The sequence below is a fragment of the Bos mutus genome, chromosome 3 (genome assembly GCF_027580195.1).
Source record: "Bos mutus isolate GX-2022 chromosome 3, NWIPB_WYAK_1.1, whole genome shotgun sequence".
Classification (NCBI taxonomy): domain Eukaryota; kingdom Metazoa; phylum Chordata; class Mammalia; order Artiodactyla; family Bovidae; genus Bos; species Bos mutus.
The window spans coordinates 85,258,338-85,402,516 of record NC_091619.1 but is presented as its reverse complement, the minus strand read 5'-3'; the positions used below and the strand labels follow the sequence as shown (position 1 = coordinate 85,402,516).

General features: G+C 41.7%; 3 protein-coding genes and 1 non-coding gene across 8 annotated transcripts; 1 reads left to right on the top strand and 3 right to left on the bottom strand.

The window, feature by feature from the left end:
* Positions 1–4,520: 4,520 nt before the first annotated feature.
* Positions 4,521–6,215, bottom strand: TACSTD2 (tumor associated calcium signal transducer 2). Its single transcript, XM_005903324.3, is given in 2 exon segments — positions 4,521–6,152; positions 6,154–6,215. Coding segments are annotated over 2 exon segments (960 nt in total). The 3' UTR covers positions 4,521–5,254.
* Positions 6,216–8,663: 2,448 nt separating this feature from the next.
* LOC138987246 (tumor-associated calcium signal transducer 2-like) lies at positions 8,664–12,187 on the bottom strand. The gene has a single exon (XM_070367954.1). It carries the CDS (start codon positions 12,039–12,041, stop codon positions 11,082–11,084), a length of 960 nt encoding a protein of 319 aa, XP_070224055.1. The 5' UTR covers positions 12,042–12,187; the 3' UTR covers positions 8,664–11,081.
* A 66,238-nt stretch (positions 12,188–78,425) lies between these two features.
* MYSM1 (Myb like, SWIRM and MPN domains 1) lies at positions 78,426–120,170 on the bottom strand. Of its 5 annotated transcripts, none has more exons than XM_070367950.1 (20): positions 120,074–120,170; positions 115,921–115,996; positions 114,218–114,288; positions 112,182–112,259; positions 112,068–112,091; positions 110,884–110,962; positions 107,948–108,046; positions 104,868–105,634; positions 100,446–100,576; positions 99,225–99,328; positions 97,665–97,742; positions 95,966–96,054; positions 93,447–93,501; positions 93,056–93,106; positions 92,260–92,334; positions 91,273–91,461; positions 90,500–90,632; positions 84,593–84,698; positions 84,358–84,412; positions 78,426–83,347 (listed from the first exon to the last, which is right to left on the bottom strand). In XM_070367950.1, exons 1-20 carry the CDS (start codon positions 120,136–120,138, stop codon positions 83,180–83,182), a joined length of 2,493 nt encoding a protein of 830 aa, XP_070224051.1. In that variant the 5' UTR covers positions 120,139–120,170; the 3' UTR covers positions 78,426–83,179. The 5 variants fall into 5 exon arrangements, with proteins under 5 accessions (XP_070224051.1, XP_005903385.1, XP_070224054.1 ...); XM_005903323.2 differs by having other exon boundaries at positions 84,358–84,415; positions 120,074–120,169; XM_070367953.1 differs by lacking the exon at positions 120,074–120,170 and adding an exon at positions 120,020–120,071 and having other exon boundaries at positions 84,358–84,415.
* A 9,161-nt stretch (positions 120,171–129,331) lies between these two features.
* On the top strand, positions 129,332–129,404 carry TRNAG-UCC (transfer RNA glycine (anticodon UCC)). The gene has a single exon. It is a non-coding gene; the product is annotated as a tRNA-Gly (tRNA).
* The last annotated feature ends 14,775 nt before the right edge of the window (positions 129,405–144,179 follow it).

Here is a 144,179-nt window from a genome sequence, read left to right as displayed (position 1 = left end):
AGGGACTATGCAGATATGATTAAAGTTAGAGGCCTTGAGGGAAGATAATCTTATCCTGGACTGTGTGGGTGACCTGACCTAATCACGTGGGTCCTCACAAGTGAGACATTTTTCGTAAAAAGATGGGACAATGGAGAAAGATTCAGTGTGAAGTTTCTACTTGCCATCACTGGTTTTGAAGATGAAGAAAGTGGGGCATGTGGTAAGAAACAGGCTGCCACTACAAACTGGGGAAAGCACTTCGTTTACAGCCTGTGAGAAGAAATCAAACATCTAGGTCCCATAACTGAAAAGGAACTGAATCCTGCCAATAAACTGAATGAGCAGGAAACAAAATCTCCCCTGGCACCCTCAGAAAGGAATGCAACATGCAGATATCTTGATTTTAGCCTAAGGAAACCTGTGTCCTTTCTAGCCTTCTTATCTAGAGAACTGTAAAGTAATAACTATGTATAAATGTGTACTGTTTAACCCACTAGATTTGCAGTAATATGTTGTAACAGAAGCTAGTATACTCTGGCTAGCAAATTTATAAACCCTAGGAGACAGTATAATACATTGGTTAAGAACCTGGGTTTAAGAGCCAATGTGCCTGGGCTCTGGGAGAAGGCAATGGCAACCCACTCCAGTACTCTTGCCTGGAAAATCCCATGGACGGAGGAGCCTGGTAGGCTGCAGTCCATGGGGTCGCTAGGAGTCGGACATGACTGAGCGACTTCACATTCACTTTTCACTTTCATGAATTGGAGAAGGAAATGGCAACCCACTCCAGTGTTCTTGCTTGGAGAATCCCAGGGACAGGGGAGCCTGGTGGGCTGCCATCTATGGGGTCGATAGGAGTCGGACACGACTGAAGTGACGCAGCAGCAGCAGCAGCAGCAGCATTGCCTGGGCTCTAAACTCAGATATGCCACTTATTAGATGTGTGACTACAGGCAAGTAATTCAACTTTCAATGTCTTTTTTTTTTCCTTTGTCTGTTACAGGAATAATAATATGGCCACCAATACTTGTTTGGGTAAAAGATTATGCTAAAATAAAAGACTCTTACAGAGACCCAACAATGACATAATTTAAAAACAAAAGCATTTATTTCTTTCTCACATCAGAGTCGAAGGCATCTCACTCAGCTTTGGCAGCCATTTCATACAAACCAGGCAGACTGTGACTTCACCTCTATAAACAGGTAACCTCAAAGTTTGCTCTCATCTCCCTGAGAGCAAACGCCTATGGACAGAGAAGTCCCTTTAGGGAAGCAGGCTGAAAGTGCTGTTTGCATTGCATTGGAGAGAGTTCAACCGTGACTAGTTAGTTTTTTGGATCTTGAGGGGTCTTGCTGTCATTCTATCAAGACTGATCATTTACTAAATATGTACTCAATCTTTTCTTATGTCTAATCTTTAAAACCAAGCATAGTAGACAAGACTCACTTGTTTTACAAACAAGAAAAAAAGAGGTCTGAAAGGCCAGGTAAATTCAAAACCCACACATTTTACACTCGACCAAAGTATCGCTCCCATTTAAGTGATATTAAGAAACTAAAGGAAACGCACAACAATTTAAGAACAGAAATGATAGAGTGAAAATGAAGAGGAGACTAGGGAGACAAGTGGAACAGACATTAGACAAGACAGAAGTCAGGGTATTGGAGCTATAGGGTAGCTCAGCCACTATCTGCAAGACTTGGTTAAACCCATTCTCCTCTCTGGGCCTCAGTTTCTTCATCCAGAAAATGAACTCTTGGACTAAATGATCCTCTTTCCAGCTCTGACGTTGTGATTCTATTCAAAACGGTGGCGCCAAAAGTGCGTAAAGCAGGTAAAAAGTATGTGATTTAAATAACTGCTCTTGGAATTTCCAGGTGGTACAGGTGGTTAGGACTCCATGCTCTCACTGCTGAGGGCATGGGTTCAATCCTTGGTTGGGGAGCTAAGATCTCACAAGCCATGAGGTGGGTCCAAAAAAATTGCTCTAATTAAGGAAATAGCGAGAGTGGAGACAGCCCTGGTGACCAAAACAAGGAAATCAAATGAAACCTCCGGCAGGGCTCAGAAGACAAGTTGTGACCTGCAAGGTGAATCATACCTGCTCTTCACATTCCTGTCAAAAGCAGCCCCAGGCCAGAGCTCAAAATAGTAAATGTTAAGTTGGGGTAGGGGGGTGGGAAGGAGGAATCCGGTGGTGGCTAAACCCCTGGAGAGAGCCAATTCTGGATAGCATAGTTCTGTGACTGACAGAAGTGAGCTGAGTACAGAACAGAGTATGAGGAGCTCTTCCTTGGAAGAAGTGAATAGGAAAGATGTCTCAACCTGCTGGAGCTTCCCAAGTGGCTTAGTGGGTAGAGAATCACCTGCAATGCAGGAGACACAGGAGACCTGGCCCGATCCTGGGTGGGGAAGATCCCCTGGAGGAGGAAATGGCAACCCACTCTGGTATTCTTGCCTGGAAAATCCCATGGACAGAAGAGCCTGGCGGGCTGCGGTCCATGGGATCACCAAGAGTCAGACATGACTTAGCGACTGAGCACACAGGCATGGAACCTGCTTGGTGCCTGGGGTAGAAACCTGGGCTAGAAAGCTGAAACAAGGGTTCTACATTCTGGCTTTGGCACATGGAGGATGTGTGATCATGAGTCACTCAGCCTCAGCCTCTGTGGACCTGTTTTCTGACATGTGAAATGAACATAATCCATCGTGATTTAGTCCTAAGTTGTGCCCGACTCTTGTGACCCCATGGACTGTAGCCTGCCAGGCTCCTCTGTCAGTGGGATTCTCCAGGCAAGAATACTGGAGTGGGTTGCCATTTCCTTCTCCAGGGTATCTTCCCAACCCAGGAATCGTTTGTAGGCAGAATCTTTACCAACTGAGCTACGGGGGACCTAATCTATAAGAGAGGGAAAAACTGAACACCAAGTTCTAGGCACTCCTATCAATTACCTTCATTTAATTTTTATAATAGAGATTTGTAGTTTTCAGCAGATGAGGAAACTGGAGAGTTAAGTGACTTATTGCCCAGTAAAGCAGGATTTGAACCCAGGTTTGTCAACACTTGATTGTCAGTAACCCAGCGCCTCAGAGATGATACAAGCGAAAGTGCTTTACAAACTGTAAATAAAGTGCAATCAATGACTCAGCCCAGAATTAATGCAGACATTCAGAAATTATCCAAAAGCCACATTCTGATGAAGAATGGGGTTGCTCAGAACTTTGTCCTTTGTTCAGCCGCCCACTCAGTCCTTAATCTGTTTACTTTCTGGGCAGTCAAGTGATAGTTTTCTGAAGTGACTCTCGAAACAATGGCAGTGTGATGCAGTGAAAAGAATACTGGATGAGGAATCAAGAATCTGTCTAGTTTCAGCTGGGTCACAGAAACATTAATCTTGAGAAGTCACTCACCCTTTCATCCGTAAGATGAGAGGTTAGGATAGAAGTGATTGCCAAGGTCTCTTTAGCTAAGGTATTTCAGTGATGGGGGGGTAGGGTGTGCGGAGGGTGGGTGAGGGGTGGGAAGGTGGCCTGAGAGTTGTTTCACTCGTTGTTAAGGTTCTCATTCTAACCTCAGGCACGTCAGCTGTCCTTTCCACAGCCAGCCTACATCAGCCTTCTCCGCTTTTTAAGCCCTATTTTCACCTGAAAGGATGTTTGAAGCCTTCCCTTAGCAGGAGTGCTTGCAGGCTGAAGAGACTCTGGGGACCAAAAGGTATCATTCTTTCAACACACACCCGTCACGGCGCCAAGCTGCCCAGGCAGCAGCTTAGAGCTCTCTCACCCCAAATCTTACTGGTGCTTCATTCCTGAGGAGCAGGCATAGACCAGAGTGCAAGTCAGAGGAGGAATGTGAGATGTATTCTGGGGAAGAAACTGAGGTCCTAGACCTAGCTATCTGGGGTTGGATGTACCACTCCATCCTCGAACATGCCCGTGCTTGCAGCAACTCCCAGAATTGCAGTAACTTGTTTACCACTAGGCTACCCCACTGTGACCTTCTAACACACCCTGTTTCACATAAATAAGCGTGAATGAGTAAAAACAAGAAGATAAATGTGAGACAAGATTTTTGGCAGCTAAAAACGCAGTAAGTTTTAAAGCACCTTACTAGTAAAATCTTAGGAAAACAGACTATGTGGGCACATGCACACACACAGCCAGAGCAGGAGCCCGCTACAGACTGGCTGTGGCCATGTGGGAAAGTCATTTAACTCAGAGACAAAGGTAGAGTTTTCTCAGGGGAGAATTCTCATTGGTGATAACCTTAGGCTGGTCCCCTTTCCTGACAACACTGCCTGGTTCTAGGCAGTTCCCTCAGACCTACCCTCAAGCAGTGGGTTTCCAAACAACCTTATTTAGAAACACCTGTGTTTACACTTGCCAGCTCAGGGATCTCAGAAACACCAGAGTGGCTATGGGAAAAGGCCCATCCTGCTAAGAAGTGTTAGAATTTGAAATAAGAAATCTGAGTCATAGGAAATTAGAGCAGTCCCAAATCATATTAAATATGGAGCAAGTTTTCACAAATTCCATCTTTTGGTTTGTGCCTTTTCCATATTTTATTAAATTCATGTTTTTAAAAAAAAAATCACAACAGCATTATCAAAGACAACCTATGTACAAACATTTTACAAAAGAAACATTACTAGTATCAGCTGTAATAAGGGCAAGTTGAGGAACAGATGCTGAGTTTCTGGGCCAAAGTCTGCCCTCAAATAAAGACATCTAAAATGTGCAGGCAGCTCAGACAGGCTTCTTTCCCGGTGACAAGGATGTGTGGTCAGTAATACAAACGATGGGAAATGAAGATACAGCATGGGCCCAATTAGCGAACTCCTCATCAGGAAGGCCAGGAGACAAGTGGAGCTAATGAAATAACTTAAACCCAAGACAGCAGCTGTTTCCCAGCTAAAAGCGTTTAAGCCTTCAGCATGGATTTCCGCATTTGTAAACCAGGCTGGGTTGTCATACAGACACTTGATTCTTATACATAACCCTATGCCAAACTTCCCTTAACTCTTGGAGTCAGGTTTCTGGTTGGACCGAAAGGGAAGGAATTTTAGAAATGCTTTCTTCAGGACAGAAGTCAGAAAGCGAGGTAACCCTGAGAACAGGATCTATTAAATATGGTGGCGGTGGGGAGAGGCAGGAATGTGAGAGGAGAAATGTCTCCTGCGGGGGGCCAAGAATCAAGAAGGTGACTGACTCACTTGGGTCTGGAAACTTGCTGAAATACGATACCCTACCCCACCCCAGCCCCGCCGGTACCTACAAGCTGGGTTTCTGTCTTATCTCCCCCAGTTCCTTGATCTCCACCTTCCTGTACTTTCCCGACTTTCTGCGATTGGTGATCACCAGGACGGCCACGCCGGCGACCACCGCCACCACGACCACCACGACGACGGCGATGAGGCCGCTGGTGAGGCGCTTCATGGAGAACTGGGGGGGCTTCTCGTCCAGGTAGTAGATGAGCATCTGCTCCAGGACCAGGGGCTGTCCGCCCACGCGCAAGTTGAGGTCGCGGGGGCCTAGGAACAGCGACTCGCCCTTGACGTCCCTCTCGAAGTAGTACGCGGCGTCGCCGATGTCCACCTCGCCGGCGACCTTCTGCGACGAGTTCTGGCGCAGCTCGATCTGGATGGTAGGGTGCTCGTAGTGCACAGCACTCACGAACTTGGGCTGCAGCAGATAGCGCTGCTGGAAGAGCTGCCGCAGCTCAGCGTCCAGGTCCGAGTGGTTGAAGGCGGGGGCGTCCGGGCGGTGGCGCAGGTCAATAAGGATGTGGTAGGTGCGCACCACCTCGTCGCACTTCAGGCTCAGGTCGCCCTTGTCGGTCCGGCGCACGCCCACCGAGTTCACGCACCAGCACACCGACGTCTGGTTGCACTGGCGCGCCTTGAAGCGCCCCTGCTGGTCGCAGTCCGGGTCGTACAGGCCGTCGTTGTCCACGATCGCGTGCTCGCTCGGCCGCACCAGCGAGCGCGGCCGCTGTGGGAGGCGCTCATGCGCGCCTTGAGCAGCAGGCACGGACGTGAGCGTGGAACAGTTGACCGCCTGGTTCGAGCCGAGCACGCGGCACTGGCAGCGGCCGCTCGGGTCGCGCTCGTCGCACACGGTCATCTTGTTGGTGGGACACACGCACTGGTTCTGCGCGGCCGCGTGGCCCGATCACCGCCGCCAGCATCAGGAGCCACGGCGACAGCAGCGCGAGGCCTGGGCCCCGGGCCATGGTGGGGCGGAGGCGAGAACCCGGCGCGGGCTGGCGAGGACTGGAGACTCCGCAGGGCTCCGGCTCCGGCGTGTGAGACGGTATCCAGGCGTCTGCCGCCCGCCGCTCCCTCCAGCTCTTATACTTCGCCGGACCTGCCGGGCTGGTTTGGCCGCCGACTCACCCACTGGTATTTGGGTGACAGATACCCCGCCCGCCCCTTCCCGAGCTCTCGTCCCCTTCTCACTAAAGGCTCAGCCGGGCCTGCGCCTCCCGTGATAGGATCAGGAGGCGGAGGCTGTCCCGTCTCCTCTGGACCGAAAGCCTGGGAAAGGAAAAACCGATACTCGGCTGAGGGCGGGGGGGTGGTGAGGTGAGAGGCGAGTACTGCCCCCGCCCGCGCGGCCCCACCCGAGAAGGACCCGCCTAGGCGCGGCCTCCAGCCCAGAACCTTGGGCGTCCAGGCTGCTCTCCGGGCTGGAGTTCTCAGAAATTGTATTGAGAAGGATGGCGTGGGACTGTCAGGTTTTGTTCCAGCCCTTGTCCCTCCTTTAAGTTCTTTCACTTCCTCACTTCTTTTCTCAGTCCCTTGCTTTGGTGCTAAGTCACTTCAGTCGCGTCCTACTCTTTTGCAACTCTGTAGACTGGGCCCACCAGGCTCCTCTGTCCATGGGATTCTCCAGGCAAGAATACTGGAGTGGGTTGCCATGCCCTCCTCCATGGGTTCTTCCCCACACATCAGAGTCGAAGGCATCTCACTCAGCTTTGGCAGCCATTTCATACAAAAACCAGGCAGACTGTGACTTCACCTCTATAAACAGGTAACCTCAAAGTTTGCTCTCATCTCCTGAGAGCAAACGCCTATGGACAGAGAAGTCCCTTTAGGGAAGCAGGCTGAAAGTGCTGTTTGCATTGCATTGGAGAGAGTTCAACCGTGACTAGTTAGTTTTTTGGATCTTGAGGGGTCTTGCTGTCATTCTATCAAGACTGATCATTTACTAAATATGTACTCAATCTTTTATGTCTAATCTTTAAAACCAAGCATAGTAGACAAGACTCACTTGTTTTACAAACAAGAAAAAAAGAGGTCTGAAAGGCCAGGTAAATTCAAAACCCACACATTTTACACTCGACCAAAGTATCGCTCCCATTTAAGTGATATTAAGAAACTAAAGGAAACGCACAACAATTTAAGAACAGAAATGATAGAGTGAAAATGAAGAGGAGACTAGGGAGACAAGTGGAACAGACATTAGACAAGACAGAAGTCAGGGTATTGGAGCTATAGGGTAGCTCAGCCACTATCTGCAAGACTTGGTTAAACCCATTCTCCTCTCTGGGCCTCAGTTTCTTCATCCAGAAAATGAACTCTTGGACTAAATGATCCTCTTTCCAGCTCTGACGTTGTGATTCTATTCGAAAAACGGTGACGCCAAAAGTACGTAAGCAGGTAAAAAGTATGTGATTTAAATAACTGCTCTTGGAATTTCCAGGTGGTACAGGTGGTTAGGACTCCATGCTCTCACTGCTGAGGGCATGGGTTCAATCCTTGGTTGGGGAGCTAAGATCTCACAAGCCATGAGGTGGGTCCAAAAAAATTGCTCTAATTAAGGAAATAGCGAGAGTGGAGACAGCCCTGGTGACCAAAACAAGGAAATCAAATGAAACCTCCGGCAGGGCTCAGAAGACAAGTTGTGACCTGCAAGGTGAATCATACCTGCTCTTCACATTCCTGTCAAAAGCAGCCCCAGGCCAGAGCTCAAAATAGTAAATGTTAAGTTGGGGTAGGGGGGTGGGAAGGAGGAATCCGGTGGTGGCTAAACCCCTGGAGAGAGCCAATTCTGGATAGCATAGTTCTGTGACTGACAGAAGTGAGCTGAGTACAGAACAGAGTATGAGGAGCTCTTCCTTGGAAGAAGTGAATAGGAAAGATGTCTCAACCTGCTGGAGCTTCCCAAGTGGCTTAGTGGGTAGAGAATCCACCTGCAATGCAGGAGACACAGGAGACCTGGCTTCGATCCCTGGGTGGGGAAGATCCCCTGGAGGAGGAAATGGCAACCCACTCTGGTATTCTTGCCTGGAAAATCCCATGGACAGAAGAGCCTGGCGGGCTGCGGTCCATGGGATCACCAAGAGTCAGACATGACTTAGCGACTGAGCACACAGGCATGGAACCTGCTTGGTGCCTGGGGTGGAAACCTGGGCTAGAAAGCTGAAACAAGGGTTCTACATTCTGGCTTTGGCACATGGAGGATGTGTGATCATGAGTCACTCAGCCTCAGCCTCTGTGGACCTGTTTTCTGACATGTGAAATGAACATAATCCATCGTGATTTAGTCCTAAGTTGTGCCCGACTCTTGTGACCCCATGGACTGTAGCCTGCCAGGCTCCTCTGTCAGTGGGATTCTCCAGGCAAGAATACTGGAGTGGGTTGCCATTTCCTTCTCAGGTATCTTCCCAACCCAGGAATCGTTTGTAGGCAGAATCTTTACCAACTGAGCTACGGGGGACCTAATCTATAAGAGAGGGAAAAACTGAACACCAAGTTCTAGGCACTCCTATCAATTACCTTCATTTAATTTTTATAATAGAGATTTGTAGTTTTCAGCAGATGAGGAAACTGGAGAGTTAAGTGACTTATTGCCCAGTAAAGCAGGATTTGAACCCAGGTTTGTCAACACTTGATTGTCAGTAACCCAGCGCCTCAGAGATGATACAAGCGAAAGTGCTTTACAAACTGTAAATAAAGTGCAATCAATGACTCAGCCCAGAATTAATGCAGACATTCAGAAATTATCCAAAAGCCACATTCTGATGAAGAATGGGGTTGCTCAGAACTTTGTCCTTTGTTCAGCCGCCCACTCAGTCCTTAATCTGTTTACTTTCTGGGCAGTCAAGTGATAGTTTTCTGAAGTGACTCTCGAAACAATGGCAGTGTGATGCAGTGAAAAGAATACTGGATGAGGAATCAAGAATCTGTCTAGTTTCAGCTGGGTCACAGAAACATTAATCTTGAGAAGTCACTCACCCTTTCATCCGTAAGATGAGAGGTTAGGATAGAAGTGATTGCCAAGGTCTCTTTAGCTAAGGTATTTCAGTGATGGGGGGAGTGGGGGTGCGGAGGGTGGGTGAGGGGTGGGAAGGTGGCCTGAGAGTTGTTTCACTCGTTGTTAAGGTTCTCATTCTAACCTCAGGCACGTCAGCTGTCCTTTCCACAGCCAGCCTACATCAGCCTTCTCCGCTTTTTAAGCCCTATTTTCACCTGAAAGGATGTTTGAAGCCTTCCCTTAGCAGGAGTGCTTGCAGGCTGAAGAGACTCTGGGGACCAAAAGGTATCATTCTTTCAACACACACCCGTCACGGCGCCAAGCTGCCCAGGCAGCAGCTTAGAGCTCTCTCACCCCAAATCTTACTGGTGCTTCATTCCTGAGGAGCAGGCATAGACCAGAGTGCAAGTCAGAGGAGGAATGTGAGATGTATTCTGGGGAAGAAACTGAGGTCCTAGACCTAGCTATCTGGGGTTGGATGTACCACTCCATCCTCGAACATGCCCGTGCTTGCAGCAACTCCCAGAATTGCAGTAACTTGTTTACCACTAGGCTACCCCACTGTGACCTTCTAACACACCCTGCTTCACATAAATAAGCGTGAATGAGTAAAAACAAGAAGATAAATGTGAGACAAGATTTTTGGCAGCTAAAACGCAGTAAGTTTTTAAAGCACCTTACTAGTAAAATCTTAGGAAAACAGACTATGTGGGCACATGCACACACACAGCCAGAGCAGGAGCCCGCTACAGACTGGCTGTGCCCATGTGGGAAAGTCATTTAACTCAGAGACAAAGGTAGAGTTTTCTCAGGGGAGAATTCTCATTGGTGATAACCTTAGGCTGGTCCCCTTTCCTGACAACACTGCCTGGTTCTAGGCAGTTCCCTCAGACCTACCCTCAAGCAGTGGGTTTCCAAACAACCTTATTTAGAAACACCTGTGTTTACACTTGCCAGCTCAGGGATCTCAGAAACACCAGAGTGGCTATGGGAAAAGGCCCATCCTGCTAAGAAGTGTTAGAATTTGAAATAAGAAATCTGAGTCATAGGAAATTAGAGCAGTCCCAAATCATATTAAATATGGAGCAAGTTTTCACAAATTCCATCTTTTGGTTTGTGCCTTTTCTATATTTTATTAAATTCATGTTTTTAAAAAAAAATCACAACAGCATTATCAAAGACAACCTATGTACAAACATTTTACAAAAAGAAACATTACTAGTATCAGCTGTAATAAGGGCAAGTTGAGGAACAGATGCTGAGTTTCTGGGCCAAAGTCTGCCCTCAAATAAAGACATCTAAAATGTGCAGGCAGCTCAGACAGGCTTCTTTCCGGTGACAAGGATGTGTGGTCAGTAATACAAACGATGGGAAATGAAGATACAGCATGGGCCCAATTAGCGAACTCCTCATCAGGAAGGCCAGGAGACAAGTGGAGCTAATGAAATAACTTAAACCCAAGACAGCAGCTGTTTCCCAGCTAAAAGCGTTTAAGCCTTCAGCATGGATTTCCGCATTTGTAAACCAGGCTGGGTTGTCATACAGACACTTGATTCTTATACATAACCCTATGCCAAACTTCCCTTAACTCTTGGAGTCAGGTTTCTGGTTGGACCGAAAGGGAAGGAATTTTAGAAATGCTTTCTTCAGGACAGAAGTCAGAAAGCGAGGTAACCCTGAGAACAGGATCTATTAAATATGGTGGCGGTGGGGAGAGGCAGGAATGTGAGAGGAGAAATGTCTCCTGCGGGGGGCCAAGAATCAAGAAGGTGACTGACTCACTTGGGTCTGGAAACTTGCTGAAATACGATACCCTACCCCACCCCAGCCCCGCCGGTACCTACAAGCTGGGTTTCTGTCTTATCTCCCCCAGTTCCTTGATCTCCACCTTCCTGTACTTTCCCGACTTTCTGCGATTGGTGATCACCAGGACGGCCACGCCGGCGACCACCGCCACCACGACCACCACGACGACGGCGGCGATGGGCCGCTGGTGAGGCGCTTCATGGAGAACTGGGGGCTTCTCGTCCAGGTAGTAGATGAGCATCTGCTCCAGGACCAGGGGCTGTCCGCCCACGCGCAAGTTGAGGTCGCGGGGGCCTAGGAACAGCGACTCGCCCTTGACGTCCCTCTCGAAGTAGTACGCGGCGTCGCCGATGTCCACCTCGCCGGCGACCTTCTGCGACGAGTTCTGGCGCAGCTCGATCTGGATGGTAGGGTGCTCGTAGTGCACAGCACTCACGAACTTGGGCTGCAGCAGATAGCGCTGCTGGAAGAGCTGCCGCAGCTCAGCGTCCAGGTCCGAGTGGTTGAAGGCGGGGGCGTCCGGGCGGTGGCGCAGGTCAATAAGGATGTGGTAGGTGCGCACCACCTCGTCGCACTTCAGGCTCAGGTCGCCCTTGTCGGTCCGGCGCACGCCCACCGAGTTCACGCACCAGCACACCGACGTCTGGTTGCACTGGCGCGCCTTGAAGCGCCCCTGCTGGTCGCAGTCCGGGTCGTACAGGCCGTCGTTGTCCACGATCGCGTGCTCGCTCGGCCGCACCAGCGAGCGGCCGCTGTGGGAGGCGCTCATGCGCGCCTTGAGCAGCAGGCACTTGGACGTGAGCGTGGAACAGTTGACCGCCTGGTTCGAGCCGAGCACGCGGCACTGGCAGCGGCCGCTCGGGTCGCGCTCGTCGCACACGGTCATCTTGTTGGTGGGACACACGCACTGGTTCTGCGCGGCCGCGTGGCCGATCACCGCCGCCAGCATCAGGAGCCACGGCGACAGCAGCGCGAGGCCTGGGCCCCGGGCCATGGTGGGGCGGAGGAGCGAGAACCCGGCGCGGGCTGGCGAGGACTGGAGACTCCGCAGGGCTCCGGCTCCGGCGTGTGGGACGGTATCCAGGCGTCTGCCGCCCGCCGCTCCCTCCAGCTCTTATACTTCGCCGGACCTGCCGGGCTGGTTTGGCCGCCGACTCACCCACTGGTATTTGGGTGACAGATACCCCGCCCGCCCCTTCCCGAGCTCTCGTCCCCTTCTCACTAAAGGCTCAGCCGGGCCTGCGCCTCCCGTGATAGGATCAGGGAGGCGGAGGCTGTCCCGTCTCCTCTGGACCGAAAGCCTGGGAAAGGAAAACCGATACTCGGCTGAGGGCGGGGGTGGTGGGTGAGGGGGGAGCGGAGTACTGCCCCCGGCCCGCGCGGCCCCACCCGAGAAGGGACCCGCCCTAGGCGCGGCCTCCAGCCCAGAACCTTGGGCGTCCAGGCTGCTCTCCGGGGCTGGAGTTCTCAGAAATTGTATTGAGAAGGATGGCGTGGGACTGTCAGGTTTTGTTCCAGCCCTTGTCCCTCCTTTAAGTTCTTTCACTTCCTCACTTCTTTTCTCAGTCCCTTGCTTTCGTGCTAAGTCACTTCAGTCGCGTCCTACTCTTTGCAACTCTGTAGACTGGAGCCCACCAGGCTCCTCTGTCCATGGGATTCTCCAGGCAAGAATACTGGAGTGGGTTGCCATGCCCTCCTCCATGGGTTCTTCCCCACCTAGGGATCGAACCCCCTTAAGTCTTACAGTTCCCTTAATAGCATGGATTTATATAGTTTGCAACCCACTCCAGTGTTCTTGCCTGGAGAATCCCAGGGACGGGGGAGCCTGGTGGGCTGCCATCTATGGGGTCCCACAGAGTTGGACAGGACTGAAGCGACTTAGCAGCAGCATATAGTTTACAGTACACAAACATTATCTCATCCTCACGTCAGGTCCTGACAGGTATTCACTGTCTATCAGACCCATTCCATAGGTGGTGTAGGTGAGGCTTAGAGAATTTTAAGTCACCGGGCCAACAGTTTCCTCAGATTCCTTGGAGATGCCTTTGCAACTCTGCCTGGCTGTTCTGAGACCTTAAGTAAGTGCTTATGGAAATAGTGGTGCCGAATCTGAAGGAAGGTTTAGAAACAGGTCTGTTACCATATCACAGTTAAAACCCAAGTGTCCTGGTGGCCAGGATATTAGAAGTTCTGTTAAACACTTTCCCCGCCTCTTCTTCAAACACCACAAACTGGGAATATTTATGCACATAGTCAATATAGGGAGATGAAAAGGAACACATTCTTTCAAAGAACCAGCAAGACTATAAGGAGTTCCTTGTATAATTTGATTCTAAAAGAACAAATTATTGCTTTTCTTTCACTACGCCTCATGTAAGTAGCTGAACCACTGCAAATAACGAATGGAGCTTGTGAGAAATTACTTGTCTGCTTCTGTGTGGCTACTGGGATGGGATGCAAGTGTTGCCATCTCTTTTTTGAATCATTGAGAAAGTTCAGGATTTCAAATGTGTGGTAAAATTAACAATGATTAGCAAGCTATAATTATTCCCGGCTCCTCCAGTCAGAGCACATTTTATATGCTCAGCATTTAAAGAACACCAGCAGTGGTTCAGGGTGTTGTTTAACACATGAAAGCCAGTCAGGTTTCTACCCCATTAATTTTCTAGCAATTCCTGAGGCGGAGTAGGTGGATATATATTATTCTGCCTTTACAGGCAGAGAAAGCAGAAACATGTGGGGGTCAGTTTCTTACCCACAAGAAACTGGCATTCTGCTCTCTACTCCCACTGTCTCTGTTTAGGTTCTTGAACCAGGATCCTCCTCAGTTTTCCCCTCCCCAACACCCAGTCCACCCTGAACAAGAGAAGGATTTCTACATCACAAACCTGTGCCCATCTTCTCTCTGCTGAGAATCTTTCATGCACAGAGTGGGAGGTGCCCTTGGCTCTTAGGATGAAACTCGTACTTCTTAAGTTAGCACACAAGATCATATGTGATTTTGGCCATATTTCTCAAGTTATGTAACTTCTCTGTGCCTTAGTTACCTATCCTCATCTGTAAATAAAATGGGATAATAAAAGTATCTACCTAACAAGATAGGTGTGAGAATTAATGTAAATAAGCCTAAATAAACCACTTAGGACAGTGTGTGTTCTAACAGTATCCAAACTTGGTAAGCATAGACAGGTGTTAGCTATTGTCATGGTCACCACCATCACCATCTTTATCTTGCTTCGTCTTGCCTCTCCAGGCTTCGTCATATTTTCAGACCTTTGTGAAGTCATCTACCTGGACTCTCCACTCCTTCACCTATTTTGTGGATTTTTTTTTTTTAACACTCAGCTCTTGGGTCACCTCCAGGAAGCCTTCCCTGATTGATCTCTTGCTGCAGTCAGGATGATGCCCCTTCTCTGTGCTTTAGTAATTCCTCTAACACCAGAATGGCAACACCAACTTTTCTGGGCTTGGTGATCCCCGCTAAAATGGAGATAATAGCAATTCTCTACTTCATAAGTCATCCTGAGGATCCAGTGTAAATAGATGAGATGGTAGATGCCAAAGCTTTATAAGCTGTAAGACACTATAAAAATAGTAGATTGCCTTTTTAGTATTTAAATATCTATCTTCTCACTCTTCCAACTACTGACTAGGTAGCCACAATCCCCTATAACTGAAAGCCACCTGCTTGATATTCCAATGGTTCCCAGACCAGCAAAAGGAAAGCTGAAGGGAAAAGGGTCTCAGAGCTGCAGAATGTATACAATGGTGTCTACTTAGCTAGGACAGCCCCAATGCCTGGGCCTTATTTGGGCTAGTGCTGCGTCTCCAAACCTCTGGCTTTTCCAGCCGTGTCACGTGTTGGAAAGAAGGGGATAAACGGGAGTCCATTCTCAGTAACTTCTATGGAAGATGGACAGAAGCAAAGACAACTTGCCCCCTGTCCTATTCCCCACCCCACACACACTTTCTTAAATTCTATGGTTCTGGCAGACTTTTCCTAACAAGCACACAAATACCAAGATGGGTTTATTAAGAGAAGCCCCAGCTCTGATACCCGCTTCATTCTTTGTTTCCCACCTAGGTCTGCAAAATACCATGTGTTAGCTTTAGTTCTGTTTTTTCCTTTTTATTTTTTAAATATTTAACAAAAGGGTTCTATGAATTCAGGATTCACAAGAGTATATCAGGGCAGGAACCACATCTGAGCACTGTAGCCCCAGCGCCAGCATGTGTTAGGTGTTCAGTAATATATTTATTGGCTTAATTAATGTTGAGTTGTGCCCAGAGTATTGTAGTATCAACATATACTCCTAGGAATGTTCCCGTTGACCAATTCAGTATTTCCCTTCTGGGCCAATTCTCATCACCTACCCCAGCCACAAACCTCTATCCTCACCATAACCTACCTTCCTAGCACCTCATTTCAAGGAAGACCAGGTAATGATACCTGAGTGTTATTTTTGCTCTTATCCCAGGCTTTTAATACACTTCCCTGGTGGTTCAGATGGCAAGGAGAATGCTTGCAGTGCCGGAGACCCGGGTTCCATCCCTGGGTTAGGAAGATCCCTTGGAGGAGGAAATGGCAACCCACTCCAGTATTCTTGCCTGGAAAATCCCATAGATGGAGGAGCGTGGCAGGCCCCAGTCCATGGGGTCACAAAGAGTCGGACACAACTGACCAGCTTCACTTTCAGACATTTAATAACTGTAGGAAGGAAGGTTTAGTCTGATGAGGGTTAGAATAGACAAGGATTCTCGAGGCAATCAGTGTAGTATGATTGAAAGAAAATGAGCTTTGGCTCTATAGTAAGACTTTGCCTCCAATTCTGGTTTTACATCACTTACTGTCTGTGTATTACTTCACCTCCCTGAGTCTCAATTTCCTTAGTTATAAAATGGGGATAATAATGCCTACATTTCCCCAACATCTGGGAAAAGGATGATTTCCCATCTTATTATGGAGAACATGCTTTCCCCCTCCACTGAACTTCATACTTCATCTATTCTTGTACTCTCTTTTCTAATCTGTTGTTGATGTTCTGGTTTTCCTTGGTATTAGACCAATACCAACACATCAGTTTTATATTCAAGGAGGTGATTCACAAAAGCAAAACACAAAAATAAAAGTGTGTTTATTAGTAAAATACTTACCATCCATAATTATTTTAATGATTCAAGATAAAGAATATAAAAAAAAAACCCAACAGAGTGTTTAGCATATTCTAGGTGGAATTAAGCTTAGCTATTATTATCAGCCCTCTCTGGAATGTGAGGATGCTTTGAGATCATAAAAGCACAAAGCTGGTGATTGTGCGGATTGCTGACAGGAGCTGGGTGTTAGGGAGGGGAGCTGCCCGAGAACCCTTATCATTCCCCCGCCCCCACCGGATGCAGGAATACGGAAAGTATCTAGAGAGGATCTAGAGTGTGTTAGCATTTCTACTCCCATTTTCTGTTGGAATACCTACAACACCCTAGGGGTAGGTAGAGAAGATATTATTATCCCCATTTTACTGATGTGGAAACAGAGACCTGTGGAGGGGAAGAGGGCTTGTTCATGGTCACAGGCTTATAGGTAGAGAGGCCAGGCCTAGAATCCAGGTCTCCTGACTACAGATGTACATGTCAATTAATTAAGATGGAAGGGAACTGAAAGCATGAAGGGGTTAGAATCTCATCTCATGTTCCTTGGGTTGTCTTTTATTATTTTTCTTTCCCTTAACTATACAAACACTTTTTAGAAAGTTCTGGTTTGTGAAGAGCACAAAATAGCTATTAAAATTGTGTAGGGCACACCAGTTGAGCTCATACCTGGAAACGCTAGGGCTTAGTCCGCTAATCACTCGTTCCTCCCACACTGGAGTGAAAGTGGTCCCTGATGTCTCTGCTTTGCTGAAAAAGCGGCCTCCATTTGAATTCTGGGCTGCTAGGCTACCAGCAGGTGCTTCACCTTGTATTTCCCTCATAGAACAGGGACAATGGTTGCGTCTTAGAGCTTTGAGGATTCAGTGGTGTAATGTCTGTGGTGCTGCCTAGCGCCATGCTGGGAAGAGCCCTCACTCTTATTTCTGGCCTGACCAGCGTCAGCTTTAGGCTTCATAAGGAGCAGCCATTGAAATGGTGGACAGGGCCTGAAGGTTGGTCAGGGTTCCTCTTCTTCCTCGGAGGGAGCTTGGAGTCCTGGAGGAATCAAGTGGTCCTGCCAGCCAGAATGCAGAAACTACAGAGAGAAGGTGGCTGTGATGGTCACTAGGCAGAAAGAGGACAGAGGCTCCAAGAAACAAACCATAGAAAGAACGGGGAGTCATCCAAGGGCTGGGGACAAGATGCAGAGAAGCAAATAGACAAGAGTCTTCAGTGCTTCATTTTTTTAAAAATGCAACTCAAGTATTGCAGACTATTAGAATTCAAAAGAGCCAGGCAATGGGAACTCTGTATTTTCTTGTTTGTTATTGTGAAAATGTTTATAATAAAAAATTTTAAATCTAGTTAATCCCTCAAATTAAGTTTTGGAGGAAATATTTGGAGTACAGTTTTCTGTTTTTGCTTCTACTTGTTTTTTTTTCCATTTCCATAGTTTTTCTTATTAATATGAACCAGCACTTATTTATCACCAACATGGTGTCAGGCACTTTAATGCTTTTATTTATTTATGCTTTTATTTATTATTTATAAATAAATTCCGTATAATCCCCCCAACAATTCTATGAACTATTCTCATCCCCATTCATCTGATTAGGAAGCTGAGGCTTAAGGTCACTCAGCGAGAAATCAGTAGGGGAGGGGTTTGAACATGATCTGCACTTTTCCATGGCACAGTTTGGGCTCTTTCTGAAGTCTTGAATGAGTGAGAGTAGTTTGAAGATGTTGGGCTAGCGAACTGAGTGTGTTTTGGGACCCAGCTGCCTAGGGAATGGAATCTGATGTCTCACTTTTCTGGCAAGACAACATATTTCTCTGTTTGCGTGTGCGCATCTGGGTGGGGCTTAACTCCTTTTCTTAGGAGAGAGGTTGGCTATGACGTCTGTGGTTCTGCTTGTTTTTTGACTGCATTCTCACCCGAAAAGTCTGTGTCATGGTCATTTCTGTATCTGCTACTAACCGTCTTCTTTTTATGATCTTGTCATGATATCCATGCCACAAATTGCAAACCCTAAGTGGCTCCCGTCTCATTCTGGTCTCTTCTTCTAGAGGTAGCTGACTTCTTCCCCCAGGGCTTTAGCACTGGAGAAAAGTCACCTAGTAACTTTGTTTTTTTAAATTGGAATGTAATTGCTTTACACTGTTGTTTTAGTTTCTGCTGTACAGTGAAGTCAATCAGCTATGTGTATACATATACCCCCTTCCTCTTGAATCTCCCTCCCACCCCTCCCAGCCCCAATTATCCCGCCTATCTAGATCTTCACAGGGCACTGAGCTGAGGCTCCTGTGCTTTATAGCAGGTTCCCACTAGCTGTTTCACACGTGGTATGTATATATGTCAATCACAGTTCCCAATTCATCCCTGCCTCTCCTTCCCACCCAGTGTCCGCATGTTGATTCTCTATGTCTTCATCTGTGTTCCTGCCTTGGAAATAGGTTCATCTCTACTATTTTCCTAGATTCCACACATATGTATCAATATAAGATATTTGTTTTTCTCCTTCTGACTTACTTCACTCTGTATGACAGTCTAGGTTCATCCACATCTCTGCAAATGACTCTATTTTGTTCCTTTTAGTGGCTGAGTAATAGTCCCTTGTATATATGTGTCACATCTTCTTTATCCATCATCTGTCCATGGACATTTAGGTTGCTTCCATCTCCTGGCTATTGTGAATAGCGCTGCTGTGAACACAAGGGTGCATGTGTCCTTTTGAATTACGGTTTTCTCAAGGTATGTGCCCAGTAGTAAAAATGCTGCATCATATGGTAGTTCTATGTTTAGTAACTGTGTAGTTAATCTCACTGGCTTTTGAGTGCATCAGTTTCCGGTGAGACTTGGCAACAAATGAGGAGTGATTGGGCAATGTTGTCACAACATTCCCCAGGCAGCCAGGTTTCCCAGACCCCACGTTTATGAATCACGGTGTTGGCGTTTCCTTTCCTTGAGCTGGCCAGGTGATGTGTGATTCCTCACAGAGGGGAATGCAGGTGTATGCTGTTTCTTAGCACTTCTAGCTGTTCTGGAGTTGGAGGCAGGTGGTGCGAGGTCTCACCCCCACACTAACCTGCTTTTCTGGGCAAGCCTGGTCCAAGTGCTGCTTCTTAGAATTATTGAAAAGGATTTCAGAGGTCATTTATCCCAGTCTCCCACCCAAAGAGAGAAATCTCTTCTCCAAATCCCTAACAGGTGCTTAAGCATTACCTGGGCCGGTGAATCATCCATTCTCCCCCACAAGACAACTCATTCCAGCCCTGAGAATCTTTATGAGAAAGTTCCTCATCGTATTTAGGAAAATTCTATGCCTCTGTAATTTTCACAGACTGATCCAAATTTCCATACTCAGAGCACTACAGAGTAAATGATTTCCACCCTCCACTTCATCGTTCCTCAGGTATGGATTTGAAGCCAGCTCTTCTGTCCCCCAGTTCTCCTCCTGCCTCTTTCTGCCTCTTCCCTTGCTTTTGTCTAGGACAGACATCCCTCCTCCCCCATCCTTGCCTCTGTGCCAGCCTCACCCCCTGGGTTGTGATGTTTCCATCAGTGGTCCAGTTCAGCAAATGATGTCATGTAACTGGGTTGCTGCCAGCAGAGGATCCCTGGGAAGCTGTGTGGAGGGCTTGTTCCTGTTGTCTAACCTCTCTGATTAGGAAGGTGGGTGTAATTCAAACTGTCCCTTACTCAGCTACCAATTTCCTCTTTTCTAGGAACACATGATTCCTGGGCAGTGTTTATAATATCAGCAATTTATTGAGAGGCTGTCATGGTCAGCTTCTCAACATGTGTTATCTTTATCCTTGCAACATCTAAATGAGGTATGTTCTGTTATTCTTACTTATGAAAACTCAGGCAAAAGGGGGCTTTCCCAAGAATGCATAAACAGTAAACGGCAAAGCCGGAATTCACATTCTTTTGGCTCTGAGATTATGCTCTTTGTTTTACACCGAGCTGCTATAGAGCGTGTGAATTTCCCAAACCCACAGGTTTTCAAAATCCACCACACTTAATGTACAAGTTCAAACTACATCCCAACCTCTTGTTCTTCTACAGCTGCCAAATGAAGGCATCAAAATCGTCTCTCAGGGACTCCCCCTTTGCATTCCAATGCAGGGGTTGTGAGTTCGACCCCTGATTTGGGAGCTAAGATCCCACATGCCTCAGGGCCAAAAAACCAAAACATTAAACAGAAGCAATGTTATAACAAATTCAATAAAGAATGATCCACATTTTAAAAAATACTTAAACAAAAAAAGTTGTCCCGCAACTGAATCCAAGTAATGATATGGCTTAGATTTTATCCAACAGCAGACAATTTTGTGCTCTGACATCTTGGCTGAATTCACCCTTATAGAAAAACAGATAAGACATTATCAGTACTGTGCAGGTGAAGAAAGTCCAGCCTAGAGCATGTTGGTGGCCAAAGCTAGAGTGCAGGACAGAACCTTCCGCTCCTCCTAGCCGTAGATGCTCTTCTTGGCTCTTGTGCTGTCCTTTCTACAGCTTCAAGTACCCAGTCTTCTCTGTTGTCTGTACTTCTGCTTCTCCCTGCCTATTTGTCTTTTTAAAAAAAATTTAATTGAAATATAGTTGACATGCAATATTATGTTAGTTTCAACTATATTACATAATGATTTTATATTTGCATACATAATGAAATGATCACCATGAAAAATCTAGTAATCTGTCCCCATATAAAGTTATTATAGTATTATTTCTTATGCCATATATTATATCCCCATGACTTAATATATAACTGGAGGTTTGTACCACTTAATCCCATGTATCTATTTTATTCACCTGCCCCTCTCCCCCTCTTCTGGCAACGACTTGCTTATTCTCTGATTCTATGAGTCCATTTTCACTGGGTTTTCTGTTTTGTTTTATTTTTTTTGTAATTTTTTTTGGCTGTGCAGGTGGGATCTTAGTTTCTGGACCAGGGATTGAACTCTGCATTGGGAACATAGACTCTTAACTATTGGACTTCCAGGGAAGTCCCTGTTGTTTTAAGATATTTTTAGATTCCACATAATTTAGGTTATGCAGTTTTGTCTTTCTCTATGTGACTTGTTTCATTTAGTATAACACCCATCAGGTTCATCTATGTTGTTAAAAATGGCAAGATTTTCTTCTTTTATTATTCTTGAGTAATATTCCATTGTGTATATACCTATATTATATGTATATAAAACGTATTTTCTTTATCCATTCACTAAGTGTCCATGTTCATATCCATGGACACTTAGGTTGCCTCTATATCTTGGCTATTGTAAATAATGCAACGAACATTGGAAAACATATCTTTTTAATAGTGTTTTTGTTTTTTCTGGGTAAATACCCAGAAGTAAAACTATTGGATTATGTGGTAGTTCTATTTTTAATTTTTTGAGGTGGCTCCATTTGTCTTTCCATAGTGGCTGAACCAATTTAAAATCCCACTAACAGTGCACAGGGCCTCTTTCCTTCACATCCTTGCCAACATTTGTCATCTTTTTGACAGTATCCATTCTGACTGATGTGAAGTGGTATCTCACTGTGATTTTGATTTGAATTTCCCTGATGTCGGTGATGTGGCGCGTCTTTCCGTGTGTCAGTTGACCATTTGTATGTCTTCTTTGTAAAAATGTCTATTCAGATCCTCTGCCCATTTTTCAATTTTTTTTTATGCCGACTTTCTTTGTATATTTTGGGTATTAACCCCTTATCAGGGGATGTATCATTTGCAAATGTCTGTCCCAGGAGCTGAGTATGCTCTCAGCAGTTGTGAGTCACTAGACTCACACCAGGGACGGAAGTAGAGGCGAGGAGGAGTGGGACAAGGGAAAAGTTCAGAAGTTGAAGGAGAAAGTACAGGCAGGACAGAGGCGATCTCATTGTTTTCCAGTGTGGGGATGTACGGGTCCAAGACAAAGGGCCAGAAAGCCCTCATTGTTCCTCTGGCCTAAGTAGGATGCAAGAAATTGGACTCATTTCTTTGGATTCATGTGGGAAGTCCTGGCTCTGTCAGCTAAACTTCAGCTATAACCTTTCAAATCATGACTGATGGGAAAATGAGGTCTGCCCTCAACAGCTTCTCCAAGAACACGGAGTCTGCTGATGAGAAGGCAACTGGGAGCCAACAGAACCAGCCTGCTCGGGACCCGGCACCTCCTTTTCCCACCCATGTGACTGGTTTCCTGTACATCCATTCACCGTCCATTCAGCCAGTCAGTCAGCCATCATTAATTCATTCCAAACCCTTTGAGTGCCCACCATGTACCATCCCTGCACCAGGCTGGGAGGATAAAAGACAAATAGCAGCTAACTCCTGACTCTCAGGAGCTCACAGTCCACACAGTTATGGCTGCCAAGCAGGGGCTCAATGCAAATATATTGAATAAATATCATAAAAACATATGAATAATTACAGTAAAGGATTATAAAGCACAGTTCCTGTCCTTCCCACTTATATGGATTGCTGCTGCTGCTGCTAAGTTGCTTCAGTCGTGTCCGACTCTGTGCGACCCCATAGACGGCAGCCCACCAGGATCCTCCGTCCCTGGGATTCTCCAGGCAAGAACACTGGAGTGGGTTGCCATTTCCTTCTCCAATGCATGAAAGTGAAAAGTGAAAGTGAAGTCGCTCCGTCGTGTCTGACTCTTAGCGACCCCATGGACCGCAGCCTACCAGGCTCCTCTGCCATGGGGTTTTCCAGGCAGGAGTACTGGAGTGGGGTCCCATTGCCTTCTCCACTTATATGGATTATGCACCTAGAATTGCTGAATACCTCAATAGAAAAACCTAACTTTCTCTTACGTTTGTATGCCTTTCCCTCCCTCTCTCTCTCTCTCTCTCTCTCTCTCTCTTTGACTGTGCTAAATAGCTTGTGGGATCTTAGTTCCCAGATCAGGGATCAACCCAGACCCACAGTAGTGGAAATGCCAAGTCCAAACCTAACCACTGTAACACCAGGGAATTCCCACTTTTCTCATTTTTGTCAATGATGAACATGTAATGCTTTGAGGGTAAGGAGAAAAACATAATCTAATAGATAATATTTGCATTAAAAAGGCACCTGAAATAAATAACATGTGGTCATAAAAGACAACCTAAAGGGATAACATTTGAGGCACAAAAATGACAGCCCTAATTAAGAACATCAAAGGATGTTGAAGTTGGAAATGAGTTTCCGAGGCAGCCAGTCCAGTCGTTCTAATCTATTTTAAATTGTGGAGTCCTATGTCTGAGAAAAGTGGCGGGTTTTCTCCTCAAATAAATATAGCTGTGCACAAAGGCAGAAACACTAAACTTTGTAGTTTCCAGTGGAGGCCACAGAGTCCCTGAGTTTATTCCTCTCAAGGACTCTCCCATTCTCGGTTTAGAATTTCTGTAGAGTTCAGTGCCCTCACCTCGTTTAACAAACAGTGGAATGACTTCTTAAAGCTCACAGTGCCGGTTAGTGAAAACATCAGGCAGTTTCATTTTGAGAAAGAACTTAAAAACCAGCTGCCTGGGATCAAATACCGACTTCACCATGTAGAAAGGGAATGTTGCCTGCCGTTCCAGTAAACAATGAATGTCTGTCCCTGCACCCTACACCCCATCAAGCCACCAGCTATTGCAGCCACCCTCCCACACACACCCACAGTGCACCCCGAGGGGAATTCAGGATGGAAAAAAACAGGAAGCAGTCTGTGCCATGGATGCTGGCCCTAGGTGGTTAAGATGCATACATTGTATCTATGAAATTATTCCAACGAGCCCGGATTCTTACTGTACATCTTCCCATACACAGAAAAGCACTGAAATCATTCATTTGAGGTTCTGTTTTGTGTGTGTGTGTGTGTGGCTAATCTTTTGATGTTCAACTACATGTTTTTGGGGATTTTATTTATTGTTTGTTTTTCTTTCCCACGAAAAACTCCTATTTATCCTAACTCTTCCCTTACCTTTTTGGAACAGTTCCTCAGAGCTATCTGAGAGGCTGTCTGCCAGGCTACAGTCTTCATTAAGATTCCCAAATAAAACTTAACTTAATGCTTAACTTAATAAAACTTAATGCTCAGCTTTTAGGTTGAGCATTTTTTTGGCTACTTGACTTTCAGTAAACCACTTTACTTCTTTATGCCTGTTTTCTCATCTGTAAAATGGGGATAATAGGAACCTACTTCATAAGGTTATTGTGAGGACTAAGAGTTCATCCAAATTAAAATTTTGAGCTGGGGTGAGCAAACTGTTTATGTAAAAGGCTAGATGTTAAGTATTTTAGGTTTTGTGGGCTGAGGAGCAAAATTCAAGGCTGTTTTAAAGACATCTATAGAATTATTTGGTCTTCCCTGGTGGCTCGGACAGTAAAGAATCTGCCTCCAATGCAAGAGATGTAGGAGACATGGGTTCAATTCCTAGGTCAGAAAGATCCTCTGGAGGAGGGCACAGCAGCCCACTCCAGTATTCTTGCTTGGAGAATTCCATGGACAGAGGAGCCTGGCAGGCTATAGTCCATGGGGTCGCAAAGACACAACTGTGCAACTAACATGATAATATAGAATTATTTAAAAATGTAAAATACATTCTTAGCTCATGTACCATACAAAAACAAATACCCACACAAAAACAGGATTTGGTCACAGATTTATAGTTTGCCAACCCTTAGCTTAGAGCAGCACCTGGAACGCAGTGTGTCCTCAATGAGTGCCAGCTTCTACTCTTCAGCCTAATCCAACTCAGGGCTCTTTCAGCGGCCAGGGTCTCCTCTATGGAGCATAAATGGCAACAGGAAACACAGGGCTGGGCGACCAACTCGGCCAAGACGTTTGTCACAAACGAGCCCAGGTTTCCAGGTGTGTAGAGTCTCCTGCTCCTCCCCGGTGCGGGAGACCCCATCCACGTCCAGCTTAAGTAGGCAAAATGGCCAACACTCTATAATTATTCTCAGGGAAGCCTCAAGCCAGATGCCACCATCACGAAGCAGAGAAAGGTAAGAGGGGCTGGAATGGGGACCACAGGCCTTGGTTTCTGGGCATTTCTGCCAGGTCAGCCACCTTCTTCCCACACCTACCCTACTTTAGAGCAGCCTTTCCTGAGGAAGCTCCAGACACAAACTCAATCACAGTTGGTGAGTTAGAATGGACCCCATCACCTACTCCTAGCTGCTTCATTTTACCAATAGGAAAACTATGCCCTGGGTTGGGGAAGTGACTTGCAACAAGATCAGATAGCTACAATGGGATTAGAAAACTTTAGCCTTGCCTTCCAGGTCAGTGCTTTCCCCCTGCCTGCATTAGTGCTGGTTTCTATTTTTGGCTCATAATGGAAACTACCAGAGCAGTTGTCCAGTCCAGTCTTTTGGTGCTCGTCAGAGTGCAACTGAAGTCAACATGGATCCAGCCCTTTGCAGACTGTATTCTCTTGTTTATAAACATTTCCTGATCTCCTTCTATGGGCTAGGCTCTGTACTGGATGCAAAAGATGAAAAAAGAGCCAGTTTCTGCTTTCAAGGACCTCAGCTCACAGTTCAGTGTGATTATTGTTACTCAGTAGTTGGTTTGTGCATTTGTTCATTCATTCAACAAACATTATTAAATATACATGTTTTATCAGGCACTGCAACAGATGCTGGGAATACAGAATTAATAAAGGCTCTACCTTCATGGAAATTATAATCTAGTACAGGAGATAAACAACAAAACAAAAATATATATACAGTAATGTGCTGGTGGGCTTCCCTGGTAAAGAATCTGACTTCAATGCAGGAGACCTGGTTTCAATTCCTGGGTTGGGAAGTTCCCCTGGAGAAGGGATAGGCTACCCACTCCAGTATTCTTGGGCTTCTCTGGTGGCTCAGACAGTAAAGAATCTGCTTGCAATGCGGGAGACCTGGGTTCAATCCCTGGGTTGGGAAGATCCCCCTGAGGAGGGCATGGCAACCCACTCCAGTATTCTTGCCTGGAGAAAATCCCCATGGACAGAGGGGCCTGGTGGGTTACAGTCCATGGGGTAGCAAAGAGTCAGACACCATTGAGTGACTAAGCACAGCACAGCAGAGTGTGTTGGTAGAAGTGTAGCAACAGGTTCTGCAGAAAAAGAGAACCATAATATGCAGCATTTGGTTATTTTCTTGTTGAAAATACTCTCCTCATGACTAATTTCAAGCTACCAACCTGGCATGTTAGAACACTGATTGAGAAAGATGCACACTATGGCTCTTGCAAGCTGGTGCAAGCCAGCTGCCACATGGCACCACGTAGACACTGAACATGGAAGGGATGCTTGAATCCAACCGATACATGGGACAGTAGTAGAAGGAAAGAGTTGGTGTCAGTCTTCTTGGAGAAGGTGACTTTGAAGGGAATCTTAAAATTAGGAGTAGGGACTTACCTGGTGATCCAGTGGTTAAGACTCTGCACTTCCAATGCAGGGAGTGTGAGTTCGGTCCCTAATCAGGGAACTAAGATCCCACATGCCACGTGGTGTGGCCCAAATTTTTTTTTAAATTAGGAGTAATTGTTACCTGAAAGGTGGGGATTTGGGCAGAGGTGCAAAGAGAAGGGAGTTGTGGGGTGAAATAATGGTGTAGGCCAAGGCACGAGCTACTGAAGTGGGGAACGGAATAGTTTGACTGTGGGGTTTGGAGTACAGCCAAGGCTGCACAGGTAAGCGAGAGCCACAGCACAGAGGGCCCTGGGCTGATGACAGTTTTCCACTAGAGTAAAGATGTAGATGCACTCTTGATTTGGAGAGATCACTAAGGCTGGTGGCATTTATGAAGGATGCATTTGATGGGGAGACAAGAGTCGGCTCTGAAGGCTCCCAGTACAGAATAAAGAGGATGAGGTCCTGATTTAGGACAGAGAGGAAGGGGTGGATCTGAAACAGTAACCTCACGTCTCTTTCATGATTACACTAATGACTTTGGAGCATGCCATCTTTCGACGTCTTCGCAGCAGCCCTGAGAGGGTGGGACACATGGGGCGGTGAGTTAAAGATGGTGGCCTGTCTTTGACACCCCTCCCCATCTCTTCCCCTTGCATCTGGGCTGGCTTCGTGCCCCACTTATAACCAGTGGACTGCAGCATAAGGGGCACAGAGGGACTTTCAAGGCTAGGTGAGAAGCCACCTTTCCCTTTCTGCCTTGATCTCTCGGCATGCTTACCCTGGGGGAAGCCAGCTGCCATGGGAGAAGTCTGACTACCTTAAGATCAGTGTGCTGTGAAGTCCCAGCTAGCCATGTGGAGAGGCCAAACGGCAAGAGAGTTCCCCACCCAGCCCAGGTGCCAGACAGGTGAATGAAAAAGCCACCGTGAATACTGAGCCTGTCCAAACTTAGGATGACTCCAGCCCAGTTGCCATCTGACTGCAACTGCATGAGAGCATCAGCAGGAACCACCCAGCTGAACCAAGTCAGCCCCAAACCCTGAGAGGTAAGAATTGCTGTTGTAAGCCATTATGTTTTGGCATGGTTTGCCACACAACAATGCATAATGAGAGCATGTGATATTATCACCACCTGGATGGGGAATTGAGGCTCACAGAGATTAGGAGGAATGAACCAAAGTCACAAGACTGGTAAGTGGCAGAGCCAGAGTTAAACCCAGGTGTGCTGACCTTTAGAACTGCTGTTTGAACTCCTTCCTGCTGTATCATTACACTCCTCCCAAGCCCTGAGGCCAGAAAGGCCAGGGATGAAGGTGACCAGCCATCTGTGTTTTTTTGCCAGCCCAACCGGGAGGTCCACTCATGATGTTTATACAGCCTTGTTCTCTCGGGAGTAAGAGAAAGGTGTTCCCCCAGAATCCCAATGCCCTAGGGTGTCTCTTCCTAGCATGTCTCCATGTTCTCTCCATTCAAGCCCTGCTCTTAACCAGGGGCCACATGGGAATGAAGGAACTCACATTTGCTGAGCATTATCTGGCTAAGCTTCTGTTACACAGTACTAACTCATACAATCTGTGCAGCAAGCCTATTAGATAGTAACGGCCACTATTCGTGGGGACATGGAGGGGAAGGGCCTTGTCCAGATTTACATGGAGTGAGTTTCAGAGCCTGGATTCCAACCCAGGATTGTCCCCTCTACAATCAGCACTCCATCCAGAGGAAAATGGGACTAATGTTACAGGACAACATGAGTTGTCACATGGTTTAGCGGGCAGGCCAGCACAGTGACTGGTGCCCTATAGATGCTTGTCCTTAGTCACTCAGTCATGTCCGAGGCTTTGCAACCCCATGGACTGTAGCCCGCCAGGCTCCTCTGTCCATGGGGATTCTCCAGGCAAGAATACTGGAGTGGGTTGCCATGCCCTCCTTTAAGGTATTGATATATGATGATCCTCCTTTCCCCTCTCACTCTCCTAAGTGGCTCAGTGGTAAAGAATCCATCTGCCAGTGTAGAAGACACAGAGACGTGGGTTCAATCCCTGGGTTGGGAAGATCCCTGGAGAAGGAAATGGAAACCCACTCCAGTATTCTTGCATGGAAAATCCCATGGACGGGGGAGCCTGGCAGGCTGCAGTCTGTAGGGTTGCTAAGAGTTGGACATGACTTAGCCACTGAGTTCACTCACTTGCTCTCTATCTCTCTACCCCTGCTCCATCCCAGAGAAATATATGACATACTGAAGAGCAAGGATAATCCTTGCGTAGGACAACGGCACCCCACTCCAGTACTTTTGCCTGGAAAATCCCATGGATGGAGGAGCCTGGTAGGCTACAGTCAATGAGGTCGCTAAGAGTTGGACACGACTGAGTGACTTCACTTTCAGTTTTCACTTTCATGCATTGGAGAAGGAAATGGCAACCCACTCCAGCGTTCTTGCCTGGAGAATCCCAGGGACGGGGGAGCCTGGTGGGCTGCAGTCTATGGGGTTGCACAGAGTCGGACATGACTGAAGCAACTTAGCAGCAGCAGCAGGAAAATAATATTTATTGAGGCTATGTGGTATAGACTCATGGATTATCTAATTTAATCCTCACAAATATGCTATGAATTAGGCACTGTTATTAAAATTCCACTCTACAAATGATGAGGTCAAGTCTCAGACAGATATGTAAATTGCTCAAGACCACACAGCTAGTAAGTGACAAGTCAGGTGGATCTTGGTCTATTTGATTTGAAGTCTATGCTCTTAAACAGTAAAGGCTGCCCCAGCCCCTGAAGAGGGATTCCTGTGTCAAGTGCATGCCTGGCAGGATGCCTGCTGGACGAGGACTGGGCAGGTTGTTTAACAAGGGTACTGACCTGGGGAAGGAATGAGGTCACATTCCAGGAGGCTGAGGCAAGGCAGTACACGCATCATTTCAAAAGACCCACTCTCTTGGGGAAAAACTAGCAGGGTTGGTTATCTGCGCCAAATTAGAAAACTAAATACATAAAAGGGATGTCAGGACTGAGCAAAAGACCCCAACCATCCAGGGTCAAAGGCCTAAAGAGGACCAGCTACCTGGAGTCCCATGAGTCTAGGCCCCCAGGCAAAAGTTATGGGTCACAAAGAGTCAGACGTGACTGAGCAAGTGCGCGCGCACGCATGCACACACACACACATACACACACACACACACACACACGATAAACGGAAGAGCCCCACTTGTTGATACTCAAGGACGATAGTAGGTAAGTTCCGGCACTGTCCGAAAGCCTCTTCATATGGTGCCTACAGAAGCCACAGACTGAATCTCCAACATCTGTTTCACCCCAGCTGATGGGCCTGAGAAAATGATGGTAACACTGTCTTCCTTTCTAGGTAGATATGGAGAGTCCCCTGAGTCATGAGGCGAGCCTCTTGGAGATGCCAGTTGAGAATCTTTCATGGGTATCTAGCCTCTTTTTCTTGCTCACTGGATGGGAAAGCAGATATGTGTCCTGATTGCCATTGGCAACCACTGTATGAGCACAAGGGGAACCAGACTGAGAAAGACAGAGGGGAGAAATGGAAAGAAACTAGGACCAAAATGGCATCATCAGATTTCTGAATCATCCAACCCTGAAGCCCACCCTATTGTTGGCCATCTGCTATGTGAACTAATTCATTTGCTTCTAGCTTAAGCCAGTTTGGGCACGATTTGTAGCTGCCCAAGGCAGCCTAATTAATGCTATAGTGATTTGCGCTGAGATATGGACATTGGGTAGGTAAGTTTGATTTCTTCCATTCCACTTCATCCTGAGAGCAACCTAGCTCACTTGCCACATTTAAAGCCCTAGAGTGGAGAATGGGTGAGAAACCGTTTTGATCCAGCTGTCATTTAAACCATAAATTTGACTAACTACATAAAATCCATGAAAGCTGTGCTTCTAAACTATAAAACAGTGCTACAAATGAATATTAATAGCAATAATTATAAGAAGGATAATGAATATCATTGAGGAGTTACAATATGCCAAGCATTGTTTTAAATGTTATTTAATTCCCACAGCAATTCCATGTAGTTAGAGATATTTTAATCTCCATTTTACAGAGTGGAAGCTGAGACAGGGAGAAATGAGGTTAATTTTCCTAGGTCACACAGAAGCAAGTGGTAGAATTGGAATTTAAACTGAGAAAGTCTGATTTCAGAGCACTGCCTCTCAGTGACTATTCTAAACCAAGAAAATAATAGCACTGAAAGGAAAAATAAAAGGTTTTGTAAGGAATCCCCTGGCAATCCAGTACTTAGGGTTTCAGGCTTCTACAAGTGGCCTGAGTTCAATCTCTGGTCAGGGAACTAAGATCCCGCAAGCTGCCTGGCACAGCTGCTTTTTAAAAGTGGCCTCCAAGTTCTTTGACACACCTCCCATCCAAAAGTGATGCTCCATGGCCCCTCTCCTTGCTTCTGGTCTCTGAAACTGCCTGACTAATAGGATATGATGAGACACGCCCCATGCCTTCTGAAGCTTGAGCGGAGCTTGAGCCTTTGCCTCTCTCTTGGAAACCAGAGGTCATATGGTGAGGAAGCCTGGTTACACTGAGGGGTGTGTTCTGGTGGAAAGCCCAGTGGAGGTTAGCCAACAGTTAGTATAAAAGCTGACTCCAGTTACAACCAGCATCTCGCTGGAACCAAGGAAATCAGAGATCAGAAGCCCTGAGCAAGAAACACCTCACACCTCACTGATCCCTGTCAAACCCCAGAACCACAAGCGATAGGAATAAAATAAAAAATAATTGTTTTTAAAAAAAAGGTTTTGTAGAGTTGTTAGTAAGGAAGGAGGATTCATAGGTGGGCTGGATTGGCGAGGTGAAAAGATCAGTCATGAAACCAGGAGAGGAAGAAGCACAAGTAAATTCTCAGCATCTTACATGTTCATTGATGTTTTATAAGTATTCACATATTCACATAGACACACACACACTATGGATTTCTTATTAATACCTCTTTCCCACATGACTGCAATCTAGCAAACTTTAGTTCTTCTGACTATGGTAGCATATCTTTGGAGGAAGAGTGACCTAGACAACAGGTGTCAAAACCAAGCTTCATAGCATAAGGCTCCCCCTTGACTAGCCCAATCTCCCTTGTTCTTTCCTCCCTCTGGTCTTTCACTGAACTCACTGTGCCAACAATTTTAGTGGTAAAGTCAGTTCTTTGGAGCAAGAGGCAGAAGAGCTGGAAGTCCTGAAGTGAGCTTTGCATTCATTTGAGACAAGATTTTGGTCCATCCAATGTCATTGATTCCCCTCTGCAAGGAAAGGAGCTTCTCACACACTGATGTGCCAGAACCTTGGCTTTACTGTGGAAAAGACATAGCTTAGGCAGGCTCTTTCTTCAGAGAAGTATGACTTTGCAGTATTATGGCTACACTATGGCTACAGTATTACAGACCCAATCCTTGTGGGGGAACATGTTGTCAAGTCAAATCCTTTGAGAAGTCAATCTGTGTTCCAAACAGACCTGTCCAGGAGCTATATGGGAAATGTTCCTTCTCTGAGATTCAGCTTGTTCTGAGAACCAGACAGTGAGCAACCTCTGAAAAAGACCATTTTGCATCTTTTAAACTCCCAAGTATCTGATTATCTCCAATCTCCTCAAAGTCAAGTACTCCAGGGACCATGTCCTTATTGGAGACACATACCTGTGAATGCCTTTTCATACTGTTCACAGCGTTCTCAAGGCAAGAATGAAGTGGTTTGCATTCCCTTCTAGAGTGGACCACGTTTTGTCAGAACTCTCCACCATGACCCATCCATCTTGGGTGGCCCTACATGGCATGGGTCATAGTTTCATTGAGTTAGACAAGGCTATGATCCACATGATCAATTCAGTTAGTTTTCTGTGATTGTGGTTTTTATTCTGTCTGCCCTCTGATGGAGAAGGATAAGAGACTTGTGCAAGCTTCCTGATGGGAGGGACTGGCTGTGGGGAACACTGGGTCTTGCTCTGGTGGGCAAGGCCATGCTCAGTAAATCTTTAATCCAATATTCTGCTGATGGATGGGGCTGTGTTCCCTTCCTGTAGTTTGGCCTGAAGTCAAACTATGATAGGGGTAATGGCAGTAATGAGGACCTCCTTCAAAAGGACTTATGCCAGCATGCCACGGCTCCCCAGACTGTTGTAGTCAGTGCCCTGACCCTGTGGTAGGCCACTATCAACCCACGCCTCCACTAGAGACTCCTGGACACTCGCAGGCAAGTCTGGCTGAGTCTATTGTGGGGTCACTGCTCCTTTCTTCCTCCTGGTGCCCTCAAGGTTTTGTTGTGCCCTCAAGGGTCTGTTTCCTCAGTCCTATAGAAGTTCTATAATCAAATCCCACCGGGCTTCAAAATCAAATTCCCCGGAGTTTCTCTGTCCCTTTGCTAGATCCCCAGGTTGGGAAATCTGTTGTGGGCCCTAGAACTTTTGCAGCTATGCAAGAACTTCTTTGGTATAATTGTTCTCCAGTTTGTGGGTCGTCTGCTTGGCAGCTTTATGGTGGGGCTAATGGTGACCTCCTCTAAGAGGACTTTTGCCACACACCATGCCTCTCAGGTCTGTTGCAGCCAGAGCCCCTGTCCCCAAGGCAGGCCACTGCTGACCCATACCTCCACTGGAGACACTCAAACACTCACAAGCAGGTCTGTCTCAGTCTCTTATGAAGGTCACTGATCCTTTCCCAGGGTCCTGGTGTACCCAAGGTATTTTGTTTGCACCCTCTGAGTACACCTGGTGGGTATGAGGTTTGATTCTAAATGAGACTGCACCCCTCCTACCATCTTATTGGGGCTTCTCCTTTGTCCTTGGATGCAGGGTATCTTTTTTTTTGTGAGATCCAACGTTCTCCTGTCAATGGTTGTTCAGCAGCTTGCTCCTTGGAAGAAGAGCTAAGACAAACCTCAGTTCAGTTCAGTTGCTCAATCGTGTCCAACTCTTTGCAACAAACCTAAACAGCATATTAAAAAGCAGAGACATTACATTGGTGACAAAGGTCACCAATATAGTCAAAGCTATGGTTTTTCCAGTAGTCATGTATGGATATGAGAGCTGGACCATAAAGAAGGCTAAACATTGAAGAATTGATTCTTTTGAATTGTGGTGTTGGAGAAGACTCTTCAGAGTCCCTTGGAAAGCAAGGAGATCAAACCAGTCAATCCTAAAGGAAATCAATCCTGAATATTTATTGGAAGGACTGATACTGAAGCTGAAGTTCCAATACTTTGGCCACCTGATGTGAAGAGCTGACTCATTTGAAAAGACCCTGATGCTGGGAGACAGTGAAGGCAGGAGGAGAAGGAGGCAACAGAGGACAAGATGGTTGAATGGCGTCACTGACTAAATGGACATGAATTAGAGCAAGCTCCAGAAGATGGTGAAGAAGACGGTGATGGAGAAGGGAAGCCTGGTGTGCTGCAGTACACGGGGTCGCAGAGAGTTGGACATGACTGAGTGACTGAACAACAACCAATTAATGGGAAATGCTATTCTCTTAGGAGAATCTGGTTCCATTCAAGGTTGTTGAAGAAGATTATTTGGAGCGTAATGGATTTTTCTAGATGTTATTCAGGCCTGCCGTATTTTATATTTATCAGTGTATTCACTCTTGCAAAATAAATCACAAGAGTCTGAAACTCCCTACCATGTCAGAGGAACTCTCCTCCAGTTGATATCTGTACTTGCCCTGTTACAAGCTCTTCCACAGTGTTTATCCCCAACCTGTCCTTTGTGCATTCATTTATTTATTTTTTCAGTACCTCCATTAGTTTTCTACAAAGAGACTAAATTATGCCATGCACGGAGCAGGCTATTGAGGGTACAAGGGTCAGCCAGATAGATGTAGTGTCAGCCATCATGGAGCTTAGCTGGAAAGACAGACAAGTTCTTGGAGGAGTATGGTGAATGTATAATTTACGATGGAAAATTACAAAGCAATATGGATATTATCAGCAAGTAGTAGAGATGAGATGGGGGTCAGAGAATGCCTTCTTAAGTAAGTGAAGTCTAACCTCAAACCTGAAGGACGAGTATTACTGGGCCACGGTGCCACGCTGAACCTGAGACTTGACATGTCCCAGAGTTAGACCCTGCGGAGCGAGGCACGGACTATTTTGCACCATTGTCCCTAAGTCTCTCTCACAAAACCCTTACTTTAGAGTTCAGCCCTCAGAATGAGTTTTCTTTTTTTCCCTCTGTATCAATTGCCCCCAAACTCTCATGCCGGAAGAACTTTCCATTACCCATTTGTTTCTGGCAAAATATGCTTGTATTTCTTTTTTTAAAATCATGTGTTATTTATTTTTGGTTGCGCTGGGTCTTTGTTGCTGCTCCTGGGCTTTCTCTAGTGGAGACAAGCAGGGGCTACTCCTGATTGCAGCGCGCAGGCTTCTCACAGTAGCGGCGGCTTTTGCTGCGAAGCACAGGCTCTAGGCTCACATGCTTCTGTAGTTGCAGCACGAGGGCTCAGTAGTTGTGACACACAGCTTAGTTTCTCCTCAGAATGTGGAATCCTCCCAGACCAGGGATTGAACCTGTGTTCCCGGCACTGACAGGGAGATTCTTACCCACTGTACCACCAGGGAAGTCCTCCCTTTATTTCTAGTCTCTCTCTCTCTTTTTTTTTTTGTACTCTATAACCTTTTATGTTTCAAGTGCTTTCCTCTTTCATTTAACCTGGGCAATAAGCACCACCATCCAACCGTATGGTGTAGGAAGGAATGTGGGCAATTCAAGAGAAAAGAAATGACACTGGAGATAGTCTATTTAGATGATGGATGGATATTAGATGATTTGTCCCATATCTTCAGGTCTTCACAGAGAGAGTTGAGGACTCTGAGCCAGATCTTCTGACCACTCTTTCCATTCTGCCTTTTGGTTGACAATCTAGTTTCCTAACTTCCCAACTTTTCCAAATCCCATTTACCCTGGAAAGCTTTCTCAGAAGATAATTATGTGTCTTGGGAATGCTGAGCTGTTCAGATGTAAGGATACACTATCCCAAGTGCATTGAGTTGTAATTTGTCCTGTGGGTCTCCCAGTGCCCAGTGGTCTGTAGAGCCAGTTAATTAAAAGCCATCTTGCAATTACAGAAAATGACAAGGCAGCAGCTTGATCAGATTTGATCAGATTTTTACTGTGGAATTCTATTCTTTACATTTTGCCCCAAAGTTCTGCTCTTATTCTTAACTCAATTCCCTCTCCTCTGAAATCCTGATGCCTGAATTCAAAAACTCAGTCAACATAGGATGTCTGGTTAGAATGTAAAAACTAACATGTCCAAAATGAACTTTCTCTCCTAGCCTTCTCCATCTGGCAGTACATTCTTCCAAATCTTGGGATCATTCATGACTCTACTGTTTCTCTCATCCCTCACATTCACTCGACCAGCAAATTGCGTCTCCTGTATCTCTGTAATATCTTCTGGACCACCTGAGCTTCTCACCTCCTCTGTGAAAATAAGAGGGCAACCTCACTAAAACAGAGTCAGGAGGCCAGAAGGAGGCACTCTCACACATGTACCATTTGGTATCAATACAGAACCCAATAGGAAGAGACAGACCTTGGGACTTCTCCCATTGTTCTGTGGTTAAGAATCCACCATGCAATGCAGGGCACATGGATTCGATTCCTGGTAGGGGAATGAAGATTCCACATACTGTGGAGCAGCTAAGCCCACATACCACAGTTAGAGAGTCTGCACAATGGAAGGTCCCAGTGACACAACAAAGATCCCATGGGTGGCAACTGAAACCCAATACAGTCAAATAACTATTTATTTAAAAAAAAAAGAGAGAGAGACATATCTTGCAGCTCCAACAGGAAGTGACACTACTTTACAACTGGCAGCAGGAAGAAAAAAGATTTTCTCCTTACCTGTCAGTAGCTCAGCCAATGAGACTATCGTTACTCACCCAGTGAAAAGCTATTATACTTTGACATAAAGTCCAAACAAGGGATTTTTTGTTTATAACAGCCCCTCCCATTTCCCCCTCTTCTTCAAGAAAAGAATTTCCTCTCCTTTGCTTTACTGGATTTGCGTGTGGTTTGCCATAGTTGCATGTCCTCAGTTGTAGTTCTTTGATGCTCCCAAATAAACCAGTTTTGCTGGTAAAATAGCTGACTGCTTTATTGTTTTAGGTTAACACCTCCAACTCTACTACCTTTCTCCAAACCACCATTACCTTTGCCTGGACTATTTCAAAATCTTCTAACTCATCTCTCTGTTCCCATTTTTGCCCACTGCATTAGGTAGTATCAAAGGGGAGCAGTTAGTCACCCCCAAATATGCCCCTTTGGCATATGGATTATTTTAGGCTGGTTATTCTTAAGAAATTGCAGACTTACGAGAAACTCTGAAAACCAAGTAAAAGTTAGCCATTTTGTAAAAGACATCTATGTACATTTACAAGGAAATTTTCCATTTGTAAGGTGGTTTTAATTTTTGTCTGCACTGAGTCTTCGTTGCCGTGTGTAGGCTTTTCTCTAGCTGCAGCGAGGTGGGGGGCTACTCTTCCTTGCGGGTGCTTGGGTTTCTCATGGGGGCTTCTCTTGTTGTGGAGCATGGGCTCTAGGCACACGGGCTTCAGCAGTTGGAGCACGTGGGCTCAGTAGCTGTGGCACATGGGCTTGGGCTGGGTCTTCCTGGACCAGAGAGCAAACCCATGTCCTCTGCATTGGCAGGCAGATTCTTAACCACTGAACCACCAGAGAAGTCCTCCTCTAACATCTGTCTGTAGCTGAAAATGGCATTTAAGGTGATGGCTTGGGCCATTTCGGTGAGTTTTTACTCAGTTTTCCTGGGTCTCTCCTATGTTTACAGGAAATGTACATTTTACTAAACTTTCTTTTTCTTCTGTTGATCTGTTGTTTTATTACAGGGGTTATCTCAGATAAGAACCTAAAAGGGTAGAGAGAAAATAATTTTTCATCCTCCACGGTTTATATATATGGTATACGGCTAGTATATAGATACACACGTATAGTACAGAGCTGGTATATGTATATACATTTAGTTACTCTAACAGAGACCCAAATAAACAGTGGCTTAAACAAGCCAAGGCTTTGTTTGTCACTCCTGTAGCTACCTGGGTGGATGCAGTCCTGGCTTTGTATGACAGCCAGGCTCCTTGTTTTTGTGGCTCCACCCTCCATAGGGTATTTCCTTTGACCAGCATAGCTCACCACCCTGTTCACATTCCCTCCGGCTGGGAGGAAAAAATGCAGAAGAGGAGGACACACCTCTTTTCTTTATCTGTGGGACCCACACACTGTGCCCACTTTGAATTAATGCATCCGTCAGAGTTTAGTCAAACCTAGCCACACCTAGCTAACTGGGAAAACATTTGTTCTGCTCAGCCAGGTGTCCAGTTGCAATCAGAGCTTGATGCTATAGAAAGATTGAGAAGATATTGGGATTTCTGTCATACACATACCCCTATGATCTGTTTTCCCTACAGCAGCCAAAAATGAACATGATAGAGCAGAGATCAAGGCGTGTCACCCAATGAATGACATCATGACCCTCAACAAAAATTTTAGTGATTCACTCAATAAATATCAGGCCTGGAATCATAGTCTATGTTAGTTGGAAAGGACCTCATAATATTCATCACAGTGGTTTTCAAAATTATTTTAGACCAAAGAGTGTGTTCGTGTGTGTGTGTATCTAGAGAAAGTCTCATGCAGAAGCTTGTAGGTAAAATGGATTAAAAACCATGGTGCTCTGGATAAACTCAGGGACAGCACTAAGATCTGTGTGCTTTCTCTTTTCCATCTCAGCTCAAATCCTGTTGCAGATGCAGACTGACATCCCCAAAGCTCTTCTGACCACAGTTTGAAAACAACTGATTCCAGTAGAAAACCTTCCTTTTCCAGATGAAGAAACTGAGACCCAGGGAACAATAGGAATTATCGCTGAGTGTGGCCTGAAGTGTGTACTTCACACTCTAAGCTCACTTCACCCAAGTCTGCCAGTGAGTGACAGCTGAGGCTGGAGGCCAAAGATGCTTGTCTTAGGCTCTGGGCTCTTCAGCTGTAGTGAAGAGAGGTTTCTGTGCTCAGAGGAAAGCCTGCCTAGTCAGGACTGGTTGATCTCCTGGGAGCACCCGGGTTCATGCAGGGATTCCACAAGGTTGATACTTAACATAACCTCATTCCCTCTTTTAAAAAAACACACCCTGTATCCATGTCTCAGTACCTCCAAACTGCCACTGTGGTTTCTTTTAGAGGGAGAGGTAAAGAGACATGTCGACTAGAAAACAGAGTCACAACCTGAAAAGTAGAGAGTTATCTTATTTGGTGGGAAGGTTTAGGACTCTGAGCCTGGGAGCAGCATCTCAGTAGCTCTAAGAAAACTGCTCCAAGGAGACAGGAGGGGAAGTCAGGCTTTATACAAGTTTATACAACAAAGGGAGCAGGCAGTCTGAACATGAAAGATCAGGTATCAAGTTAAGGAATTTAGCATTCTATGTATGGGAAGATCCAAGCCTCTGGGCTCACTGAATTCATTTCTTTCATAGGCACTTCAGCTCAGTTCAGTTCAGTCACTCAGTCATGTCCAATTCTTTGCGACCCCATGGACTGCAGCACACCAGGCCTCCCTGTCCATCACCAACACCCAGAGTCTACTCAAACTCATGTCCACTGAGTCAGTGATGCCATCCAACCGTCTCATCCTCTGTCATCCCCTTCTCCTCCCACCTTCAATCTTTTCCTGCATTAGGGTCTTTTCAAATGAGTCAGTTCTTTGCATCAGGTGGCCAAAATATTGGAGTTTCAGCTTCAGTATCAGTCCTTCCAATGAATAGTCAGGACTGATTTCCTTTAGGATGGACTGGTTGGATAGCACTTCAGCTATCGGGGGTCAAATCCTGTTTCCTTGTTCACCATAAGGAGTGGCAGACAGCTACTTTCATTCCCCAGAGCTCCTCAGCAGTCACTTTTGGGGTGGCAGCATCTGCTGGGTCACAGTTTGGGGAGCCCTCATTCACATTTGGAGGCCAGACATCGATGATGGCTATGACATTTATTGTTTATTGACACGGCAGGAAATATTTTCATTTCACAGATGGGAATCTTGAAAGGACTTCTTTTCTTGATCTGAACTAGCCCTGAAAGCTTGGGCAAGTTATTGACTCTGATAATAAAACCTACTTTAAAGAGTTGCTGTGAAGCTCAGAATGTGCTGGGATCTGCAGACAGCAGTAGAGATATGGATGCAGCTGTTTTTGCTGCACGAACAGCAGCTGTGAAGGAAGGTTGGGATAGCTTAGAGACAGCGTAGGACAGGACCTCTCAAATGCAAAGGCATTCGAATCACCTGGGGATCTCACTAAAAGGTAGACTCTGGCCAGGAAACTGGGGACAGGGCCTGAGAGTATTTTTTTTTCCCCTACTTCTTGGCCCCTCCCACGGCTTGTGGGGGATCCTAACTCTGTGATGGAACCCTTGCCCCTACAGTGCAAGCAAGGGGTCCCAACCATCAGCCACCAGGGAAGGCCCTAGATCCTTCCTTTTTAACAAACTGCCAGGTGAGGCTGTTAGTCACTCAGTCACGTCTGATTCTTTGCAACCCCATGGACTGTAGCCCACCAGGCTCCTCTGTCCACGGGATTTCCCAGGCAAGAACACTGGAGTGGGTAGCCACTCCCTTCTCCAGGGGATCTTCCAACCGAGGGATCCAGCTTGGGTCTCCTGCATTGCAGGCAGATTCCTTACTGTCTGAGCCACCAGAGAAAAGAGACCCCATGCGTGCAAGGGTCAGGGCAGCCTGAATCACGGCTTCTCCACCAGCCTCAGCTGTGGGCCTTGGGCAGGGCCAAGGGCTCTTTGTAAATGAGTGAACATTATCAGCTTTGCACCCAGTCCTCCAAAAACCCGGATTCACCTCCTTCCTCCTTGTGGAACAGAAGACAAGCACATCTGGTGAGGAGCGGGGCCCAGCAGTGTGGGTAAGTGATTCTGTCACCTTTTCTCAATACACCTCCGCCACCGGCCCCAGGTCCCGCTCAGTTTCTCCTGCCACCGGTTTGGTTTGGTTTGGTTTCAGTATCCTCCCTTCACTTCTCTGGAAAAGAGATAATGCTTGCCTTTCAGGTTTGTTGGGAGGATTAAAGGCGATTTCTGGTGTTCTAGGAAGCAGTTCCACCCGGCCCCAACCACCTCATCGTGCTCTGTCCTCTCCCAGTCTAGGGTTTGTCTTTTGCTCTCTATCACAGGACCCCAGTGTCACCCCCCTCAAAGAGGGCATGCCCCCACCCTTAGGCATTTCTTTCAGGCTCAAAGAAGGGCAAAGCACTGCATGCTAAGTTACCTCAGTCGTGTCTGACTCTTTGTGACCCTATGGACTGCAGCCCACCAGGCTCCTCTGTCCATGGGATTCTCTAAGCAAGAATACTGGAGTGGCTGCCATGCCCTCCTCCAGGGGATCTTTCTGACCCAGGGATAAAATCTGAATCTCTTATGTCTTCTGCATTGGCTGGCAGGTGGGTTCTTTGCCACTAGAGCCACTTGGGTCCCTGTCTACACCAAGGGTGTCCTGTCTTCTATCCCACAAGGAGGAAGTAGCTGAATCTTTGGGCATTTTTTCCAGGCTCAGACACAGGCAAGACACTGGGCTGGACCAAAAGAACACTAAGAGTGGAACCAGGCTCCTGAGGAGTAGAAATAAACCATCAACCTGCTTCTTGCCTGAGGCATGGCCATCAGACCCCCCAGATAACCTGGGACCTGTGTGCTGGCTGGGAAGCTCACCCCCTCTCCTGTGTCTGCCCCGATCTGTGATGGGGGTGTTATTTTCACCTTTAGTAGGTGACTAAACAGAGGCTATGACCAGAAACCCACAGCTGAGCAGTGGCAAGATTCAAGCCCAGGCCCTGGAGGTTTTATCTCTGTCCTAGAAATAAGCTTTTTGTCTTAGAGCAGGGGTCCCCAACCTCCGGGTTGCAGACCAGTACCACCTGTCAGATCAGTGGAGGCATTAGATTAGCGATAAAGTGTGCGATAAATGTAACATGCTTGAATCACCCAGAAACCATCCCCACCCACCCTCCCCCATCCGTGGGAAAATTGTCTTCATAAAACGTCCCTGGTGCTAAAAAAGGTTGGAGACCACTAAAAGATGCAGTCTGTCCTGTGGGTCTGGGTGATTTGTGGATTTGCTTACGTGTTTTATGAGGCAGGAATAGTCTGAGAGTTTGGAGGTAAAGCAAAGCTTTGGAGGACACATCCTGGTTTGAATCTCAGCCCTGAGCTGGTAACCGTGGCCTAAACTACCTCCTCTACAAAGTGGAGTTAAAAACAAAAATTACCTACCTCATAGTGTTGCTGTGAGGATTAGACGTGTTGATGTACTTGTCCCAGGACCTAGCACTTAATAAGCGCCTAAACACATCTCAACCATAATTAGTAATAGTACAATTGAATCCAAGTTCTCTCTACCACTTCCATGACTTGCAATCTCAGGCAAGTGACTTGGCCAATATGGACCTTGGGTTCATCTTCTGTAAAATGGGAATAATACCTACCTCTCTCTGCCTTTGTACAGATTGAATAATCTGACATAAGCAAAAGGGTCTAGAAAAGTGCTCGACACTGTCAACAAAAAAAGAATCATCAATGAGTCAATCTAAGAAAGGGAAAATTTTATTTTTGAGGATTATAATGTAGGAGACAGTCTTTCAGAAAGCTTTGAGCACTGTTCTGCCCATTAGAGGTCAAAGCACAGTTATGTAAGTTTTTGAGACAAAGGATTATACATCAGATGACATATTGCCAGTTTATACAGTCCAGATCAGCATGTCAGAAGTGATCATGGGTCATCATGACCCCTTACCAAGTTAAGAGGGAAGGTTTTCTTCTAAGGAGGTCTGGTTAATGCAGATGCACAGTATACACTAGAGGGATTTTTATGTTTAAGTTTTCTTGTCTTGCCATAAAATATGAATTTTATTTCACCAATATGATATAGTTAATTATGAGGAATATTCTTTGCTGACATCTGGTGTTTCCTTCCTGTGAAAGAGCCAAATTAGTGTAGCTTCTATTCTCTGGGCCTCTCTTCCTCTTTTCACCCTCTCTGGCTCTGGGAAGGTGGGTGATTGTTCACACAGTAAGTCTGCGAGAATAACTGGGCCTCTCCGTGCAGCTGTGCCCTTTTCCTCCTGGGGCAAGCCTGCCCACGGGAGCATCCCCTCTGCTGTGATCCCCCCTCCCACCTCCCTACCGGCCCCTGACAGCCCCTCACCTGGGGAGGCATCTGCCTAATGCAATGGTTCCCTGACAGACCCATTTGGCCCTCAAACTAAGTTACATCCTCCAGCAGAGCACCTAGTATTACTAAAGGTGATATTTGGCTTATGTTTTTATTCTACTTATTTCTCAGATTGTTCAGAGGGTTATTTATTGGGACTCTCCTTGGAAGGATCCGATGGAAATGTTTATACACTCAGTCTTTAACTTAGCATTCATTGGAATCTACTATGTACTGAAACTGAGCTGCTGCTGCTGCTGCTAAGTCACTTCAGTCGTGTCCGACTCTGTGGGACCCCATAGACAGAAGCCCACCAGGCGCCCCTGTCCCTGGGATTCTCCAGGCAAGAACACTGGAGTGGGTTGCCATTTCCTTCTCCAATGCATGAAAGTGAAAAGTGAAAAGTGAAAGTGAAGTTGTTCAGTCGTGTCCGACTCTTAGCGACCCCATGGACTACAGCCCACCAGGCTCCTCTGTCCATGGGATTTTCCAGGCAAGAGTACAGGAGTGGGGTGCCATTGCCTTCTCTGAAACTGAGCTAGAGATTATAAAATAAATGAGACAATGCCTGCCCCTAAGATGCCCTCCCCGCCCCGCCCATGTACTGTGGGAAAGACAGGCATGTTCACAATGATGGGCAGTGTGTGAAGTGTATGGGAGAGATACTTATAAGATACCAAGTGAGCACCTAGGAGAGTACTTAACCCAGCCAGGGGAATCTGGAGAGACTGCCAGAGGAGGTGGTGTCTAAACTGAGTTTAAAAGATGAACATCTATGTGTGTAAAATGTGTAATAGAGCATCACAGGTTACTATCATTACCTACTTAATGTCTGTTTTCCCTGCTGGACTGTGAGTTCCATCAAGGTAGAAACATATCTACCTGTTCACCACTTGAGCAAGAGCCTGACTCATAGTAGGTGGCACTAGTGGTAAAGAACCCACCTGCCAGGGCAGGAGACTGAAGAGACATGGGTTCAATGCCAGGGCAGGGAAGATCCCCTGGAGGAGGAAATGGAAACCCACTCCAGTATATTTGACTGGAGAATCCCTGTGGACAGAGGAGCCTGGCAGGCTACAGTCCATAAGTAGCAAAGAGTTAGACAGAACTGAAGTGGCTTAGCACAACAACAACAATGCTGACCCATAGTAGGTACTCAGTGAACACTGTTGAAGAAATAAGGGACTAAGTCAATAAATAAATAAAATATGAAATTCTAAATTGGAGGGGTAGTGGGAAAAGGGAGCATGGAGAGAGAACTGGAGCATAATTGGGGGATAGGGTGCTGCCCCCACCTTTGATCTGAGTTCCTGAGAAGTATGGGAGATGGGCTCAGAGATAATCTTGGCAAGGAATGGGAAGGGTGGTGTTTCCAGTGCCAAGAAAGAGTGGGGGATGGAGAATCACAGGCAATAAACTGGATGCTTGACATCACCACTGGGGTGGGGTGGAGCCAAAAGATGTAGATCAAATCTCCAAATGCCCCAAGGAGGAAATTCAGGAATGAGTTCTTTGACAGCAGGGCACTATAGGTCCCCCACTTGTTCCTGCCCAGCCTCCAGAGGAGAAGAGTTTTTAAATTGATGTAAGGTTGAGTCTTGCCATCTCCTGTTTGACCACTTCCAATTTGCCTTGATTCATGGACCTAACATTCCAGGTTCAATGGCACCCCACTCTAGTACTCTTGCCTGGAAAATCCCATGGACAGAGGAGCCTGGAAGGCTGCAGTCCATGAGGTCGTTGAGGGTCGGACACGACTGAGCAACTTCACTTTCACTTTTCACTTTCATGCATTGGAGAAGGAAATGGCAACCCACTCCAGTGTTCTTGCCTGAAGAATCCCAGGGACGGGGAAGCCTGATGGGCTGCCGTCCATGGGGTCGCACAGAGTTGGACACGACTGAAGTGACTTAGCAATGCAATATTGCTCTTTACAGCATCGGACCTTGCTTCTATCACCAGTCACATCCACACCTGGGTATTGTTTTTGCTTTGGCTCCATCCCTTCATTCTTTCTGGAGTTATTTCTCCACTGATCTCCAGTACCATATTGGGTACCTACCGACCTGGGGAGTTCCTCTTTCAGTATCCTATCATTTTGCCTTTTCATACTGTTCATGGGGTTCTCAAGGCAAGAATACTAAGTGGTTTGCCATTCCCTTCTCCAGTGGACCACATTCTGTCAGACCTCTCCACCATGACCCGCACGTCTTGGGTGGCCCCACAGGGCATGGCTTAGTTTCATTGAGTTAGACAAGGCTGTGGTCCTAGTGTGATTAGATTGACTAGTTTTCTGTGATTATGGTTTCAGTGTGTCTGCCCTCTGATGCCCTCTCACAACACCTATCATCTTACTTGGATTTCTCTTACCCTGGACGTGGGGTATCTCTTCATGGCTGCTCCAGCAAAGCTCCTTTCCTTGGACAAGGGCTATCTCCTCACCACCACCCCTCCTGACCTTGAATGTGGAGTAGTTCCTCTCGGCCCTCCTGCACCCGCATAGCCACCGCTCCTCGGACGTGGGGTAGCTCCTCTTGGCCGCTGCCCCTGACAGGGATCAAGACCATCCCCATGAGAAAGAAATGCAAAAAAGCGAAATGGCTGTCTGGGGAGGCCTTACAAATAGCTGTGAAAAGAAGAAGAGCGAAAAGCAAAGGAGAAAAGGAAAGATATAAGCATCTGAATGCAGAGTTCCAAAGAATAGCAAGAAGAGATAAGAAAGCCTTCCTCATCTATCAACGCAAAGAAATAGAGGAAAACAACAGAATAGGAAGGACTAGAGATCTCTTCAAGAAAATTAGAGATACCAAGGGAAGATTTCATGCAAAGATGGGCTTGATAAAGGACAGAAATAGTATGGACCTAACAGAAGCAGAAGATATTAAGAAGAGGTGGCAAGAATACACAGAAGAACTATACAAAAAAGATCTTCACGATTGAGATAATCATGAGCCAGAAATCCTGGAATGTGAAGTCAAGTGGGCCCTAGAAAGCATCACTATGAACAAAGCTAGTGGAGGTGATGGAATTCCAGTTGAGCTATTTCAAATCCTGAAAGATGATGTGAAAATGCTGCACTCAATATGACAGCAAATTTGGAAAACTCAGCAGTGGCCACAGGACTGGAAAAGGTCAGTTTTCATTCCAATCCCAAAGAAAGGCAATGCCAAAGAATGCTCAAACTACCGCACAACTGCACTCATCTCACACACTAGTAAAGTAATGCTCAAAATTCTCCAAGCCAGGTTTCAGCAATACATGAACCATGAACTTCCAGATGTTCAAATTGGTTTTAGAAAAGGAAAAGGAACCAGAGAACAAGTTGCCAACATCTGCTGGATCATCGAAAAAGCAAGAGAGTTCCAGAAAAACATCTATTTCTGCTTTATTGACTATGCCAAAGCCTTTGACTGTGTGGATCACAATAAACTGTGGAAAATTCTGAAAGAGATGGGAATACCAGACCACCTGACCTGCCTCTTGAGAAACCTATATGCAGGCCAGGAAGCAACAGTTAGAACTGGACATGGAACAACAGACTGGTTCCAAATAGGAAAAGGAGTACGTCAAGGATGTATATTGTCACCCTGCTTATTTAACTTATATGCGGAGTACATCATGAGAAATGCTGGACTGGAAGAAGCACAAGCTGGAATCAAGATTGCTGGGAGAAATATCAATAACCTCAGATATGCAGATGATGCCACCTTTATGGCAGAAAGTGAAGAGGAACTAAAAAGCCTCTTGATGAAAGTGAAAGTGGAGAGTGAAAAAGTTGGCTTAAAACTCAACATTCAGAAAATTAAGATCATGGTATCTGGTCCCATCATTTCATGGGAAATAGATGGGGAAACAGTGGAAACAGTGTCAGACTTTATTTTTTGGGGCTCCAAAATCACTACATATGGTGACTGCAGCCATGAAATTAAAAGACGCTTTATCCTTGGAAGGAAAGTTATGACCAACCTAGATAGCATATTCAAAAGCAGAGACATTACTTTGCCAACAAAGGTCCATCTAGTCAAGGCTATGGTTTTTCCTGTGGTCATGTATGGATGTGAGAGTTGGACTGTGAAGAAGGCTGAGTGCCGAAGAATTGATGCTTTTGAACTGTGGTGTTGGAGAAGACTCTTGAGAGTCCCTTGGACTGCAAGGAGATCCAACCAGTCCATTCTGAAGGAGATCAGTCCTGGGTGTTCTTTGGAAGGAATGATGCTAAAGCTGAAACTCCAGTACTTTGGCCACCTCATGCGAAAAGCTGACTCATTGGAAAAGACTGATGCTGGGAGGGATTGGGGGCAGGAGGAGAAGGGGATGACAGAGGATGAGATGGCTGGATGGCATCATTGACTCGATGGACGTGAGTCTGAGTGAACTCCAGGAGTTGGTGATGGACAGGGAGGCCTGGCGTGCTGCGATACATGTGGTTGCAAAGAGTCGGACATGACTAAGTGACTGAACTGAACTGAACTGAAGGTTGAGTCTTTAAATGAATAGAATTTCCCTGGGTTTTGTACATTTTTGAACATTTCCACTAAAATGTTTACAAATGAAAGGTACTCCATTGAAAAAAACTTGATTTTTAAGTAACAGAATTGTGTTTTTAAAGACAGAATTAGATTGTGCTATTAGTCAAAATTTACTGAAAATTAACAGAACCAGAAGATATTAAGGACCTAACAGAAGCAGAAGATATTAAGAAGAGGTGACAAGAATACACAGAAGAACTATACAAAAAAGATGTTTATGACCCAGATAACCATGATGGTGTGATCACTCAACTAGAGTCAGTCATCCTGGAACGTGAAGGTCAAATGGGCTCTAGGAAGTATCACTACAAACAAAGCTAGTGGAGATGATGGAATTCCAGTTGAGCTATTTCAAATCCTGAAAGATGATGCTGTGAAAGTGCTGCACTCATATGACAGCAAATTTGGAAAACTCAGCAGTAGCCACAGGACTAGAAAAGTTCAGTTTTCATTCCAATCCCAAAGAAGGGCAATGCCAAAGAATGGTCAAACTACCACACAATGCACACATCTCACATGCTAGTAAAGTAATGCTCAAAATTCTCCAAGCCAGGCTTCAACAGTACGTGAACTGTGAACTTTTGGATGTCCAAACTGGATTTAGAAAAGGCAGAGGAAGCAGAGATCAAATTGCCAATGTCTGTTGAATCATAGCAAAAGCAAGAGAATTCCAGAAAAACATCTGTTTCTGTTTTATTGATTACAGAAAAGCCTTTGACTGTGTAGATCACAACAAACTGTGGGAAATTCTACAAGAGAAGGGAATACTAGACCACCTTACCTGCCTCCTGAGAAATCTGTATGCAGGTCAAGAAGTAACAGTTAGAACTGGACTTGAAACAACAGACTGGTTCCAAATTGGGAAAGGTGTATGTCAAGGCTGTATATTGTCACCCTGCTTATTTAACTTATATACAGAGTACATTATGTGAAATGCCAGGCTGGAAGAAGCACAAGCTGGAATCAAGATTGCCGGGAGAAATATCAATAACCTCAGATATGCAGATGACACCACCCTTATGGCAGAAAGTCAAGAAGAACTAAAGAGCCTCTTGATGAAAATGAGAGTAAAAAAGCTGGTTTAAAACTCAACATTCAGAAAACTAAGATCATGGCATCCGGTCCCATCACTTCGTGACAAATAGATGGGAAATAATGGAAACAGTGGGAGACTTTATTTTCTTGGGCTCCAAAATCACTGCAGATGGTGACTGCAGCCATGAAATAAAAAGATGCTTCCTCCTTGGAAGAAAAGCTATGACCAACCTAGACAGCATATTAAAAAGCAGAGACATTACTTTGCGGACAAAGGTCCGTCTAGTCAAAGCTATAATTTTTCCAGTAGTCATGTATGGATGTGAGAGTTGGAATATAAAGAAAGCTGAGCACCAAAGAATTGATGCTTTTTAACTGTGGTGTTGGAGAATACTCTTGAGAGTCCCTTGGACTGCAAAGGAGACTGCCTCCTTGAAGGCAGGGTAAGAAGGGGATGTCAGAGGATGAGATGGTTGGATGGCATCATCAACTCAGTGGGCATGAATTTTAGCAAGCTCCAGGAGTTGGTGATGGACAGGGAAGCCTGACGTGCTGCATTCCATGGAGTCACAAAGAGTTGGACATAACTGAGTGACTGAACTGAACTTAACTGAGCTGAAAACGAAGTAATCTAGCCAAGATGCCCTTAAGGGAGCCATTACCCAGTGAGAGAAGGGGATCATCATAGCAGCATTAGGAAGCAACACTTGGAAAAACTAAACTCATTTCATATGTATACCCAGACATTCAAGACTCCCTCTAAACCTGTTACAAACTGAATTTCTATCAGCAGAGAAGAAGCAAAGAAAAAAGCATGGTAACTAGAAATAAAAAACAAGATGCAAGAAAGATGGCCAAATAACTCAGTCTTCAAAGAAATGCAATTGATTTAAATCCTCCAAGAAAAGAAGACATACTTGACACAGAGACCATTTTTATCTCTTAAAATGCTTTCTTTTCTTGGCTCCCACACATCCCTCTCCTGGCGTTGCCCCAACCTCACTGGCTGCTTCTTCTCACTCTTCTTCTCTGGATGCATATTTTCCCCCAGTTCTTGAATTACTGAAATTTCTCATGGCTAATCCTCCCATGTCTTCTATCTAATCTATACTCTTTGTAGTGCCCTGGCTTTAAATAACATCTGATAAGTCCAGATTCACATCTGCTTATACCTCTTCCTTGAGCTTCAGACTTATTTTTCCATCTTACTTGATATGTGCACTTAGTTATCTAATAAGCCTATCAAGACTAGTGGAAATTATAGAATATTGAAATTTTGCACCTGTCCACATTCTTTCCATCTTCCCGACCCAGTAGATGGCACCACCATTTTCTCAGTTGCTCAAGCCCAAAGTCAAGTAGTCATTTTTAGTATCTCTCTTTTTCTCATGATTCTGGTCCATGCCTACCCCTTAAACCAATCTCCTATGATTATTCACCTTACTCACTCCATTCCAGTCACACTGGTCTTTTCACAATTCCTAGAACACACCAAGCTTGTGTATACCTCAGGATCGTTATGCATATTCCTCCCCTGCTTATAATGGTATTCTACCTGATCTCACATGGCCCATTCCCCCACTTCCTCCTTAGAGGATTCTTGCCTGACTCCCCTAAAAAAATAAAGATCTCTCCCCCCATGCTATTCTCTATTCCTTCGGCCAACTTTCCCATTCTTTTAATAACACTTTCCACAACCTCAAATTGTAGACTGCAAGGAGATCAAACCAGTCAATCCTAAAAGCAATCAGTCCTGAATATTCATTGGAAGGACTGATGCTGAAGCTGAAATTCCAATGCTTTGGCCATCTGATCTGAAGAACTGACTCACTGGAAAAGACCCTGATGTTAGGAAAGGTTGAAGGCAGGAGGAGATGGGACGATAGAGGATGAGATGGTTGGATGGCATCACCAACTCAATGGACATGAGTTTGAGCAAGCTCTGGGAATTGGTGGTGGACAGGGAAGCTTGGTGTGCTGCAGTTCATGGGGTCACAAAGAGTCGGACGTGACTGAGCAACGGAAGTGAACTGAACAACCTCAAATGGTATTTCATGTGTATTTGTTAACTAGTTTTCCAGTCATTTCTCCTAATGACAATGTAAGCTTCATGAAGGCTGAAACTTTGTCTTGTTCACCATCAGATCCCCCGTCCCTGGAGCAATGCCTGGCCCAGAGAAGATACTTCAGTCAGTGTTTCTCAGATGAATGAATGCATTGGTAAATAAAGGAGATGAATGAAAGAAGGCAAACCTGTTAGGGGCTGGATCAGGTCAGTGTAGCAGGGATGGAGAAGGGAGGGAAGATGAGGGAAATTAAGATGATTGGGAGGAATCAGGAAATAAACGTGTCTGACTTGGATGACTGGGTGTTGGTGCCATATTCTTTTTTTTCAGTCATTCTTTTTTTTTTTTTAAAGACTTTTTATTTTACATTGGAGTACAATTGATTAACAATGTTGTGTTAGCTTCAGGGGTCCATCAAAGTAATTCAGTTGTACTTATACATGTATCTATCCTTTTTCAAATTGTTTTCCCAATTAGGTTGTTACAGAGTATTAAGCAGTTTCCTGTGCTATACAGTAGGTTCTTGTTGGTTATCCATTTAAAATATAGCAGTGTTTACATGGTGCCATATTAAAACAAAAGGCTGTCTTGCAGGCAAAGGAGCTGATTCATTCATTTGTTTATATGTGTATCTGGTCTACCACCTGTTCCACATGTAAGATACCTGAAAGCCAAGTTGATGAGAGGATTTTCCTAGATTCACACAGCAAATTGCTTAAAGTTGACAGCTCATTTTTTAAAAAGTACACCTCTGCCAGTTTTCTTGAATTTGCCATCACTCCCCAAAAATAAGCTTTCAAAGGATTCAGCACGTGAATATCAGGTAAGGAACTGCTCGGATAGTGGGCTGCTGCTGTATAGCATAGGGAGAGCACAGCTTGGTGCCCTGTAGTGACCTACAGGGGTGGGATGAGGGGGTGGGAGGCAGGCACAAAAGGCAGGGGTACATGTATACAAAGGGCTGATTCATATGGTTGTACAGCAGAAGCTAACAAAACATTGTAAAGCATTTACACCTTAATTTTTAAAATTATTTTTTAAAAAGACACTGCTCAGAGATCTCCCAAAAAAAGGAAGAAAAAGGGAAAAGGTGGTGGCTTTTCCTTGTTATCTTCCATAGACAACACTCACCATCTCCAGATAGGTGAGGCCAAGCTTTCTCTTCCCAGCTTTGCTGCTGCCTGATCTCAGCTTCCTCCCCAGAAGCAAATGGGCTATTGAGGCTGTGGGTGTGTGATGATGTATATCTAAATAATGATGGCCCAAAACTTTGGAAAAGCAAAAGGCTCTGTGAATCACTGTTATTAGTCCTTCAGAAGTAAGAAGACAGGGATGCTATCTCACTGGAGAAGTGTGGGTTACACCAGGTAGTCAGAGATAATGAAGTTAAGCACAACACAGAAGGGATCCTTAGCAAGTAGAAAGTTTATTTCTTTACTATGCGGTTTACAAAATGTTTTAAAATAAATCATGCATTGAAGCCTCACAGCTACACTTTGAAGCAGATGTTATTATCCCAAATTTACAGAAAAGGAAACTGAAGATTAGATATATTAAATCACTTCCCTAAGTGTCACCCACAACAATTTACAGAGCAGAATTCAAACCTGCATTTTCTGATATCCAATCTTAGTCAGTTTTCTCTAGACTGGTAGGTTCTAAACATCAGAGCTGGGCTGTCTAAGTAGGAATCATTTTGGGGGTTTGTTTAAAATACAGATTTCTGGGCTCCTTTCCTAAAAAGTCTTGATTCAACATGTTTTTGAAGCCATGTTCAATGAATAAATATCTTCATTAAACACCTATCTTAGTTAGCTTGGGCTACTATAACAAAATAATATAGAATGCATGGCTTAAACAACCTTTATTTCTTATAGTTCTTGGGGATGAGAAATCCAAGATCAAGGTACTGGCAGATTTGGTTCCTAGTGAGAGCCTGCTTCCTAGTATACATGGCCTTTTCTCTGTGCATGTATGTGGTGAGAGAGGTATCTGTCTTTCTCTTCTTGTTGTTATTCAGTCACTAAGTTGTGTATGACTCTTTGCAACCCCATGAACGGCAACACACCAGGCTTCCTGTCCTTCACTATCTCCCTGAGTTTGTTCAAACTCATGTCCATTGAATCAGTGATGCCATCCAACCATCTCATCCTCTGTTGTCCCCTTCTCCTCCTGCCCTCAATCTTTCCCAGCAACAGGGTCTTTTGCAATGAGTTGACTGTTTGCATCAGGTCCTTCCAATGAATGAATATTCAGGGTTGATTTTCTTTAGGATTGACTGGTTTGATCTCCTCACCATCCAAAGGAGTCTCAAGAGTCTTCTCCAGCATCACAGCTCAAAAGCATCAGTTCTTCGGCACTCAGCCTTCTTTATGGTCCAACTCTCACACCCATACCTGACTACTGAAAAAACCATAGCTTTGACTCCACAGACCTTTGTCGGCTAAGTGATATCTCTGTTTTTTAATACACTATCTAGGTTTGTCAAAGCTTTTTTTCCAAGGAGCAAGTGTCTTTTATTTTGTGGCTGCAGTCACTGTCCGCAGTGATTTTGCAACCTAAGAAAATGAAATCTGACACTATTTCCACTTTTTCCCCATCTATTTGCCATGAAGTGATAGGACTGGATGCCATGATCTTAGTTTTTTGAATGTTGAGTTTTAAGCCAGGTTTTTCACTCTCCCCTTTCACCTTCACCATAAACCATCTGTCTTTGGGGGCCCTGCATGGCATGGCTCATAGTTTCATTGAGTTAGACAAGGCTGTGGTCCAGGTGATCAGATTGGTTAGTTTTCTGTGATTGTGGTTTTCAGTCTGTCTGACCTCTGGTAGAGAGGATAAGAGGCTTATGGAAGCTTCCTGATGGAAGAGACTGACTGAGGGGGAAACTGAGTCTTGTTCTGATGGGGCCATGCTCAAAAAATCTTTAATCCAATTTTCTGTTGAAGGGTGGGGCTGTGTTCCCTCCCTGTTATTTGACCTGAGGTCAAACTATGGTGGAGGTAATGAAGATAATGGCGACCTCCTTCAAAAGGTCCCATGCACACTCAGTGCCCCCAACCCTGCAGCAGGCCACCATTGACCCATACCCCTGCCAGAGACTCCTGGACACTCACAGGCAAGTCTGGGTCAGTCTCTTGTGGGGTCCCTGCTCCTTTCTCCTGGGTCCTGGTGTGCACAAGGTTCTGTTTGTGTCCTCCAAGAGTCAGTTCCCCAGTCCTGTGTAAGTTCTGGTGGCTCTATGGTGGGTTAATGACGACCTCCTCCAAGAGGGCTTCTACCATACCCAGGTCTGCTGCACCCAGAGCCCCTGTCCCTGCCACAGTCCACTGCTGACCTCCTCAGGAGATACCCAAACACTGTTCTGTCTCAGTCTCTGGGGGGTCTCTGGGTCCTGGTGTGCACAAGGTTTGCTTGAGCCCTCTGAGCATCTGTGGCGAGTATGGGGTTTGATTCTAAATCCTATTTTGCCCCTCCCACCATCTTTCTGGGGGCTTTTCCTTTGCCCTTGGACATGGGATGGGCACAATAAAGGACAGAAATGGTATGGACCTAACAACAGAATCAGAGAATACTAAGAAAATGTGGCAAGAATATACAGAAGAACTATACAAAAAAGATCGTCACGACCCAGATAATCACGATGGTGTGATCACTCACCTAGAGCCAGACATCCTGGAATGTGAAGGTAAGTGGGCCTTAGGAAGTATCACAACAAACAAAGCTAATGAAGGAATGGAATTCCAGTTGAACTATTTCAAATCCTAAAAGATGATGCTATGAAAGTGCTGCACCAAAATGTCAGCAAATTTGGTAAACTTAGCAATGGCCACAGGACTGGAAAAGGTCAGTTTTCATTCCAATCCCAAAGAAGGGCAATGCCATAGAATGTTCAAACTACTGCACAATTGCACTCATCTCACACACTAGCAATGTAATGCTCAAACTTCTCCATGTCAGGCTTCAACAGTGAACCGTGAGCTTCAGATGTTCAAGCTGGATTTAGAAAAGGCAAAGGAACCAGAGATCAAATTGCCAACATTAGTTGGATCATAGAAAAAGCAAGAGAGTTCCAGAAGAACTTCTGCTTTATTGACTACGCCAAAGCCTTTGACTGCGTGGATCCCAGCAGACTGTGGAAAATTCTTAAAGAGATGGGAATACCAGACCACCTTACCTGCCTCCTGAGAAATCTGTATGCAGGTCAAAAAGCAACGGTTAGAACCCGACATGGAACAACAGACTGGTTCCAAATTGGGAAAGGAGTATGTCAAGGCTGTATATTGTCACCCTGCTTATTTAACTTATATGCAGAGGACATCATGAGAAACACTGGGCTGGAAGAAGCACAAGCTAGAATCAAGATTGCTGGGAGAAATATCAATAACCTCAGATATGCAGATGACACCACCCTTATGGCAAAAAGAGAAGAGGAACTAAAGAGCCTCTTGATGAAAGTGAAAGAGTAGAGTGAAAAGGTTGGCTTGAAATTCAACATTCAGAAAACTAAGATCATGGCATCTGGTCCCATCAATTCATGGGAAATAGATGGGGAAACAGTGGAAACAGTGACAGACTTTATTTTTAGGGGGCTCCAAAATCACTGCAGATGGTGACTACAGCCATAAAATTAAAAGATGCTTTCTCCTTGGAAGAAAAGTTATGACCAACCTATTAAAAAGCAGAAACATTACTTTGCCAGCAAAGGTCCATCTAGTCAAATCTGTGGTTTTTCCAGTAGTCATGTATGGATGTGAGAGTTGGAGTATAAATAAAGCTGAGTGCCGAAGAACCGATGCTTTTGAACTGTGGTGTTGGAGAAGACTCTTGAGAGTCCCTTGGATTGCAAGGAGATAAAATCAGTCCTGAAAGAAATCAGTCCTGAATATTCATTGGCAATGATGTTGATGTTTCTCCTGGCAATCTTGATTCCACCTTGTGAGTCATCCAGCCCAGGATTTTATATGATGTACTGTATATATAAGTTAAATAAGCAAGGTGACAATATACAGCCTTGACGTACTCCTTTCCCAAGTTTTAATCAGTTCGTTGTTCCATCTCCAGTTCTAACTCTTGCTTCTTGTCCTGCATAGAGGTTTCTCAGGAGGCATGTGGTCTAATATTCTTATCTCTTTAATATTCCACAACTTGTTGTGATCCACACAGTCAAGGCTTTAATGTAGTCAGTGAAGCAGAAGCAAAATTTTTTTGGAATTCCCTTGCTTTTTCTATGATCTGGTGTATGTTGGCAAATTGATCTCTGGTTCCTCTGCCTTTTCTAATACCAGCTTGTACATCTGGAAGTTCTCAATTCAGGTACTGCTAAAGACTAGCTTGAAGGATTTTGAGCATAGTCTTGCTAGCATATGAAATGAATGCAATTGTATGGTAATTTGAACATTCTTTGGCATTGCCTTACTTTGGGATTGGAATGCTTATCACATCATGGGGCTCCCACCCTTATGATCTCATCTAAACCTAATTACCTCCCAAGGGTCCCACCCTCAAATACTATCACATTGGGGATTAGAATTCAACATACAAATTTAGAGGGAAGACACAAATATTCAGCCTATAATAACACCCTATAAAATCTCCTGTTCAGCCAGGATGATAGCCAAATCCCTACCATGTATGTTACCTATGCTGGATATAAGCTATAACAAAGGGCAAATAGTAAGGGAACAAGTCTGACATAGTTTGTACCCTATCAAACTCTAGTCTCTTAAGTGAGATGAACATATTCAATAAATATAAAAAATAAATAGCTATTTTAAAATGAATAAATATAGGGAAGGAATAAAAGGAGATGATTAGAGAGTTAAAATACCTGATTTTGATAGGGGCAAAAGGGAAATTTCCTTTAAGAAAATGGCAATCAAGAAGCGATCCAAAAAGATGATATGGGTTAGCTAGGCCAAGGAGGAGGTAGGGATTGTTTAAGGCAGAAAGAAAATACATGCCCATGGCCTGAAGCAGGAAGAGTGTAGCATGTTGAAGAAATTGGAAGAAGACCAGTGTCTGGGAAGACTGATGAACAAAGGGAGTGAGACAAGGCAGGAGCAGTGGGTGGAAGGCAGGTAGTTCATGGCTTTGTGGACCTTGGCAAGAGATTGAGACATTCATATATGATGGGAAGCCAACTGAGGACTTCATGTAGGGAAATACACAATTTGCATTTTCAAACTATTTGCATGACGAATGAGGAAGGGAAGAAGGATAAGAGGGGATTCAGGGAGGTTTGTTAGGTACTTCCATCAGGAATCCAGGTAAGAGATGATGATCGTTTAGAGCAGGTTGGTTAACTTGAGATGGAGGGAAGTAGATGGGTTTAAAAAGTATTTAGAAGGGAGAAGGAACATGGTTTAGGCCATATGCAAGGGGCAGTTATCAAGACAGGTCCCAGATTTTTGTCATGAGTATTGGGAGTAAATAAGTGGATTGAGGATCATTTGTCGAGCTGGGCAGTATACAGATAGAGGTTATTTAGAGACATAGATTGAGAGTTTAGTTTCTGACATACTAAGTGTGAGATGTGTATTAGAAATTCAAGTGGATGTATCAGGTCTTGACTGGAGACAATTTTTGAAATTTTCAATGCAGAAGAAGCATTCATAGCCAGAGAAGTAGATGAGATCATGTGGGAAGAAGTGCCTGGTGAGAACACAAGAGCTGTAATAGTCTTAAGGAATGGGACCAGCAGAGGAGGCCAAGAGAGGCTCCCCTCACCCCAGACTAGGGTCCCATGGCTTCTTGATCTACAAGAGGCCAACGTAAAGAGAACTGTGATGACACTTTTTAAGTGTTTGTCTAGATTGCCCAATTGACTATAAATTCTTTGAGGATGAAGGATGCAATCACAGCTTAGTTATCCCGAAAACCTCAACACCTAGCACTCTGGACACCTAAAATGAACCATGCACTCTGCCAAGATCTTCACAGTTGTCTTATCACTTAATGTTCCAAAATGATATCTCTCTTTTCAGGAGAGGCAACCTGAAGTTAAGTTATTTGAGCAAGCTCACACAGCTAGTAAACAGCAAGGTCACATTTAGAGTCAAAGTCTATTGGACTGACAAATGTGAACTTTGAAGTCCAGGGGAAGAGACAAGTTTGACATTAGTCTGTGATAAGTGTCTTTTGGTTCCATCTTTTCAATCTGAATGTTCTGATTTATGCCTTGTGTCCTATTTAATTAATCTTTCCCTACTCTTTTGTCATATAGATATTATTTTGTACTGTCCTCAAAACATTGAAAAAAATTTTATCTTTAGTCCATCTGAAGTTTTTGTAAATAAGGAAAAGCAAGGAACTAATTTCATTATTTTCTTGTGTGAGTTAATAGTAAGCTGTCCCAGAACCATTTATTAAAGGTTCTTTTTAAAAGAACTTGCTTCTTCCACTTATTTATAATGTCACATTGGACATCCATTCATTCAATAACTATATATCATGTACCAGGCAGTATTCAAGTCACTGAGCAAAATGTTGAAACTCAGGCCAGGGAGATTGAAGCACAGTTGTGGTACCTGGAAGAATTTCACTCTGTGCGTGCATGCTGTCACTTCCATCATGTCCTACTCTTTGCAACCCCTGGATCATAGCCCACCAGGCTCCTCTGTCCATGAGATACTCCAGGCAAGAATACTTTAGTGGGTTGCCATGCCCTCCTCTAGGAGATCTTCCTGACCTAAGGGTCCAACCCACTTCTCTTATGTCTCCTGCATTGGGAGGTGGGTTCTTTAACCACTAGTACCACCTGGGAAGCCTACATTGAAGTATACCTGAGCAGTTATAAACATTTTGCAAAATATCTTACACATTTTTAGCCATAAACTCAATACATAAAAATACATTCTCATTTTTTAGGCTCAATTTAGGTAGTTTCAATTCTAAGAAGTCTTCTAAGAATTCCCTAAGTTAAGTCCATTTTGGGTGAGGGTGGAGTGCTATTTTAGCACCTTATGAAGTGTCTACTATAATTTTGACCCCATTAAGTCATTGCCTGTTTATTTATTTTCCTCAATGAAAAAACATCTTGAGAGCAGAGTTCCTGTCTTATTGATTTTAGATCCTTGGGCAGGATCCAAGTCCATATTTGTTAAATAAATGGAGTAGTGTGTGACACTGTGTTTATACTTGTTTAATCTCAGGTGTGTGAAGTACCTTGCTAGGGACAACACCTTCCTGCTTCTGGCCAAGTGCAAATCCAGAGGATGATTAAAGAGGAAACTTAAACCCCTTCCTGCAAAGTTCCTTTTTTAAAGGATGTGTTCCAGCAAAACTAGGGAGAAAAATAGGAAATCCAGGCAATAGAGGATTCTACCCAGGAGAGCAACAGGAGGCTCCCCCAGATGGCTGCTGTGTGATGGACCTTGAGAATGACTTGTCTAGTGCAGGACGGAAGCCCCCAGAGAGATGCCCCCACGCGGAAACAGAAAGAGGAGGTGATACGGTAAATGGCAAATAGAGTATTCAATATGAGAATGTTTGTAAAACAAGAATCAAAGAGTAGGTAGCTGGGAGATCTGATGAAGAGTTTTTAGAAAACTAAAGAACCATTTACACAGTTATAATATAAACCCTAATATTCAACTTTACTTAGGCTATGGGACAGATGGGGGATAGGAGAGTGGTACAAGAATGCTAAGTGTTTGGATCATAATAGAAAGACAACAGATACTGTCTAAACTCGATAAAACAGGAAACAGTAAAATAACCATACTGTTTAGAAATACAGAAGTAACTGGTGGGATAGCTTAATGAGTTAAATGAGGTTACCTTTGGAACGTGGAACCAAGGATGGACAAGGGCTTGCTGTGTTTCATTAGAATCCTCATGGTACTGTGTTGGTTTTTTTCCCCTACATGTGATCTTTACTACTTCACAGTGTGTGAGAGCATGCTAAGTTGCTTCAGTCGTGTCTGACTGTTTGTGACGCTGTGGACCATAGCCCTCCAGTCTCCTCTGTTCATGGGATTCTCCAGGCAAGAATACTGGAGTGAATTGCCATGCCCTCCTCCAGGGGATCTTCTCAATCCAGGGATCCTGCGTCTAACATGTCTCCTGCATTGGCAAGCAGGTTCTTTACCACTATTGCCATCTGGGAAGCACCCATTTTACAGTATAGAGGACCTTAATTCATCTCATCTTTATTATATTTCTGTAGGGTCATTTATCATCATTTTATCATTCTAATCATTACAGCCACCTTTCTGATAGAGATATTATTATCCTTTCTTGTAGAGATGAAGGATGAAGACTCGGGCAAAAAATTCTCTGGCACCAGCCAATAACCCTACAAGAAAGACTTGATGGAAAAAAAACACTATCTAGGAACAACACCCAGGAATCCAGAAAATGCCTCTCACTGGGCTTTGCCCTTGGCCACAGGGAGAGGCTTCACTTCCCCCTAGCGATAACAGGGGTCAATGCCTGGTGATGTGGAGACACAAAGACCCAGCTCCCTGTGCCTTGACTTAGACAACCCTGAAAAATTCCCACAATGTCAGGTTTTCTGTAGCATCTACTGAGAGCTCAGATGCAATCACATCTTGGCTCAGCTTCTCCCCCCACCCAATCTGGCTGTCCTCATTCCCTCATAGGTACATTTCCTGAGAGCACGTCCCAGTCAATCTTTTGCAGGGCAGCTCAGGCTTGGAGTGTGTCTCTAGGGAACTTGGACTAAGTTCTGATAACATTACTTATTTGGAATTCAGATGCATGCATTCTTTTTCTTTTTCTCACTTTTCCCCCACTTTTTATGTTTTTATTTGTGTTTCACAGGGTCTTCCTTGCTATGCATGGGCTTTCTCTAGTTGTGGTAAGTGGGGGTTACTCTTCGCTGCAATGTGCAGGCTTCTTATTTTGGTGACTTTTCTTGCTGTGGAACATGGGCTTTAGGGAACATGGGCTTCAGTAGTTGTGGCGCATGGGCTTAGTTGCCCTGTGGCATGCAGGATCTTCTGGGACCAGGGATCAAACCCTTGTCCCCTGCATTGGCAGGCAGATTCTTAACCACTGGTCCACCAGGAAGCCCGACATCCATTCTTTAAACGGTTCTCCCTACACATTCTCTCTTTACCTTTTTACATAGCATTTACCAATATATAATATACCATACATTTATTTATTCATTATTTGCCTTCCTCTGTCCCTAGAGCATATGCTCCATGTAACTACAGACTTTGTTTTGCTCCCTATTGTATCTCTAGCACCTAAAACAGGACCTGCCACTGTTTAATGATAAACAATTTCTAAATTAATTCAATAAAGGCATTATTTGGGAACTGTGGAGGCAGCAGAGAGAAGTGGATAAGATCATGTTCTTTGGCAGCAAACAATTAATCTCAAATTTCTCGTCTATAAAATAAGGCAAATAGGACCTACCCATTGGAGATTTAGAGATAATCAAATGAGGCAATACATATAAAACCCTTAGTTCAGTTCAGGTCAGTTTAGTCACTCAGTCATGTCCGACACTTTGCAACCCCACGGACTGCAGCACACCAGGCTTCCATGTCCATCACCAACTCCTGGAGCTTGCTCAATCTCATGTCTACCAAGTTAGTGACAGCCATCCAACCATCTCACCCTCTGTCGTCCCTTTCTCCCCCTGCCTTCAATCTTTCCCAGCATTAGGTTCTTTTCCAGTGAGTCAGTTCTTTGCATCAGGTGGCCGAAGTATTGGAGTTTCAGCTTCAGCATCAGTCCTTCCAATGAACATTTAGGACTGATTTCCTTTAGGATTGACTGATTTTATCTCCTTGCCGTCCAAGGGTCTCTAGAGTCTTCTCCAACACCACAGTTCAAAAACATCAATTCTTTGGCACTCACCTTTCTTTACAGTCCAACTCTCACATCCATACATGACTACTAGAAAAACCATAGCTTTGACTAGACAGGCCTTTAGTGCCTAAACCATAGCTAGCTCTCAAACCTGTTGAAAGCTAATTACAGTTCTGGACAGACCTCTCAAAAAAGACAATTATAAAAATCATGATTCTAAATTATTTTTTCTAGACCATTGGGCTAAAATACTGGGGGAAAATACAATTAGGCAGTAATTATCTCTCCAACCTGCTGCAGGAATATTTTGCCTAATTACAATGTAGATTTCATTAGCTGGTTCTTCAACATTCAGTCCAGTACATCAGAAGCCCATTGGACAAATTATCACCTTGTACTCACTGGGCACAGAGCGCTTCGTCTGAACAACTGGAGCTCTCAGGGCATGTCATCGTCATTTGCAGCAGCCTGCAATGGAAGGTGTAATTTGGGAAAACTGGGAAGTTGATGAACAGGTTTTAAAGATAGGCAGTACAGAAGTAAGAATATGAAAAGATTTGGTTTGGGCTTTATTATTTTATCTGCTGACTATGCCATCTTGAACAGGGGACCTATTCATCCATCCCTCCATCCACCCATCTACCCAACCACTCTACTAGACCCTAGAGATGGGGGTGAGCAATTTCAACCACCAAGGAACAAACCCTCTAGTGGAAAAGAGACAAAACCACAATTCATATCTGAGTAGTAAACACTGGAACTCAGTCAAATGTGCTATGGGTCTTGGTCCTGTGTTGGGACCAGGGAAAACAGGTGAAACTTGGTGGAGAAGATGATGCTAAATCAGGTAGAAAAAGCAGGAACAACATTTCAGGCATAAAGAACAAAATAGCAATAAGAATGGAATCTTGAGAGATGGGGCACATTAGTGAGCCACGAATAGCTGAGTAAGATTGGGATCAAGCCTGCAAGTTAGGAGAGCAGAGTTGAAAATAGGAGTCAAGATAAGCTAAAGGAATTTAGAATGTGTCCTTATAATAATGAGACATTGAATGGTTTAAAGGAGAACAGGGATACCATTAAACTGGTGTGTATAGAGACCAGTGTGTAGTCTAGAAGGGAGGAGAACTATAGCTGGGACAGGGTAGGAGTCTGATTGAGAAGACAGGAGGTCGAAATAGCACCCATGCTAACACATTAGCCCAGGAGATGTGATGAGGGCCTGACTTAACACAGCAAGAAGAGGTTTGGAGAAGAGGATCTGAGAGATATGGCATTGAAAGGAAACTAGATAGACAGAAGGTATGTGGGAAGGAGGGAAAGGAGTGCAGCCTGCCATGCAAGTTTCTGCCTAGCTGACTAGGTAGGTGGTGGTGCCATGAACTGAGATGGGCAATTCTGGAGGATGAGCAGGTCCTGATTTGGATCAATGGGGAATGGGAGATCAGTGAGTTCCTTTCTGGAGACAGGATGTTTGGAAGGCTTGTGGGTCATGCCAGATGTCTGGAACAGGGCCTGGAGTGCAGAAGAGCAGTTTGGATTGGAAAAAATTATATATGTGAAAAGGCCTAAGAAATTAATGGAGAATCTAGAGAAGGAGGTAACTTTGTCATGCATTTGACCAACAAATGGTCCCTATTTAGCCTAAGTATTCAACAACTCTTAAAGAATCAGTAAGAAAACCAAACAACTTCATATGAAAACAGGTCAAAGGTATGAACAAGTAATTCCTAGAGAGGAATATGCCACCACCCTCCGCAGAAAGATGTTCCAGCTCACTAGTCACAAGGAAATTATAATTCAAGCAACAATGAAATGCCCTTTCCCTCCCATTTGACTGGCAACCATGTAAAAGTCTGACAACACCTGGGTAGGTGTGGAGACGTAGGAGCTCTGATGCAAGGCTGGTAGGAGTGTCAGTGGATATTACAACTTTGCAGAGAACTTGGTGATAACTTGGAACTTCATATATCTCTGATTTTACAGCTCCACTTCTCCAGGTGTGCATCCCAGAGACACTTGCAAGTGATCATGGAGATATGTAAAACGATATTAAAGCACTGCATGTACAGCAAAAAAATGGAAATGAACTACATATCCATAAAAAGAGAAGAATAACTAAACCGTGGTATGTTTGTAAAATAAAATCCCATTAAGATGGATTAAAGTAAATCAACACGTATCACTATGGAAAAATCCATAAGCCATCAATAGGAGATTGTCATAGTTCAGATTCCCAGGAAAACATCCCAATACTCTTAGATTTGTGTGCGAGAGATTTATTGGGAAGTGCTCTCTGGGCCAATACTTGTGAGGGGTGAGTGAGGCAGAGTTGGTTGGACACAGAAATAGGAACAGAAGCCTTAGCTTTCCCTGTGGGCATCTCTGGAGCTCACATGGCTCTACCGCTTGTCTTGGCTGTCCAAGGGCTCTGGATATGTGTACTCTTGTATCCACCAACTTGGATACAGGCTGCCCCCAGGCAAGTGATGTGGACTTGGGAGGGCAACTTCTTTTCGCCAAGAGCAATTCCTGTACAAGACTCAGCTATCTTGTAGCTGAGGATGACGATGCCCCCATTCTGAAGGGAATCTGGCTGTGCACCATGGTATCCACCTCAGAGGGGAAGTCAGGTAATAAGTCAAGGAGAGGGGGTATTATTAGTGTCTGAATATTAATAGAGATTCTTCTAGGTGGGTAGGGGAAAAGACACTCTTGACAGAGGACACAGCCTACACAACCCACCAGCCTATGAAAAGCTTTTCGGTGACCTGCTCCAGCCAAATTTTTGAATCCTATTGTCTTATGGGAGCTCTTGATATAGTGTGGATATTAACTGATTATTTGAATTGTAAATATTTCCCCTAAAACTTTCACTTGTCTTTCTATTTTAGGTTTTTTTCTTTGGTTGAATAGGTCAGTCTTTTTTCTTGTGGTTTCTGAATTTTGTGCTTTGCCTGAAAGGCAAGTGTTCCAAGAACATTCTCCTGTGTTTTCTTGGGTGATAATATTTCTACTCATGACAGACCCAACTTCATGGTAAAGGCCAGGAGACTGAGACCCTCTCTGTTCATACCTACATGCTTTCTCTGTCCTCATCTGTTTTGTTTTTTAATGTATGTGTCTTTTTAAAAATTAATTTATTTATTTTAATTGGAGGCTAATTACTTTACAATATTGTGGTGGTTTTTGCCATACATTGACATGAATCAGCCACAGGTGTACATGTGTTCCCCATCCTGAACCCCCCTCCCACCTCCCTCCCCATCCCATCCCTCAGGGTCATCCCAGTGCACCAGCCCTGAGCACCCTGTTTTATGCATCAAACCTGGACTGGTGATCTATTTAACATATTATTTTGGGGGGCTCTAAAATCACTGCAGATGGTGACTGCAGCCATGAAATTAAAAGACGCTTACTCCTTGGAAGGAAAGTTATGACCAACCTAGATAGTATATTGGAAAGCAGAGACATTACTTTGCCAACAAAGTCCATCTAGTCAAGGCTATGGTTTTTCCAGTGATCACGTATGGATGTGAGAGTTGGACTGTGAAGAAAGCTGAGCGCCGAAGAATTGATGCTTTTGAACTGTGGTGTTGGAGAAGACTCTTGAGAGTCCCTTGGACTGCAAGGAGATCCAACCAGTCCATTCTGAAGGAGATCAGCCCTGGGATTTCTTTGGAAGGAATGATGCTAAAGCTGAAACTCCAGTACTTTGGCCACCTCATGTGAAGAGTTGACTCATTGGAAAAGACTCTGATGCTGGGAGGGATTGGGGGCAGGAGGAGAAGGGGACGACAGAGGATGAGATGGCTGGATGGCATCACCGGCTCAATGGATGTGAGTCTGAGTGAACTCCGGGAGTTGGTGATGGACAGGGAGGCCTGGCATGCTGCGATTCATGGGGTCGCAAAGAGTCGGACACAACTGAGCAACTGAACTGAACTGAACTGAATGTACATGTTTCAATGCTATTCTCTCAAATCATTGCACCCTCGTCTTCTCCCAAAGAGTCCAAAATCTGTTCTTTACATCTGTGTCTCTTTTGCTGTCTCACATATAGGGTCATCATTACCATCTTTTTAAATTCCATAAATATGCATTAATAGGACTTCCCTGGTGGCTCAGATGGTAAAATGTCTGCTTACAATGTGGGGGACCTGGGTTTGATCCCTGGGTCAGGCAGATCCCCTGGAGAAGGCAATGGCACCCCACTCCAGTACTCTTGCCTGGAGAATCCCATGGATGGAGGAGCCTGGTGGGCTACAGTCCATGGGGTTGCAAAGAGTTGGACACAACTGAGAGACTTCACTTTCACTTTCATCCATTAATATACTGTATTGGTGGTTTTCTTTCTGACTTACTTCACCCTGTATAATAGGCTCCAGTTTCATCCACCTCATTAGAACTGATTCAAATGCATTCTTTTTAATTGCTGAGTAATATTCCATTGTGTATATGTACACAATGGAATATTTCTTATCCATTTATCTGCCAATGGCCATCTAGCTATTGTAAACACTGCTCAAATGAACATTGGGGTACATAGATCTCTTTCAATTCTGATTTCCTCAGTATGTATGCCCAGCAGTGGGATTGCTGGGTCATATGGAAGTTCTATCTCCAATTTTTTAAGGAATCTCCACACTGTTCTCCATAGTGGCTGTACTAGTTTGCATTCCCACCAACAGTGTAAGAGGGTTCCCCTTTTTTTTTTTTTAAATTTTGGCCATGCTGCATGGCATGTGGGATCTCAGTGCCCCAACCAGGGATCAAACCCGTCCCCGCTACAGTGGAAGTGGGGAGTCTTAACCCCTGGACTGCCGCAGGACTCCCTCCCCATCTGGTTTGATGGACGGATGCTAGGAATGGCCTCCCCCTTCAGGTGAGGCCCACTTTCTGGACAGAGGGGTGCCTTCGGCTTAGGACGTTCTTCTCATTTGTCTGCCTGCCTGGATGTCTCTCCCTACCTCTGTTCCTGTTTCCTCTCATTGGAACAATTGGAAAACAAACAACCTCACTTCCAGACCCTTAGAGCTCCACATGCTAATTGGGTCCTGTTGTTTGGATGTTCTTTCAGGAGACCTGGCAGGCAGATGTGAGGGGAAAGCCATCTTCCTGCGTCTTTGGGATGTTTTTGCTCCAAGTGTGGAGATGAGAGTTTTCTGTGCATCTACCATCTGTCTGTCCGTCGGTTGCTGACGGACTCCTTCACCAGGGTCCTATCCTCTGGGTGGTGACTGACATGACCTCCCAGCACTCAGAGACAATGGAAGCAGAGGTGGTGGGATTTTAATTCCAGCAGGCTCCAGGGGAGGCCTTGACTGTAGCCCACACCTTCAGCTCTTTTCCAGTGGTTTTGTAAGCATCTAATTTCCTGTGTTAAATTCCCTCTTGCATAAAACACCTACAGTGGTTTCTGTTTCCCACACTGAAACTTGAGTGATTTAAATAATAGTAATGGTGGGCTTCCCTGGTGGCTCAAACAGTAAGGCATCTGCCTGCAATGCGGGAGACCTGGGTTCAATCCCTGGGTTGGGAAGATCCCCTGGACAAGGAAATGGCAACCCACCTCAGTACTCTTGCCTGGAAAATTCCATGGATTGAGGAGCCTGGTAGGCTACAGTCCACGGGGTCACAGAGAGTTGGACACGACTGAGTGATTTCACTTTCACAATGGTGGCACTAGTGGTCAAGAAGCCACCTGCCACTGCAGGAGACATAAAAGAGGCAAGTTTAATCCCTAGATCAAGAAGATGCCCTGGAGGAGGGCATGGCAACTCACTCCGGTATTCTTGCCTGGAGAATCCTATGGACAGAGGAGACAGGTGGGCTACAGTCCATGGGGTTGCAGAGACAGACGTGACTGAAGTGACTTAGCACACACAATAAAGAAATAATTGTATTTAAATAATACCAACATCATTTATAATCATAATATGAATGATAAAATCAATAATGATGATCACCAATATTTATGGAGCTCCTGCCTGCCTCATCCTAGGAATTGTTCTAAGTGTTTTGCATGTATTAATTCATTTCTTCCTTGCAACAACCATATGAGTCAGGCAGTATGGGTGACTGAGATGCAGAATAATTGTCCAAGGTCACACACCTAGTGAGTGATGGCATGGATTTAAACCTGTACACTGCCACAAAAATAACAACAGCCAGGAAGATGTCTTTCTTATATATCTTGTCTGTTTCTTCCACTTGATCCCAGGACTCCCTGACCCCTCACTGGCTTTAACCATTTAAAAAGCACTTATTGTAATTATGAGTGGAGAACCAGCAAGATCCGATTACAATAGAAAATGCAATCTTATTATTATGGTTCCCGTGTAGTCCTTCCCCTGAATTTACATTGCAAAACTGGCTGAGCAGGCTCTAGATGGGACCTTCCCAGGTCTGAACTGGGGAACAGGAAAATGTATCTATTGTCTTCGGGAAGAAATTGTGAGGCTTTTTTTTCTTTTTTTTTTTTTTTATCTATTGAATCTGTTTTTTTTTTTAATTGCAATATAATTGCTTTGCTATGTTGTGTCAGTTGCTGCTGTACTGCATCATGAATCAGCTGCGTGTACCCAAGTCCCCCCCTTGAGCCTTCCTCATACAGCCCCAGCCCACCCCTCTAGGCCCTCACGGAGCACTGAGCTGAGCCTCGTGTGCTGTGGGGCGGCTTCCCACTGGCCATCTACTTCTCACATGGTAGTGTATACATGTCAGTGCCACTCTCTCAACTCGTCCCACCCTCCCACTCCCCCTCGTGTCCCTAAGTCCCTTCTCTCTACGTCTGCACCTCTCTTCCTGCCCTGCAAATAGGTTCATCAGTACCAGTTTTCTAGATCCCATATACATGCGTTAATACATGATATTTGTTTCTCTTTCTGATTCACTTCACTGTGTATAACAGGCTCTAGCTTCATCTACCTCACTAGAACTGACTCAAATTCTTTCTTTCTTATGATGGAGTAATATTCCATTCTATATATGTATCACAACTTCTTCATTCATTCACTCATCAGTCAGTGAACATCCACGTTGCTTCCATGTCCTGGCTATTGTAAATAGTGCTGCAATGAACATTGGGGATACGTGTGTCTTTTTCAGTGATGGTTTTCTCAGGGTATGTGACCAGCAGTGGGATTGCTGTGTCTTATGGTAGTTTTATTTTTAGGTTTTAAGGAAACTTCACACTGCTCTGCAGAGTTGTATCAATTTGCATTTTCATCAACAGTGTAGGAGGGTTCCCTTTTCTCCACACCCTCTCTAGCATTTATTGTTTGTAGATTTTTTGCTGATGACCATTCTGACCAGTGTGAGGTGATACTTGATTGTTGTTTTGATTTGCATTTCTCTAATAATGAGCTTCTTTTCATCATGAAGCTTTTAAGTGCTCCAGAAAGCTCTGGAAAGACAGGCCAGGTCTGGACTTAGCCCAGGGGTTGAGATCCACTTGAGGGTAAGCCTGGAGCAGCTCACTGAGATGAGACTTGCTTCTTTCTCTTACTCCTGAGTCTTGACCTCAAGGCTCCAGGGGTGAAGATGATGTTGGCTACTTTAACTGCCTTACTGATCATGAACGTGCCTGGGTGAAGCAGCATTTGGTTCTGGATGGGAGCTGGGTAGGAGGTCTTGAGAATCATCAAAGGGTGTGTCAAACACAACTGACTGCAGGTTAACAAGGATCTAGCTACGGAGTGTGTGTTCTGGCTTTGATTTTAGGCCTTGATAGCAGGCCCAGATCATATGGATTTGGAAGTATGTTTGGGTAGGCTGGTGCTAGAACTGGGCTGTAAGCTGGAGCCTTTTCCACTGGATGGTTATTAGAGTTGAGGTATGAGTTGGAGGGGAATTTGTGGTTGGGCTTCCTGGATGCTAAACGCTCCAGAGCCCAGGATGGCCTGTGTCTCACCCACCCCCACTAGAGTTAGATAGTTCCAGAATATAGGGAAGGGATGAGCCTGGGTTCAGGGTTATAGGGTGTCACATGGCTCCAACTTCCAAGGTCAAGGGCAGCTGGGGCACTGGGTCAGACCCTGGTGACACTGCGCACCCAAGTGCTCATTCTGGAAAGCTGGTCTTTCCCCATGTGTCCTGTGGTCATAGCTCAAAATTGGATCCCTCCCTGAAGAACAGAGAAACATAACTGACTCATCACATCGAACCTGCTTCTGGAATCTGACTCCACATCTCTGCCAATGGCACCTCTGCCCTCCCGTCTCTCTGGACTCCTGCCTCACTTTCAAATCTGTTTGCAGTTTCCAAGTGCTTTCAAATCGACCTCCAAAATGTTCACCTTTCTCCTTCTCTCTCTTTTCTCAACTATAAAATTGTGTGCTAATTGAAGGGAATTTAAGAAATATGGAAAGCCATGGCTTTAACTCTGGGTTAAAGATGAAAGACTGACTATGCACAGTTAACCTCTGATCTCTCCTGGAACATCAGAAAAACACAGCAAAGCGGCAGTGGTTGGTTTGTACTGACGGGTGTGACGTAGAAGAGAAACAGGACAGGCCTGACTCAGCAGACCAGGGAAAGTCAGAGAAAGGCAAGAAGTAACCCATCTACCTGTAGAACTTCTCTAACCCCTCAAGGGTCAGGAATCTGCAGCATTCAGGGCAGCTGGAATTGGGGATGGAGCTGGGGCTAAAAGGGTGAGGACTGGTAAGCAGAGAAGGGAGGTAGTACCAGAGAAGTTCAAGAAGCAGTTTAAGGGGGCTTCCCAGGTGGCTCAGTGGTAAAGATGCAGGAGACGCAGGAGATGCAGGAGACAGGGATTCGTTCCCTGGGTCAGGAAGATCCCCTGGAGGAGGAAATGGCAATCCACTCCAGCTTAAAAAAAACAAAAAACAAGCAACTTAAGAAGAGTTACTCCTTGGTGCTTTCCTGCTCCCTCCTCAGTGGGCAACTGACCCTCCCCAACCCTACTAGGTCACTGCCTGTTTGGCATCTGGAGAAAGCAGACTAGGAAAGCAGAACTTTTTTGGATTGGGGGGAAAACAGGAAAATTAAGTGAAAGTTTACTTTCTCAATTTTACAAGTTCCACTTTCCCCGCTACTTCGCTCCCCAGGGCGCTGAAAGCCAGGCTAGAAAGCTCTAGATGGAAGATGGGCAGAGACACAAAATGGTCAAAGCAGCTGTGAAGGCTACAGGCTGTCCTCCTCCTCCCACATCAAGTCCTGTTTTATCTGGTTTTTGTTTTATTTTGGTTTTGAGACAAAAATTCACATACCATACAATTCACCATTTTAAAGTAACGGTTTTAGTACATTCAGTGGTTCTTAGTAAATTCACAGGGTTGTTCAACCATCATCATCATCATCACCACCTAATTCCAGAACATTTTCATTACTCCAGAAAGAAACCCTGTATCCATTACAGCTACTCCCCATTCCTTCCTCCCTGGAGCCCCTAGCAACCATCAATCTACTTTCTCTTTCTGTTATTGACCTTTTCTGGACACTTCACATGCATGAATGTGACGGGCTTCTTCCACTGAACACAATGTTCTCAAGGCTTATCTCTGTTTTACTGTCTATTGGTATCTTGTTCCTTTTTATGGCTGAATATCATTTCATTGTATGGATTGACCACATTTTGTTTATCCATTTTCCAGTTGATGGCCAATTGATTATTTCTACTTTTGAGCTGTTATCTGTTTTATGCATAATACTTGTTTTATCATCTGTCACAAGAGCTCGGTTTTTATGTAAGCTTTACAATGTGCGTGTGCTCACTGCCTCAGTCGTGTCCACCTTTGTGACCCCATGGACTGTAGCCTGCCAGGCTCCTCTGTCCATGGAATTCTTCAGGCAAGATTACTGGAGTGGGTTGCTGTTTCATTCTCCAGAGGATCTTCCTGACTTGGGGATCGAACCTGTATCTCCTGCATTGGCTGCTGCTGCTGCTGCTAAGTCACTTCAGTCATGTCCGATTCTGTGCGACCCCATAGACAGCAGCCCACCAGGCTCCCCTGTCCCTGGGATTCTCCAGGCAAGAACACTGGAGTGGGTTGCCATTTCCTTCTCCAGTGCATGAAAGTGAAAAGTGAAAGTGAAGTCGCTCAGTAGCGTCCAACTCTTGGCGACCTCATGGACTGCAGCCTACCAGGCTCCTCCGTCCATGGGATTTTCCAGGCAAGAGTACTGGAGTGGGGTCTGAGTCACCTGGAAAGCCTTAAAATTTTAAGATCTCCACCTAAAAAAAAAAGCCTGAACGCTACTGACTTAGTGGAACCCTTTCATTTTGGGATTTGAAAATGGTGACTGTTGACGACCTGAATCTTTTCTCATGAGGATCACAGATACACCTCTCTCTAGGACGGCACCTGACAACCTCAAGGCATGACCCCGTTTCCATATCTTGGGTCATGGCCCTACATACTGTGTGTACCAACTGCGTGGAGCCATCACGTCACCCCACATGGCACTGTCTTCTCTTATCACCACGTCACTGCTGCCCCAGTACCTTCTGGCTTTCTCTGACTGTGCTCTGTTTTACAGAGAAATCTCATTGGAATTACAGGGCTCCCTCCATGTGGCCCTGCCTATCTGCAAAACCAAAAAAAAATGCCTGCTATGCGGAACCTTGCAAGACTCACAGCTGGGTCCTGCGTCTGAGGGCCAGGAAGAAGTGCTGTTGCATACCTAAACTTTGGGGAGAGGAGTTGGGCTTGGCAGGATCCTTTCCTTCTTCTTTTTAAAAGATCTTTTGGCCACACCACACAGCACATGGACTCTTAGTTGCCAGACCAGGGATCGAACCGATGCCCCCTGCAGTGGCAGCATGGAGTCGTAACCACTGGACCACCAGCAAAGTTCAGCAGGATGCTTTTCTTTTCCTTCTACAGCCATAAAAAGAGCCCTCCAGTTCCACAAAGGCCTGGTTTGTGTTTTTGTTTTTCTGGGTTTTGTTGTCGCTCTTCTCTCTCCAGCAGAGGAGAGATCAGTCCGCTCTGGGTCTGCCCAGAGCACACTCCACCCTCCATTTGTTGCCAGGGCTGTGCTGAGTCCCTGGCGGAGAAGACAGTGCAGTTCACGGGCTTGCGTCAGGGCGGAGAAAGGGCGTGGCTGTTAGCTGGCGCTGCCCCTCCTGCTCCACTCAGACGGCCTGAGATGACGTCCTGATGGTCCCCATTTGCCCAAACACCAGTTGCCCCCAGAACATGCAGCAACTTCACTGCCTGGCCTCAAGTTACCCAGGCGCTGTTGTCGTCTTGAAATGGCTGCTACCTCATTGCTTGCTCTTCCACTGCGAGCTGTTTCCTCCATGGAGATGCCGCAGAAAAGAACACAGAGCAATGGATCAAAATGCTCAAGCACCATCCCACCTCCCCCGACCCCACTCCAGCAGCTCTCAGTGATGAAAATACCCAGCATGTAAAATGGTTAAGTTACTGAAGGCTCATAATTACCCGAGTTCTGTTGCACTTTTGATTAGAAAATGCAATTATGTTTATAGCATTATAATCTCACCTGTCTTTGTGTTTCTGAGGAAATTGCAGGAGGATACGTCTTCTGGAGCAAGCGGCCCTCGCTAATCAGTTGATTCTTGTCTCCAGAAGCTCTCAGCCACTTAGGCTAATGAAGACATGCTGCTTCTCCCGGGCCCTCAGCTCCTCCCCCCACCCCACCCCCAACCCCATTCTGGGGCTCATTTTTCAGAACAAACAGCCCTGCCTGTTCTTTCCCCTCCTTATAGTGGGAAACAAAAACAGCTGGTATCTGAGTTAAAAGAACTGATTCCCCCTCCACCCCCGACCAAGAGATCTGCCTTCCTCTTTTGCTTTCTGTTTTCTTTTATTCATTCACTCATTTATTCATTCATCAGACTGCCACTCAGTGCCTTGTTAATCCGTGTTAGGCATCATAATAGGCACTGGGGATAGATAAAATGTTTTAAAAGTTAAGGTCCGTGCTATTCAGAAGCTCACAGGCCAGCGAAGGTGGCAGAAAAGTAGAGAGACAAGTGAGATTCAGCGTGCCTGGGTAAGAACAGGATGTCAGAGGGGCTCAGGGAGTGGGATCAGCCCACTCTGGAGGGAAGAGTAGAAGAGTGAAGAACAGGAGTCTAGGCAGGAGTGGTGTCTGAGTTTGAAGTTTTCACAGAAGTAAGACAACAGTGGGACCAGGGGCAGGTGTCCCATGCAGGGGGAGCTGCATGGGCAGGCTGCAGGGGAAGCTGGCGCGTGTATGGATTTATCCAATAGTTCCATGAGACTAGAGCAAAGAGTGCAAGTGTGTGTGTGTGTGTGTGTTGGACTGGAAGGGCAGGAGGACTGCTAAGAGGTGAGACGGATAAGGGTCTTCTGAGCTGGACTTGGTGCAGAAAGCTTGGTAAGCCATTGGGGAATTTTCAGCAGAGAAAGGACATGCTTCAGATTCGTGCTTCATAAAAAAGAAAATCCTTCTGGAGTGTGGAGGAGGTAGGGGGACCTATTGGAGGCAGAGAGATTAATTACTTTTGAAAATGCAAGGTATTTTTATGAATTTGCTTCTTCCAGACTTGGCTGCAATAGGAAAGACAGGGAACCACGCTTGAGCAGATTTCTATCTGTGAGGCCATTTCTTTCGTCTAGGTTGTTGTTTAGCTGCTAAGTCGTGTCTTTTGCGACCCCATGGACTATAGCCTGCCAGGCTCCTCTGTCCATAGGATTCTCTAGGCAAGAATACTGGAGGGGGTTTCTTTTTCCTTCTCCAGGGGAGCTTCTCAACCCAGGGATCAAACTCGAGACTCCTGCATTGCAGGCGGATTCTTTAGCCACCTGGGAAGCCCTATTGTCTAGGCAACAGACAATTCTATGTATAATCCAATGACTTCATCTGCCATGTTAGGGTGCAGCATGGTGCAGCGTCTGTGAGCACAGGATTTCTTTGACTGCCCTAGAGAAGGTAGGGATTCCCATGCAATGTGATCCAGGAACCCTGACAATGGGAAGACCTTGATTTCTCAGTCTGGCCTTGACTGAATCTGTGACTTGAACAAGTCACTCCTCATCTTCGGGTACTATTTCTCTCATCTAAAACTAAAGAACTAAATTCAGTTCTTCATTAAGAACCAAATTGTTTTTTAGGTTTCTTGCAGCTTGGAAACCAGTAACATGATAGTTTGGTGAGCTGATTTTGAACAGTTTGAATTCTGTTTTTGCTACTTCTTACTGCAAGACCTTGCATAAGTTACTTAAACATTCTAAAGCTAAGTTTATTGTTTGTTTATTTTTGGCTGTGCTATGCAGCTTGTGGGATTTTAGCTCCCTGCCCAGGGATTGAACCCAGGCCTTTGACCGTCAAAGCGCCAAGTCGTAACCACTGGCATGCATGTGTGCTCAGTCATGTCCGACTCTTTGTGACCCCATAGACTGTAGTAGCCCACCAGGCTCCTCTGTCCATGGGATTTTTCAGGCAAGAATACTGGAGTGGGTCACCATTTCCTTCTCCATCTAACCACTGGACCACCAGAGAATTCCCTAAAGTTTAAAATGGGAATAATAAAACTTCTTGCAGGGATGTTGTGGGGAATAAATGTGATATTATATGTACAGCATTTAGAAGGATGCATGCTGTTACTGTAATCCCTTCAAAATGAAAACTTCAAAAATGAAAATGGCTACCTAGAGATACCAAGAAACAAGGACACTCACCCCAAGATCACACAGGCCCAAGGTACTAGACAAGTGAATGTTTTACAGTGTTTGTAAGTTTAGCCAGATGTGCAACTTTCCCTGACTTTGCAAAGCCAATCAACACTACAGGACCGAGATCTTCGAGTTCATAGACTGTGATGGAGCGCCCTCTAGTGGCTTTATATGTTAACATTTTCATTAAAATGATGGAACAAATGTAGCTTTGTGGATTATAAGCAAATAGCTTATAAGCAAATAAGCAAGCACAAAATTTGGTGTTCTTTAATCTTAGATAAAGTTAATAAAGCTAATCTTACATAAAGCCAATAAAGTGCCATTAATTATATCACTTCTAATAGTAATTCTTCAGTCAACTTTTCCATAAAATTCACATTCTGGGAGTTTATTAGACCTGGCAGTTCTAAAAGACAAAATTATATTTTAAAGTAAAACATAAATTATATTTGACATTTGAATTGCACGTAAAATATTCAAAGTAGTACTTTTTGCTGTGAAGTTAAAAATAATTTGGAATCACTCAAAAGGATGGTGCAATAGCAAAATTGGAGTTTTTCTAGAAATAACCTTGCTACAAACTTGACCTATGTGACTGGACAGGTTGCTTCATTTCTGTGAACTTTGGTTTATTCATATTAGAAGATAGGAATCTAAGCCCAAACATTTCCAAGGTCCTTTCTAACTTTTAAGACTCTTTGATTTGAGGGGGGAAAGTCATCCATTTCTTTTCTTCCTTCCTTCCTCCCTCTCTATTTTTGGGCCATGTCACACAGCTTGTGGGATCATAGTTGCCTGACTGGGGATCAAACCCACGGTCCTTGCAGTGGAAGCCCAGAACCCTAACCATTGGACCACCAGGTAATGCCCTCTACTTTAATATTAGGGCTCTGGCACAGTAATTTAAAGCCCATTTGAAGATGGATTCATAATGTTTTAAAAAAACCAACCCTAGCCATGTGTAACAGAAATGGCTAGTCACTAACAAAGTTTTGTGTTCTCCTTCCACAGTGTCGAATTTTGGGAAGCAGCTGCATAGTCAGGACTCTACTGAGCAGCCCCTCTTGGTGTCAGGGTGGGACCATATGACTAGTTCTTATCAAAAAACTGAAATCAAAAATGATGTGTATACTCCAAGCCAAGGTAAATTATCGTGTCTGATTCTCTTTCTTATCCACTTGTCCCCAAATGGAAGACACCTGGGCTACTTACAGTCACAGGACAGAGCCACATGTGAAAGAATCTGGTTACCCGAATTACCCATGGGAGGGGAGCTGCCCAGGGGAGCCAGGCAGAGAACCTGCAGTGTGAGAAATAAACCTACTGTTAAGACATTGAAAACTAGGGGGGAGGGTGTTACAACAGCTAGTTTAATTTTCCTAACATACCCTCCAACTCTATGGTGTTACAATCCAATTCGATTTTGCACAAAAGGAAACTCTCTCTAGGGGAGGGTGTGTGTTTGAGGAGAGGCAGGGAAGATTAGTCCACTCATTTTTTGTGATTAGGAAGATAATTCTGTTCAAGATTTCCTTTAAAGTATTTTGCTACACAAAGGGAGCCTGATGTGGATAATCTCCTAGTTACTGATGGTTCCAAGCTCAGTCTTTGTGACCCCATGGACTGTAGCCTCTGTCCATAGACGTTTCCAGGCAAGAGGACTAGAGTGGGTTGCCATTTCCTTCTCTAGGGGATCTTCTCAACCCAGGGATCGAACCCCAGTCTCCCACATTGCAGGCAGATTCTTTACCATCTGAGCCACCAGGGAAGCCTATTGACGGTTAAAGATACCATAATTACTGTTGAGTTCTATCTAACAGATGTTTTGAAACACAAGAAAGTTCAGTAATCACTAATCTGGGTAAAATAATCTAAGCAGTTAACTTGCTTTCAGAACTATCCAATTCCACATTTTGAGGTTAACTTGTTAATGGAGGAAGGTGGGCAAGGAATCCTTGATTATACCTGGTAACAAGTATCAGAGTTATTAACTGGTAAAGCTTGTTTTTGATAGCAGAAAAAATACAGACGATAAAAGCAGGTTTTTAAATTTAGCTATAACTCTGCAAATACTAGAAGGCAATAGCACCCCACTCCAGTACTCTTGCCTGGAAAATCCCATGGACGGAGGAGCCTGGTGGGCTGCAGTCCATGGGGTCGCTAAGAGTCAGACACGACTGAGCGACTTCACTTTCACTTTTCGTTTTCATGCATTGGAGGAGGAAATGACAACCCACTCCAGTGTTCTTGCCTGGAGAATCCCAGGGATGGGGGAGCCTGGTGGGCTGCCGTCTATGGGGTCGCATGGTCTGACACAGCTGAAGTGACTTAGCAGCAGCAGCTGCTGCAAATACTATTTTCTTTTAACCTAGCATTCTATGGGAAGATAATTGGGAATCAGTGATGTAGAAACACATCAGCAACAGTGAGAAAAACCATTATTACAGTACAAATAGGTCTGTGGACAATCCTGGTCTGGAGCCACACACAGACTATGATGCCGCCAATCAAAATTATAGCAAATGCTTGATTAGCAGGAATCCATAACAGCTGTACACAGGAATGAACGTCCGATGAAATAAATGCCTCATGGAATTAGAACTCCTAAGATTATACTTTGCCACCTAAATTATTTTCATTTAGGAGCCTGAATTCAAATTGGTTTTGTAAACAAGATAATGAACTGTACTACTGAGAGAAAAATTCACTTGTAGAAATGGAAAATTTTCTATTACTAACAAAATATAAATCTATTTATATTTATACACAGATCTTCATCTAGCATAAGTATCTAGGAACCTATTCAGAGAAGTTTTAGAAGTGTGCAAACAAAAATAACTTTTCATAGAAAAATGGATCATCTGAAGTTCATCAGTTCAAAGCTGACAATGGCAAATTTGTACTATAGAGTGCTACGCACTGTTTGCAAAGAATGAGTAGATGTTTATGTGCTGAATGCAAAGAAGTCCTCAATAAAAGGACAGACAGTGAAGATCTATATGTATTGAATATACACAAGCCTGACCCTGTTGTTCAGTTTTTCAAATTGATAGGTTTTGCAGAAAGTAAGAACTGGGAAGTTAAGGACTAGTTAATGAGTTAATTCCGCATGAGAATTTTCTCTTAAACCCAAGACTCATCATTCTCTAACTCGCTCGTTCTTTACCTCCATGTCTATGCTCCAAGGTCACTTATCTCTGAAATATCTTCTATCTGGAACATCGTCCCCAAATATCATTAAGGTTTAAAGGTGATCTTTCAGGCAATCAATCTCACTGCTTACATTCTAAAGAGTTCTCATTTATCTATCTACACACCTCTTACCCTTGCAGTCTTACAGGCATTTATAATCAGTTCCTGTTTTTATCTTAGTGTCTTACCTACCCATGTCAGTTCTATATGCTTCTCATTTATCAGGTAGTAGGATTAAGGAGTAGGATTCTTGTGGAAAGGAACCAAGACCTTATTCACCTTTGTGTGCCTAAAATGCTCAGCAAATATTTGCTGAATTAATGGGGGCATTGTTTGTAATCAGCGTGTATGCTGCTAATAATTTAGACAGAGACCAAATGATTCACCACTTTATTTTCAAAATTTTATTTATATAGAATCTTTAGAATGTTTCCCTTAAATTCTTATAAGATAAAACCCCAAAGTTTAAAACCAGTTATTTTATGTCACAATTTAAGTACTAGGAGGAGAATTCACTTATTTTGAGGAAAAGCTTTCATAATTGTACAAACATTAATATTTACAATATTCTTTAATACAGATATACACAACATGGCATCATATTTAATTGTACAAAATGGTTTAAATTATATTTTAGTACAGAACATTCCAAGATTCAAACTAATAAAAGAAATTCCATAAACACTGATATTAATAACATTTGGGGAAAACAACAGCAACAGGCTTATCAATAATCATGGTAAACTTGTACATAATACACAATTCACACATCAGATCCACAAATTTAAAGATATATTTGACTCATCTATTTAATTCATGCTAGAATCTAAATATTATTTTATGATTCATCTGAAACAAATGTTCTGTGGTAACCTATGAAACAGGAATACAAACTGTAAGATCACAGTTAACATGTTTCTTAATTCCTAAGAGAGTACTCCAGGAAACCTCAAAGATGGCAGATCAGGCTTTTTTTTTTTTTGGCAGAAATTAAGAGTTCTTATGAATATATTAATAAATATAGTCAAAGGAATAAAACAACCCACATATCATGAATTAATTTTACCTTCTCAAATTTAGTTTGGTATAGAGCCCCTGGCATAATCACAGCTTCTCTGGGATATTTGACTTTCTCCTGACTTAGCTGGGATAACATACTTACTCTTTGCCTTGCTCTAGAAAGGATTTAAGGAAGCTTAAAAGAAAAGATTTAGAAAATACCAGAAAGCCCAAATTACAGGTTAAATGAAAAAACCTTTAAGAAAAGGTAAGGAATTATGCTAAAGCATATTACATTATTCTCCACAGTGGTTTTCTGGAAATATTGCAAAATATGATATTAATTTGTAAGAAAGCTATTAAACTACTGTAAACTGGAAATGATCACATTTCTTTGTTAAATGCTGTATTACCTCTGATGGAACAGATGATGACACAAATGTATGTCTTTTTATCTTTGTGCTTGTGTGAAGTAAGTTTTCCTAAATGTCATAATGTGTGACTCTAGATTGAGCCTCTGGCTCTGGGTAGAGAAGAGTATAGGTAACACCAGCTGGGTGTGTCCTGAGACGGTAGCTACCTTCCGGGTGGTGTAGGGACGTGACAGAGCATCAGTCCTAGGGCCTCCTGCCTGTACCGGCTTCTCCAGGTTCTCCAGCTCAGCTCATGAGGACCCAGCAAGATAAACAGGAAGAAGGTGAACTGAAGAGCAGGAGGCCCACTCAGGGTGGCATGCCGAGCCCACAGTCTCCTCGCTGCCCAAACAACCTGTGCGTCACAGCCCTTGCCCCACTCCTGGGGGGGAGGAAAGTTACGGAGAGAAGGCTGGGGCAGCATTAGTCAGCTTCTGGGAAACAAGAATGCTTCTGTTCAACTCCATTCTCCAGGCCTTGCTTTCAACACGTGACAATGGCGGATCTCATAGCTACACACCGACAGGTGACAACTGAGGGAGTGGGGATGAAAAAAGAGCTTGAGGGAAATGCAGGAAGAAAGGGTGGCAGGAGCCGTGACTCGTAATAAGAGTCAGAACAAAATACCCACCTGAAAACTAAAATTAGCCACTTCAGCCCATCTTTCTTTGGGGGCTGAATGGTTCCAACTAAGTCCTGAATGCTGGTGGAGTCAGTCAAGACCAAAGCTCATGTCTATGGATCTAAAGCCACAGGAACTGCAGTGTTTTTGGCTGTGTGGCAAAGCTCCGCTAGGGTTTGTGAGGTCAGTTTATAGGGGAGGGGTAACAGAATATAGGCAGGGCCAACTGAGCTATTAGGCACCAGGTCTCATGTTTATAATACATTTAGAGGCCCTCCCAAATGTTTTAATTTCTTTTAAATTTATAACACAAAAAACACTTTCAGATGGGAGGATGTATGCATATACAATATTAAATTCATTTTATACAAATGCAGTTGTAACATTGATTTTTAGTAGTTTTTCTGTGGAAGAAGAGGGTCAAAAAGGCCAAAGTGTCTAAGGCCCACGGAAGCTACAGTGCAGCACTGAGGGCCGATGGGCCAAGGCTGAAATGACCCAGGGGCAGCCTCTGGTCTTGTGGATCTTATTCCACTGATTTTTCTTTTTTTGAATATTACTTTGGGATGAGACTAAAAGAGAGCTAATACTAGTGAAGTAATCATAATGTCCATTTCCAGTAGGCAAGCTGGAAAAAGAAAAAAAATAAAACAAAACGAAGCTCCTTATTTTATTGTCATTGCACAAAAGTAAGGACCAAATCAGGACGAAGAGACTCTGATGTTTTCAGGTCCTATCTCCACTCTGTAAACATTGCTAGAGGTAGGCTTCCCTCTGAGACCCTGCCTCTTAAACTCCCACACTGCCACTCAGTCCGAGACTTCCCGTGCTTCTCAAGGCTTGATTCCTACTGCCCTCGGCAGGCCAAGGTTGGCAGTGATAGGAATGTGGGCACCAAGAGCTGCAAAAATGTTTTAAGACTATCATAAGAAAAATATAAAGGAATGAATGAGGGAGGAGGGGAGGAAAATATCACAGACTGTATTCAAAATTACATGATGTTAAAAAAAATGAAAGGTTTATACTACAATGTTAAATATGGTTTCTGTTTTTTAAAAATTATCTTCTAAAAGGATAAATGTACTCTATTATCAAAAAAAAAAGTCAGGAAGTATTACTTAAAAAAACTATGCTCCCAAAGCACTAAACTCTGAACAGTACCATGTTTGAGCTCCTCATAGTATGGCTTAGGTTACTAAATGTAGTAACCCACAAGCAGGCAGAAGACCCAGACTGAGAAAAGAATTCTTAATTTTCACTATCTTCCAACCCCAATCCATCAATATAACAGGGAAATGTCAATTAAGAAAGCTAATTAATACCACTTTCTAGGGTCTGTTCCTGAGGTATAATGAAGAAAACATGTCAGAAGGAAGAGTACAAAGGAATGAACCACTACCTTTTACAGAAGCACACTTTCTGCCCTTGAATTACAGGTGAGGAGCCTGACATACAGAAGGTTATGTGATTGTCACATAACAAAGCTGGTAAGAGAATTCGGGTAAGAACTCAGGTTTCCTATTTTTGGTCTACAGTTCTAATATCCCTGGTCCCCACAGTAACTGCTTTGTAAGTTATGTTTCACTGTTTATCCTAAATGAATGTAGAAAAACGGAAAATACTGCCACTTTCCTTAAAAAACACTTAAAATTAACTTTGGGACTGTACCATCTCAAAATATAACCTCCAGGTGAATAAGTCCAACGATTAGAGTGAATTACAAGATTTTAGACCTCGTAGGACACAGGGAAGATAATGTAGACCTCAGTTAAACATGAATTTAGGCCCAGAGAAGGTAGACTATATTCCCCCAATTCACAAGACTGAGTCAAGACCCAGATCATCTAAAACTGGCTCACTGCTCCTTCCAACACTGACTTATTTTCCTTGGATATTCATTAAACCAAAAAAAGGTAAAATTACAGATCATACACAGATTAGATGCAATAGAACTGATGAAGATGATGCAAGACCTTTCAGTGGCTCAGGCTCATGCACTTGAAAATAAATTCTAAATATTTGCAATCCTCTGGAGCAGGGTTTGGAAGACAACAGCCAGCAACCTGTCTTTTATGAGGCTCATGAATTAAAAATGGTTTTACATTTTGAAAGAGCTGTTAAAAAATATAAAGAAGAATGATCAACAGAGATGGTATGCAGTCTGCCAAGCCTAAGTTATTAACTTCCCCTTTACATAAAAGGTCCACTGACCCCTGTTCTGGATTCAGCAAGTATACAGAACTGGGCTCAATACATAATATGTCCTGGAAGGATTTTTTGTTTTTAAAATCAAATCTGATTTATTTAAGCTTTATTGTAATTTGCCTCTTTCTCCTCATAGCAGGTAGGAGGAGGAAAAATAAAAAATCTAGTTTGTTATGATTACCTGTGTTCTAGTTAACTGAGTTTTATCACAAACACTAGTTAAGTGGCACCTATAGCTGAAGCTCCTTATATTATGTATCTCAAAGCCTGACAAAATGCTACAGCTGATAAAATGGCACATCCTATAGCAGTGCAGTTATAAAGTAAAATGGAAGCAAATATCTGTAATTAAACAGCCAGTCATTTGATTCTCTCCTTTAGGTCTCTTCTCCAGGCCTCCCCTGGCCTCGCATAGCATGCTGTTAGATTCATTAAACCAGCAGTTCTCAACCATGTTCATTATTTCAGTGACCACCCACCCGCATCTCATCTGCAACCATAAACAAGCCTCAAAAAAACACATGAAGAGAACAGAGGTGCTCCTAATGAGACACGAGACAGCAAAACTGGAATGACTAGTTCAGGGGAAGCAAAAATTCGAGACACAATCCATTCATCAACCTGAAGACAGCAGGGAGGCCACCCTCCAGTTCACGCCCTGACTGGCCGTGGAAGACTGCGCCTGCAGGCCGACCCCACTTCACACAACACTCTGAGTACCACATATGAAAACAAGTCCAGCTCTCTTTCTTGCCAGATGGTGTATGTGGTGAAGTTTGGATTTCATGAACTAGCAAAAAAAAGTCAAAGCTATACCACAGTTAAACAATAATTTCAAGGTTATAACTCTCAAAGTAAGATCTACCATGTCAAGATTAAAATATCTTACTTTAAGATAATTACATTAACAATTCCTTTTGCCCCACAGTACAGTTCTCTTCAGCCACTCCATTCTCTGGATTGCTTTGGTAACTGGAAAGGAATAAATTTTCTATTTGAGTCAAGAATTCTTCAGCAATGAAGCAATTGGTCACTTTGCTCAGAGTTTTCCTCAGACACTCCAAAAGCTAGTTGAAAAGAAAAGTTTTATATTGAAATACATAAAAGTACAAGAAGAGGGTTTGCATTACTATCATTTTATCCCTTTGCAAATCTATTTTATAGTGCTTAACTTAGAAAAATTCTAGTGCTTAAATTAGAAACACTCTCTTAGGAGGTTGAGGAGGTTGAGGATAAATTTGTGTTTAATAATCATACAGCTGAAGTATAGGAAACCATTGTTGAGGAATGCTTAGGTTAGTTCTGATTTTATATAAAGAGATAATCTTGAGACTGTATGTATCATGCTTTCTACGAACTTGTGGATTTGCTTTAAGTAGTTTTATTTACAAAGCAAAGAATCCTATGGGATAAAAATCTATGTACATTAAAATACAAGATTCTACCATTTCAAATATAGGATGCCAGAGTCTAGTTCCTGGGAAATGTGTATATTAATCTTCCAATAGAACAAAGAGAAAGTGACTACAATAGGAGGGGGTAAAAAATATTAAAGAAGAAACTTAGTAAGTTAAAATTTTCTATTTCCAAACTGTTACTAAAAGAAAAAAAGAAAGACCAATCTTGCCAATCTCTCAATACACTCATAGAAACAAAACTAGAAATGAAATAAAATAATTCAAGACTCTTATTTTCTACCAGAAGTTAAGTAAAATGACCATTTAAATTTGTCAGATTTATACTATCACTTTTAAAAATGATCAATTGTTAAAGTTAAATGGGAACATGGTGCTTTTGAATTTAATTAAATAAGAAAAATGCTCTCCATTGTGTACAATAGTAATCAGCCAACATTGACAAATTTTGTTCTAAAACAATATTATTTCTATATGCAAGCGTGGGCAACAAAACACATTACTAATTATCTCCTAGAAATTAAATTTAGAAAGGAAAAAGCAATAAAAGAAACACACAGAAAATGTATCCACAAAGCATCAGGCATCATGGGAAAACACATCAAGATGAACAGCTTTAGAATCTATGAACAATGAAACCAATTAAACTGAAGGAAGCTTACTTTCTGCAAACAAGTCAGGTCAGAATCTCGGCGAAAGATTTTATCCATGGGGACACTGCTGTTGGAAGAAATATGAAAACAAACCAATGAAACAAATACTATAAACACATTAGTTTTGTAATAAACTATCACTGATGCCATACATCACAATTTTATATTTAACTTGGGTTTTCCCTAAAACATAGTTTAATGAGAACACTGCAGATGTGCAACCCTCTCAAACCACAGCACATACCTCCGGGATAGCCTGTATTTTTCTATTATCCATCTTGTCTTTTCAAACACTAACTCCCAACGAGGTTCTTCTAACATCTGTTGTACTTCAAATTTATAAGGTAAACCTAGAACAGCATAAAGAAGCACATTTTTACCAACTATTTCTTGAATCTCCAATCTCCTTTTAATTACTTACAATTCCCATCACTGTTTTCACAATTGCAACTTGGCAGACCAGCTAAGCAGCACTTTAAACATATGAGGCATTCATTAATTATGCATTGCCTGGTTGAACTTGGTCCATTAAGCCTATTAATGCCAAGCAATTAATAAAGAAAAGGAACAGTGCCATTTGCATGACAATTCTATGCAAAGAACTGTGACAGGTAAGATGATCATATAAATCATCATCCAAAGCAAGAGGCTTCTGGAGTGAAAGTGGGCACTTAGATGTACTTGCCAGAACCATAGGCTTAAACAGGGATTGATTTAGGCAAACCAAGCTATGTTCCATCTCAATGACTTTTTTTAAAACACAGATTATCAACACAGTGCTATAAGATAGGTAGCATTATTCCTATTTAACACATAAAACTGAGGCTGAGACGGGTTGAACAAGCTGTTTCCACTAGTAAAGCGAAGAGCTTGGATTTCACACTCCAGCAGTCTTGTCTGACTTCTAAGCCTACATTCATTCCACCTCCCTCTGTGTGCTGACGTAAGACTAGGCAGGGAGGGACTAGATTTAATTCTGGAGAGGCAGTAACATCACTTGAGTCACATAAACTCTGGAGGAAACAAGTCCAAAGGGTAGATATCACTTACATAAGTTAGAAAGGCAAAAATACCAAAAGATGAGCCTACTTAGTAATTTCTCATATATCCTTCAAAATCCCCATGTAGTTATATTTGTGGTATATTTAAAAAGCTCAGGTGATTCATTACCAAAGGCCAATACAATAATAGTAACACTGGTATAATGCTTACTATGTGCCAGGCTTTATATAAAAGTATTTTTCTTTAATTAATTAATTTGGCTGTACGGGGTCTTAGCTATGGCATCCAGGATACAGTTCCCTGACAAGGGGTTGGAACTGAGCCCCCTCCATTGGGAGCATGGAGTCCTAGCCAGTGGACCACCAGAAAAGCCCCTAGAGGGGACTTCTGTATGGACTTTGTATGGATGTAAGGCCACTTACACAGCAGTAGCTACAGGACTAGAAAAGGTCAGTTTTCATTCCAATCCCAAAGAAAGGCAATGCCAAAGAATGTCTAAACAACTGTACAATTGTGCCCATTTCACATGCTAGCAAGGTTATGCTCAAAATCCTTCAAGCTAGACTTTAGCAGTACAGAAACCGAGAACTTCCAGATATATAAACTGGGTTTCAAGAGGCAGAGAACAAGAGATCAAATTGCCAACATGCACTGGATCATGGAGAAAGCAAGGGAGTTTCAGAAAAACATCTGCTTCAATGACTACACTAAAGTCTTTGACTGTGTGGATCACAACAAATTGTGGAAAATTCTTAAAGAGATGGGAGTACCAGACCACCGGTACCTGACTCCAGAGACACTTTTACGTGGGTCAAGAAGGGACAGTTAAAACTGGACATGGAACAATGGACTGGTTACAAACTGGAAAAGGAGTATGACAAGGCTGAATACTGTCACCCTGCTTATTTTACTTATATGCAGAGTACATCATGCGAAATGCTGGGCAGGATAAATCACAAGCTGGAATCAAGACTGCTGGGAGAAATTTCAACAACCTCAGAAATGCAGATGATACCATACTAATGGCAGAAAGTGAAGAGGAACTAAAGAGCCTCTTGATGAAGGTGAAAGAGGAGAGTGAAAAACCTGGATTTAAACTTGACATTCAAACGAAAATCATGGCAAGTAGAAGAGGGAAAAGTGAAAGCAGTAACAGATTTCCTTTTCTTGGGCTCCCAGATCACTACAGATGGTGACTGCAGCCATGAAATCAGAAGATGCCTGCTCCTTGCAAGGAAAGCTATGACAAACCTAGACAGCGTATTCAAAAATAGAGACATCACTTTGCCAAAAAAGGTCCGTCTAGTCAAAGCTATGGTTTTTCCAGTAGTCATGTATGGAAATGAGAGCTGGACCATAAAGAAGGTTGAGCACCACAGAACTGATGCTTTCGAATTGTGGTGTTGGAAGAGACTCTTGAGAGTCCCTTGGACTGCAAGGAGACCCAACCAGTTAAAGAAATCCAACCAGTAAAGGAAGTCCTGAATATTCATTGGAAGGACTGAGCTGAAGCTGAAGCTCCAATACTTCGGCCACCTGATGCGAAGAACTGACTCACTGGAAAAGACCCTGATGCTGGGAAGGACTGAAGGCAATAGGAGAAGGGGGTGGCAGAGTATGAGAAGGTTAGATAGCATTACTGACTCAATGGACAGGAATCTGAGCAAACTCTGAGAGACAATGGAGGACAGAGGAGCCTGGTGTGCTACAGTCCACAGGGTCACAAAGAGCCAGACTTGACTTAGCGACTGAATAACAACAATAAAGGCCACTTACATGAACTAGCTTGGAGAAGGGAATGGCAACCCACTCCAGTATTCTTGTCTGGAGAATCCATGGACAGAGGAGCTACAGTCAATGGGATTGCAAAGAGTCGGGCATGACTGAGCGACTAACGCTAACACCACATGAACTAGCAACCAGTATTATTCCCTTTTCTTTTTTTATGACACTGAGCCACAGAAAGGCTATATTAAATAATCTGCTCTTGGACTTATTCATACATAACTAGCAAGAGAGAGAGCCAGGATTTCAAGTCAGGCAGTTTGGCTCAAGATTATGTTCTTAACCTTTACATCATACTGCCTCTCAACTTGCATTTTTGCCATCATAAAGCTTTTCAAGTAAATAAAATGCCAGCAAATCAGAAGGTACTAGGGGAAAAAAAAGAATCATAACTATACTTCCATACAATGCAAACATAATTTGTCAATATGCTCTAAAAAGGCTTTTTCTCCCCATTTTTTTTCAGGTGTATGGAAGGAGAGAAGGGAACAAACAGCATGATGATAGCTGATTTTTTTCATTTCTCAATTCTCTTCCATTTTGTTTTCCCCCTCCAAGAACTTGAGTGACACATTATAATACATAAGCTACTACACAAACTCCTTTTGTGATAACAATCATTTACTTGATATGTTTTGATTACCAAGCACAGGCTATAGCTATAATTGTAACTACCTACTTTAGACCTATTATTTACTAAGCACTTATATGCATTACTGACAGTCTCTACAATGCCCCATAAGCAAGGTAATCATTTTTTTTCATTTTACAGATGTGGCAAAGAATGAGCGATATTAAGTAACCTGCCCTAGGTAAAATAACAAAGCATGTCAGAGCTGGGATCTGAGTCCAGGTAAGCAACTCCTATTCTTAATGGAAGTAAAAAATGAGACCAAAATAGAAGTAAATAAATAAATGCATTTGCAGTCTGTGCTCATAAAAAAGAAAATACACACACACACACACACACATATTATACATCTCTATTTGGTAATGAGTATTTTATAAGTTAAAAAAAGGTACTAAACCAGTAAAAATTTCCTTTTGTACTGATTACTTTTGATAGGCTTATTATTTTTTAAAATTGAGGTATAATTAATTGATAATATGCTATTTTCAAGTATACAGCAAAATGATTCAATTACACATATATGCACTGATTATTTTTATCCACTTAAGTGTCAGAATAAAACTAATCACTAAGTATATTTCCTGCCTATTACAAGTAGAGAAATGATTAGCCATCAGACATAAATTAATGAATAAATGAACACACAAATAAATATGTCAAGCACCCAGTTCAAAGTACTGTAATACAAGGTATCACATGGCTTGTGAGAAATTTTAATTAATTCTTGAACCAGAAGGTTTCCAAGAGGAGCAAAGGACCAAGGATTAAGACCTAATAAGCAGTGTTAACAATGGAAGAGGCAGCTCTACTCAAGAGAACTTTCTGCAGTGCTGTTCACATGGACACTTGTGTGCTGTCTGACAGCTTACGTGAGCCTCCAGCACTGGGCCTGCTCATCTTTTGGGTGATTCCTTCTCATTTGGGGTAGTTTCTTCACACACAAGCATTGGTCTATATCTTGCTAAACACTAAATCTGCACCTTCTATACATCTCTGGAGTTTCTCCAAGTGGCATTCTGCTCTCTGGTACTCTGTCCTGCAAATTTAGTTGCCCTGGTCTCCTTGGTCTTATCTCCATCATGTCAACTCAGAGTCAGCTAGATTCTGGGTGGGTTTCTCCTCCTTGTGCCATACCTGGAAGTTCTTTTAAAGTTAATAAGCCAGGGTAACTTGGGCTCGCTTTTATGCTTCCCATCTCTAAACAATCATATCCTTCACTGCTTGATGTTATAAATACCATTGTTTTCTTTTGTCCAGTTTTTCGGTTGTATCAGACAGGTCCTTGTTACTTCATTTTGACCAGAAGTAGGATTCTACGAACTAAATTTTACATTTCATTTAATTCTAATTAATTTAAGCCATCATATGTAGCCACAGGTGAATGTATAAACAGCACAGTAGAGGTTCACTCACAAAATCTAGCAGTATGTGATATTAAGACAGATTCAAACTGAGAACAATTTTACTGTGACTCTTCCTTTTGTAACTTTTTGTAAAATTATACTGGGGTAAAGAATGATACATACACACACACACATATATATATGTGTGTGTGTGTGATATGCTCAAAATGGGCATTTTGGAAAAGTTAATGTCACTACTACTCATTCAATAAAACTATATAGAGCACTGACCACTTCTTACATGTAAGGCAACTGATTAGGTGCTACAGGAGATACAAAGATGTAGTTCCTGCTCTTTGGGGCTCACAGTTTAGTGAGACAGGCTAAATAAATTATATTAAAAGATGAAAATAACCATGAAGGCAGGAAACAAATGTTGCAGGTGCACAAAGAACAGAAACTAACAGTAAATGAGATGGAGGGTAGTGGTGCTGGGGTCTTCACCACAGACAGGGCATCCGAGTGACATCATTAAGAATGAAGAAATTAATTTGTTAAATCTACATTACACCATGCGCTGGGCTAGAAACTGAGAGTAGAATAAATGAGTACAATATAGTATCTACGTTCAAGGGGCTCATGAGCTAATGGAAAGAATATAATGTAGAGTGACAGCATCCAGAGACAGTAGAGTCAGTCTATACCTAATACCTAATACCATAGAGCAGTGGTATTAGGATGAAAAGAAAATATCCTAGAGATGTTAGCTGTTTCCTCTAATCTTTCACTTCTATCTGCATTCCCATCTTAAACATCCCTACTTTTCTTAGTCTAATTCCTTATCCAGCTAGAGCTGACTGGAACAGCAGGGGACACAAGTCCCAAAGGAACTGAGTCATGATGGGCTAAACCAACCCAAATTCTTTCTTGAGATAGATATAAAAATAAGCACCGTTGAGCCTAAGCTGGGAGGTCATGGAGAGCATGTGGTAGGGTGGTCACTGTTCTTTTTATCTTTTTATTCATTTGAATGCCATTGCAGAGAAAGTGAAACTGCATTTACCAAAAAATGTTCAAGAAAACAGAAGAGGTTTTGCCTGTTCTGCTTCCTGCAGTGTCTCCAGGACCTCATGTACACACTAGCTGGCTGTAAGTTATCACTGCATTGTAATGTTTTCGCCCAGTGGCCGTGGTAACAGTGGGGGCTTCACTGTAGGAGGAAATCATAAAAGGAAAGAGGGTGGCTGTACTACATGGTATGCGAACAGTGACTCCCTAGTTGAGGACACAGACTTTTCCATCAAATTGCTCTGCCTAGGTATAAATTCTGTGATTTGTAAGATTCAAAAAAATGAAAGTAAAAGTAGAACTGTTTTTGTTGAAAACTTACGATAAGAGCCATCTGGGCTAATTTCATCACTTATAACCAGGCAGGTAATCTGAGAATAAGGTAAAGGATTATTTCGATTATAAGGACTAACAATCATCCCAATGAACTTTGCACCGCCTCTGGAGAAGTAACTCTACAATTAAAAAAAAAAAGTAAAATTAGTTCAACTACATAAACTTAAAAGTCAGTATTTAACCATACCAACATTTTATACACCTAATAGAGGAAAAGGGAATGCAAAGGTGTGTTAGAAACTTCACTTCCAAACAGCAACTAGATTAAATTTATTCCATACCCTAAACTCTTCAGGCCAAAATATGTCCAACCCAACCTGAAAAGATCACCTGGCCTACATAATCTACATTTTCCATGAATACATTTACAAATTTTATTCACTACCCTTCAGCTGTAATCTTTACCAATATGGTAATAAGTTACAATCAGTTGCCAATAGTGAAAACATCCAGATATCAAACATAAAACTGCAGAATAAAACAAAACTTTTTTCCAGAGATGCAAAATACATGATATTTCCAATTATTTCAGTTGTACCCAGTCTCTGTCCTAGTCAGCCCATCATTTTTAAAGGCTCTGGGAAGAATTATCACCGTACTGTAATGGCTTGCCTGTATTAAACAATATACATATATTACTCTTGTAATGACTTTGCTAGAAATGTTATTTCTAAGCATATTTAATTAATAGAAAACAATGAGAGGGGAGAGAATGTGCAATTATTTACAGACTATATACACAAAGACCTATAAACACACCTGGTATTTGGCTTGAGTGTCAATATCTCGTAAGGATGGATTAGGGTCAAAGGCAGGGTGAGAATGATACCATCCAATAACACTATAGCCCCTGACAGCCAAGGTTTCCGAGGCTTGTGTCTGTGAGACAGGATCCATCTCACACTGCAGTCCTGTACTCAGACTGTTACATGGTTCTGCTGCACAGACCTATAAAGGATTAATCCTTAAATGATTATACTGAAATCCTGTTAATTCTACACAGAATTCATACACAGGAACAGAAACTTTTTAAAGCCAAGTCTTTTATTTGTCTCTATCACAGGCAGCCTTTAATGTGCAAATGAAGTACTCTCCAAAAGTGTGACCGTATGCTAGGAACTCAAAATCTGTTTTTCTATTCAGACAAGTGAAGTGTTGGTCAGCCCATATTAACGTTTGTAAAAAGTCATTGAATGACCCCTATTATTTATGGTAATTTCTAGCAAATGATGCATACCGAGTTTCAATCATAAGGTGACCTTTTAGGAGTTGAAGCTTTTACTGGTGAAGGCAATATGGAACCAAGGCCTGGCAATGTTCCCTCCTTCTCAGTGGATAAGGAAAACAGGTGTTCAATACATGGAATGTTCAGAAACCTCCAGGAACACATAACTTTGTTTCTCCTTTTAAAAAAAATATTTACTTATTTGGCTGCATCGGGTCTTAGCTGTGGCATACAGGCTCTTTCATGGCTGTGCATGACGCAGAGCATAGGCTTAGTTGCCCCGCAGCATGCGGGATCTCAGTTTCCAGGCCAGGGATCAAACCTGCATCCCCTGCATGGCAAGTCAGATTCTTAACCACTGGATCACCAGGGAAGTCCCAGGGAAAAAATAACTTTCTACATTCGCATATTCTCATTTATATCATAAAGTTTATATGTTAATTATATCCACTGAAATCTATAAAAACACTTGGTATAGCAGCAAGACTAAATAATTTTTAAGATTTTAAGAGAAAACTTACCTCAACTATTTTATCAGCTTCTGAATATCTTCCTCCTAACAGACCAATCACTTCTGCCATAGAAACATGAGCATGCTAAAAGAAATACAAGATAGATTTAGTCCAAACATACAAACCAAATCCATCTGCCAAAATACCAGAACAAATCTCACTTATCATAGGAGAGTCATTTACAAGTATGATAATTATACTTTTCTAAAACGAATTAACACAGGAGAGGAACCAGATGCTAGGCTCAGCATACACAGACTTAGGATTTAAGACCTATCTTTACTGCTGGCTAAGAAACTGAACCAAACATTTAAACACTCCAAGATGCCATTTTTTTACATTTGCAAAATGAAGATACTGTTTTGCTCTCCCTACACAGGAAAGGTATCATAAGGATACAAAGTAAAACCACTCTGGGTCCTCCTATAGAAAAATACCATGAACACACACACAACTATTGGAGATCTCAGTAGTTTAGTGCAAAACAAGGAGCCTCCAAATTTTAAGAGTTGTGCTTTGTTGCAGTTATCTAGAAGGCAGCAGACAAGGATACTAGGAAATTAAAATAGGGTTAATGATGAGAAACAGTCTGCAAAAACTCACATTAATTTATTTTCTCTAAAATATGGAAACATGCAATTGTTTGGCTTTTCTCCAAAAGAAAAGACTTATTTTTAGATTCCTTGTAAAAGAGGATAGTTAAGATCCAAAATACACGTCTTCCATACTCTCTCTTATGCCTGCAATAAAAATACACAAGAATGGAAATCAGAATAACTAAGTAAACACAATATAATATCCTTACCAAATCCATTATTAAAAGTGCTTCTGAAGCTACTTTCACCTGAAATGGCTCCTGAAATATAAAAAAAAAAAAATGGGGGAGCATAAAAATAGAGATTTTATTCTTTCTAACTGGAATGTCCACCCTTTTCTCCTTTATCTATCACACTAAGTTCTCACTACCAACCAAGGCTCAGCACAAATCAGACTTTTAAAGAAATACATGTATAATTCAAAGCCCTAGCATGGAGAAATTCTTTCTCATTTTCCGTGTGTATCACTCATCTGACCCTTAGTGTACCCTGCCTTATCCAACCTTTCATATACACATGCCTTGCATACATAGAAAAAGAATATTTCATGCCAGAGAGGAGGGTATTATTTATGGTCATTCTGTGATGAATGAATAATACCTGCTTTTCTTCACTGAAAAAATTACAAGGTATCAGTTGGAAGGGATCAAATGAGCTGGAAAAGGAAAAAGAAAAGAAAATCATTCCTAATATAATTTCAATAACATAATTTATTCACAAATTTGAAAATGTACATCAATAATCTAAACCTAAATTCTGTCCAAGTGGAAAAACAATAAACTAGGAGAATTTATGATATAACCCTTTGGAAAGAAGCACAGTTCTTTCGGACTTGACTAAAAATTTGAGAAACAATAGGACCTTTGAGAAAGTAATTTTGTTGTCTTAATTTCTTTCAACACCCAAAGAGAACATTATAAATGGCCAGACGTGTCCTACACTGAAAGCAGGTTTCAATGGAAACCTAACTCTGACATAAGATAGGAAAGGAAGTTCAAGATAGACGTTTCTCAGAAACATCTCTGTCAGTACAATGTGTTCAGGATAAAGGAAGCACTCAGTAAATCTTTGCTGAATGAATAAATGACAAACAATTCTGTTAAAGAAATTAATGTATATACAAAGTTCTATGGTAGACTCATCTTTTAAAATGAAGTATAAAAGACGGAAAGAGGGCCACCTAACCAAAGCTAGACACAAAAACATGTATAAATATGAGAGAAATATTAGAAAGGCTTTGACCAATAAAGAATTGAGGTTTGAGAAAAATAAAAACTGTTAGGCTACATCCAGAGAAAGCAAATAAACAAGGAATATGTTCATGTTAACTGGGAAAGAGCAGAACTATTTAGTTCCTATTCTACCAGAGACTTAGTGCTAGGAGATGAGACACTTTGTTTTGCTGAATACTGTATTCCAAACACTGAGAACAGTAGGCATTTAAAAAGGGTTTGCTGAGTGAGGAAGATGTTCAAATTAGAAAGTGCTTAATCAACGCAAATAAAATGGAAAAAAAAAAAAAAAGTCAAGAGAGTTAAGGAAATAGAAACAAAGCATTTACATCCCAGAGCACTTTGAAGAACCATCATGTGAAACCACCATCAACACTTTTTGAGGCACTGTAGAGAATGGAAAATTACTGGAGGACTAGGAATAGGCAATTACTGGGCCTGTTTTCAAAACACCAAAAAAGCAGCAGAGGAAAATTCTAGAAAGGGTTATTTAACAACTGCTTTGCAAGCCTTTAGCAAGTGAAGAGGTGACTAAGAATAATGGGCTCATGAAAATATAAGTCATGATAGATACACCTAAATTTCACTTTTGATAGCAGATATGCTAGAAACTAGCAGACTCATAAAGACTCAAATATAGTTATTAAATGTAAGCAAGACATCTGCTATGATTATTCTTCTGCATAAGATGAAGAGTGGGTTAACTGGGTTAATTGTGGTAATACATAGCTGATTCAACAATGATGTCTGAGGTTCACATTATTTCAGTTTAACATTTTAATCAGTGACCAATGGTGGAAAAGGCAAGCTTATTGAAATGTTGATGATTCAAAGCTACGAGGACTAATATGAAAAAAGTGGATCTGGATTCAAAAAGATTCTACCTGGAAGAATGACTGGAAAATTACAGTATGTTTCACACTTAGATTCAGAAAATCAAATGTCTGGACATGAGATGAGGAGTCCTAGTTTATGGATGACTGTAGCTTATCTCATTTAATTTATTCTCACAACAATTCTAAAGTTTGACTTTAATTTTTAGAGAGGTGATATATAATGTAATGATTAGGAGCACGGATTCTTAAGCCTTAATGCCTGGGTTAAATGACACCACCACCATTAACAAGCATGGCCAAGTTATATAACCTCTTTGTGCCTCTCAGTCTCCTCATTTATAAAATGGGAATGATTATATTAACTACTTCATAGGGTTGTTATGAGGATTAAATGAGTTAATATATATGATATGCTTAAAACAGCTAACAGTGCTGTTAAAGTTATTATTTTATAAATGAGGACCTAAGGCTTATAAAAGCATTATGTAACTTACCCAGGAACATCTAACTGCTTAGTGTTAGGGCTCTTTCCACTGAAAATAACCAAGAGGTGTTCCTGGATATCTTGTTTTAAAAGGGACACTTGACAAAACTACAGTCTATTTCATGGGTCATCTGCAGGAAGTGAGGGTCTAGAAAATCAAGGCATTTAATTTATACAGTGACCCTTAATGTTACAAGCTAAATATTTTATATTATTAAAAAAAAAAAAGAGAGCCTCACTAACATTCACCACCAAGCAAAGAGGGAACTAGTCATTTCATGAGGTTACTGGTTTGTAATGTCTAAGGAGTTAAATAACCACCTGTCATAAACAAGGCCCTCACAACATATATTGGATCCTATGTTTATTGAACATGAACAAATTAAAACTTTTGCTTACGGTCTCCCAAATTAACAATCAGTGAAATAAAAAAAAATTTAACTTTCAGCAGTATTTTTAAACTTAATAAGTGAACAACAATGCTACAACATCAGATATTCCTTCTATACATTTTCTAATCATTTATGATTATTAACAAAATCACACTTGCATAATGTCACATTATACCTTTTTGTTGGTCTTGGTACTTTTGAAGGTTTACTAAGTTTGCATTTTTCCTCTTCTCTTCTTCTTGCCAACTCCTCAGCAGAGAGATGCTAAAAAAAAAACCCCACCATTTGATCAAAGCATCCATCAACCACTGAAGGGAGAATTAATACAGAGACATCACAGCATAAAGCTACCATGCACAGATTCCACAGAGACAATGCCTGGCTCTGCCTCAGACTAGCTGGGTGACTCTGGCCAAGTCATTGAAGCTTTCTGTGTTTGTTTTCCTCATCTTTAAAATGGGAACAATAATAATAACAACGCTACGATGTTACTGTGAAGACTAAATGAATTAATGTTTGTGAAATACTGACAGTAGTGTCTAACGTAGTAAATCCTACATAAATATAAAATAAAATAACTCTACTACCAGTCTTATTGGGTTTCCCAGGTCGCACTAGTGGTACAGAACCCGCCCACCAATGCAGGAGATGAGAGTCATGGGTTTGATCCCTGGGTTGGGAAGATCCCTGGAGCAGGTCATGGCAACCCATGGACAGAGGAGCCTGGTAGGCTACAGTCCATGGGGTCGCAAAGTCAGACACGACTGAAGCGACTAAGCACACACTCACGTATCAGTCTTATACTCCAGCCCATATGAACTACACACCTTTTCCAGACTATACCTGGTATTTTCCCATGTCTGGTACATGTCTGTACCTTTATTTATATGTCTCTCAGCCGAGAGTCCCTCATCTACATTTCCACATTGTGAGATTCTCTTGCTCATCCTTTAAGTCACAGATGAAACATCACATCTTCTGTGAAATCTACCCTGATTATACCTGTTAGGTCAGTCTTTTATTTCTTGGAATCAATTTGATGGAACTCACCAAAGGTGTTATCTTTCCTACTAGAAATGTAAATTCCTTCAAGGCAGGGACCATGTGTCACTAATTGCTGTGCCTAGAATAATGCTCAGGTGTGAGGCTGGGGGCAGGGAATGGGGAAGAGAGAAAGAAGAGAACTAACATTTACTGAATATCTGGTATATGCAAGACTTACTGAGTACCGAGTATTAGGACCTTCATACATTTTATTTCATTTAATTCAACCTTTGAGGGGATTATAAATAAAACCCTGAGATTCGATACAGTTACCCAATGTAACAAAGCCAGTAGTACACATACATTCTTCCCATTTAACAGCACTGGTTGTTCACAAACAGATTATATAGTCATAGAAGGTGTATGTGTGTGTGCACGCATGTGTATACTTAATTCACTGCCTATGTTTCTTTATAGAACCGTAATTTTTGTTAGTAGAAATAATACTTCAATATTTGTAATTCAATTTATGTCTAATGCTCAGAACAACATTTTAATTGGTATATCAGAACATCATTCAAGAACTGTTTACTGAAATGAACAGGGCACAACTCCCTGGCACGTTGACAGATATTCTGGAGCTAAAGACCAGAATATTGGGACAGATAATTACAGTTCTGAAAATCAGTCGAACTTCTAGTTAACTGCATCCTCAATATCTTTTTCTTTGTTGTTTATTGATGACTTTTAGACAAATAAATTAACACAGGAAAGAGATCTATACATGCAGACATATAAAACAAGTATAATATATGTGACATTAAAGATACACAAATGTATACTGACAAAACAATTGTTACTTCTGAGTTATCTGAAAGGATCAAAGTTACCTCAAATGTCTGCCCTTCCAAATCTCTTGCATCACACCAATTTCCCCAAGGGTCTCGGACTCTGCGTCTCCTTGTGCGCTGTTATGAAATTAAAAATAAAGCAAAAGGTAACAAGATTAGCTTGGAGAAATCACAGCACATTAATATATAAAACCAAAATGATAATTTCCTAAACATCAATTTCTCCATTAAATTACTGTCATCCCTGATTGGCAATGCCTGACTATATTTTATTAATTTATGTTCAATAGTTAGCATTTGGCTCAAAAATAAGTAAGTAATGATCTTTGAAATTTTATTCTGATTTCTCCTTTAATTTTCATTTCCTTTCACCATATGGGAGTTACAACTGTAGGAAAAGAGTATTTTTTAGGGCCAAGAAGAACCACCACCAAAATGACTTCATGGTAGAAAACTAGAAACAGCACACAGCCAGAGGTATAATAAGGAAAACTAGAAGCAAAATAATTGTATCTCAGACTTATGAATATGTATGACTAGCACCAACTCCAGCAACTGCACATGAAAACATTCTCTCCTTAAAAAGAAAAACAAAAAAACTAGGGTAGACATGTTTTATAGCCTAAATACTCCGAGGAAAAAAACCTGCTCTTTCATTTTCTATTCTTTTCTATTTACCTTACCCATTACCAATTTCACCTATTTTATTAGTAAAGCCCTGGAGAAGGAAATGGCAACCCACTCCAGTATTCCTGCCTGGGAAATCCCACAGAGAAGCCTGGTGGGTTAGAGTCCACTGGATCACAGAAGACTCAGAGACGACTTACCAACTAATCAACAGCAACAATTAGTAAAAGCCAACAAGACCACAGCATGACTCTGCCTTTTGGGAGACTTGCTGGATCACCTATTTTTAAAATAAGATGCATGCATTGTAAAACACTGTAAAACTCGTTGCTATTTAGTTGCTCAGTCATGTCTGACTTTTCTGCAACCTCACAGACTGCAGCCCACCAGGCTTCTCTGTCCATGGGATTTCCCAGGCAAGAATGCTGGAGTGGGTTGCCATTTCCTTCTCCAGGGGATCTTCCTGATCTAGGCATTGAATCCACAGCTCCTGCAATGGCAGGCGAGTTCTTTACCACTGAGCCATGTAAAACTATGGAAGCTTGTAAAACTCATTAACCTCAAGAATTAAAAAAGACTAAAATATTTTGAACAGCTCTCAAAAAAGCTAAATCTTATGGCAAGAATTTTTAAACAAACAAAAAGAAAATGGAAACAAAAAAGAGCTTAAATGTTTGGTTTTTAAAAGATATGTTAGATACGGATATCAAAATGAAGCAGTCTAAGACCACTGTAAGCAAAACATCATGCTTCTGTGTAAAGTTTGTGAATGATTTTTAGATTCGGGGGGTTTGTTTTTTGCCTATAAATTAACATTAAACTGAATGGAAAGAGAAAAGTGAATGGCTTGGGTGAAAGAAAGCATCTTCTTCTACTAGATAGCCATTTGTTAAACAGGTGAAGAGAAGTAGGCACAGCCTACTCAACAGAGCAAAGAACACCCATCATTCAGTGAGCCACGGGGCAGCTTACCATAGACTGCAGGCGCTGGGCAAGCTGGTATGCTTCTACTGTGTCTTTTCTGTCTCTGATTCGTACTTTGTCAACTGGTTGTGGCCTGTTATATACAGCCTGTTCTATTGGAATCCAGAAAAAAACAAAACAATCTATTATTTTGTAGAATTATTTGTCCAATAGGAAGACATATCTACAATTATAAGCCAATTTCTAAGTTTTTTTTTTATGTATCAGTGTTTCTATCTTATTCCACAATACACATCTGATGCGCTACCTGGTAGGTCTCACATGAAAGTAATGCTGTTTTCATAAGGAAATCTCAATAAAATGAAACATTTAGGAAATGGCTCATTTGTTTAATTTCTGATTAAATGAGTGCTAAGCCCACTTTGCTAATTTTGGTATTCTAATACAGTAAACATGATTTCACTTTTCTTTGCGTGGCTATGGCATCTTAGTTTTCCTATAAAGCCGTTCTTGGTACCTTGCTTTGGGCAAGAAAAGACACTAAAATGAAGGATAGATCCCAGGTTAGACTAAATTCTATCTATCTCTACATGAAATGAAATAATCTCTGGTAGGAAGTTTTCTGGTTATCTTTTCATAGACACAGAACACAGAATATACTCCACTCAAACCATGGATTACATCATTCTAATTAACTTATCGCTTTCCAACTATTATAACTATTATCTTTCTTCAAAATTATGTCATGTTAATTCAATAAAAGGGCAGAATACATTAAAAATATGCATGACTTTACATTTGAGAAAAACCAGGGTGAAAGAAACTTTCTACCACAAAAAATATTTTGGCACTTTTATTACATTTAAGTATAAAGGCTCATAAATTATTTTATTTAAATACTGCTAGATAATATGTCTAGCATTAATACAGTATTTCCAAATTAAATGGGCCTTGACTGGACTTTTCATAAAATTTACGTTTACTTGATAAAGAACTGCATCCTTAAATCATTTCTACTACTTAATATTTTTTCCTTTAAAAGCACCAATTTTGACTGCAGGTTAAAAGGAAATATAGTTTATCAACAGAAATCTGTTTTAAAACAAAATATCAATACATTTATTCTATAACATTAGAGCACCTTTCTGTATCAATCACCTTTCTCTATCAATACTAAATCTCCTTGAATTCTGACTATCAAAGAAATTAATGGGTGCTGTAAGGATAAAAAACGTTGGTTAAAAGATGTTGTTGGGTTTTTATTTTTACCACATCCAAAATTGATTGCTCCTATCAACTCGAGGTATGTATGAATCCGTCCAATACAATTAACATCCCCACAGTTCTTCAGGCCAGGACGTACTGAGGTCTTATTTAAGTATTTCGGTTTGCATATCTCCCTAAGAGACGGAAGTACAATTATTTTGGATAAATAAAAACATAAAAGAAGACTTCTGGGGGAAACTTTTAATACTTGAAATATTTTTTAAATGTACCCCCTTCTCAATATGTAAATGTGTAGTAAATACAATGCTAATACATAATACCCAAGTGTACTTTTTTTCTGAAATGAAATATTTTTCAATGATACACTCATTAACAAGTACAGTGTGACTTTTATAAGTATCATTTCTTTCCCAACATTAAACTCCATAGATCCCAGAACTTTGAAGTTAGAAGCATATTTATCTACAGACCCAAATGCAAGCCTCAGTCTTTGAATAAAAAGGGCACATTCATAATATGTTGAAAATGCTTAGTATCAGACATTCCAATTTTTAATACATTGCTTAGGTTCATCTACTTTAACTTTGCTGGACAGCATCTTTTAATTACAAGCTACCTTATAAATGCTTAAAAGTTATACATTAGTTTTAATCATTATGCCAGTAACATTAAGTGCTCTCAGTGGAAAACAGATACTATATTACATGCTAAAGAATCAAGAAACACCCAAAGACTGAAAGAAAGAAGAGGTTTACAAAATAAAACAATTACTAAATACTTTGGTCACCTGATATGAAGAGGTGACTTATTAGAAAAGACCCTGATGCTGGGAGGGCTTCCCTGATAGCTCAGTTGGTAAAGAATCCGCCTGCAATGCATGAGACCCTGGTTTGATTTCTGGGTTGGGACGATCCACTGGAGAAGGGTTAGGCTACCCACTCCAGTATTCTTGGGCTTCCCTTGTGGCTCAGCTGGTAAAGAATCTGCCTGCAATGCAGGAGACCTGGGTTCGATCCCTGGGTTGGGAAGATCCCTTGGAGAAGAGAAAGGCTACCCACTCCAGTATCCTGGCCTGTATACAGTATACAGTCCATGGAGTCACAAAGAGTTGGATTCGACTGAGTGATTTTTCACTTTCACTTTTCTCACTGATGCTGGGAAAGACTGAAGGCAGGAGAAGGGGACAAAGGACGAGATGGGTGGATGGCATGACCGACTCAATGGACATTGAGTTTGAGCAAGCTCTGGGAGATGGTGAAGGACAGGGAAGCCTAGCATGCTGCAGTCCACAGGGTTGCAAAGAGTTGGACATGACTGAGCGACTGAACAACGACAACTAAATATACTTAACATACCACGCTAGATGGTATAACATTAAGTCTTAGTAGTGGAACTTGGTAAGAGTAGCAAACAATTACTGAGTACTTATAACAGATGCCACACTAAGGGTTATATACAATTTTACAAAGTGGATTTTATTATTCTTACTTTTGAGATGAAGAAACAAGGTAAGAGAAATTAAAGCACTTTGTTAAGGAAGTGACAGGATTCAAACATAGACTTTATAAACTGAGTGTTCAGATATATTACATAACATAGGAATTCCTTAATCTTTATACTACAAATATATATTTTGTGTCCTACATATCAGGCACTGTTCTAGGCACAGATACAGAGATGAATCTGAAGTTCCTGAAGTTTCAGACCTTACATTCTAGTAAGTCAATAAATGAATGAATAAATAGTGTATTGTCAGGTAGCAATAGCATTAGGAAGACAGAGTAAGAAGGATAAGGGGATACAGCAGGGCAGAGAGGCACAGACTATTTTAGACAGGGTGTTCAGGGAAGACCTAACCAGAAACCAAATTTAAAATCATAAATTCTGAAGGTCAGTGAGGGTAAAAAGTATTGATAATCTGGGATGTGGGAGGATATCAGAAGTTCCATTATAACAGTGGGATTTCAGTGTCGCTTGCGTGGAAAGTACACACACTACACAAATGAAGGCAGGACAGCTGGAATGGGCAGGGTATACCCAGCTACCAAAAAACTATGAAACTATAAACTGTATTGGTCTAATTAAAGATTACACAAATCAGAAGGCTTTAAACAAAGAGCTTAGTATTAGTATAGCACTGAACAAATGGTAAGGCCTCTAGAAATATCTGTTTATGATATAATGATGACTCATTCTTTCAATCTGTCTCTGTATTCCAAGCAATGTTCTAAGCAGGAGGGACAAAACAATTAACAATGAACATGGAGCCTATATTTATCATTGGGGTGGGGAGAGGGGAGACAAAACACAAATAAAATATAGTATTTTCAGTGGTAAAAAGTTCTATAAGATATATAAAATACAGGGTAAGAGAATGAGAGGGAGGAGATATGTAAGCTATTGTAGACAGGGTAGAGAAAGAAGGCGTCTAATCTCCCTTGAGCAGAACTGAAAAAGAAGAGGAAGTAAGATTCACCAAAATCCAGTGGGGAAAAGCATTCAAGGCAGTGTGAAAAATCAGTCAAGGCCCAGAGTGGTAAGTGTGAAAGTAACGGGTCAAGACTGCATTCTCTGGAATCGCCTCCACCTAATGTGACCTGGAACCAGCTCTGTTCCCTCTCTCAACCTCATTTCTCTCATCTGTAAAATGAGGACAAGGCTGTCAAAGAGGACTAGAGATAAATACAATGTGGGGCATTTAGTACATATTCAATGATACTGGTTACTATTTTAATAAAATAGCCCCCTAAACAGGGAGTCAACTGCATGTGCTTTTATGGAAAGGATCTTCTAGCTACAAACAAATCTAGCAGGGTTTTTTTATCTTTAAAACTTGAACTCTTCCTTTTTTTTAACACCGCCTCCAGTCTCTAAATACTCTGTTCTATTTCTGAAGAGAATAGGTTTGAGTTCCTGTTCAAAACATTTCTTTTTGCTTTCATACTGTTCGGCTAAATCATCATACTGAAACAGCAATATTTAACTGGTTTTATGAACTAAGGCTATGATATTAGGAAACTATTGCCATATAATTTATGCTACCCATATAAATTATTCTGCCTGTAAATCTAAAATTCAAAGTAACAAATGAAATTTGATTAAAGTAACATTAAATTGTCTTTGATAATTTACATAGACACTTTTGATTTAGTCATTATTTTGAAGTACTTCAATTTGGCCATTCATGCTCTTATTTCCAAAAACAAAATTAGATACCAAGGGAGATTTAATTTAATTTGTGTTTTAAGTGTGAACTAGGCAATGTAGAATAATGGAAAGAGTGATTTACAGAGTTGAGACTTGTGTTGAAGTCCTTCATTTGTCAACAACTGGTCTGTATAATCCAAGGCTGCTCCCTAAACCTCTCGTGACCTCAAGCTCATTCTATCAAAGAGAGAAAATACCACCTGCCTAGGTTACAGGATTGTTCGGAGCAATCAGATAGAGAAAAGCTCTCTGTAAACAATAAAACACTATGTAAATGTCAGAAGTAGTTCCTTATAGGTATTCTTTTACTTTGATACCACCCTCACTTAGCATTTTCCCAACCTCAATCATTTGCAAAATAACCAAGAGTTAAGAGCGAGAAAAAAAAATTTTTTTTTCTTTTTGAATAGGGCTTTCTTTAGATGTCAAAATGCTTAATATTATGTGGGTAAAATGAAAGTTACTGATTTAACAAGCCTGGTTTTTTCCTTTGATAATCTTCCTAGGTCAGAACAGAAGCCCTCTGTAAAAATGGCTCTACACAATTTTATAGCTCCTGAAGCAGTAACAATCATGAATATTTGATGATGTCTTAATTAAACTATTACGAAAAATGCAAATCACTTTCACAGCACTTAAGCTAATAAGGTGGGAAGTTTTTTGGCTTGTTCCCCATCCCTCACTAAGTAATTCAAATAAAAGGTACTGACAACTTAGAGGATAAACTGAATATATAAAAAAATTCCTATATTCTGATAAAGGAATTATTAACACATTATGTCACAAGTTCAAAGTCAAAAGCACTTAAGGCAGATTTTTAGAATAGCTTCTGAAATCAAGCCACATTAAATGATACTATCCTTGTCACCAAAGTTTTCTCTTTGTACTTCAAAGTACACCATAAACTAAGATAGACATTCTTCCCCTCTTCCAGTTCAGTAGTGTTTTCTATATCTTCCTAACATTGTCCTACAAAACTGCTTTTTGAGGTAATGATTTATCCCTTTCCTTTTAGGACCACAAACTCTAATAAAGTAACAGACAGATGGGTTAAGACAGCTATACATGACAACACTTCCCAAAACTTTCAAACTGTTTCACTATGAGAAACCAAGTCTTGCCTACTGAAATGTATTAATATGTTAAAGCTCTCTGGAACACTAGGACTGTAAAACACTAAATTCTGCATAGGCACACATACATACTTTAGAGTAGCATAAGCTTTAAAATAGCATCTAAAATACAATTTTTCCTTACCACTGATCCAAAATATAATTTCTAATTTTCAAATAGCGTTCTGGTGTTTTAGCTTGGCGCCCCTCAAAAAACTCAGGAATTGCTTGTTTTTCTTCTTCTTGAATGATATTTCTATCAACTTCTATTTCTTGTTCTGGTGGCTTAAGCTCTTCTTCCTCTTGGCTCTCCTCCTCCATTTGGCAGGAGGAATGAAAAAGCAATTCATTATCACTCAAGTCTTTCTGAACTTCACAAGGCTCTGGAGAAGGCAACTGTCTGGCATCATCTGTTATTCCATTCCCATGATGTTTATCACAGTTCTTCATCAGCTTATCACATTTCTGATCATTTAATTCAACTAATTTTTGGTCACTGGTATTGTAATTTTCAGTCCAAAGTCTAATTCCTGAGCTTGAAAGTGCTTCCATCTCACCTTGCTTTATATTCTGAAGATACTCCTTGGAAGATTTAGAAATGGGATCTTCTTGGCTGTCAGAAACTACTGCTTTAATGGTTTCAGGTCTTTTATTATTAGAGATGTCTAACAAGAGAACACTGCTAAGATCCTTTTGGGGAACTTGAGAAGTCAACTCATCAGTCTCATCTGTGATGTCTACTTCTTCATCATCGGATAACTTTTCAATTTTTACAGCATTCAGGTTAGGATCAGCACGTCCCCTTAAACCTGATGGTGTCCATGCCTTTGTCCCTTCATCTTCATTTTTCATCTGGAAGCCACTGCTATTCTTCTGATTTGGTGTTTCCTTTTCTGGACCATCTAATTTTACCTTATTAAAAATCAAGACAAAATCTCCATAATATTAACATTTTAAAAATGCAATCATTGGCACACACACAAAAATAAGATACAAAGTTATTAAACTGAGTACATGTCAATGGTATTTCTTTACTGTGCTTTTTCTGAAGGGTTTACAACTACATTTTAAATGTAAAAGATCATCACTTCAAATTTCCATAAGTATATTTGACTCATTCATGGTCTGGTGACTTTTATTAATCAAATAATTATGACCTACTATTTAATTTTCAGTACGAAGCTTAAAATGGGAATCTGGCTCAGATCAACCATAGAGAATTAACCAAAAACCATCATACAAGGTATTTTTAAGATATTGTGAAGGCTTATTTCTCAGAATATCTGATAGCTCAGCAGATCATTTTTTATAATGCTAAAAACTCCTTTTAGTTAAAGGAGTCTATCTCACATATATTTACTGAGTAAATTAAAATCATCTTTCATTTAAATATAAAGACAAGAGAAACAAACTGGCTTTTGCACGTTCATTTAATGTAGCTATAATTTAAGACATGAAACTATCATATCTGCTGTTATAAACATAAATATGTTGTAATGCAATAGGAAAAGAAAATGAATGCTAACGAGTATATATGATTTGAAATAAAATCTTTGTTACATATAATTTTGAAAAATCTTGCAAATGACTGACATATCCAAGACATAACAGCTCCTGAAAAGAGATTATGTATAGATCCTTTATCACAACAGACTCCGAGAATACTGCATTGTAGTTAACCGGCTTACTATGTAGAGGAAAAGGAAAGGGTAGCAGGAGGGAAAATGAAATTTGGACATTTAGCTTGAAATGGCCTTTAACAATCTATTTATTTGAAGTCTCTCGTTTTTAGCTTAAAATTTCTGACAAAATTTTGCACTGTATTTCATTATATATTAATTTTTTTTTAATATTAAAATGTACCCTTTCATCTCAAGCCTCTGCGTAAAACTGACATTGCAAGAAGTCCTGCACACACCAGCCTGAGAAGCATGGGTAAGAATAACTAAATGAGGCTTATTCTGCCTCGTAATACCTTGACCTTAGTAGGCTGTCTGGAAAATGCTTTTGATGATTAAAAGAGGGAGCAGACTGATTGATTTACAATGAATTCATTCCATTACTTACTTCCTATGACCAAATGACACTAAATTAGATAAGTCTTGTACACAGGGTAAACCCTTGAACAACAGGGGGTTAGGAGCACCAACCCTCCATACAGTTGAAAATCTGCATATAACTTAAAGCTGGCCTTCCCTTTATGCGGTTCCTTAGCATCTGCAGTTCCACATCTGCAATTGCACCTCAGTGGATTGTGCAGTGCTGTATTACTGACTATTGAAAAAAATCCCCATATAAGTGGATCAGCTCAGTTCAAGCCTGTTTTGTTCAAGGGTCAACCCAATTTACATGAAAAGAAAGCACCAAATTTCACTTAAGACACTTTCAAATTCTATATAATTATGCTTCCAGTACTCAAGCAGAATATATTAGAAAAATTCTAAATATCAGAACTACATGGTTGAATACAACACAAATTACTTTCAAGACTAAGGAACTAGACCATAACTGTACATTTTTGAACACTGCAATTTATTAGAGTTTTCAGACAGTTCTTCACAATAATTGTACAAATTTCATTGCTATTAAAAAGATTTTAGAATCATGTTAGCATTTTTGGCCCCTAAGCTCTAATAATTCTTAAAAGTTTAATGCAAATATTTAAAAAGGAAAAAAATTTTCCAGGAAGCAATGACCTCTAAGGTTTTCTCTTTGATATACTATTTGCTTTATAGGATGTTTTTGAGCAACTAATAATTTGCCCTATTTAACTGCATGAAATTAAGTGGAGTAACATAATAATGCCAATTTAACAGCAATACTCAATACATTGAAGATATGCTTTGAGATTTTTGAAGACAAACATTTATAGGGTACTTTATGGGTATAAAATATTTTCACTATAAACACTCTGAACATTAAGACTTTAATGCCAGGTGGCACCAGTGGAAAAGAACTCTCCTGCCAACGCAGGAGATGTAAGAAACATGGCTTCAATCCCTGGGTTGGGAAGATCCCCTGGAGGAACCCACTCCAGTATTCTTGCCTGGAGAATCCCCACAGACAGAGGAGCCTGGCGGACTACAGTTTATAGGGTCACAAAGAGTTGGACATGACTGAAGAGACTTAGCATGTATGCAAGCATGCCTGAATTAAAGAACTATTTAAGCTTATTAATTTTATTTATTTTAAATACGATCACTAGGATATTTATATCCTGCTTACCTTATTTTTAAAGTACTGTCTCGCATAACTCTTCACTTGTAAAACAGTGCGACTTTCAATTAGCTTTGCAATTTTGGTCCACCTTCGGCCAAATTTAGCCTGTGTTATCAAAATGGAAAAGAAATGGTTTTTGATTAGCTTAATTAACATTCCAAATTACTGCCATATTAAAAAAAAACTAAAATGATCTATTTTTGTTTTCTAAAACACACAAGTCTCATATATAGTTAAGACTCTTAAAATCAAAGCCCACAATCTTCTCTTTGAATCTTGACTTCTGAAAGCAGACCAAGATGATTTAGAAATTTCTTTTTATAGCTACCTAAATGAAGATCCATCACTTCTATGTACTCCTACAGTATGTATTAGTATTATACATTATGATGTTCCAAAATTAAGGATAACTCAACAAAAAAGTGCATTGAAAGGGAGGTGGGTTGTATTTTCTATTTTCCAATTATAGAATCAATTGACTATGTTCCAACACTAATTTCAAAAAAATTTTCTTACTCAAATTCCATATTAAAACATCCATTACATATTCAAACTTTTACACTGTTCAGATATCACAGTAAACTGACTTAAAAGATTGAATCACAAATAAAGTGACCTCCAACCAACACCTCCCTTCATTGTCAAAGGCCGTGTACCTACTAACATCGAAGCTGTGAAGGGAAAAACTTGAGAACTTGAAGGAGCTCTGGTGTGTTTTCAAGTACAGACATGAATGCAGTATAATTTTAAAGCTAAACAGTATTTTTAATTATCAAATCTATCATTTGATACATAAATCTCCTACATTATCTCTAACACAAGATACTCTCCATTTCCCAAAGAAGCTCAACAATCCTTTTTTAGATTTTCTAAAACTATTTAAAGTAAAAAAAAACAAAATACAACAACTCAGAGAAGTTGATCTCAGGGCCAGATTTACATGCCAGAGAGTCATGACTAATGACAATAAATTATCCTGACCTAAATGATAAATCTTAACTTACATACTTATTTCTGGTTTTCAATAGAAAATCTGACATATGGACAATTTATTAAAACTGAAAGTACTTCTGAGAAAATCAGTAAGTATAAATTAATAACTTATGATAGTTCTTAACTAATACCTGAGATCAACTTCCTGAAGATTTAATTATCTGCATTATGTGCTAAGGGCTTCCCAAGGTGGCGCAGCGGTAAACAATCTGCTTGCCAATGCAGGAGGTACAAGAGAAGAAGATTTGATCCCTGGGTTAGGAAGAGCTCCTGGAGTAGGAAACGGCAACCTGCTCCAGTACTGTTGCCTGAAAAATCCCATGGACAGAGAAGCTTGGCTGGTTACAGTCCATAGGGTGGCAAAGAGTCGGACACAGCTGAGTAATGAAGGCAAATACGTAATCTGGTAGCATGGAGCACTTTTGGAAACAGGGAAGATCTGGATAAATGTGACTAGTTAAGATTCTAGGGGCTTGGGCACTATGAAAATTGGAGAGGGGACACTAACAAGAGAAGCAAAGAAAACATTCACCAATTTAAAAATAGAGCAAAGGGACAAGAAGGAAAAAATCTTCCATTATTCAGTACCATGTAATTTCCTACTCTCAAGCCTGAGAGAATTCAGATTATAAGCAAATGATACTAATGGGTTATACAGGCTGAGAATACAACCAATGGTTCCATGTATTTTTGTGGGAAAATATCTCTTTATATACACACAGATAGATATAGATATCTACATATGTACCTAAATAAAGACACTTGCTTTTATAGGGACAAATTATCTCTGGAAGGTTTCACAAGAACAGGTGACAGGCAAAGAAAACTAAAGGTTGAGAAAGGAGTCAGAAGGAGACTTAACACTCTACAACTTTAGGTGCCATCTGAGTTCTGAACCATGGAGCTGAGCCTCTATAACTACCACCAATGGCAACAATAACAACCCCAAAATTCACAATCCATTTGTGTGTACATTCTGATCTTTGGTAATGGACAAAACACCAAAGTTGTCAGCAATCTTAAATATACGACTGGTTAATTAGATTATATAAATGATAATCACATGACAGACTAAAATATCAGTATAAAAAGCATCAAAAGTAAAGGAGAAAAATCTCAGGAGGAGATATAACCCTCAAAATAGTTTCTGTAGTTATGTTAACTATGTTTCAATTTGCATTCATGAATCCTACATAATATTACATAAATATTCTACATATATAATACATAAATATATATAATTTCAAAATTAATTAATATTGAGTAATATGTACCTTAAAGGAAAAAATATAATCTACTATAGACAATTAAAAAAAATTCCTGCAAATATTTTAAGTTTCATTATATTAAGGCACTTTCTCATAATTAGAAACTTGTGTACATTTTTTTTTTCCATTATGCAACTATGGACATTTAAATAGATCTCAGTGAAACATTCATGCAAAAGGAATGTTTCTGGTCTTTAACTATATCCACTAAAATATTTAGATTGTGTGCACAAATGCCAAAATCGGAATTGAAAAAAAACTCAGCTGATCACCCTGACTGTTCCAAATACATAAGTTTTTCCCCAAGAGAAAAGATCAGGTAATAAAATAAGTTTGCCTTTCAATACAGGTGGTTGGTAAAACGTATAAAGATACAATACAATTTCTTGGGTTTTATTAGTACCAAAAAAGGGGTGAAAAACTACCTAAAATATTGAGTCAAATCTATCAATATTTTAATATTTTAGTAACTTAAGTACGAGTTAAAAGGAATTCTCTCATACTACACTACAAACATAATCATTCTAACTAACTACATCATTTAACTACAGAAAAACTATAAATGTGATTACTATAATTAAAATGAAATTTTCGGTCTCTATAAATTAATTTAAGCTTATAATTCTATCAATATTTGCTTCTAGAATTATTTCACTATAAATTAAAAATTGCTCTATTTACCAGCCCTTGTTCAAACAGCTCTTTTTCTTCTATCGTCCACTTTACTGAGTAACTGGCTGGTTTTGTAGGAGTGTGTACCCTGAAGGGAAAAAGAGGAATTGCAAAAAAATTTCTGAAATGGAACATTCCATATTTATGCAGCTAAAGGTTATAGATAGCCATGGGCTAAACTTAATACTTTTTGAGTCTAAGAATTAAAAAGAAGAGAAGAAAAAGCAGGCCGCAGCCTCCACCTGGGGGACCAGATTTACCCTGTCTTATATACTTCTCTAGCTCAGGACAGGAGCCCCCAAAGACATAATAATCCTTGGGTCTGAGTGAAGATAACACTGAAAGACATTAAAGGAAATAACAAATAGGCTTCCTTAGATTGGACACAAAGTAGCAAATGTTAACACGTCTCCAAAACCTGAGAGGCTTGTCAGAGATAAAACTGGCTCTAGAAATATCATCTGATTCTTCTATGTAAATATCAAGCTGGAAAAGAGGTAAAAGTACTATGACATTGTAATTATTGCTTTTGAAATGCAGGACATTAAGAAATTAAAAATAAAATTGAGATGAAGCCAGCTAATTTGATTGACGTGAACCATTAATCTTTCCTTTAACTTCATTTTTTAGTTGTTGTTGCTTGTTCAGCAAAATGCAAAAGCCAAAGTCTGTTCAGTGCTCAAACTCTTGGTAATTACAAGTCTACCCTCTAAGGGATTATAAACATGCAAGCTTAGAAACACTGAATAACATCAAACCTTCTTCAATTACAGGGAAAGGATGTTTATAAAACAGTTAATACTTAACTTCTCTAGATAACTTTTAAAAACTACAAATTTATATTAAAGTTTTATTTGAAACAACTGAAAATTAACTGACAGGGCAACAGAAATCAAGTCATTTCATAATATATTACAGGGCAGCTTAAAAAAATTTCCCCACAAACCCCTAGAAAACCACCTTTTCCATAGTTTAATAAAATTGCCTATGTAGGGCCATAAAGATTCTGACAAATAAATAATATAATAAAATTATCTTGTAACATTCCAACATTTGTACAAGAAATTTTGATTTTATATTTGTGTAAACCAAAGGTCAAGAGGATTTTTCCATAGGCCAATTATAACTTGTTTAATTTTCCCATAATTTTTAACTAATCAAAAACAGTTTAAAGTATAAACATAAGTACATACATGATTTTTGCTGTTTTCTGCAGACTGCACCACATGAAAAAAGAAAATAAGGAAGTTTGTGAAGTTTTTAAAAATACAATTCAGGCTTTTAAAAGTATTATAAATTGATTTTACCTCTTCAAGTATTTTTTATCATCTTCCTTTTGATCAAGCCAGAATTTTCCTGGAAGTGACTTATTGGATAAGTAATACCTGTATAATTATTAAAGAAACTTTTAACAATAATAAAGTCCTATAAATTCTTATGCAATTTGTATAAAGTAGGCACTCACATATCCTGAAAGTCACACTTAAATTCAAGTGAAACCAATTCTTCTCAAAAAATTTTCCAGGTGTATAATAACAAAAATGTTTGTATCTTACAGGGTTTCTGTCTGGATTAAATATTACATGTGAAGTCACACATACACAGTATCTGCACAAACTACCTAAATGCTAGTTTCTCTTTCTTCCTTATTAGAAGTGGCTAAGAAAAGATATATCCTCAATGTTTTATTTAAATCTTTTTTTCCTAACACATATGGAGAACTAACAGATGAATCTGATTGGTCATCCAGGATAATTCAGGAGTATCTGCTTTCATGTTTCTGAAGGTAACAGAGAAGAGTTTAGGGTTGCTCTCTACCCTAACAAATATAACGAACGCTTGGGTCAAATCTACCTCTCAGACTGATTAAACCTAGCCTATACTGTTATACTTTTAGATTCTTCACTTAACAGATATTGACTATGTATCATGTACATGAGGCATCATGGCAGATATGAGGTGCTGAAGACAAGGATGGAAGAAAACATTATCCTCGTTTATCCAAGAGCTCACATAGCTTTTACTATCATTATTTTGTTCCCAAGTCTGGAAGTGAACCACTGACTACCTAAATATTCATTAATCTAGAATGAGACATTGGCCAATAGCCACATGTGTAGCTAGTGAATACCTGAAATGTGGTTAGCACAAACTGAGATGTACTGTAAGTATATAAAATGCACACTGGGTTTCAAAGAGTATAAACCAAAGAATGCAAAACATCTCAATGTTTACATATTAAATATTGAAATATATTTTAAATATACTGGGTCAAATAAAATGTTATTATAATTAATTTTCCGTTTTAAACATGGCTATTAGAAAACTGTAAAGGACATATGTGACTTGCACTATTTTCTACTGAAAAGCGATGATCCAGGCTATAGCTGTAACGTTTGGGGACAGCTGGAGAGTAAGAAAGCCTAAAAGGGGTTTACCTATGAGAATTAAAGGTACACAGACACCCCGAAAACAACACAGCAATAACTGGGAGTAAAAGGAACAGAAATTCTGTCTTAAAAAGGAGATAAAAATCCATGAAACACAGATGAGTTGAAAACAAACCACTCACTACTTTAATTAGTTACATTAATAATCTTTACAAATCAGAAAACTTTTTATTCAATCCTTTTATTTTACATGTAAAAAAATATATGAGTTCCCCAAAATTTAAGTTGCAAATATCACAAATGGATGAAAGAAACAGGGCAAGAAGCCAGTGGCTGAACTGTGAATAAGGACCTACAACTTCTGGGAGGAAAAAATCTTCATTCTATAGTTTTGTGCTTTTTACTTAGATTGCTCCCAATAACACCTATAAATTGGTAGAATAAGAAGTGAGAACTTTTACATATTCTAATTCTGTGTCTTTGGACGAATTAATATCTCATACAACTGAAAATGGAGGTCTGGACTAGAAAATTTGGACTTAAACTAAGGATTCTAGCTGATTTAAAACACTCTATAGGGAACTCCCTGCTGGTCCATGGTTAGGACTTCACACTTCCCCTAAAGGGGGAATAGGTTCAATCCCTGGTCTGGGAACTAAGATCCCACATGCCATGTGGCATGGCAAAAAGATAATAAAATAAAAACAAAACAACAACAACAACAAAAACTCTATAATTTCTGTTCCATATTAAGGTAATTAAAAGAGTTGGTTGACAACAGAAACTCAGAAGTATTGGGTCAGATCTCAGACTTAGTGGTAAAACAGAATAGGTAGGTAACATTATATACTAGCATTATATCCAGCAACTAACGGTGGTCTCTTTTGTAAGTTTTGCATTAATGGATTTTTAACCCTGAAATCTTTACTTTCCTCATAGTCAATAAAGGATACTCTTCTTCCAACAACATTTTCTCAATGACAGCTCTGTTCTCTTCACTGATGGTGCTATCCAGAGTCCAAGGCTATTAAAAAAAAAGGAAGAATAATTTTTTTTATTTACTGCTTTTTGAAACCAACTACTGTTTTGTTAAATGAAAATACACAATAATATGATTACAAATAATAAAGCTACCATTTACTGAGCACACAGACATATCTCTGGACTCCCATGATAATGCTGAGACAGGCATCACTACTTCACAGATGCATTCATAGAAGCACTCACTAACGCTTCAAGCGGGAAAGAAGAGACTTGAGCCTTAAGATTCCTAGGCTCTGGCTCCTAGTCATGATAAAGTAATAATGGTTATCCTGTATGAGCATCTATTAAGATACTATTAAGATTTTGCTGGATACCTCACCTATTAATATTTCCAAAACTCACCACAATTCCTTTTTTCCTTTTAAGCCACAATCTCTGCATACTTCTTTTTAACTCTTAAAACGTAAACATTTGCAGCCAAGTCTCTTTTCCAAGCTCTATTTAGACTGTTATAACTAACTACCCGCTCAAAATTTCCACTTGGATACCTAATTGGCTTCTTAAACTTTACATATTCAAAACAAAATTTACCAAAGCATAACCTTCACCAGTTTCTCTCCTGCCCTCCCAATTTTCTAAGCAGCATTACTAGTCACCAAGCTGTTCCAACCTGAAACCCAGGAATCATCCTGGATTCTTTCCTTTTCCCTCAATCCCCAAACCCAATGTAACAAGCATTTCTACCACCAAAACATAATTCAAATCTGTCAAATTCTGCCACAACCTGAGGCCAAGCCATCACCAAATCGTGCTTAGGTCCCTAGAAACGTTTCCTAACTAGTCTTTCTCATTTTCTCCCTGCCTCCTGCTGGTGTGGCAGGGCCATCATTTGCCTCCCCAACCTGTCACAGCTGTCACCTCTCCCCTTTCCCTACTATATTCTAGATACTGGATTTCAACAACAGCCTTCGTGCTGCTGTTCTTTCTGCATATAGTATTTTTCCTCTACTCTTCACACTCCTACTCCTATTTTTAACTTAAATGTCACCTTCTCAGTTTCCCTCACCATATCTGTCTTGATTATGGTTGTATTCCCCAAAATCTGGCCTGGTGTGTGGCACATAGTAAGTACTCAATAGCTGTTGTTCAGTCACTAAGTTGTATGTGACTCTTTTGTGAACCCATGGACTGCAGCCCACCGGGCTCCTCTGTCCATAGGCTTTCCCAAGCAAGAATACTGGAGTGGGTCACCATTTCCTCCTCCAGGGGATCTTCCTGCTGAGGGATCGAACCCACATCTTCTACAATGGCAGGGGGTTCTTTACTGAGTCACCAGGGAAGCCCAAGTACTCGATAAATAACTGTTAAATGAAGAAGTGAACCACGTAACAATCCCCATATTTTAGATGAAGAAACTGCAGTTCCTAAATCTGATAAGTGGTAGAGCACCAATTTGTACCTAAATCTAGCTGGCAACAAAGTTGTTTCCCAGAAGTCCATTTTTTCAGTCAAAAGAAAAAAGAATACCTTCTATTTTTAAGTTAAGAAAAAGGTTTCACTATATTACGTCTGTGACCACTGAGAACTAGCACCAAGTTAAAAAAAAAAAAGAGAGATACTCTGGGCACTGAGTAATAGCTTAATATACCTGATATTTCCATAAAATACTTACAATAAGACCATTCTCAGTTCTCCATGATGAATCAAGATAATGATCTTGTAAAACAGATGCTGTATTTTCATCACTTCTGTAATAATTGAGAAAATAGGTATGAAAGTGAAATTATACCACTTAATGAATATAATTTACACAGCACAGTGACTGACAGGTTTCATATGTTAAACAAATATTTAGTTCCTTTCTCCATCCTATTTCAACTGCCAAATATCAAGTTTGTTTACTCCTCTGTTTCCCAAGAATAAACAACTCCATGAGGAAAAAACTACCTCCAAACAGCAACCACACACAACATATTCTGTGGCTATGAACCAACGCTTCAGATTTCTTTTGATGAATACACACATTTATACAGAAGTTCAACATTATGACTCTTTTGGTTATATCTAAAGCATAAAAGCCATCCATTAATAGTACCACTCTCAAAATGGAAGAAAACATAAGACAAAATAGAAGAAACAAAAGAAAATACTTGAAGGAGGACAGTACAGTGAAGAGATCTAAGAAATCTGATGTTTTAACTCACATAACAAAAATTAACTTGAGTTATCTGGGGGCTTTTCTATGTCCATGAGGGATTCAACTTTGTTAATTCTCAGCCTTTTAACTAATTAGAACTCTCTAAAGTCACACTTAAGAGAGTCATAGTTACTTCCACTGTTAAATGGGGAAACAATGGGAACAGTGAGAGATTAATTTTGGGGGGCTCCAAAATCACTGCAGATTGTGACTCCAGCCATGAAATTAAAAGACGCTTGCTCCTTGGAAGAAAAGCTATGACCAACCTAGACAGCATATTAAAAAGCAGAGACATTACTTTGCCAACAAAGGTCCATCTAGTCAAAGCTATGATTTTTCCAGTAGTCATGTATGGATGTGAGAGTTGGACTATGAAGAAAGCGGAGCGCCGAAGAATTGATGCTTTTGAACTGCGGTATTGGAGAAAACTCTTGAGAGTCCCTTGCACTGCAAGGAGATCCAACCAGTCCATCCTAAAGCAATCAGTCCTGAATATTCATTGGAAGGACGGATGCTGAAGCCAAAACTCCAATACTCTGGCCACCTGATGCGAAGAGCTGACTCATTGGAAAAGACCCTGTTGCTGGGAAAGATTGAAGGCAGGAGAAGGGGATGACAGAGGATGAGACGGTTGGATGGCGTTATTGACTCGATGGACATGAGTTTGAGTAAGTTCCAGGAGTTGGTGACAGGGAATCCTGGGGTGCTACAGTCCATGGGGTCACAAAGAGTCAGATTCGACTGAGCGACTGAACTGAACTGAAAGTCACACTGTTCACTTCATATGAGGAGGCCCAATCTGTGATATAATTTAAAATTTGTTTTTAACAAATATATATGTTAATATATATAACAAAAAATATATGTTTTGAAGTTATAAAAGTTTCCTAGTTAGTGACTTTTCCCAGTCTATACTTCTTAGAAACTGCTATACCTCTTAGAAACTGCTATAATATAAAGTTTATTTTCTGTCTCATCCAATAAGAATATGAGTTCCATAAGAGCAAGGACTTAGTTTGGATGAGTGCTATAAACCCAGAGCTAGGCATATAAATGATAATCAATATTTGTTGAATGATTGAATGAACAGGTAGGTGGGGTATGGATCAGACAGGTCTCTAGGGAGTTGGGAGTACCATCATCAGATCTGGATATAAGAAAAGACTACTCTAACTTCAGAAAAGACTAGAAGAGGGTCAAAGAGACAGGAAGCAGTTAAGAGGGAGTGATTACACAGATACTAGAGAGAAGTGACAGTACCTTAGACCTAAAGCACAAGCAATGTGAATAGGAAGAAGTGAACACATCTGAGAGAATACTCAGAATCAACAGACTCTCTGATACGAGAGAGGAAAGGAAAAAGGTTAAAATCTAGGTCTCTTCCCTGCATGAGTGGGTGGATGGTGCCACTTACTGAACTAGGGAACTTGAAGAGGCAGGTTGGGTAAGGAAAGTTTCTATAAAGTGAGACTGAGGAGCTTGTGGCTCACCCAAGGGCAAATAGATTCAGGAAAATGGATAAATGGATCTGAAGATCATGAGAGAGATTTGAGTTGGTGACAGATTTGGGCAATATCAGCCTGTTATTAGATGGAATTTAAGATTAACTGTCATTTGTGTGGGTCAAAATTGGTGGAACATTGGGAAAATTTCATATGGCCCAACTTAACAGAAATTTAAGCCTTGAGAGATGGACTGTATGGTTAGTAAGAAGTCTTATGACAAAAATTCCTTGGAAATACTGTGATTTAAAGAACAAGTACAAGAAACAGAGGATAATAAAGAATGGTAGAAGGAAAACAAAACATTTCAATGCATCTTCTAACCTTGGTAACCAGCACTTAGCAAGGACTTAAAAGTGTGTTTTCAATTAATCCTCAAGATGTCATGATCAGCTATAACTGAACAATTCAGAGGGGGACCTAAGTGTTTACTCACACCAAATTCCACCTGATAAGAGTACCAACACTAGGGAACAACTGTCACTAGACTGTAATGTTCATGATGCTCTACAGAATTGTGTGAGACAATGACGATGACCATCAGGAACCAACAACCGGTTACTGGTTTCATGAGACTAATGTGACTATAAGTGCCACCAGTAGACTTTGGGCTCAAACAGAATAATAAGAGAAAGGAAAGAAAAAGAGAAATAAAACACAATCATAAAAATAAAGAAAAACCCATGGAAAAAGGGGAAGAGTCAGTGCTCTCAGATAATCTTTAGAGTTTCCAAAGGCAGCTCATCTCTCTTGAACTTCAGATAAGAATCCCTCACACTTATTTCATACACTTATTGTGGAAAGTAAATCAAACCATGCATGCAAAAGCACTCGGTCAAGATTAACTTGATCTACACAAATGTGAAAGATTATCAAAGGCTTTCTGTTCATTTGTATAGACTTGTACTGTTTTGCCTAAACATTTGAAGGAGACTTAGTTACTTCTCATTTTTATAGTGTTTTAAGTTCAGGAAAACTTTAAACGGCTCTGTTTCAGTCCCTCATGGGCAGGGTTGGTACTCTTCTTCACAATTTACAAAGGTGCTATTATTAGGTTGGATCATGTGAAATTGCTATTTTATAGGTCAAAAATGGTCTAAGCCTCACAATTTTACCTGGCTCAGTGTAGAGATTTCTAATGAATTTGTTCATAGTTATAAGCAACACAGCTGGCTGAGTTGAGAACTGAGGTCTTCTGATCCTGACGAGTCTAAGCCTCTTCTATTACTAAAAGACAATTCTGAAAGCACATCTTTAAAACCTCATCTATCAATTTCTTTCTCTGCAAGCAAGGAGTCAAACAGCTAGATATCTCAAGCTGGAGGCTGCTTTTTAAAAGTCACACTGGCCTGCTCTGCAGGAACTGGTACCAAATGGTGACCTCTCTCTGGGTCCTCAAAATACTATCCGTGGTGGGAAGGTAAAGAACACAACACTTTCAGAGCACCTCTCTTATACTAGAGCACATCCCCAAATCATTTCATTTGATCTTCACAATAACCCTATGAGGTACATAACGTGGTAGTCAGCTTACACATGAGTTGTCTGAGGTCCAAAGTCACACTGCTAGTAACTAGCTGGGTCAATACACTGCTGTCAAACTCTTAAGTCCCACCCCTTTCTTTTAGATCACGCTGCCTGTCGGGAAGTTTTTCACAACTATCCCTACGTGGAAGAGGAAACCAGAGGCTAGTAGAGATAAAACGACATGCCCAAGGTCACACGGCCTGCAAGCGAGGGAACAAGAATTCCTAAGCTCGGTTCTGTCCAGGGACCGCCCCTGTTCTAATTATTTTTGGGGCGGTGGCAAGGAGGCGTGTTCTGGGGTGGCAGTAAGGGAAGAAGCAATCTAATTGCTTAAGAGTATGCAATGTGCTAGGCGCGGTCAGCGCCCTCACAGGATCCCGGTAAAAGGGCTGTCCCACGCTAGTCTATGGTACCCGCCCTCTGGGTTCAGGAGGAGCCAACAGACGGGATGGGCGAGGCGCGCCTCAGGCCGGCAGGAGACCCTGGCCCAGCGGATGGTTTTCCACTCCCCCGGCCCTTGCCGGAACCGCGGGCTTTAGAGGTACCTCCTCACGGCCGTGTCCCTCCTCGTCTCTGCAAGCCCAGTCTCTATCGCTCACCCAGACTGTGCCGCCGCTGGCACTATGTCCCCTTCGATATCCACATCCGCCTCTTCAGCCGCCATGATGGGACCTGACCCCAGCCGTCCTCCCGAGAGATCCCGCGAGAGGTGGAGGGCCTGAAGGCGGGGCCATGTACGTCATAGGGTGGAGTCGACGCCTCGGCCAGCTCCTTCCAGGCTGGGGAAGCGGAGTTTCAGAGAAAAGGTGTTAAGCAGTTCTGGGGTTCGATCATTTTGGCTTTTGTTGAGGAGCAGCTCAGTGCTAAAGAATCCGGTTGCGATAGGCCAGTTCGATCTCTACATTGGATCCTCTGGAGTAGGAAATGGCAACCCACTTCAGAATTCTTGCTGAGAAATCCCGTAGACAGAGGAAACTGGCAGGCTGCAGTCCATGGGGTCACCCGAAATACTCAGGCACAACATAAAGACTAAGCTTCAGCAAAAGCCTTGGCAAGCAGCCCAGGCTTGGGTTTTGAAGAGATTGTGCTCTTGCATAAATTATTTGGCGCCTCACTTCTCTGATTTGTAAAATGGGGATAATAATAATAATCTGCTGCTGCTTAGTCCCTCAGTTACGTCCGACTCTGCGACCCCATGGACAGAGGAGCCTGGTGGGCCACAGGCAAGAATACTGGAGTGGGTTGCCATGTCCTCCTCCACGGGATCTTTACCGTCTGAGCCACCAGGGAGGAGCTAAAATTTTTATTTAGAGTGCTGAAAATATCAAATTAGACCTACTTTGAACTGTGAAGGTGGCAACAGTGATCCTTACCTGCTGGTTTTCTTTCCTTTGCTTTTTTTCTTTTTTAAGGAATTATTCAGTACTTACTGAAGTGCTGAACACTTGTTTTATCAAAAAAAATTAAGGGTATACCATGGTTACATATTTTATTTTGTAGAGAGCTTTACAATTAATTATCATTCTCATGACCATTGATCTTCACAATTACACAGTGAGTTAATCAGGACTGATATTATCAGTCACAGTTCTACAGATGAGGAAACTGAGGCTCCAAAAACTGAAATAACTAACGGACAGGATAGATAGCTGGTCAAAGACAGCTGGCACCAGAATCTAGGCCTTTTGACTCTTTACTGAGTGCTTACCCTCTACACATCATGTAGTTGGGAACTGTGAAAGACAAATGCCATTTCTTTCAAAGAATGTATGGTTTCTCAAGAAATTAGATATTGGCCTTATGTACTATTCTCTCTTGGCGTCTATCACTTCCATTGTAGCTGTTCATTCACTTGTCTGCCTCCACTGTTGGTTGATGAATTCACTAAGGACAAGCACTGTATCTGCTAGTCTTTTCACTAGCCCTTATACTATCATCATTCAACAAAGTGTCTGACACACAGTAGGTGCTCGGTAAATATTATACTGATGAATGAGTCAATCAATTCATGGAATGAGTCCTCTTCCGACACTGTTGTGAGTTTTTTCCATCTCATTTTTGTTTATGCTCAAGCCATAGCTGAGCTGTATGATGAATGTGATGGCAGAAGATGGAGGGAAAGTTTATCAAAGAGGAAGATCCGGTGTCCAGTGCTCAGAAACTGTATAGTGCCCCATCCTTAGGTCAACCTGCAGATGCTTTGTGGTTGTTGTTCAGTCGCTCAGACATGTCCAACTCTTTGCGACCTCATGGACTTTTGCATGCCAGGCTTCCCTGTCCTTCACCACATCCTGGAGCTTGCACAAACTCATGTCCATTGAGTCAGTGATGCATCCAACCATCTCATCCTCTGTTGTCCCCTTCTCCTCCTGCCTTCAATCTTTCCCATCGTCAGGGTCTTTTCTAATGAGCTGACTCTTCACCTCAGGTGGCCAAAGTATTGGAGCTTCAACTTCAGCATCAGTCCTTCCAATGAATATTCAGGGTTGATTTCCTTTAGGATTGACTGATCTCCTTGCAGTCCAAGGGACTCTCAAGAGTCTTCTCCAATACCACAGTTCAAAAGCATGAATTTTTCGGTGTTCAGCCTTCTATGTCCAACTCTCACATCCATACATGACTACTGGAAAAACCACACCTTTGACTAGATGGACCTTTGTCAGAAAAGTAATGTCTCTGCTTTTTAATGTGCTGTCTAGATTTGTCATGGCTTTTCTTCCAAAGAGCAAGCGTCTTTTAACTTCATGGCTGCCATCACCATCTGCAGTGATTTTGGAGCCCAAGAAAATAAAGTCTGTCACTGTTTCCATTATGTCCCCCTCTATTTGCTATGAAGTGATGGAACCGGATGCCATGATCTTCGTTTTTTGAATGTTGAGTTTTAGGCCAGCTTTTTCCACTCTCCTCTTCCACCTTCCTCAAGAGGTTCTTTAGTTCCTCTTCGCTTTCTGCCATAAGGGTTGTGTCATCTGCATGTGAGGATGCTTTACCTGTTGCCAAAGGACTTATCCAATGACCAGTTCTAGTGGTAGCTGGGATGCTTGTAACAGAGTAGGCATTCTGAGGTATTTGTTGGATGTGATTTGCAGTAAGATAGAAAGATGGTCATACCCAGATAATCAAAAGAATATAGATGCCTTTTATTGATCTTTACATAGCAGGCCAGATGGGAACCTTGGATACCTGTGGTATCAAATGACACTAGACCATGACACAGAACACCATGAGAACAGCATCTCTTGCAACAAGGAACTGAAGGCTTTCTGGCCCAGTGCCACCATCAGTAGGTATTAAAATATATGTGGAAAGAAGGAAAGGACGTCCTGCACAGAACTCAAATATGCCCCAAGGCCTCTAGATGTAAAGGCCTCCTAAATAGGGGGACTAGCCTGAAGCCTCCCCGCACATAACCCATGCTATGCTCCTGCTTTGCTGACTTATGTGAAACAGGCTCTGTGAAGCTTTAGCCCAACCCCAAAGAATCCACCTGCAAGTCAGGAGCTGCAGGAGACATGACTTTGGTCCATGTGACCAGAAGATCCCCTGGAGAAGGGCATGGCAACCCACTCCAATATTCTTGCCTGGAGAATCCCATTTAAAGAGGAGGAGCCTGGCAGGCTACAGTCCATAGGGTCGCAAAAAGTCAGACACAATTGAAGCAACTTAGCACTCATGCATGCACCTGCAAAGATACAGCTATAACCCCACATATAACCTCAGTGGATTCCTGAGGCCCAGTCTATTATTTAAAATTCTTTGTTCTAGAGTTCTGCAAACAAAACAAAACAAAACAAAACTCTGCAACTTGTTTAAAGACCCATTTTCTCACCCATTTGAAACTAGAATAAAAACTTCAGAATTCACAAATAGTTACATTCCTACTGTACTCAGAGAAATGACATTGAACAAGTTGGACTCATTCATTGCTCTCATAAAATCTATCAAACATGCAATTTCAAGATGATGTGATAAGTTCTATTAATACATTCTCCAGCCTTCTAGGATCACAGGGGGAGGCACTTATCCCAGAATAAATACTCTCCTATACCACATTTTTGAAGATATTGATTAGTTAAAATTTGAAAGTATTGTTCTAGGGTCTAGGAAGTACAAAAAAGAAGACACTGTGCTAATGTGGAGAAAGAACCAATGGGAAAAAATTAGAAGAAATTGATACTCACACAGAGCATAAAGACAGGATCTGAAAGGATGAAACTGTTTCTGGTAAATTTAACTATATCTTCCTTCCCCCCGACAAAAAAGCTCAAGAGTACTTATAAGAATACAAAACTAAATAAGACAGACAAAGACAAATATCATATGATATCACTTATATGTGGAATTTTAAAAAAGATATAAATGAATCTATTTAAAAAACAGAAAAAGACAAACTCAGAAAACAAACTATGGTTACCAAATCAGAGTGGTGGGGGAGGGATAAGTTAGGAGGTTGGCATACACACACTCAGTTTAGTTCAGTTCAGTCCCTCAGTTGTGTCCGACTCTTTGTGACCCCATGAATCGCAGCATGCCAGGCTTCCCTGTCCATCACCAACTCCCGGAGCTCACCCAAACCCATGTCATCAAGTTGGTGATGGCCTCCAACCATCTCATCCTCTGTGGTCCCCTTCTCCTCCTGCCCTCAATCTTTCTCAGCATCAGGGTCTTTTCAAATGAGTCAGCTCTTTGCATCAGGTGGCCAAAGTATTGGAGTTTCAGCTTCAACATCAGTCCTTCCAATGAATATTCTGGGTTGTTATCCTTTAGCATGGACTGGTTGAATCTCCTTGCAGTCCAAGGGATTCTCAAGAGTCTTCTCCGACACCACAGTTCAAAGGCATCAATTTGACGCTCAGCTTTCTTTATAGTCCAACTCTCACCTCTATACATGACTACTGGAAAAACCATAGCCTTGACTAGATGGACCTTTGTTGGCAAATTAATGTCTCTGCTTTTTAATATGCTGTCTAGGTTGGTCATAAGTTTCCTTCCAAGGACTAAGCATCTTTTAATTTCATGGCTGCAATCACCATCTGCAGTGATTATGGAGCCCAGAAAAATAAAGTCAGCCGCTGTTTCCACTGTTTCCCCATCTATTTCCCATGAAGTGATGGGACCAGATGCCATGATCTTCATTTTCTGAATGTTGAGCTTTAAGCCAACTTTTTCACTCTCCTCTTTCACTTTCATCAAGAGGCTCTTTAGTAGTTCTTCACTTTCTGCTATAAGGGTGGTGTCATTTGCATATCTGAGGTTATTGATATTTCTCCCAGCAATCTTGATTCCAGCGTGTGCTTCCTCAGCCCAGTGTTTCTCATAATGTACTCTGCATATAAGTTAAATAAGCAGGGTGACAATATACAGCCTTGACGTACTCCTTTCCCAATTTGGAACCAGTCTGTTGTTCCATGTCCAGTTCTAACTGTTGCTTCCTGACCTGCCTATAGGTTTCTCAAGAGGCAGGTCCAGTGGTCTGGTATTCCCATCTCTTTCAGAACTTTCCACAGTTTATTGTGATCCACACAGTCAAAGGCTTTGGCATAGTCAATAAAGCAGAAATAGATGTTTTTCTGGAACTCTCTTGCTTTTTCCATGATCCAGCAGATGTTAGCAATTTGATCTCTGGTTCCTCGCCTTTTCTAAAACCAGCTTGAACATTTGGAAGTTCATGGTTCACGTATTGCTGAAGCCTGGCTTGGAGAATTTTGAGCATTACTTTACTAGTGTTGAGATGAGTGCAATTGTGTGGTAGTTTGAGCATTCTTTGGCATTGCTTTTCTTTGGGATTGGAATGAAAACTCACCTTTTCCAGTCCTGTGGCCACTGCTGAGTTTTTCAATTTGCTGGCATATTGAGTGCAGCACTTTCACAGCGTCATCTTTCAGGATTTGAAATAGCTCAACTGGAATTCTATCACCTCCACTAGCTTTGTTCGTAGTGATGCTTTCTAGGGCCCACTTGACTTCATATTCCAGGATGTCTGGCTCTAGGTCAGTGATCACACCATCGTGATTATCTTGGTTGTGAAGATCTCTTTTGTACAGTTCTTCTGTGTATTCTTGCCACCTCTTCTTAATATCTTCTGCTTCTGTTAGGTCCATAGCATTTCTGTCCTTTATTGAGCCCATCTTTGCATGAAATGTTCCCTTGGTATCTCTAATTTTCTTGAAGCGATCTCTAGTCTTTCCCATTCTGTTGTTTTCCTCTACTTCTTTGCATTGATTGCTGAGGAAGGCTTTCTTATCTCTCCTTGCTATTCTTTGGAACTCTGCATTCAGATACTTATATCTTTCCTTTTCTCCTTTGCTTTTTGCTTTTCTTCTTTCCACAGCTATTTGTAAGGCCTCCCCAGACAGCCATTTTGCTTTTTTGCATTTCTTTTTCTTGGGGATGGTCTTAATCCCTGTCTCCTGTACAATGTCACGAACCTCCATCCATAGTTCATCAGGTACTCTATCAGATCTAGTACCTTAAACCTATTTCTCACGTTCACTGTATAGTCATAAGGGATTTGATTTAGGTCATACCATTTTCTTCAATTTCAGTCTACTAGATATCAAACAGGTAACAATTTGACATTGCAAAATAAAGGATTAGTGAACTTGAGCATATAATCAAAGAACTATCCAAAATGAAACATACAGAGAAATGAAAACACTTTTAAATAAGCAGAAAAGTCAATGAGCTATAGGATAACGTCATGCTCAGTTGGGGGCTCTGAAAAATGGATGGTAGGGATCAGGAAAAGTATTTGAAGGAAAAAAAGGAAAAATTTTCCAAATTTCAGGAAAACTATAAAACTCACATATCCAAGAAAATCAAAGAATTCTAGGTGTTAGAAAACATAAAGAAACTATACTAAGGCCCACTGTAATCAAATTGCTCAAAACCAGTGATAGAAAAGCAAACTTTTCAGACAATAAAGGCACATTCCCTACAAAGGAAAAAACATAAGAATGACAATAAATTTCTTGTCAGAAACAATGAAAGCAGGAAGACAGTAAGCCAACATTTTAAAATTACTGAAAGGAGAAAGGCAACTTAGAGAACTGTATATCTAGTATAAATATCTTTCAAAAATGAAGGCAATGTTAAGCCTTTTCGAGATACAAAATCTGAGAGAACATATCATCAACCTATCTACTACAAAAAATGTTAAAGAAAGAAATGATATAAAGAAATGAAATGCTATGGCAGAAAGAAATGATAGATGGAAATCTGAATCCACGTAAAAGAAGGAAGGGTACAGGGAACGGTAATGACATGGTAAATGCATAAGATTTTTTTTCTTAGTATGAAACCATTAAGTGTCATTTCAGGGGTCTCTGAAGAGCTCTGATACCATAGTCTTCATGTCTCAGCACAGAGAAGAATTCAGTGAGAGCAAAGTGGTAGATAAAAAATGATTTCCTAGAACAGGAGGCTTGTGACCTTACACACGGGTGGCTAGAAATGCCACACTCTGAGAACCTACTGGGCTACAGTTTTGCCATCAAAGAAAAGGTAAAGAGAGGCAGAGGACCTTCTTTGTCTTTCTCGACTTTCTTTATCTTTCTTTTTTGGGGTGCTCCAAAATCATTGCAGATGGTGACTGCAGCCATGAAATTAAAAGATGCTTACTCCTTGGAAGAAAAGTTATGACCAACTTAGACAACATATTAAAAAGCAGAGACATTACTTTGTCAACAAAGGTCCATCTAGTCAAGGCTATGGTTTTTCCAGTAGTCATGTATGTGAGAGTTGGACTATAAAGAAAGCTGAGCATCGAATTGATGCTTTTGAACTATGGTATTGGAGAAGACTCTTGAGAGTCCCTTGGACTGCAAGGAGATTCAACTAGTCCATGCTAAAGGATATCAACCCAGAACATTCATTGGAAGGACTGATGTTGAAGCTTAAACTCCAATACTTTGGCCACCTGATGTGAAGAACTGACTCATTTGAAAAGACCCTGATGCAGGAAAGATTGAAGGCGGGAGGAGAAGGAGATGACAGAGGATAAGATGAGTAAACTTCGGGAGTTGGTGATGGACAGTGAGGCCTGGTGTGCTGCAGTCCATGGGGTCACAAAGAGTTGGACATGACTGAGTGACTGAACTGAACTGAATGTTTTCATCATCAGCTCCTCCTCCGGGTTGAAAAGGGAGTTTTCTTGTCCCTTTGTGGTCAAGCTAGGTCCACAAATTACTGTTTTTTATGTGTGTGGAGAGCATGTTCTAGGGATCATTAATGTACTGAGCTCACTGGACAGTATGTGGGTCTCATGCAACCGTTGTTTTATAGTTTGGGGGCATGTCCTGTGCTTCTGTTGCAAGGTTTTGTTGTTATGCAAGCCTGCTTGGTTTTATGGTTAAACAAATCTGCTTTCTTGAGTAATTATTAACTTACAGGGATCTCCTGTATTTTTCTACTTATAATCCCCTAGTGGGATTAACTATTTAATTGCCCCTTTTGTCCCTTCAGTCTGTTCCTATCAGTATTTATATCTCTTTAAAAGAGAATTGACTGTTTAAACAAAAGTAATTACAATGTTATGCAAGATTAATAGCATATATATGAGTGAAATATATGAGAACAATAATATAAAGTCTCAAAAGGGAGCGATACAAATGCAGGCATACCTCAAAGATACTGCATGTTCTATACCAGACCACCACAATAAAGAGAATATTACATGAAGCAAGTACACAAATATTTTGGTTTTCCAGTGCACGTAAGTTATGTTTATACCATATGGTAGCCTATTAAGTGTGCAATAGCTTTATGTCTAAAAATACATAATTTTAAAAATACAAAAAAACACCCTATTACAATAGTAACATCAAAAATCACTGATCACAGATCACTATAATAAATATATAATAATACTGAAAAGTTTGAAATATTGTGAGAATTATCAAAATGTGACAGAGAGAAATGAAATGAGCAAATGTTATTGGAAAAATGGTACAGATACATTTGCTTGACACAGCCTTGACACAAACCCTCAATTTGTAAAAAATACAAAATGCCTGCAAAGTGCAATAGAATGAAATCTGTCTGTATATTATTGTGAAGTTATTATATAAAGTGATATAATATCACTTGAATATTTCATCATTGTTGCATATTAAGGTTGTATAGCATAAACCCTAAAATAAGAAAAGGTGTACAGGCATTTATTTTCTGTTGAGTAAATGGTCACACAAGGCCATGACTAATAGTACAAAACCATTACATTGAAAACATACTTAACTCTCCTCTCAGATAGCAACCGTCAGATTTTGTGAATGATCTTCGCACAGAAACAAGAGATTGGATTGATTATGCTGATGTGAGATTTATAGACGTGCAGGAGAAGGCAATGGCACCCCACTCCAGTACTCTTGCCTGGAAGACCCCATGGACGGAGCCTGGAAGGCTGCAGTCCATGGGGTCGCTGAGGGTTGAGCATGACTGGGTGGCTTCACTTTAACTTTTCACTTTGATGCATTGGAGAAGGCAATGGCAACCCACTCCAGCATTCTTGCCTGGAGAATCCCAGGGACGAGGGAGCCTGGTGGGCTGCCATCTATGGGGTCTCACAGAGTTGGACACGACTGAAGTGACTTAGCAGCAGCAGCAGCAGCAGTCTATAAATTGCTCAATGGAAGGAACAATTACCAGACTGGTGGCCACATCAATCTTGCAAGCCTTCCTAGTAGTGTGAGTCAGCTTCTCGGGTCTGACCACTCTGCACATTGAGAAGATAAGTCAGACATTGAAGTTGGCTCAAGGAAGCCTTGACAGGTAAAACTGTCCCAAGCAACCTTCCTACTGTCACACCTCTTTGCATCACTTTTTACTAATTTCATACAAAGAACACACTCTGGGGGAATACCCTGGTGGTCCAGTGGTTAGGACTCTGCTCTTCCACTGCAGAGGGTCTAGGTTTGATCCCTGGTCAGGGAATTAATGTCCTAGAGGCCTCATAGCATGGCCAAAAAAAAAGAGAGAGGGAGAAAGAGAGAGAAAAGAGCATAGGATGAAATGACCAAATTTAACTGAGATATCTCTACATTTTCATAGTATGTTAAAAGACAAGCTTTCAAATAATCATGTTTAGATTTTTCCAATTAAAATGAACTCATATTTATTCCTGGTCCCTTTAAAATTTAATTACTTGTTTAAAAATATGTAACATGAATATAGGAAAGAACATTTTAATTTATCATGACTCTCTGCTTTCTTATAAACTGAATGAATGTCAAAGTAATTATAAATGGGGCAAGGGAGGAAGATGAGTTACAGACAGAGAGTGAACCAAAGCTAACATGACAACCTATTATACCCCTAAGAGTGTGTAAGGCAGGATCTTTTTTAGACCTCATAGGAATCCTGCAAAATAAGTATGATCACTTTCATTTTAGAGGTGAGGAAACCAAGATTCCGATACAGTTACATAGCTGAGTACCAGAGCTGGGATTCCAGGCCAAGTCTTTCTCACTCTACACTTACTTTGTTACATTCCCATTTACAACAGAAAGAATAGAGTATTTTTCAGTATTATGTGAATTGATATTTTCCTCATTTGGTTTAAGAATAAATCACAATCAGGTTCTTCTTTTAGGTATTTAGGCCTAGAAATGAGTAGAAAGTGTATTCTGAAGGCCGGAAACCTGTCTTGGGTTTACAAATTTTATGTTGCCCATTAATACACTCTATTCCCTTTGTTGATCCTAAAATAGAATTAGCAAGAGGTACCATACCTGTAAATCCTCCTGAACTTTCAGTCAATGAAGTGTCTGTCTCATATCTCTGCTACATTGTGTTTGAGTCCATTGGAGAGGCAGCTTATTCATTTCCTTTTCCCTCATTTCTGGTGAAAAAAGATCACTGCATTTTTTATTGAAAAAGCAGAGTATAATGGCAATATTAATCCACAAAAAAAGCTGGCATGTTAATATCCATGCTAATAGCTCAGATTTGTAAAGTGCTTTAAAAGCGGGAAGTGTCATACAACTGCTCACTAATGTTATTATTACATTATGATCCAAACTGTCAGCTAAATGATTGCCATGGATTCAAAAGAGCTCCCATTTAAAAAATAAAATGGGCAGTTAGTGGGGAGGAAAACCACTTTATCTAAATAGAGGTGAGATAATAGATGAATGCAGACATAGAATTATAGGCTACACTTGGCAAGCATTAGATATGACTTGAATTATTCCAGGAAAGCAGGCTGCATTTTATTTTATTTTCCCTCCCCAATTCCCTGAAATCACATAAGGTAGCTACTGAAAAAGCTGTTCCCAATATGTTGTAAGGAAAGTCTGCCAATGCACTTCTTCCACTTTAATTACAGTAGTGTTACATCCATCTGACATTATTCGGAAGGAAAAGAAAAGATGCCAACACTAATGAGCTCCTACTGTGTGCCAGACATTTTACATGCATTCTTTCTTCTCAGCCCTTTGAGGTAAGGAAATGGTTATTCCCATTTACAGATGTGGTAACTAAGGTTTAGAATAGTGAATCAATTTATCCAGGAAATATAGCTTATCATCTTTTCATTGTATCATGCTATCTCAAAATGTTAGTTACTCAGTCGTGACAAACGCTTTGTGACCCCATGGACTGAAGTCCATCAGGCTCCTCCATCCATGAGATTCTCCAGGCAAGGATACTGGAGGGGGTTGCCTTTTCCTCCTCCAGGGGATCTTTCTGACTCAGGGATCGAACCCAGGTCTCCTGCATTGCAGGCAGATTCTTTATCATCTCAGCCACCAAGGAAGCTATCTCAGGTTGGGTACTCATAGCATCATTCAGAACTGCATCTTTTCTTCTCAACAGTCCCCTGTGGAAAAACTGCACCTTTTTCTCAGCAACTCCAGTGTGGCTGGCCAGGCTTGAGTCACATGCCATTCCAGAAGCCAGGTAGACTCAGTTCCACCAGCATCACATGGAATAGGAGAAATGGTGGCTCCCCAAGCAAAATAAGGGTCCCATATCCAGAGAGAGGAGAAGTGGATGCTGGATAGGTAAAACAGCAGATGCCCTCCATCCATTCCATGCTGCACTTCCCCTCTGTTTCCTCCAGCCTTTGATACAATCTGGGAACCACTACAGGTAAATGACTCAGCCTCTCCAGACTCCTGCTTCTTCATTTGTAAAATGACCTATGAAATAATCTCTTATAGGATAAAATTCTTTGATTATGTTCTTAGTCATCTCACAGACATTTATTAAACATTGTCATGGCAGTGTTAGAGTTCATATAGGTTTATACATAGTTCACTGGACCACAGACAAAACATGACCTCCATTTTTAAAAATCTGCATCTCTTCCCCCATTCCCAGCCCAACCACATTCTCAAGGGCAATCTGCTTCTCTCCCTCCCTCCCTCATTTCACCACTCCCTCTGAAGGAGCTGGCCCTGCCTGAACTCTGGCCTTCTGTTGCCTTTTGAAGCTCTGGCTTGGAATTGCCAGATCTGATTTTTCTTTTAAGACCAGCCAGAAATCAAGATTAATTTGTGAAAAGCAATTCAGGTTTTGTTTTGTTTTAAGAAGGAAAAAAAAAAAACCACAACACTGTTGAACCAAACAAACACTTGGGTGGGCTACATCTGACCTGCAGTCTGTGATCATTGCCCTAAATCCTTCTCTCACACAACATGTGAGGCTTCAGTGTTCTTTCTCTTTTCTTCACATTTGCCTATCCTGCTATTAAAGTCTTCTTAAGGGAAGGGAAAATGCTTCTGGTCTCCTCCCTGACATCAAGCACAATGCCTGTACATAGCAGGCACTTAAAAATTGTTGAATAGATGGGTGAATCAAGTGGAAAGAATAAGGACAGAGTTTTGTTTTAATTGGAAACAAAAAGCTTTGTAAACATATAATCAATGGATATTTTAAATGGGAAATACATATAGCAGTTGAATTATGATCCTGACCAAAAGTACAAAACCCAATAGAGAAGGGGAAAATTATAAAACCTAAACAGATTCCCAAAGTCCCTTTTCATTACTGAGGAAGAGATACACGAAGTTCTACAGTCTGACTATTTATTTATAGTCTATACTTTTAGGGGGAAATGAGGGGAGGCAGAAGATAAACTGAGGAAAATAATTTACCATGAGTTGATCCTAAAGGACTATTGAAGATCAACATCCACCTGACTCTCATTTCTATAACTCACATGCGATAGAATTCATGTGCACAAAGTCCAGTCCAATGTCCTTCCCTTAATCATCATGGTAGCTCCATTTCTATGTGAAAAGTCAGCTTTAGTGTTGTCTCCTCACTTAACATCTTCCTGACCACTCATATACAGACATCCCCTTCTCTGCAACCCTACAGCCAATGCGCATACTTGTGTCAGGGTGCCATCTCTCTGGCCTGTAATTGTCTGTGACTGTACCTGTGTCCACAGTAGCCTGGGACCTTTTTTAGGATGGGGATCATGTCTAGGTTATCCACGCCTAGCACTTAGTGAGTGTACAGTCAAAGTTTGGAGAATTTCATCAATGACATGTTTTCTGCATGAGGAAGCATATTATCTCCAGAGCTTCAAGATATTCAGTTCAATCCAATAAAGTGTTTATTGAGCACCTATTATAAGTCTGGCACTGTTTAGACTGCTTGGGATATGACAATGAGTAACAAAGACAAAGTTCCCTATCTTGGGGGAACTCACATCCTAGCAGAGGGGGAAAGAAAATAAACAAAAAACAAACTACTTAATTGTATATTTGTTAGAAGTGATTGAATGCTAAGAAAGAAGGAAAAATGGAGAGCAGGATAAAAGGCTCAAAACTTCAGAGTGGCGGAGTGCGGCAGAATTAGAGGGGGCTGCGGGTAGGCTTTATTAGAAAGGTGGCATTTGAGCAGAGTCTTGCAAAGCTGAGGGAGGTGCCCCCCTGATGTCAGGAGAAAGGCTTCAGGTGAGAGAAAGAACCAGTGCAAAGACTCCAGGTGGGAGTGTGCCTCATAGAGTCCAGCATGGAGGAAACTGAGCAAACAGGAGAGTATTTGGAGAAGAAGCCAGACTAGAAATACGACCACATTTTGTAGAGTTTTAGGTGTCATTATAAGAGCATTAATTCTTTTTTTAAATTTATTTTTAATATAAATTTATGTATTTTAATTGAAGGCTAATTACTTTATAATATTGTATTGGTTTTGCCATACATCAACATGACTCTGCCATGTGTGAACTTGTTCCCCATCCTGAACCCCCTCCCACCTCCCTCCCCATACCCTCCCTCTGGGTCATCCCAGTGCACCAGCCCCGAGCATCCTGTATCATGCAGCGAAACTGGACTGGAGAACATTAGTTCTTATGCTTAGTGAATCTGGGAGTCATTGCAGGGTGCTAATGAGATTAAAGCTAGATTTCAGCAGTATGAATTCACCAAAATTTATTTAAGATTATTTACTGAGTGGTTGAAAATATGTTTTGTTTCTTAAGAATCATATGACACATGTCATATTTCTTCAGAAAAAAAATCCCATGAAATGTAACTGATACTTCTGTCAAAATGATTCCTTTTTCCCAGGATCATGTGTCATCACATTTTTGTCTCTGCTGACTTTGTTTTCAGCCCACCTGACTTTTTTTCCCACTACATCATAACGTCTTTTTTGAGCACTTATGTCAACTGCTTGAGAGGCTAACCACAATAAAATTTCCCATTAATTTCAAATGTGTGTTTTACATCACTCATTATTGGAGAAATGCAAATCAAAACCACAATGAGATATCAACTCACACTGTTCAGAATGGCCACCATAAAAAGTCGACAAACAATAACTGCTGGAGAGGGTGTACAGAAAAGGGAACCCTCTTACATTGTTGGTGGAAATGCAAATTGGTACAGGCACTATGGAGAACAGTGTGGAGATTCCTTAAAAAGCTCGGAATAAAATTACCTCACAACCCAGTAATCCCACTGTTGGGCATATTCCCTGAGGAAACCAGAACTGAAAGAGACACATATATCCCAAATTTCATTGCAGCACTATTTTCAATAGCTAGGTCATGGAAGCAACCTAAATGTTCACTGGCAGAAGAATGGATAAGGGCGTTGTGGTATATGTATATAATGGACTATTACTCAGCTATAAAAAGGAATGCATGTGGGTCAGTTCTAATGAGGTGGGTGAAACTGAAGCTTATTTATTATACAGGGTGAAGTAAGTCAGAAAGAAAAAGACAAATACTGTATATTAATGCATATATATGGAATTTAGAAAGATGATACTGATGATCCTACATGCAAGGCAGCAGATACAGATGTAAAGAACAGACTTTTGGACTCAGTGGGAGAAGGTAAGGGTGCTATGATTTAAGAGAATAGCATTGAAACGTGTACATTACCATGTGTAAAATAGATGAACGGTGCAAGTTCGATGCATGAAGCAGACAACCCAGAGGAATGGGGTGGGGAGGGAGGTGGGAGAGGGGTTCAGGATGGGGGGGACACACGTATACTTGTGGCCGATTCATGTTGACGTATGGCAAAAACCACCACGATATTGTAAAGTAATTATCCTCCAATTAAAATAAGTTAACTAATTAAAAAATAAAAGAAACTGTGTGTTTTAAACTCATAGAAGAGATCAGATTCATGGTTACCAGAGGCAGGGAGGTGCTGAGGGAGAGGGGATTTGAATAAAGGTAGTGAAAAGGTATAAACTTGCAGTTATAAGATGAATAGTACTAGGGATGTAATGGACAGCATGACACATATAAGTAACACTGCTGTGTTAATGTTATGTTAATATATGAAAATTAAGAGAGTAAATGCTGTGAGTTCTCATCACAAGGAAACATTTTTCATGTCTTTTTCTAATTTTGTATCTATATGAGATGATGGTTGTTCTCTAAACTTACTCTGGTAATTTTATGATGTATGTGAGTCAAATCTTGAGTAGGAAATGACAACCCTGTCCAATATTCTTGCCTGAAAGATCACATGGACAGAGGAGCCTGGCTGGCTACAGTCCATAGGTACGCAAAGAGAGACAAGACTGAGCAACTACGTATATGAGTCAAATGATGAAGTTATACATCTTTAACAGTGTTGTATGTCAATTATATCTCAATAAAACTAGAAGATAAAATACCCAAGAGAAAAAAAGTAAGTAAAACAAAATAACATGTGTGCTTTGACTCTATCAGGGGCAGAGGGCTAAGTCTATATGGTTTATGCTGGCTACTGTGCTGTATTCATCTTGCCAGCACTGATAAGAAGTTCATACCCACTATAGAAACTGTTCATTAGAAAATAACAGAACAAATGCCACGAGGCAGAGGCCTGTGCCTGGTACTATGGAGGTCTGATGGGGAAAGACAAATTCTGTACATGTTGGGAAAGCAAGACCTCTTCTTCATGGCCTCATTCTCTTTGCCCACCTTTTTCTCCAGCTGTTGCCAAGGCAACGAGCATCATTCAGGTATAATCTGATAGCACTTCAGATTATTTAGTATCTCATTTTCTGTACCAGGATTGTCTGATGCATGCACAGTCTGAGAAAGCAAGGATGTTAACATCCTATAAGGCAATAATAACCAATGGGGAGCAGGATCTGATGCCCCTCTGTTCCATCCCACAGGTAATAATTCTGAAGTGCATCCTGTGCAGATTCTCAAATGATCCCTGCAGGATGGAGCCCCACTTGCCCACAGAAAGGAACAAAGCAATAACAAACTTTTCGACTATCTTTGACTTCTTCATCGTTAAACTCTTTCCAGTCCTCATTTATAACCTTTGGTGCTTGGTTAAATTACCCTCTTCAAGTTCTGGTCTCATGTCTTTTTTTCCTGGAGAAGTCCAGGCTAAGACAGCACTGTTAGACCTGGGTTTTGAAAGTCAAGCATGAGTTTTCCAAGTATAGAGACAGGGAGAGTGTGTTGCAGGCAAAAGGAAAAAGCAGGAGCAAAGACAAGAAGGCACAAACAGGGCAAGGCACATCTGAGGATTTGCAATAACCTACTGTGGCTGACGGAGAAGGCAATGGCACCCCACTCCAGTACTCTTGCCTGGAAAATCCCATGGACGGATGAGCCTGGTAGGCTGCAGTCCATAAGGATCGCTATGAGTTGGATACGACTGAGCAACTTCACCTTCACTTTTCACTTTCATGCATTGGAGGAGGAAATGGCAACCACTCCAGTGTTCTTGCCTGGAGAATCCCAGGGACTGGGGAGCCTGGTGGGCTGCCGTCTATGGGGTTGCACAGAGTTGGACACGACTGAAGCGATTTAGCAGCAGCAGCAGCAGCTGCGGCTGAAGCCCTGGGTGTATGCAGGACATGAGGGAGAAATTACCAGTGGGAAGGTTTGTTGATTGAGATATACTTATCAGATATACTCAGCTGAGAATACTGAAAGCATGTCCCTCCCAGAAAAGTTTTATTTGTTGTTCATTTTTTATCATAAGCACCTACATTGCTCTTCATCTCTGGGAAACCATGCTGAAAGTTGAAGACAAAATTCAATATGTGGATGGAAGACCAAATTCTGGAAAATAAAACTGTTCTTAGTGTGAATATTATCTACAGGTGTGTAAAACAATTTACAACCATCTTATTGTGACCAAAAGAGGGGATCCTGACAAATATCAGGAAGGTAAAGTAAATGGAAATGAATTGTGTATATGCATTATTATTAATTGGTAAATAGCAGTGAATTTTCATTGTTTTATTATTATTAACAAAGTGATTTACAAGTGCTTTTGTGTAATTATTCCTACCTTACTTATTTTTATGTTCCCATTAGGATTTAAATTCCTCAACTATAAATACTCTTCAGGGAAGGGTGGTACATTTACATTTGAAAATGAATTTTGGACCTCTTTATTTTAGTGTTATGTTCTGATTTATACAATAATGACCACATTTCATCAAATCTTAACTTCATTATAACAGATAGTGAGTTATTTCCTTATTTTATGTGCCATTAAGAATGAAAAAGCATTGCCAATTACATTGTGGAGTGGAGTGGAGTCACTCAGTCGTGTCCGACTACTCTGCGACCCCATCGACTGTAGCCTACCAGACTCCTCCGTCCACAGGATTTTCCAGGCAACAGTACTGGAGTGGGCTGCCATTTCCTTCTCCAAATTACATGTTGTCAATTGTAAGATGCAACCTGATTTCAGAGATTTGAGGAAATGGGCAACTTGAATTAGATGCCTGCCACTTCATTTCCTTTGCCTGACTGAGCTCTGGGGGAGGTGGGAATTCGACTTGTTCCACTTTGACATTTTGTCTCACTGGTACAATTCCTCGTGTGTGTATAGTTGATATATGTTCAACAAATGTTTTCTGAATTAATCTGAGCAGATCTCTATCTATATTTACCCTGGTTGACATAGCTTTTAATGTCCTGCCTCAGACCAGGGCATTTCTTAGGATGAGAATTTCATTATCCATCTCAGAACTCTGCATAAGGTAATAAAATAGACCTGCTACTAGTCAGTATCAACAAAAATATTATGCTACCATCTTTTTATTTATACTGAGTTGAGAAGTCAAAGTGTGTGAAGATTTTCCACAGTGTGTTTTGTGTATGTCTCCATGTCACAGATCATATTCTATCATGTTTGTAAGAAAACCAAGGCCCTCTTTTAAAAAATCAGTTTATACATAATTTTTTTTAAGCTGTTCAGTCATGTCTGACTCTTTGCAACACCATGGACTGTAGCCTACCAGGCTTCTCCATCCATGGGATTTTCCAGGCAAGAATACTGGAGTGGTTTGCCATTTCCTTCTCCAGGGGATCCTCCCAACCCAGGTGATAGTAAAAATTAATTTGAAAGTACAGATATTGTGTTAATTGTTTATATGGGAGGATGGGTTCAGAAGGCCACATGCTGTCCTTAACTATTCTAACCCTTTGAAAGGATTTACTTAGAAAAAAACTGGACATCAAGGAGTTATTCATATACACTTTCTGTGGTTTTCATTTGAGGCAGGAAGGGTTTTCCACGCTTTTATTTGATTTAATTTCATGCTCACCGAAGCTCATTTCCATCACAGTCACAGACACCTTGGACTTGCTGTGATTTTCCTCTGTTAAGCAGCCCAGATGATATTTAGTAAGATTCTTGGCATCTAAGCCCCATGTCTTGGAAACAGACCTCACCACATTAGTGAAGATTCTGGAGCATTCTTCTGACTGATCTGACTAAGCCTTTGAAAATAGACTATGACCACTAGGATTTTTCAGCCTTAATTTGGACCTGGCATAAAAGGAGCTAGGGATGTTGGAAGGCTCTGATGCCTGGGGTGCAATGGTTACACCTCATTAGTCCCAGAGCAGGGGCTCCTTTTCCCCCTTGCCCTTGTGGTCTGCACCTTCCCTCCCGGCCCAGGGAGTAGACTGCGCATGCCCTGGGAAGACAGCACGGTCATCTGAAGCGCTTCCCAGGAGAGTACAAACAGACACACACCCGCTCTCAAACTCCTGCTGCAGGGATTTCATCTTTATTTTTATTTTGCCTGCTCACGGCTTGTCCTAACTTCAGAGCTTAGGTGGATTCTCTGAATGGAAAAGGTGATGTTTGCCAGAAAGAACAGTGAATGAGGGAGTGAAAAGTGAACAGGCGGGAATTCTGGCTTTGCATTTATTGGTGTAGTGCATTTGAAAAGTCCTTGTCCTCTCTGGGTGTCTGTTTCATCATCTGTAATGGTGGGTAAGGATCCCTACCTTGGAGGGCTATTGGAAGGATGAAATGATACGCAACAAAGTGAAATAAAGATAATGGAAGAGGAAAGGCTTAGCCCAGGGTATGACACTTAACAAATGTTATGCGGCCTCAGGCCACGGTTGTTCTTGGCGATGGCTGTGCTGCAAACACACGGTGTCTGGTTTTGACCATAACATCTGCTGTAGGTCTGTGTTCAAAACAGTTGCTCCTTCACATGGATACTAGCTTGCTTGTGAGGTGCAGTTGAGAATGTGACCAGGGACCAGGGCTTTGGTGCCTGCCCGAGGAGGAGATCTGTGTGATTCCTGGTCATCACGGCCCTTTGCTATCAGCTGCAGCTTAAGATGACTATCACAATCTGTACTATATCTGAGATCATATGGCCCTGTCCACGTCCTCCTGGCTAAATGAGTAGGACAGACAGACTCTAAAGCTGTTTCTAAAGCTATCGAATGATTTAAACACAAAATCTGGGGTCTGATGATTCCCCTTCAGATTGCGCAAGCAAGAAGGCTTAAAATTACACAAGAATGATTTAAGGGAGAAAACGCACTCGTTTCTGTTCTTGGCAAACACAAGCAGCTAATGCTTTGCTAGTCTGGTTTTCTTAAATGATCTTTACTTACAGAAGAAGCTGTTGCCCAGAGAGAGTATCTGGGTCAGGAATGCGCCAGAGGGAAAGTGACTGGCAGATGCTCTGGAGTTCAGACGGCTGGGAGCTCAAAGGCCTGCTCTGTACGCTGGCCTCAGAGAGAGGCTGGGCTTTTAATGTGATTTTACTGTATTGCAATGCTCCATCCGAGGACCTGGAAATGAAGAAATTCCTTTGAACATTTGTCTTCTACCCTTCAAACAATATATCCCAGTAAAGGAGAGGGTCTCTGCTTAGTACCCTTTATCTTCCCTCTTTCTTTATTTTCTCTCCACTTTCTTTCCTCTTTTCACCATCTTTCTCCTGCTTTCCCTCTTTGAGTAAAATCTGAAGCCAAGTGTCAACTCAGAGGGTATAGCTCTCTGTCTTCACTTGTTATGAACTGTGTGACCTGGAGCAAATCACTTAACAGCTTTGAATCTTTTTTAAAGTATCTTGAAATTACAGGAACTGTATTTCTCGTGTATTCAAGCATTTATAAATTAACTTAATCAGATATCTACTAAATATCTTTGGATGCCAGGCCCTGAACTGAAGATACAGGGGATGTGGATACAAAGATGATTAAAATACGATCCATACCCCCTGGTGATCACACTAGAGAATGATACTCAACTCAGTGCTATCTCAAGAATTAAATAAAATAATGCTAAGTATTTTATGAACTGAATAGTTCATGATGAAAAGTCAGATATGAACACTTGGAACTTCATTTTAGATACTTTTAAAAGACATAATTTCTGCCATTTAAATATCTCCTTGGGTTGACCTAGACTGATTGCAGGATAAAATCACATTGGAACTTGTGGGATAAAGAACATATGGCCATTTTGTTAGGTATGATAGACATTTGACATCTCCTGCAGAGACATAAATAAAAAGGCTTAAATACTGCAGAAGTATCTTTCTTTCTCATGTAACAAGCCATGCAGTGGCAGACCTTGCTGATGTGGCCACTCCTCCTCCTTGGGTCACTCAGTGGCTTCCTAAGATATTTCCCTTCTTGGGGTAATCCAACATGGTAGCACCCAAGAAAGCTACCAGCTTATAGTCGAATGTCAGCCAGCAAGGCAGAGGGAAGGGGCAAATTGTAGAGCACACCTCTTCCCTTTGATAAGTTGCCCACCTCCTTCTGCTTATGTTCCATGAGCCAAAATTTAGAATTAAATGACTTTGCCTAAAAAAAAAAAAAAAAAAATGACTTTGCCTAATTTCAAGGGAGGCTGGGAAATGAAGTCTTTATCCTGGGCCTCTGTCCCACCTCATATCGGATCTGTTGGATGTGTCCAGAATTCAGCCTCTTCTCACCATTTTTCCTACTTGTACCATGGACCAAGCCACCATCATTCTCCTTTGAATGACTGCAACAGCATCTAACCAGCTTCCCTGCTTCTATTCTTGCCCTCCCCCTTGAAATCTACACTCAACACAGAATGATTCTTTTAGAAGTAAGATTTTTAGCTTCTTTACTCAAAACTCTCCAGCGGCTGGTGAAACTCTCCAGGATAAGATTCCTGTTAGCTGTGACCTTCCCCCTCTTCCCTCACCCACTCCAGCCTCACTTGCTCCCTTGCTCCCTTGCTGTCCTCTAGCTGGCAGACACACTGTTGTAGGGTGCTTTTTTACTGGCCATTCCTTCAGCCTGGAGGTTCCTCTAACTCAGATATTTATGTGGCTTCTTTCCTCACTTCCTTTAAAACTATGCTCAAAAGTCACTTTCTCATAAGGGTTTACTGTGCATGCATGCTAAGCCGCCTCAGTCTTGTCTGACTCTTTGTGACCCTATGGACCCTAGCCTGTCAGGCTCTTCTGTCCATGGGATTCTCCAGGCAAGAATACTGGAGTGGATTTCCATGCCCTCCTCCAGGGGATCTTTTCCTACCCAGGGATTGAACCCATGTTTTTTACATCTCCTGCATTGGCAGGCAGGTTTATTCACCACTGGCCCCACCTGGGAAACCCAGGGATTTACCATGACTACCCTATTTAAAATTGCAAGTCCCATTTCCTTCCTCTGTACTATTACTTTGCCTTATGTATATTTTTCATATTAGCTACATTTTCTAATATTTGGTAAACTTTACTTATTTAGTATCTTTATTGTTCTTGTGTATCTTGCTTTGCTACAAAGACAGCTCCATGAACACAAGGATTTTTATAATTGACACATTCCAGCATCTAGTACAGTGCCTGGTACTTAATAGGCAATAAATATTTGTTGAATATAAGATTGAATGAAGAGATGGAATTGAACCCAGTTCTGGTATTTGAGTGCTGGATCCACTGTGCCTGAAACAAGACCAATGCTAGACTTCTATGTTCTAGAGGTCAACAGATTCATTTAAAATTTTTATCTGAGAAAATTTAACTAAATCAATTAGAGTTAGATTTTTTTTTTTTTTTTGCAAAAAAACATCCTTGGCCTCCAGAGAGAGCTGATATAGATTAGGAAATCATGGAAGACTTCCCTGAAAACGTGACATTTGAGCTGGCACTTGAAGGATGAATAGGAACTGGTCAAACTAGGATCAGGAAAGAGGGTGGGCAGTGCAGGGAGAACATTCTAGGCTAGTAGCTGATGGAAGCCCTAGAATAGTCAGACATTGAAAGCTGTCTGTTGAGGTTGAAATGTGATGAATAACACGGAGAATGGAGTGAGATGGAGCCAAGAGGTGGCTAGAGGCCAGATCATAGGAGGGCTGTGGCAGCATCAGGGAAGATTTTTAATAATATTCTGAGGACAATAGAAAAACCATTTATGGGTTTTTTAAGCAGGAAAGTGATATGATCTTGCATATTTTTCTAAAAGACCACTTTGGGTAATGGGTGGTTAATGGATTGTGTGTGTGTATTTTGGGGAGAGTATTGTGAAAGTAGGGGAGATCAGGGATCCAGATGAGATCTAATAGTTGTTTTGGACACGAGCAGTGGCAACAGAGAGAAGCAGATGAAACTGAGATATATTTTGGAAGTATAATCAACAGGATTTGGTGACAGATGGGCTGTGGGTGTGAGGAAGAGGGAGGCAACAAGAATAACTCCTAAGTTTTCTGCTTGAGCAATGCAAGGGATGCAGGTGCTAGCTGCTGAGATGTGAAGATGAGCTGGAGCAGGTTGAGGAAGAAGCCCTCAGTAAAAGGCAACCTGATGCAAGATGCTTCTTGAATAAGTTGAACAATCCATTTATTGCAACACCTTAAAATTCCTTTTACATGAGGGAAAAGGAAAGATAGCATTCTGCTGTATTTGTTAAGTCGCTTCAGTCTTGTCTGACTCTTTGCGACACTGTGGAATGTAACCCGCTAGGCTCCTCTGTCCATGGGATTCTCCAGGCAAGAATACTGGAGTGGGTTGCCTTGCTCTCCTCCAGGGGATCTTCCCAACACAGGAATCGAACCTGGTCTCCCACCCTACAGGCAGATTCTTTACAGTCTGAGCCACCCAGGAAGCCCAGAATTAATGTATATCCTCCAGTATGGTTTAAATTATCTCTAGATGACTTATAATGCCTAATACAAAGAATGTAAATAATTGCAAATACAATGTAAATGTTATGTAAATAGTTGTGAGTGCAGCAAATTCAAGTTTTTCATTTTAGAAATTTCTGAAAATTTTTTCAATTATTTTTTATTTGAGGTTGGTTGAATCTGCAGATGTGAAACATAGATAGAGAGGGTCAACTGTGGAGGAATTTCTAGTTCCTGCCTCATAAGATTGTTATAAAGACGGACTAAAATCGTGGATCCTGGCATGGAGTAAATGCTCAATAAACGTTGGCCTGTGAGCACTTGGAGCTCAAATGAGTTTTTTTACAAAACATCCTAGAAAAGATAGAAAAATTTGAAAAAAGTATCACTTAGAATAGAGCAAACATATTTTTCCCATGTATTTTCTGTTCTGTACATTTGTCTCATATAGTTATGGTTGTATTGAATTTTGTATTCTGCTGTTTTAGTCTGCTTGGGATGCTATAACAAAATACGAGAAACTGGATAAACAACAGAAATTTATTTTTCACAGTTCTGGAGGCTGAGAAATCCAAGATCAAGGTGCCTAGTAAGGGTCACTATCTGGCTTGCAGATAGCTATTTTGTCACTGTGTCCTTATGTGGCCTTTCCTCAGTGCCTGCTCCTGGAGGGGGAGATGGAGCTTCTTCCTCTTCTTATAAAGGTGTGCATGTGTGCTAAGTTGCTTCAGACTCTTTGCAAGCTAGCCCGCGAGGCTCCTCTGTCCGTGGGATTCTCCAGACAAGAATACTGGAATGGGTTGCCATGCCCTCCTCCAGGGGATCTTCCTGAACCAGAGACCAAACCCCCATCTCCTGCATTAGCAGATGGATTCTTTACCACCAGGGCCACTTGGGAAACCCCTTTTAT

What these genes read in the sequence shown, in the direction of transcription:
- LOC138987246 (XM_070367954.1), bottom strand. Translation starts at nt 12,041, where the DNA reads ATGGCCCGGGGCCCAGGCCTCGCGCTGCTGTCGCCGTGGCTCCTGATG.
- MYSM1 (XM_005903323.2), bottom strand. Translation starts at nt 120,138, where the DNA reads ATGGCGGCTGAAGAGGCGGATGTGGATATCGAAGGGGACATAGTGCCA. An exon ending in GAACTGAGAATGGTCTTATT is followed by an intron (nt 114,289 to 115,920) that starts GTAAGTATTTTA and finishes TTTTTTTAATAG; the next exon opens with CCTTGGACTCTGGATAGCAC. An exon ending in TTTTCAGTGAAGAAAAGCAG is followed by an intron (nt 93,107 to 93,446) that starts GTATTATTCATT and finishes TTTATATTTCAG; the next exon opens with GAGCCATTTCAGGTGAAAGT.